This window comes from Centroberyx gerrardi, chromosome 14 (genome assembly GCF_048128805.1).
Source record: "Centroberyx gerrardi isolate f3 chromosome 14, fCenGer3.hap1.cur.20231027, whole genome shotgun sequence".
In the NCBI taxonomy this organism is placed as follows: domain Eukaryota; kingdom Metazoa; phylum Chordata; class Actinopteri; order Beryciformes; family Berycidae; genus Centroberyx; species Centroberyx gerrardi.
The window spans coordinates 23,072,628-23,216,806 of record NC_136010.1 but is presented as its reverse complement, the minus strand read 5'-3'; the positions used below and the strand labels follow the sequence as shown (position 1 = coordinate 23,216,806).

At 41.4% G+C, this 144,179-nt stretch overlaps 5 protein-coding genes and 1 pseudogene across 9 annotated transcripts; 2 read left to right on the top strand and 4 right to left on the bottom strand.

Moving 5' to 3' along the window:
* Positions 1-1,126: 1,126 nt before the first annotated feature.
* ntsr1 (neurotensin receptor 1 (high affinity)) lies at positions 1,127-29,435 on the bottom strand. Its single transcript, XM_071918712.1, has 4 exons — positions 28,764-29,435; positions 14,109-14,310; positions 7,635-7,719; positions 1,127-1,382 (listed from the first exon to the last, which is right to left on the bottom strand). The coding sequence occupies exons 1-4, from the start codon at positions 29,433-29,435 to the stop codon at positions 1,127-1,129; spliced, it is 1,215 nt and encodes a 404-aa protein (XP_071774813.1).
* A 2,844-nt stretch (positions 29,436-32,279) lies between these two features.
* Positions 32,280-34,405, bottom strand: LOC139926864 (GTPase IMAP family member 9-like; annotated as a pseudogene). Its single transcript, XR_013507177.1, has 2 exons — positions 34,341-34,405; positions 32,280-33,236 (listed from the first exon to the last, which is right to left on the bottom strand). The product of XR_013507177.1 is annotated as a GTPase IMAP family member 9-like (transcript).
* A 39,793-nt stretch (positions 34,406-74,198) lies between these two features.
* Positions 74,199-103,214, bottom strand: slco4a1 (solute carrier organic anion transporter family, member 4A1). Of its 2 annotated transcripts, none has more exons than XM_071918736.2 (12): positions 103,084-103,214; positions 86,114-87,315; positions 84,292-84,382; positions 83,673-83,794; positions 82,905-83,016; positions 81,775-81,929; positions 80,663-80,933; positions 79,409-79,571; positions 78,403-78,578; positions 77,428-77,492; positions 77,136-77,284; positions 74,199-76,353 (listed from the first exon to the last, which is right to left on the bottom strand). In XM_071918736.2, the coding sequence occupies exons 2-12, from the start codon at positions 86,958-86,960 to the stop codon at positions 76,183-76,185; spliced, it is 2,322 nt and encodes a 773-aa protein (XP_071774837.1). In that variant the 5' UTR covers positions 86,961-87,315; positions 103,084-103,214; the 3' UTR covers positions 74,199-76,182. The 2 variants fall into 2 exon arrangements, with proteins under 2 accessions (XP_071774837.1, XP_071774836.1); XM_071918735.2 differs by lacking the exon at positions 103,084-103,214 and adding an exon at positions 89,580-89,694.
* An 8,498-nt stretch (positions 103,215-111,712) lies between these two features.
* Positions 111,713-127,383, top strand: LOC139926883 (nuclear factor 7, ovary-like). 3 transcript variants are annotated; one of them, XR_013507155.1, is made up of 3 exons: positions 111,713-111,998; positions 115,463-117,171; positions 125,749-127,383. XR_013507155.1 is itself a non-coding variant. In XM_078288142.1 (3 exons), exons 1-3 carry the CDS (start codon positions 111,729-111,731, stop codon positions 125,684-125,686), a joined length of 1,941 nt encoding a protein of 646 aa, XP_078144268.1. In that variant the 5' UTR covers positions 111,713-111,728; the 3' UTR covers positions 125,687-127,383. The 3 variants fall into 3 exon arrangements, 2 of the variants coding, with proteins under 2 accessions (XP_078144268.1, XP_078144269.1); XM_078288142.1 differs by having other exon boundaries at positions 115,463-116,573; positions 125,127-127,383; XM_078288143.1 differs by lacking the exons at positions 111,713-111,998; positions 115,463-117,171 and adding an exon at positions 123,839-124,113 and having other exon boundaries at positions 124,286-127,383.
* On the top strand, positions 120,214-122,396 carry LOC139926884 (nuclear factor 7, ovary-like). Its single transcript, XM_078288145.1, has 2 exons — positions 120,214-120,507; positions 120,679-122,396. Exons 1-2 carry the CDS (start codon positions 120,241-120,243, stop codon positions 121,828-121,830), a joined length of 1,419 nt encoding a protein of 472 aa, XP_078144271.1. The 5' UTR covers positions 120,214-120,240; the 3' UTR covers positions 121,831-122,396.
* Positions 127,384-130,019: 2,636 nt separating the features above from the next.
* On the bottom strand, positions 130,020-133,226 carry LOC139926885 (perforin-1-like). Its single transcript, XM_078288144.1, has 3 exons — positions 133,200-133,226; positions 132,342-132,924; positions 130,020-131,778 (listed from the first exon to the last, which is right to left on the bottom strand). The coding sequence occupies exons 2-3, from the start codon at positions 132,887-132,889 to the stop codon at positions 130,761-130,763; spliced, it is 1,566 nt and encodes a 521-aa protein (XP_078144270.1). The 5' UTR covers positions 132,890-132,924; positions 133,200-133,226; the 3' UTR covers positions 130,020-130,760.
* Positions 133,227-144,179: the final 10,953 nt, after the last annotated feature.

The window sequence follows — 144,179 nt, the reverse complement described above, 5'->3', positions numbered from 1 at the left end:
AAAAGTTGGCACATTTAAGCAGGTTTAGAGGCAACAGTGCAGCTGTCTATGCAGCTTGCATCCCATCTAAGTTAGAGAGACTATTGACATTCACAGTCAAAGGCATGTTACAAGGCCAAGATTACAGAGATTTGTTTTCTTTTTGTAACTGATAGTCTATCTACCTTCAAAAGACATTAGGCTCATTGGCTGGTAACAATTGAAACACATTTGAATATGTTTCTCTAACTGGTTTTTAAGCAGACAATTTCTGTGAATCAGAAATTAGTAAAAGGCAGGCATTGAATTCAGACATTCCCGCCTCTTTATGCTCTGGAAGTATTTTGTCTGTGCTCATAGATGACAGTTAATATTAACCACAAGAATTATACTGTCCAACATAGGAACCACTGATTCTTTCAGATTGTAAAACAGTTGTGGGATGCCAGAACTTACTGTTACGTACTTTCTGCCATGGGCTTAATTCAACCACACATCTGCAATAGGAGGTTCCCACTTGATAACCCCAAAGAAACATCAAAGCCAGGTTTGTACATGGGTGCTCAACCAAAATACCACAAAGGGGAGTTACATCAGATCCTGTGTAGTGGTAATTGTATTGCCAGAGGCTATGAGCATAGAGAAAATACTTTCAGAACCTAAGGGAAGTTCCATAACATGATGCTCCAAAGACGTCCAAATAGATACAATAAAGACAGCAGAATCATTTACACTGTACATTACAAACCAAGTCTGTATGATTGGTCCAATAAAAATGAAGTGATAATGTACACAGAAACATGTACAGTAATTACATCTCAATTTCAATTTTGCAGATGCTCTTTCTTTCTTTTTTCTTTCCATAAAAGTGTAGTCTTTTCCTTCCTTCTTTCTTTCTTTCCTTCCTTCCTATGTCACATTTTGTTCCGTGTGATTCCCCAAACGACACCAAACAAAATGTGCCTCATCGTCCACAGCGCTCTTCTTATTTTCTGCCCCTCCTCTTAAATGGAATGTTTTCTCACAGAGGTCAGCTGACCCCTGATTGACAGCGATGTTGACCCCATCATTGGGCCAACGACAAGTATTTCCTTGATGAAGTTGGACCAGCAGTCAGTGGGTTTACGAGACAGTCCAGTCCAGCCGATCAGTATGCCGTCTCCTTGATGATGTTGGTGGAGAGGGTGTGGTTGCTGGAGATGCTGATGGAGTGGCGGGTCAGGGCGCGACGGTGCCTCCTGGGCGTGTGGCGGCAGGGCAGGCAGAAGTAGCGGAGCGTGGAGAAGAAGATCTGGCGGTAGGTGGCCGACACCAGGTTGTAGAGGACCGGGTTGATGGCCGAGCTCACGTAGAACAGGACGTTGGTCAGCATGTAGAAATAGTGGTAGAAGTCGTACAGGCCGCTGCAGGAGAAACAACAGACAACGGGCAGTTACAAGGTGCTGCATATTTACGCTTCATATCATTGTCCAATTAATTGTGGTTTTTAAGATTGCATTTTAGAATATACAAAGGAGCAAATGTGAATGAGCACAATAAATTAGAATCAAGAACTTAAAAGACACTGACACACCAACCCAATACACACAAAAAAGGAATTAAATTAAGTCAGAATCATCTGGGAGTCTGGCCAGTAATTTTACAAATTGTTACTTAGATTTCACCGTATACTCAATAGTGAATGATCTCATGTGCCAATGTTGTTTTTGAGACTTCTTATTCTCTCACATATGTATGGACCGCCCCTGCAGCACACACACACACACACACACACACACACACACACACACAAACAGTCTTGGAATGTAGGAATAATGAATAGATAATACCGGAGCAGCTCAGAAGGCTGCCAGAGAGCCACTTTGTAATGGAACCTAAGGAAAAGGCTTGAGATGAAGGGAAGTGAGCTGTAATGTGTTTGTTTTGGTTTTTCAAAGGAGGGGGACATAGGAAAAATGGGAGAGCAGAGAAAAGATGAAAGCAGGAACAAGGATGGAAGAGGCGAGCATGTAGCCTCCCACACCAGAGTGCGTTTCTTATGCAGGAGAGCAAGTTGGGGGAGAGCATTAGGGACCTCGGAGCCATGCTAATCGCAAACATTGAAATGCACTCTCAATGTAAAATTTATGATGTGGTCTGAGCAACTCAGCAGTTATTTACATGTATATTTGTTTGGTTGACAGAGACAAAAATGCATGTTATAGGTAGGAGGGGGTTCTTGTTTGCTTGACTAACCTGAAGGAAAAGATTGTTGTGTTTAACTTAAAGAATATATGATGAGGGTGGAAATCATATGTGTCCTTTCAGAAATGTTTGCATCCGAGGCCCTAAAGTGGGCCGATATACTGTAAGAATTTATGCGTTGTGAACTGACAGACTAAGCAAATTTGCTCAACCAACCAGAAAGAGTGGTGTATGTTGTGAAGTAACGATTGGTGACCATGTATTACACTAAACCCCTAATCTCTTTACTTGTCATTGCTCATTTGAGGCCTTGCTGGCCCACCACCAGTAATGCTTCTGACGTGATTAGCGAATCAGCTGTTTGGTGTCTCCAAGTTTGTACTGCAGGCTTCCCGCCAGCCTCTTCTTTCTTTATTACTGTAATGCCTTCAAAGCTAATGGGCAGGGAAGAAGATACAGTATATAGCCTATGCTGGATTTAAACAGGCACACACGTAAGATTGGCTTTTGAAATTCTTGTGGTCCAGATCGGATCTCCAACTGTCATGGTACATGGAGTCCCATTTTTCCCTGGGTAGACAACTGTGAAGAGACCTGTGCTGCACATAAATCAGATATTTTGTTCTTGTGTAGCAGGACTGGGTTCTATTCACCTGCAAATCAGGAATTGGACTGTCTTCAAAATGTGAAAACTGAAAAACTTTTTGTCTTTAAAAGGTTATGGTATCGATTCTAAAAACATTACTGAGACTGAATGCGCTATAATAAGTAAGTGAATTGTAGTTCAACCCTATTTTTGTAATTGATTGATTTGAAATTTCCCTTCAGACTGCTGTGGGAGAGGATGAGGAAGGGGGCGATTACGCAACGCAGCAGGAGGGAGATGGATGACCAGAGACATTTAGGATATATACATTACATAACACTGGATGGGAGGTGGGGAGAGGAAGGAGAGGAAGGGAGGAACAGAGGTGGGAGGAAGATTTTCAGTTGGAGGGAAAGGAGGAGAATGAAAGAGGAGGCTGCAACAGATAAGTAGTGGTATTAGTCACAAAGGTTAATGTAATGGAGAGAAAGAAAAGAGAGGGGGAAAATGCAAATGACAAACACTTGGAATACAGACACACAAAGGCATTAATACTTTAAAGGAATGCACCAAGGTTTTGGGAGATTGTCCCGTTGGTCAACATAACCGTGAAGTGATGAGAACATAGACACCAAAAATCATGCATGTGTCCCCGGTAGATCGTGACTAGCTTTATTGCAAAAATTGTAGTGGCTTGTAGTGGCTCTAAAACTAAACTTTGTCTTAAATAATTTATCTTAAATGATATGTCTGGCAGTTTTGTGTAGTAAATTGGTCAAATTCACACAAATAGGTTATAAAAATGGCATCTTTTCCATAGGAGAATGAGTATGCGGTTGCTCACTTAAAATAGTTCAAAAAATAAACCTGGCTACTATTGAGTTAACGACATTTCAATCTCCCAAAAACTTGGTGTATTCCTTTAAGCGGACAGACAAAGCAATGATGCAAGAAACTAAACAAGCAACTAAATAACATACAGAGACAAGGACAGGAAGCAAACCGACTATATAGAACAACTGGCAACAAAAGGAAAGCAAAGTCATGTTAGACAGCAGTATATTTTGACACATACAGTAGATACTCCTGAGCACCATCTCAATCACAAAATCTGGTGTATTGATCCGTTCAGTGTGTGTGTGTTTGTATGTATTGCCATGACTGGTGAGTCTACATCCGGGTTGAGCATTACAGATGAATGAGAACACGATTGAGGAGGACATCAGGGATAGTAGACTGACACGACCTTTTCATTATGTTCACTCAGGTAGCTCTCTGTCTCATTCTTTCTCCCTCTCTGTCTCTCTCACACTCCAAATTGGACAGTTTGTGTGTTATTTATCATCAGGGGCCAATCTATATACATGCTATACACAAACGTAACACAAAGTAGGAGTACAAAGTGAGTCCAGTGGAATGTATTGCTGCTGATAAATGGTACAGACGCTAACAGGATGTCGCTTTAATCACGCTTGTCACTATCCGGAAGTGAGCAAGGCAGGAAGACAGTAATGACTTTTTAACAGGCTCCCGTCTTTATAAATCTTTCTTTTTTGTTCTTCTTGTCTCACTCTGCCCCCCTCTCTCTTTGTGTGTGTGTGTGTGTGTATGTGCGAGTGTGTGTGCACACACAAATGTCAGAAATCCAGAAGTGTCTAACAAAATTGATAGCTAAGGATATCTCATCAGGAAAGCAGGAAAGAGAGATTGTGAACCCATACTCATATCCATTTATTTGTCTGGATATCCTGCAGTGTTGTGCCAACGGACTTTGAGTAAGTGATCTTATTTCATGTCACGCTGCATCCTGATGTAAATATTACATAATAATACATTTGAAGTACAGCAAAAGTCGCAAATTCTGTCCTTTCATAATGCCGGGCAATTCATTTATGTCGTTATCATGCCAGCTACGGTGATGCTGTATTCTATGTTCCTGGAGTCCCAGGTGCCTCTAGCAAAAACCTATCAAGAGAATAATAAAGACACAGCTGGTGGCAAGGCCTTCTCCTATCAACCACTGTTGTGGAACAGCCAGCCTGCCCATATTAGGGATTCTATAACAGTCTCAAATAAACCCCAGCATCTCAATAATGCCTATCCTGCAGGCATGAGGCAGAAAAAATACATGCACCACCACTACAGTATGAGTCATAATTCACTTATTTTAAAGATGGGTGGCTACACACAGTATTTGCTGCCATGAGTGGTACTGTAACGAGTTGCTTAGTAATACGATACAAAAATATTTTTACTTTTCCTAATATTGATGATTTCCTAGTAATGTTACTAATGTAACAAATTCCTTTCTGTAATATTACAGCTGCCAATAAAAAATGTCATTACTTTCATTGCCATCCCTTATAAATATTAGATTGAAGTTGAATTGTCCAAAAACTGTCTGAAGTTGTATTTGTGAGCCATTATTGCCTGATTTTCACTCTTATTTTTCAGGTCTCTTTTCAAAACTTGATACTAATGGAGCAACTGTTTGTGTGTTTGTAGCTTGGTTGTTGTCAGTTGTCAGTTGTTGTAGTTAGATAGCTGTAGTTGAGATTATGTTTTTTATAGTTCAAGTTATTGTAGCAAGGTGCACATCATACTTTTTTGTGGTTGCTGGATATAGGTTTTCATAAATTTGTTGAAGTGCTCCATTGTAAGTGAGCTTATTCTTTTGTTTAAGACTAATGTTGCCATAGTAGCTAGCTAGCCAAGTTAGCAGTTTTGCTAATGTTAGCATGCCTTGAGCCGTGGTGATAGTTGTAGGCTAACTAAAGTTATAGTTTTAAGCTGTTATGGTTTGTTTTGCACTTGTCAGGTCGCTAATCAGAACTTTGTGTCTCACATTGCCAGAGGGCAGTTGAACATTATTTATGTGAACTGCCTACACTCTTCTACAGCTGGATGCTGCATTCACAATTAATCAGGAGAAATTTAAATATTTTCCAATCCACAAGAACTTATGCTCAGCCAAACTTTTCACAAGATTTTTGAAAGTTGTCTGAAACCTTTCCTTTAGAAGCAATTACATAACTTCAGCTTCAAGAAGAATTTTTTTACTTATTCATGATAGGCAACCATATGTTTGGCTTGTATGCAGAGGAAAAATATGTTTGTATGCAGTTCAGATAGGCTTACTTTCAATTTTGAAATGTGGCATAAAAAAATCAGGTCCAAGCACTCATGTGGGTTTGCAAAAATTAAAGGCCTTAGGCATGAAAAAAGGTCAACAAACTGCCTTCCAGGGTGTGTGACACAATGTCACTATCCTTTTAGTGTACAGATATTGTTGGTTTTTGTTCTTTTTACTTCTACTCTGTAATTTAATATTGTTGGCCTACTAATTTTTACTTTGAAAGACTCCATCAATTTAAGGTTTTGTTTGAAATATAGGTGTCATACCTTTGTTTTGCTTTAACCATAAAAACACATGAAATAAAAACCTGTGCATGAAAACAACATTGCATTAGTCACCTATATGCCTCCACATGGCAGGCTTGTATAGCACTCTGCTAGTTCTCACTTGTTGAAGAGGATGCAACCACAGCTTTTGGTGGTGTAACAGAAAAGTAAAGTATAACATTTACTGTAATGAAATAATGATCCTGGGGAGTATTAAAAGAATAGTTCACCCCAAAATGAAAAAAATGCCATTACCTACTCACCCATGTCAGTTGAATCACTGGTGAGGTTTGTATGTCAATATAACACACAGCGAGTTTGCTAGCGCTGCTCTGTAGCAGCCTTCTCCAAAAGAACTGGAGTAAATGGAGACAGTTTCTTTAGAGTTCCAAAAAGGGCAGAAAATGCCCATATAATTACTCCAAACAGCATAACCCGAGTGTTCTGAAACCAAATGATTGCACTGTGGGTCCAAAAGTCCAATATTTACCTCATTATCTTACAGCGATCTGGTAGGCTTGCTGCCTTCATGTGCTCCTTGTCAGCTCATACTTCAGTTTTAAAGTCATAAATACAATTCGTTGTGTATTCAAGTACTTTTAAATCAGAAATAACAAAATGGACCCTGACACAAAAATAGCTTCTTTGGCCTGTTTTAGAAACCAAGTAGTACAGAGCTACTTTGTGCTGTAACGGCAGAATGAAGAGGAGAATATTCGTATCAGTTTTGTAATCGATATTTTAATAGGATTATTGGCTAAAAGGTGTTATACGTGGCATAAAAGTTAAACAAAGAGTGAAGAGAAGCATTTCAACTGACATGAGGATAACATGACCAAATTTTCAACTATTCCTTTAAGTAATTAGATTACTTTTGTAACGGGTAATGAGTAATAAGTTATATATTAGTATTGAGGAACAAGCCTATCAGTGTTTACAACATTAAAAGGCAAGGCATTCACAAACTGTTTGATGTCGAGTGGCATAATGGGCCAGGAGGCACACTGCACCTTGTGGCTTGAATAAAGTTTGTCTGTCTGAGTTTACAATAACCTTGTTTACTGAGGTGGTATGGCTTTCTGTTCCTGCATTTAAATGCAGTTTGTCTATCCTTTATAGAGAGAGGGAAAAAGACGCTTTCCCAGCACTAACATTCATTTACTGAAATGATGTCTGTTTGATTTAATTAGGGAAACAATATATAGTTTGGAGGGGCTAATCGTTAGAGGAGAGAGAGACTCATGGATGAGAATGACAAATGAAGGCAATCTAATCAGGAAGATTTATCTGTCCTGCTCCTGTCAGATGCTCTTAACTGATGACCCTCTAAATGATGACTTTTGCCAATGTTTGTGTGTGTGTGTGTGTGCATGTGTGTCTGTGTACATAGCATCAGTGTGTTTCCATACAAGAATGATCAAGTGGGTGTAAGCAAGTAATCAAACGATTGGAAGGTCCTCAGTGTGGAAGAATCGTTACTCACTCAGGCCAGTCGGAGATGTAGCAAAACATGAGGCGCCGGGCGTGATAGGGCAGCCAGCAGACGACGAAGGCTATGACCACCGCTCCTACACACAAGGGGAGGAGGAGAGACGGCATCAGAAGTGGAGAGAAGCAAAAAGTATAGCAGCACAACACATACAATGTACAGGGGCAAAATGAGGGCAACCACCACCAACACCACACACACACACACACACACACACTTCCCTGTCTCAATCACCCACTCCTACTCCAAAACCCAGTGATGATGTATGTAAATCGTTCTGCACGTCAACACGGAAACAAAAAACTTGAAAATGAAAGGACAAAGACACAAATAAGATTTTCAAAGAGTGAAAATGGTTTTCCATTGTCTTCAACTCTCTGCAGGATTGATTCCTACATACAATTATGCATGCCGCGAGCGCAGCGTTCCTCAATTAAACTGAATCTGATTCACACAAAAATCAAAAACACAGGGGAAACTAACCTTTCAGTTTGAAAAGAATTAAAAATAGCACCTCTTCCCGACAAGGCAGAGTGAGTCATTCATGGCAAACCAACCATGGAGCTGAGGATGGCACAAATCAGTGGTTCATTCAAAGCATTGTATTGTGTTGCTTTAACAGGATGAATTCAGAGGCTCTGTGATCACTGCCCTGCAATTTTCTCTGTTGCCTGTTATCTCCTTAATCTTCTCTTTTCTTCTCTTCTCTTCTCTTCTCTTCTCTTCTCTTCTCTTCTCTTCCCTTCTTTTCTGACGAGTGCAATCATTGATCCCACTTGTATTGGTTAACTCAAACACCCATGTATTTCTGTATTTCTGTCCATGTCATGTCATGTGATTGGATGCCAAGTGGCACTTAGATGCACTGAGGGAGAGGATTGCGTAGTGAAACTGTCCTAGGTATTGTAGCCTGAGCTAACCCTCCTTGTTATCCCTTCTGTCGATATGCCTATGTCAATACAATTTCATCACCTTTTTCAGCCTCTCCTGCCCTGTTACGTTCAATATATCTTCCTTTGCAAGATTGGGTTCAAATTGCCTTCGGAAGAATGGGCTCAAACCACTCATTTGAAGTTCAAATTGATATCTCTCCTCTAACATATCTCTGCTGTGAAACCTCTGCGGTGGTGTTGTGCCTTTTTATAGGTTTCAGCTTCCTGAAACCAGTATGGCGATTTTGCTCTATATTGATTGTCCTCTATGTATGTAACCCATTGCTATTTAGCAAGTAATGAAAGGTTAACACCCATGATGATCCTTTGAGTCGGTGGATAATGCAAATGTCAAAGTAAGTGTCACTGAGTGGCCTCGCCTTGTACTGAACTATACTATTTTTGGATAGAGAATAGAGAAGTGGGCTTGTGACCGGAAGGTTGCCAGTTCAACTCCCCAGACCAGCTGGGAGCTTGTTACTGTATATGCATACATATCTGTCAGATGTAAAGATAAAGTCAGTTACATTCTTGTAGGATAATGCGGCAATTTAATGAATCACACTGTAGACTATGTTGATATTCATTCAGTGCAAATAAATGGTTACATATGTTTCAAGTCAGTAGGCCTGCTGCCTGTACAGTTAAATAAAGTAAGAGATGGTCAATCTGGAATTCAAACATATAACTTCTGCTGCTTACTGTCTGTTTAATCTATAACTGCTATGCTGTATCCCACACAATCCCCTGCCCATCTAAACTGGGCATTATACAATTAACTTGTGAACATCACACTGCCATTGTACTGGGTAGCTCCGAGGTGTAAATGTGAGTAACTGTGAGTGCTAAGCAGGATTTGGCTGAAAAAAGAGCATGCATGAAATAAGCCAAAGAAAAGCAAACCATAAAAATCTATGATCCCTAATCACTTATGTAGTGTTTGTACTGCATTTCATCTTTGGCAGCATCTGTTAATTGACCTGCAAACACCGTACAGGTAAATGAGTCCATGTTTTCTGCTGTGGAAGAGGAAATATATGAAACTTCTGAAATAGCAACAGCTAAAATATTTGCAGAGTCAGCAGCCATCTAAGTTTGGGTCCTGCTACATAAATCACGATTCACCCTCACTGCCTCAGGCTCACATTTAATGAAGACCAAGGCTTAGCTAAATAAACTGCTTCCTGGCCACAGAAAGCAAATATCCAAAGGCAATCTCTGATGTTATTCAACCAAGGGATAAAGTATATAAATTTAAATTAAGGATTAAAACTAAGACTTAGTTAGGATGAGGCCAGCCACAGAGGATGCTGGGAGGATGGAGGGGAAGGAAGGTCAAAGGTCACCCCTCTACAGCATGTGAATAACAGGATAACCTCATTGCCCTGTAAGACACTGTAATTAATGGTATTTTTGTTTCATATACCACTCCATTTACAGAGAGTGAACCAACAAACTCTCGACTAGAAGGAAACCTTTTAAGCTTTCGGCCAATTTCAGGCAAAACCCATGACTCTGCTTTCACCAACAAACAAAATCCACAGATGGATTTGGATTTTGCTATTTTGAGTCTTGCTGTTTTTTTTTTTTTTTTTTTTTGGGGGGGGGGGTGGGTCAAAAAGTCAAAACGCGGACTTTACAGGAAGCTTGCCCAGTGCAACTTTGAAAGGAGCAGTTATCATTGCACGATAAGCCAGTTACACAACAGTTATCTAACAGATGCTTCTATGCCAATTTGTACGCCTGTCAGAGAGATTACATCGGGCCTCAACTTCTTAGATTCTTGACAACATCCGTTTCCTCTTCGCGGCTCTCGTGGCTCTGTGAGCTTCAAGGCTGAGATTGTCTTCAGGCGCTGAATTGCAGCTTAGGTATTCTTCAGGAGACTCTTTGGATCCAGCCAAGTGGCCGTGCTGTCGCCTAAGTTCACAACAGTGATTACTCTGTAAATGTCAACTACACTCAGTGCTCTTGGTTTCCCGTACTGCTCACTAACATGCAATTGTTTGCTGAAAATTCAACACTTCTCAAAAGGGCAACGGTCAGTCTGTTTGCTTCATTCAGCTGTCAAGCACATCAACAGACACAGACAGATACGTACGGGCATGCTCAAAGACAAACACACACACTCAAGCAGCAAAAACAGAGTGAGAGAGGATGGAGCCAGCATGCTAAAGGGTTCCATGTGTGTGTGTGTGTGTGTGTGTGTGTGTGTGTGCAGAGGCAGATTGCTTGCGCTACACCCATGCAGTCCATCACAAGGCCAGTGGCAGAAAGGGATCTCATTTGTCCAGAGTCTATTCCAGCATGGCAGCGCTCTCCTCAGCTCTCTGCCCATCGCAGTCTGTCACCGTCAGTCCGTCCCACATTATGCCCTCACACTGACCACCACACACACACACACACACACACACACACACACGCAAGCTCAACTCTCAGCCATTTATCAAAAAAAGTTCTACTGAAACCCATCACAACTCCTCCACTGTCACAACTCTTAAAGATATATGGCTCTAGTGTATCTACTTCGCCATGCAGTTCCCAAATACAAATAAAGTATTATAAAGAAAATCGTGCCACGGTCCAGCTGCTTTCCCCTTGAACCCTCTGCATTTTTGTTAGGAATAAATCTCCACTAGTGCAGCCACCTTTATCCCAACTTTCCTGTGCCTCCCCTCATGTACAGATTCAGTATAGTCCCACAATCATGTGATGGCATACAGTTCTGTCTGAATACGAGAAGAGGATTGCGGATATTCACAGCTAAGGTGTGAAGAGTCGTCTTTGAAGCTGCATCAGGCAATTTCACACGCAGGCAGCGAGCGGTAACTGAATCTTCTTGAGGACTTAAGTACCCAGAAATCATGTAATGTGACATCAGTGAACTGTGCGCTCATGGCCTAAATGTCTTCTGCTTAGTGGCTGAAGGCGGTGAAGAGGTTCAGCCATCGTTGGTGGGTCCAGCTTTCTCTGAAGGAAGCGCTGCGGTTTAGGAGACAGTTTTTGTATTTTGCTTTGAAATTTTGATTCATTTCTTCCTGTGTGTGGAGAAGATTTCCCACCAGTTACCATACTCAACACCTGAATTCATTTCATTTGGCCAAATCTACGGGGTCTCAATTAGTGGGGATGGGACTCTTCTCTACTGGTTGATTTAGGCTGATAAAACAGGTGTATTTTTATGTAAAAATCAGCTTTAAATTTTCACAGTAACCATTTTTAATTCTATACTGCTCAATAGACAAGACTTGATTTGTAGACAATGATTTTCTCAAGTGGTGTAAACTGTGAGCGTCCAGTTTTAGAAGGTGAAGAGTCTCCTGGCTGACTTGCATTTGCCTCTTGCTGACCGCGGCTCTGCGGTGAAAAGAAAACCTTAAGGGCGTGGGCAGTAGCAAGCTCTCAAAATCTCAAGCTAGTCTAGAAAACAGACCCATTCTGGACAGAGTTCAATAGTCTTGGCTGTATTTGTATCTATATTGTGGGAAGGGGAAAAAACAAAAATCCCATCTGATGTTGAATGAATTGAAATTATGAGACAACTGGAAAAAGATTGCCTAATTGTGAGAAACTGAGGGTTGAATTGTGACCCATTCAAATTGGGGCACACATAAAAGATAGCAGGACAAATTGAGAGAGAGAGAGAGAGAGAGAGAGAGAGCTGGGACGTGAATCTATGTCCCATTGTGGTCACTGTCACCGTCTGCAGGGAATATAATTGATGAATAGAAAACCTGAGGCACATTACAGTGAAGCTTATTATGCCTCTACATTACATCGCGGTAATAAGGATGACAATCAGAGTCAGATTATTATTAGAAATCATTTCAAAGTCATTTTCTGTAACTGATTGAAATTGCCTGGCATTATCAAACCAATTGGATGGCCACAGAGTGCAAAACACTGCTCATCTTGCAGCAGGACAAGCCCGAGGAACGGCTGGCGTGATTGGGAGTATCAGAACCAAAATTGGACCCATCTGGCGACGACATTCACCCTAATCAAATTAAGCTTTCCATTCAACCTGTGATATGATGATATAGGTCATAATAAGGAATGCTGAATCATTACTGAAAGACGTTATGAGTGTTATTAAACCATGAGTAAAGGCCAGGAATGTTAGACGGAAAAAAAAAAAAACCTGGGAGCTGCAGTTCCCCAGTGCTCAGTGAGGCATTTAGAGTTTGTAGGCTGTTTAAAGTTGGTGCTGCCTGATGTGGATGACTGAGTGACAGCATGGGAAAAGCACAACTGATATTATTATGTCATTAATGATAATTAACTCATGTGAACTTCCAGAGAAAAATATCTGAAACCTACTGAGGAAACCAGCTAGGGGTAAACTGCCATGGAGATCAAAGCCAGAAATGCAGAATTTATTTTTTATTTTTTATTTTTTTGCCATTGATTGATTACATTTGCAGAGACAGATGGACAGACGCATAGACGCATATACATTACATACACATTCACACACACTCACATACACACACACACACACATACACACATTATCACACACATACATTATCTCATATTAAATGACATTAAGTCTTCTTAGTTGCACTCAGTGATAGTGGTGGTAAATTCATAGTAGGCTATACATTATAGTAAATAGTATTACATAGGTTATTTGAGTCTTTTAAGATAAAAAGCATATATGAGTGGATTTCTGAAATGAAATCGGTTTTATTATTTACATTGGCGGCTGCTTGAACTTATATATTGGTGGTTGGACTCATGATGACCATCAACTGCAGGTCATACTGTAGTGCAGCCACCTTTATATTTACCACAGTGTCACTGAATGGCTCTTAAACTAACAGCCCTGTTCTTGTCCTGCAGTGTGAGGATGACAGGAGAAGGGACTGAGTGAAGGGAGGGAGGAGGGATGGAGAGCAGAGAGATGAATATGGCTGTGTGGAGCAGTGAGGGTTATCTTGACTTAACTACTACTCTGCTGCTCAGTTGGTGTGAGAATCGCAGATCACTGACAGCTTGATGGAGCGACTAAAATGGATGTGTAATGGTCTTGCTACGTGTGTGTTCAAAAGCTTTTGGAGAGTTGGGGGAGCTACTTTGAAAATCGAGTTTTACGACCTGCCCACTTACTTCACTTTGGAAGAAGCTGAACTACAGCAGAGCTGCCCTCCAGAGACATCTAGCTGTGTTAAGCAATGAGCTTAACACAGTCGGGGCTGGACAGTGTAAGTATAACGTCTGGGCCTTTAGAAGTCAGGATGAAAGAAAGAAGAGGAGGGTGCACTGGGTCCAATGAGGCTGAATCAGGACATGAAAGGCAGTGTTAAAAAAAAGAAAGCATATGATGATGAATAATGAAGGGTGAATGCCATTCCCTTCTTTTATTTATAGCCAAAAATAGTTGGTAGTTAGGGTTAGTTCAAAGTTCAAAATGACAAAAAACTAATAACTACTTGAACTACTACCAAGCTACTACTTCCCCACATGGAAAGTAAGAGTGTGTGTGGCTTAGAATGTGTGTGTGTGTGTGTGTGTGTATGTGTGTGTTCACTTACGGAGCACCAGGACGCCGTGGCGAAGTGACTGAGCGCGGTTGGGCTCCACGGTGACGCTCAGCATGGTGGGGTTGCCCCCAACGATGCACACCCGGTTTTCTTGCTCCGCCTCTCGGAACATGCGCAGCAGCTGATTGGCTATGACCCCGTTCAGCGCCGATATGGCCGCCATGGGAACCACAAAGGACAGAAACGCGTTCACCTGTTTGGGGAGAAACGGGAGAAAGCTGGTGAAGGATGGTTATCTTTTAGTTTTGTTTTAAAGTCTAGTTTTGCCAACATCTTTGGTGCTCAGCGCTCATTGCTGTGGTGTTTCTGCTCTGCTCTTCCCAGACATCACCTGTCAATCAAACAGTGTGTCCAGTACTGTGACGTCTTTTTCCTTGGATTTTCATGAACTGGATATAGGTTGGATCACTAGAAAGCAGCAAAACTGTTACTGCACATTATTACTTTAAGACAACCAATATGACAAATATTGCACACCAACAGGGCAGCCATTAGTGAGTGAGAAAGGATTAGATAGAGGATTAGTAGATACCTAGTGAGAAAGAGGGACCATGGACGAGGTAGAACATGAGCTGTGCAGGGAAATCATGTAGGGGGAGAGAGGCGGGGGGGGGGGGGAGAAAAGGGGAGAGAGGTGAACGAGAATTGGGAGAAGATAGGATGGGAGAAAGTGAAGAAAGTTAGCAACCAATGCAATGCAGCCCTTTCATTACATTAACTCAGCAGATATATGAAACAGTAATTTGTGTCTCTCCCTTTGTTTTCCCTGGCAAAGGAATGATGAAAGACGTATTGATTTTAAATTTTTAAAGCAATTCAAAAGTTGCCCAGAAACGCTCGATGGAATTATGTTTTATGAGTGCCAACTTTGATCAAATTCAGAATGGAGAGTTTTGCAGAAATCATTTCCCTCACACTGTGCTGCCTCGCTGTTGATAGAACATGAAAGAGGGAGAGTAAAGTGAGCAGTGAAGATTGAGTGAGAAGAAAGGTGGGTGGAGAGAGAGAGAGAAAGAAAGAGAGAGAGAGAGAGAGAGAGAGAGAGAGAGAGAGAGAGAGAGAGAGAGAGAGAGAGAGAGAGAGAGAGGAGGTGCTGCTTGGCTCCAGTTATGACAGCTGACTACTGAATGGAACGATTGGATACATTAAATATGACAGTGTGACTGTGTGTATATGTGCATATACTGTGTGAGAGGAAGATAGCGAGAGAGAGAGAGAGAGAGAGAGAGAGAGAGAGAGAGAGAGAGAGAGAGAGAGAGAGAGAGAGAGAGAGAATGCATGTTTGTTTGGATGTGTGCAGTGTTCATTTGTGCAGATATTTGCTTAATTAATGGAACTGAACAGCTTTTGGATCATTTCCCCCCCCCCAGCATTCTCTCTCCTCCTGCTGACATCGCACACAGAGAGAGAGAGAGAGAGAGAGAGAGAGAGAGAGAGAGAGAGAGAGAGAGCTGTTGTTTTTTCAAGGGATAATCTTGGATGAAAAATGTTAATGGATTTAATGAACAGGCTGGCTGACTTCTGAGGGTTCCCTGCCTCCAAGACAATGATGACTGATTAAAGCTGAAAAGGAGAACAGAAGAGAAACAGCAAGGCAAACCCCAGCTTGGGTGAAAATAAAAACATAAATTATGAAAAGCAGCCAAGAGCTTGAGCAGTTAATGTGAACAATTAGGACTGGAGTGCAGGGAGACGGAGATATTAGGGAGAGATGGGGGAGTAGAAACCCAACTTTTGACATTTCGATGCATATAGCAGGTAAATTAACTTAAAACGCAAGAATAAGGTTCACAAAACTTGCTTCATATTTAGCAGTTTCATGTTAGGCCTACATACAGGCCTTTGAGGCATTCCTTTTCCAGCTTTAACTGTGTACAATATGACACATATCTAATGTTGAGGACACACTCCTCTAATCTCCCTCCTTGTCCCCGGAGATTTACGACCACATGCTCTACCGCCTGGTTTCTTAAACTGTGAGGTGGGACTGAAAATGGATGGCGGGTCTATTTCTGGTGGCCTCCCACCCTGATAAGAACACCAATATATTTTAATGAGATGCTGTTTTTTCACTTGGGACCTGGGTTTAAAAGTCCAAAAAGAAATTATTATACAGTGTATGGACACTGGGTTGATGAGGTGTAAGAACTTGGCATCACAGAGCATGCTGGGAGCATTGGTGTTTCTCTTAAATTATAAAACAAAGCTGATTCCAAAGCTGATTTAATATAAATTTTTACAGTGTTATAATATCAGATTTAGAATTTTGATTTCTTTCTCTTTTTTATTGATCCCTATAAGAAAATTCTCTTTCCCTTAACTATCATATCTGATGAAGCAAATTACTACCGTCAAAATTGCACCAAACATTAATATTTTTAATTTCTGTGTCCCCAATAGTGAGCAAAAATATATATTTTTTTAAATTGCAAGCTAACAAGCCATTACACATTGACTTGAACATCTGCTGTTGCAACATTTCTATGGCCACATTAAACAAGAAAACAAGAGATTACACTAATCCTTCTCGAACCCTTTGTCTGTTTCTCTGGTCGGAAACCAACTGCTTCACTCATGACGACTTCTGTGTCACATTAGAGGCTGAAATGTAGTGTATAAATAAAAGAGACGGAATCAGTGAGTTTCTGGAGGGCTGCCTGAATACCAAGTGCATCCTGGTGGAACTCGCCAGTGAAGCCTGAGCATTAGCACTACAGTATCATCATCATTACCACCATTACAGATATTATAGATACCCTCAGGCTGCGGCTCAGCCAAATGAAGCCATTCACGCGTGTGTACGTGTGAGTGTGTGTGTGTGTTTGTGTGTGTGTGTCGCATTTGGATGGGCCCAGCGACATCTGCCAAAGCTACTTTGATATGACCCCAATGGGGCAACGAGAGCTGGGGCAGGTCATGAGCAGTCAAACATTCTGAGGACATTAAAGCATTTCACTTTTTCACTTTCAGGTCGTTTTTTCAGTCATGTCTCAGTGTCACAGTGGCAGGTTTATGTCTCATAAATACTGTACTAAACTAACTAAAGTAAGGTAGAAAGTCAAGAAAAGAAAACATGAACTAGCAGCTGACCTTCAGCTATATTACTGTATTGAATGCACATATAGCAGACCCTCCTGGTCAGTATAAATATTTGGGTCTCTCTGGCATTAAATATTTAACTTTCTAACTTTACTCAGGGTCAGATATTCCGACCAGTAAGGAAAACAGCAAGGCCATGTCTGTCAATATCAACTGACTATCAATGGCTATCAACTTGTGAAAATTTAAAGTTTACATTTACCTGTGAGAAAACATGGAATCTTACAGACATTGATGGTTTTCCACATATGTATGCTGCTTTTATTTCATATAGGTGACTGTAACTGCAAACATACAGTTGCACATAAAGCAATTCAGTTCAATTCAACATATTTGATAATGTTTTGGTGTTGAATAAAAAAATCAATGACGCTGTTTTTATTCTAACAGCTATTTACTGTTATATTTGCCATTAAAAGAGCATTACACTGCAGTACTCTCAGAAAGTAAGTGTACTTTCATGTTCTCACTGCTTAGACAGCAGCAGATACAGTGTAGGTGTCACATACCAGGCTCAGATCTGAACTCGCGTGGGTGTAAAGCCCCGAGAGTCTGCAACTAGAAACGTGAGTTGACTGCTGAGGGGGAACGTGAGGAGGCGCCGGCTCTTAGCAAACAAATAAAAGCACTAATGCTTTGCTGAGTCACATGTTCGGCAGCCAAAGCTGTCTGCCTTTTGGCAAAAGATGTTCACCTGGAATATCTATTTCAGAACAGCGTGTAATTGGGAAAATAAAAGCAGTCCTTCACCTGCGTCTTCTGGCAGGAGAACAGCAAAACACCCCAGAGGTTTAAACAGCATCAATAAAAAATACTGTTGTGTCTTTATGTGTGGTAATAGCTTGCATTTTGGGCTTTGTCAATAATATGGTTTGATTTGTTTCCACACCAACGCTTCGGAATCTGGATGGCCCTGAACCTAACACCACACATACTCATACACGCACGCATATGCACACACAAAACCACGCGTAGACACACACACACACACACACTGGCAGCTGCTCAGACAGAGGTTGTAAAATGAGAAGAAAGGATGTGGTTTGATTAATGAGTGATGCTGTACATGGCGGGGCAGAGCAGGCAGGAGGGGAACATGACCCGTTTGATTGGAAATCACTTAATGAGGCGATACTGGAACAAGCAATTACTGGAGACGAGGGCTAACAAGGTTTAGATGCTCACAACCGTTTCCACTCCAGCCTTCATACGCTGCCGGGTTTTTGTTTAACTTTTTTGCCAGCCAACACTCTCGGTCTCGTTATTTTGATTTGAGATGAGAGACAGGCAGGTTTGGTAGATGTTTGGATTCGGTGTGTGTGTGCCGTGTTTTCACCACTTTTGTCTGGCAGACATCAGACCTTTTGAGCATCAAGGTTACTCAGGCTTTTAGCTGGCATGGATATTCCATATAGTAGGGGTGTTAAGAGATGCTATTATCTGTATTCTTATCTGTTTTTGTATTTGTATTGCTTTAAATCCAAATGGGCAGAGCTTAAACCAGAAGTGGGAAGAGAAACCAGTCAAGTTATATTTTGTTGAATATGTTTTCTCTACGATTACAGGCATTAAAACATCTGAATAATATTGAAAATATTCTGAAAGGAAAAAAATAAGCGGGTCAAATGCATTATTTGTGCTTTGCCAAATATGGTATTCGGATTCGGGAACATCCCTCACACAGGTATATGAAGACAGAAGCACACATAACACCCTTGCATCATGCACGCATGTACACACACACACACACACACACACACACACACACACACACGTTCATGTATACACCCAACACACACACATGAAAAAACCGCAAAAGGCCAAAGCCTCATCCTCCACCTGCACCTGCCTCTTTTGACGACTGGGCTTCACACCTTCTCTCTTTCTGCCTCTGTCGCCCACGCAGAGCTTAGCTTTCCCTCTAAATCAGTTTGACAAACCTCACAAGACAGATTGGATGTTTGGTGTCTGGTGTGAACAGAGCGGCTTCCCTGCCTGCGAGCTGCCGGTATGGAAAAGACGGTGTAAATATTGATCTACCAGCTAGAAGCTAGAGTTTGTGTCGTATTGCTTATGATTGCTTTGCGAGGTGTGAGGGACGCCCAGTGTTGTATGCAGCTCTTTATAGTCTACACCGCTGTTAGAAAAATGCCTATAAATTGAGCACAATGCACACATCTGTCAGCCACTGTACTGCAATACTATTGGAGACAATTAGAGAGAGAATCTGTTCCAGAAACTTGTTGGCAGCAGATGATGGTGCAGACGACAGTGCCTCATATTGTCCGCATGAGAGACTGTTCCCCTTTTCTAATTATGTTCAAGCACTTATGAGTCAATTTCTCAATGTGCAGCTTACTGTTCAGACGAAGGCCTAATTTGTTGGCAGCCCGCTGCTATTTATCATCATTTGTACAACTGAGACAAAGACAAAGTGATATGCAAAGTGATATGGTTGACCTGTCTTTTTTTTTTCTTCGCACTCACAAGCTCTCCACTTTTTTTTTTTTTCAATTAGCAGCATGAGATCGGACTTTCCCTTTGTCTTTCCCTTTAGATTTCACGCTGTCAAAAATGAAACAAATTAAAGTATAAGAACACAAATTTTACACAAATTTTACAACGTAACTAATAACAGATGACAAGATTTTATAACATATTACTACAAAAAACAAATCCATTACCCACAACACTGCTCCCAACCGCCATTACTCCCACACAAACACATAGGCCTATACACAAGCACTGCTGTTTGGATTCTTGCACAACTTCTGTGTTTCCACAGCTCTTTGCCTCTGCGTTGTTAATGCAGTCTTATCACCTCGCTCTCTGAGCCTCCAGCTGTTGTGGCCACAAACAAATTACAGCTGGCTGCTCTGACTTAAGTTGCCCACAGCCAGTGTCTCATACTGGCTGTGGGCATTTCTCCAGTGAAACTCATTGCAAACTTTATGAATATCATTTTTTTCCTTTTCTTACCTCATTTTCAACACAACATTTGTCACAGTCTCACCCTGTCTGTCATGAGGAAAACCACATTAAGGAATTTTCCAAGTTCACATGCGACCAAGGGAAATGTGCTTTAAAAGAAACATTCCCTCTAATGTTCCTGTGAGCTTGGACAAATGACTTAACATTTTGTGAACAACTCTGTCCCAAAGCTTTAATCAGGGAAAGCTAATAGTGTGCGGCACTTTCTGGGGCTGCTCAGTTGACTGAACCCTTTGTGAAAACTATTTTCTTAAGATTTTACACAGATATGAGTTTAGATAACAGCTAAACTTGTGGACCAGAAAATTCAGACACATTCCTAGAAAATGACTCTGGCCGCTGTCTCACTCTCCACAAAGTCAGTCTCCAACTCACTGCCAATGAGAATATGTTTACATGCACACTAATAATTTGATCATAACCCCATTAACGCAATGCTCTGTCTGAAATTGTCATGAAAATGCCTTTATCTGTTTATTTTAATCGCATAGCTTTCTGCTCAATGTCAAAGGTCACAGACGCAGTAATGTGATTTAAAAAAATATATATTATAGGCATAGTACATGTGAATGCTATATTGGGGATGATTTCCGCTTCAGGTTTTCCATCTTTGTGTATCTGACCAAAAAAAAAAAAAAAAAAAAAAAAAATCCAAGTGTCCAGAAGTAAAATTCTGTTCTTATCCTCCTCTACAGCTATATTCAATATAGCTCAATCATATGATTGATGTTGTTTACCAAACCCTCCTATGCAGTTTAGACTGTAACCACACATTTAGTCATCCTGTCACATTGTTTCTGGACTCTGCGATGCCGTTGCACAATAACACAATTTCAGTGACGGCAGCTATATATTTCTACAGGAACATTTAACATGCGAGTCCTTCAGGAACGCAGCATCTTGTTTACATCATTGTATCTGGCCATTTTTCATAAGGTCTCCATGGTTACATAATACTCAACACTTTCTCCCCATACCCATCTCTCTCTCTTTGTTATCATTCTCCTCCTCCTCCGAGCGCACATACAATTGCTGGAATGGCCGTGGTGAAGCGATGAAACGACTGTACTCCTCGCTTTCCTATCAAACAGGGAGGTGGAACACAAAGCCAATTTATCCTTAACGGAAGAAGAACAGCATTAAATTAACTAAAGTGGTGCCACTGACACGCTCACTCTACTCCGACCCCCTTTTTTCTCTCTCTGACAATAATAGATGTTCTCAGTTATTGTCTTGTTCCTTCAATTTCATCTCGCTGTCTGTATCTTTTACCGGGAAAATGCATCTCCTGTCCAGACCCTCCCCTCCCTGCATGTTCACACACCACTTTATTCACCAAGAGGAAACATAAATACATCTCTCTCTCTCTCTCTCTCTCTCTCTCTCTCTCTCTGTCTTGCAAATCGATGGCTGTTCTTTGCAGCGTCTGTGCCACTACGTGCATCAACACTAGCCTTGTCTTTGTATACTAAAGCGGAAACTAAACTGGATTTCATTTTAAAGCTTGTTAAAAGCATCAGCACAGGTACAAAGGTAAAGAAAAAAAGATGATTGAATCGACCTGCGCTCTGAAGCTAGGTGGCCTTTTGTCCGCCCAGCCGCTGAAGATGAATGAAAGAGAGAGTGACGCAAAACCTAAAAGAGAGATTCTAGAAATAGCCAAACTCATCATCTAGACAATAATGAACTTTGAATAGCAATCTCACTATCTCTCACCCTCACAAGTCTTTTTCTATTTTCTTGCACCTAGTGTTAATTACCTTAGACCTTCTAATCTTAGAAGAGCAATATTTTACCAGCGTGTCAAAGGTATAAGAGCAGAGCAGATGTGAGGCCGGAGTGGAACTTAACTGTCATATTGAGGCACTGATCAACTGAAATGCATCGGGCTTTTCTTTTGCCTCATATGTAAATTTCTCTGAAAGGTTTGACCCAAAATGACTTATTGTGCCGAAATTCCTTTCTTATTAATTCAGTATTTTTTTTAAATGTCACGATTAAATCCCAAAAACGATTATTTTACATATGTATTCAATAAAAAAAAGTATTACAATTATTGCACTGAAATAATAACTCAATAATAAGATAATTACCCTCATTTACAAGACACACTGCTCTGCAAATTGCCATGACCTGGTTCCATACTGTTCATATCCAAATAGACATCTATCTTGCTTACTACAGGGAATAATCCAAATATTTACATCATTTGACATTGTTTAAACAAAGGTCTCTGTGCAGGCTACACGCCACATGATTTGATAATCGCATACATATTCAAGCATCTGGCTCTAGTCTATAGGATTGTCTCTGTAACATCCACTGGCCTGGGGAATCTGAATGTGGTTTCATACAGTCCCTACCTCAAAAATCAAAGTGTCTCGTCCTTACTATGCAGAGAACCGACACACAACCTCCCCGCTGCCATTCCCTCTAAACTAGTTTGGCCTCATCCTTCACTGGCAGCCTCATCCTACCTCCCTGGCAGTGGCGACTTACATTAGTGCACACACTCGGACACACACACACACACACACACACACACACACACACACGCACATTTATACAAACATGCACCCATATATGCATGCACACACACGTAATCACACATTTGCACACACACAGCAAATGTAAAAGTGTTCAAGAACTGGATATAGGTTGAATCACTATTGTGTTATATGAATCAGCAATAGAGAGTAGCAAAAAGGACAATTACCTATTTGAAAAGGTTGCAGATTATTACTTTAACCCTAAAATCGTGAAAAAAAGTGAGGACCGGAAAACATGTCCTCACTTTGGTGGATTTTCCATATCTTCCCATCCTTGTGAGGACATTTGGTGCAAGTACACACACACACACACACACACACACACACACACCTCCACACACACACACACACACTAATATTTTCTTGTTTGGAACAGGCTATGCTCTACTTGGATAAACTGGACCGGGCAAATCCAAGCGCCAGCCCAAAGCTCTGCTCCACTCCCCCTCTTATTAATCAACAGGCTGGTAGAGATTTTGTCTCCAAGGCCAAAGCTCCATTTTTCACTCTCAGTCGTGCTGTTGCTGCTGCTGCTGCTGCTGTGAGGATGTAAACATAACAGAGGTTCTGTTCTGTCTATGAGCCAACAGGGTCTGGACTTGTTCCTTTGGAGAGGAAAGGCAAACAGGAGGCTACTGGATGTAGCCTGGGGAGGATGTTTAAAAGAGGATTCCTGACACTCTCTTTTCATCACCTGAGGCCATGTAAATCCACTTCAGACAATCACTATTCAAATCTATGTAGAAGATGACGTTGGGTTTCACAGAAGCTTCAAGACAACGAAGATGGTTTTTAGGGAAATGATTTATTGAGATGAATTTGGGGCTAAAGAGTGTTCTTTCTAAGGGTTGCAGGGCTTCAGAGTCATTCAGTTAAACAGACTCACACCTGAGAGTTGCCCCCTTTATCCTGTGTTGTTGACTGGTGAGCAGTTGGGGATGAAGGATCGCACAAAGCCACCTCAACGGTATCAAGAGAGGGCAGACCGAGACAGAATAGAGATTCAAACACAAGCCTGATTCTTTGACGTTCAGTGTAGCACCCCCATTTTTAAAAGGTGTCATCTGTACATGTGGCATTTTAACATCAATAAATCACTACCACATTCAGTGTAATTACCATAAACATAAAACCATTGCTGAGAAGATTAGCAGCCTCTACTGGCCTCTATGCTGCACTTTACATTGTGTGCCACCAGGTCGGATTTCATAGGAAATCTCCTGGATTGCTTTACGGCACAAACCGAGATTGCTTTATGGCACAAAGCAGGAAGAGGGTGCTGTTCTCCCAGCAAACAGAGCTCAAGCTTCTCACAATGGCAGATGGTGGAACGAGTGAAAGACAGAAGAACATGTTGATCCTCTTCAGCTGTGGCAGAAAGGCGGAGGGGGCACAACCAGCAGGAATAGGAAGCAACTGCATGGGTTTATGGGAAATATTGTCTTAATTTTGAGAACACTAGCACTAATACCACTGACATGAGATAGAGGCTCTCAACTGTCTCGGCACCTTTAAATAGAAATTGACCCTTGGAGTTGTGCCATTTACAAGAATTCAAGAGGATTCATGAGTTAGAGCACATAAAATCAACAGCCTACTGAACCAAGAAACTCCCATAGGAATGATGAATAATGCAGATGAGGGATTATTTGAGTCATATATTTGCCTCTTGCCTCTGAGATGCAAGCCCATCAACCAGGCGAGGCTGTGTCTCTTGTTTTTGAGCTCCAGGCGCAGGACAGACTCTACAGCCACGGGGCAGATACTCCTGATAGAGGACCAGGAGGGAACAACCAGATAAGCTATACGCATGAAGCCGCTCCGAGGGAACAGAGAAGCGGGAGAATTCAATCACTTTACCAAGATCAGCATCGCTAGAAGCTCGCCATAGGATGACACACACACACACACACACACACATATAAAGACACAAAGAAACAAATTACTCCCAAATACAAAATGCTTGCACACACACAGACATACACGTGTGATCATACTAGCCTCTCTCTCTCTCTCTCTCTCTCTCTCTCTCTCACACACACACACACACATACATGCAAAGAGAAAGACACATCTGTTGTGGCCAGTGGGAGCCGTAATTACATCTGCTGGGCTGTTGTGTATTTCCAGAGGAACAGGATCTATTGTATTGTATGATGAAGGATGATATGCTGGCATGTTCGTGTGCTGCATCCCAATGTCAACCTGGTGCACAATTGTCATTTGTGTGTATGTGCATTTGTACGGGTGTTTGTGAGTGCTTGTATGCATAGCAAGTGTATGTGCATGGGTATGATGTAGAAGGCTGGGTTGTTTATTTATAGTTATGTATACTGTGTACGTATATATGATTATCAGAGTTGGAGTGATGGATTGCAATTAATCTGATAACAAAAGTTACAGTACTCTGATTATTTTTGAAAAAAGTCGAAAAAGGTTGGATTTGTTACTATAGCCTGAAAGGAAAAAGGCATTTTGGTTAAACTGTCAGATTATAGACAGATACTGTATATTTTTACATAATTCAAAATGGTCGTTGATGATGGTAATAATGCAATCGAACAACAGCTTGTAACTTATATGAAATGGTTTAACCATCTAATTCAATGGATTTTGGAGGCAAAGTAACCCAGAAGTCATTGAAAGTAATCAAATTAACTTAATCACTTAATAAGCAAACATCTGTTATCTTTAACTGGTTATGCAGCTGTTAAATAACCTTCCCAACCCCGTCTACTGTGTAGTGAAGCAGCCTTGGTGCTTCAGCCTATTGGAGCAAGATGGGTTTAATGATCGCCATTGTAGAACTTCTCCATCATGTGCCATCCTACATCTCTCCTTCATCAGTTCAGCAGGAGCCAGTGTAATACACTCTTTCTCAAATAGTTATACATAACACAAAACTCATCTCTCAAATGACAAATGACAGAAGAACAAATGTGAAAAAACATATTTTTTTTTCTAAGTAATTCCACTGAGGGGTGGAGAAGAAAGAGCGCTGTCCGGCTGTAAACCCTTGTTTGCTCTCTTCATACCTTCATCTCTATGTGTAGTGATTTTACAAGCAGTTTACACGATGTGTGAATTGGCCAATCATGTGTTCGTCCCTCTCCGAAAGGGGCATAGTTCAAAAATAGAATGACCCTCCCTCTACACAGCAGCATGACAACCCTGCATACTGTAGATGTAAATAATAGGGTTGAGTTGGCCAAACACAAAGCGAAAAACGCTACTGTGTCTGCCAGGAGGCAGGCAACCAATTTACAAAATGTTTGTTTATAACAAACAATATAAACAATATATTGAACTTCCCACAAAGCATTGTGAAAGTCCTTTTCCCCCGGACAAATCATTTGTGTTTGCAGTGCCACAGCATGACTCTCCTCTACAACAGAAACAGAGGGTCCCCTACACAGCGGGACACCACTCTGCTCCCAACAACAAACAAGCCCACAGGTTGGTGAGAGCGGATGGCAGCACCGGCTAAATGCACAGAATATAAAATGGAAGCATAGTGTAAATGTTTGAGTTGAATGTCCACAGCACTGAGTGAAACTGTCCTCCAGTTTGCCCACGTACTCTCACAGCTGAGATTCTGCAGCCTTGAAGAAACTGACAAAAAAATCCTCTCTCATTCACTCTTTGCTTCAGCTTCTCTCTCACTCTCTGACTCCCCCTCCTCCTCTTTCTCTCTCTAATTGGTTCGTACACACTTGCGCATTTTTGGAGAGTTTCGTTTTGGAAGCGTTTTAATTTGGTGCTGTTCACCGCGGAACGGCGAAGGTGTGAAAACCGAGTAGCCATCCAATTATGCTCAGATGTGCTGCGGATGATGCAACTATTGCAATGTAGTCAAAAAGACAGAACTAAAAGTTGTTTTCATGCAGTGTGTGCAAGTGTGTGTGACGCGATACGGAGTGCCTGCCTGCACCTAAAAACCTTCTGTGGACTTCTGAAACACTGCTGAAAGTAATCCTACGTGGTTCAAAATAGACCATTTCTGCAACCCCTGGAAGTTTGCATCTGAAGGTTTTAAGGAACTGCAATAGTTCCTTAAAATAGTTCCCCCCCCCCCCCCCCCCCTCTCTCTCTCTCTCTCTCTCTCTGACCTCTCCGACTCTCCCTTTCACTTCAATTCACTTCCCTCAGTGTCACTCACTGTTGTCAAAACAACCAAAGTGTTCGGGGACCCTCCAGAGCAGCGAGGCGCCTACTGGATCGCTTTTCAATTAAAGTACCTCTGCAATGGGAGTCAGCTTATAAGGCATTTTGCATGCACACATGCACATATATTCACACACACACACACACACACACACACACACACACACACACACACACACCTCTAAAATATTGTGCAGAGGTATGGAGCGATTTGAGAGGAGATTGCCTCCACGTTGCCAGCACAATTTTTTGTGAGCATCAAACAATGCCACCAGGTCCCACTGGTCCAATCAATTGTTCCAGCCTTTACACCATTTGAAAGAAACAAAAACAGGCAAAAAACATAATCAGACATATGTGACCGCCATAAGGTAAGACTAGCGTGGGATAATGATTCTTCACTGCCAGATAATGTTCCTGTAGCCAGGCTTGTGGATGATGTGGCGTGGAAGAAGAATCATCGGCCTTGGCGCTGCTTCACGTACTAGCAGTGATGAATAGATAAAGGAAGCCGAGAGGAGGTACAAAAGCGAAAAAAAAGAAAAAAAAAGACATGGAAAAACAAACAGATGGAAACAGATGGGGGGGGGGGGGGGGGGGAGAGAAATCAGAGAGATCAATGCAGTCAAATGGGAGAGAGTAAAAACAGACAGAGCGGAAACTGCAGCTGATAACAGTGATGGTGATGATGATGATGATTATGATGATGAACTTCAAAGTCATGTACCAGGATATGATGTCACGATCCCTTGTGCTTTTAAACCATTGCTGAGTGCCTACATGGATGCACTGGAGTTACACCACAGTGATCCACACCTCACAACCATAAAACCTCATATAACCAAGAACCATGTTGGGCTGCAGATTCTAAGCATCCAGATGTGTGTGTTGTAAAGCTCCGGCCCTGAACTCCGGCTTGAGATTGGCTTTACCTTTTACATTAACTGTAGAGCAACACCATTCCTCTTAAAGAATAGCAAGGGCAGAGGGGACAGCTCCCTTGAGAAATAGTTGTTTTTTGTTAGCAGGGGCTGCCCTATTCTATTAACTGAGCATACAACAAGGTGTGTGTGTGTGTGTGTGTGCGTGTGTGTGTGCGTGCGTGAGAGAGAGAGAGAGAGAGAGAGAGAGAGAGAGAGAGAGAGAGCGTGCATGTGTGATCTCTACTGTCCTGTTTGTTCCCTCTCCTTGAAATATTTCCATTTGCCTTCTCTCTCTCTCTCTCTCTCTCTCTCTCTCTCTCTCTCACTCACACACACACACACACACACACACACACACACACACACACACACACAATAATGACTTATTGCCTATTACCTTAAGCCACAGATTCCTCTCCCATACTTGAATCAAGTGTCATTTTTGGATGCTGGCGGAGCGATCCGCTTTATTCTGCCTTGTTTCAACATAGTGACTATTGTTCATTAAACTAGTGAAACTACATTGGAAACAAGTGGAATAGCGCAATTTATCACTTCTTTTAAAAGAAGTTTTGATTATAATTTTCAGTGAAAATCAACAGGTAGCTCCGACTTACGTGAGATACCAGAGGAACATAATTGCGTAAAAGGCAATTGTGGAGGCATTCGCGCATAAAGACATATTTTATTAAGCGCTATTTCACGGCACAAATGTAGTTTCAATGACATTTTACTCAACATCCCCCTGAAGCACCGTCTTCGTGGTGACTGGGGAGTCGATATAGGTACTTATCTTCTCCCTTTCAATCCTCACCGGTGCGTAAAAAGCAATTGTGGAGACATCCGCGCGCAAAGCCTTATTGTGCCCGCACTACTGCAAGGCAGCGATGTATAAAAAGGGACATTTTACCGACACCCACCTGAAGCACCGTCTTCATGGTGACAGGGGAGACGATAGTGGTGCATATCTTCTCCCCTTTAATCACCTGCCCCATGACGAAGAGCATCGGCGTGGCCAGCGCGAAGGACGCCAGCCACATGGCGCTGATCAGCTTCTTGGTGCGGCTGCGGGACATGATGCTCTTGGCTTTGAACGGGTGGCAGATGGCCATGTAGCGCTCCACGCTCAGGCTGGCGATGTTGAGAGCCGTGGCGTAGGAGCAGCTGTCCCGGAGGAAGTAGTAGCCCCTGCACACGGCGTCCCCGAACACCCACGGGTGGTGGAACCAGATGAAGTTGTAGAGCTCGATGGGCATGGAGAGCACCAGGATCAGCAGGTCGGAGACGGCGAGGCTCGCCAGGTGGTAGTGCACGGTGCTCTGGAGGTTCTGCAGCGACTTCTTGGTCAGCAGGGTGTACAGGGTGATGGAGTTCCCCAGACAGCCGACCGCGAACAGAGCCACGTAGATCACGGTGACCACCACCTTGGAGTAAATGTCCGTGTTCACCTCCAAGTCCTCCTCCTCCGGCTGGGACGCGGCGGTTCCATTATCAAGCGGCGACAGCGAGTTATTCCCGTGGCCAAAGAGTCTCTGCGCCAGCGCGCCTAAGCCGGCCAAGTCGCGCCCTGACAGTGTGAAGTTTACATCCATAATGCTGGGAGGGAATACAAAACGATGAATGGAAACGGGGAATGTGAGTGTTGAAATTGAGTGCACATTGATTGATTTTGACTTGGACACCAAACGGAGAGGTGGAAAGCCCGTGCGTAAAAGGGAACCGACAGGAGAGTCTCTGGGAGTCGGGGGATAGGAGCTTTTATATTTGGCACGGCAGGAGGCGCGCTTGCCATTGGACCTTGTGCGGTGACGCACAGCCATTCAGCGATTGGCGCTCTTGCTGTTTTGTCCATTGATATTTCACCTTGGAAACCAAAAATAAATATGGTCTGCATCAAGGATCAGCTAACTGAGAGTCTCAGACATTTCATTTCAAGTGCGTTCCAAGAGAGACAGTTTTTATAAATCAAAAATGTGTTTTAATAGGCATGGATAATTTCTATTTTTGACACCACTTGTAAGTACCCTTAACACCAACAAGTGTGTGTGTGTGTGTGTGTGTGTGTGTGTGTGTGTGTGTGTGTGTGTGCGTGCGTGCGCATGTGTGCGCATGTTGAAGCAGTATCAGGCCTCTCTCTCTCTCTCTCTCTCTCTCTCTCTCTCTCTCTCTCTCGCTCTCCTACAGGCACACACACACTCATGCACACATACTGTATAACACCCACAGGAGTTAAAGGGCATAATGCCTGCCCACAGCTGGACCCCTACTATATCAGATTGCATTATAGAGACAGCAGTGAAGATTGCGTCTTCAGCGCTAATGACCCAATCTCAAAGTGGAGAAATATTATCATTGGACAGGCTGGAAGAAAATGTGATTCTAATGGTGAGATCACAGCTGCTGCCACTGCTGGGATCAATGTAGCAAAACAGGCTCCCTTTTCTCTCTCTCACTCACTCCCGCTCACACACACAAACACACACACACACACACACATACACACACACACACACATACACACTCCATCTCTTTACAGATAGTTTAACACCCAGTGGTACATCCACAGAAGTTACTGTAATGTTCTTTTATACATATCATTTCAATTCTTTCTGTGGGCATGTGTCTGCCTCGGAGCGCATCTACAATCTTATCTCATCTATATATTTATATGTGTCTGTGGATATGCATAGGCACACAGTGTACAGTAAAGCCTGTGTGTGTGTGTGTGTGCAGTGCCTGATATTATCTGTCTCGGCTGAAGGATGTTGCTTGGTGTCAACAACCTACTGGCCACATTTTTCACACTGTGAGGAAATGCCCTCCTTTTTTAAGTAGAAAATCTCGTCATTTTTCTTGCCGCGGGGCCAATGCCTCTCGCAGACTGTGTATCATTTTGTCTGGCTGACTGTCACCGACGGAAAGAAAAACAGATTGCGTTGCTCTCATTAACTGTTCGCGGGCCACAGGTTCGCCATGTGTGCTGTCCAGTTCCAGAGAGACCAGCGGATGTTGCTCTACGTATCTCTGAGTGTTTTTACAGTGTGTGTGGTATGGGACACAGCAGGATGTATATTTTGGCCGATGGCTTGTTCCTTATCATCTTGTCCCCCTCCCTCGGGTGGGGTGTAGGGGTGGTGGGGTGGGGGTGAGGGTGATGATGTTTTGTTTTTTTTCAGTATGAAGGACGAGGGGCAGATTTCGCTGAAATGCCGCTGAGCGAACCATAAAGGGAGCATCAGTGCAGTGTGTGGGTGTCCTTTTCCTTTTTCACTGTCAAGTTGTGTTCACTGTTTCAAGTTTTTTTTTTCATTGTGCCATCAACTGCTTCAGCTACTTGTTGTAAGCCCGAGAACAGTCATACAATATAAAGGTTGTACAGTATTGAAGTTGAATGTAGCCTACACCGCTTCTCTGTGTGTAAATATGTATTTTGCTATGTCTCCAAAAGTGACATTTTCCTGGAATGAAGAGGAGAATGTGTATTTTCTCATTGAGGCACATGTATATTGTAAGGGTTTGTAATCGGTTCAAGAGGCCCATGGCATCATGAAACTCACTCAACACATACATTTAGATTTATCTAAGACAAACAATGGAAATTCACTTATTTGGTTTTCACATTAGAGCAGCAATATAAGATAAATGTTCTTTTGCTGAGAGGACTTATCTAATATGAATGTCTCATTTGCAGTCGTCTGGTTCAGTAGATAAGGAAAATCCAGACTGAAGGGAAACACATGAGAAAAAGACAAACTACCCACTGAGTGACAAAGGCAGTCCAGTTTAATATGTTAGCCCAAGACTCCAGTTACATTTTATTTTTTGTGTGATACTGTCACACAACCCCTGCATCCCTCACAGGGAGGTCAGAGGTCAGGTTCTGCTACAGCGCAGGAGCTGGTAGGGAATCAGTGACTTTCCCAAGGACACTTCAGCAGGGTGGACGCCTGACTGTTCCACTCTACTGCCAAAAAATATGGAGTTATACTATAGTTTAAAATGACATAGTACTGTAATGCATTTTATACATTATTTTGATACATGTTAATTGATATACATAGGTAATGAGAAGCATTTATTGTGCCGAAACAATAGCAATAATACACAGTAGACAGAATGCATGGTTTGAAAATGCATTTTATTTCTTTACTTTTTTGTGATAAGACATCAATCAATCAATCAATCAATCAATCAATCAATCAATCAATCAATCAATAAAAGAAAATCAATTTTATGTTTTAAAACCCAGCACAATGTGTAAAACTATTGGTTAAAAGACATTATAGGCATTGGTTGAATTAATAAAGTAAGCAATGTCAACAGCCAGCAACATACAATTGTGGAACACATAACTTTCACTATATAGGCCTACTATATATACAGTATATACTACACTTATCAATACAGGTGCAATAAGGTTTCTGGAAAAGAATATTTTTCAACAGTTTACAAATGTATCCTTGGTTACAGATGTATTTATGTACTGCATCTTGGTAATGTCTGTCTAATAAAAGCACATGCAAATGTACTATGTCATTTTGTTTTCATTCAAAGTGCTCAGGCTTGATTATCAAGCTCATCAACCTGCTTATTTTGGCAAACCCACTCTGTTTTTTAATAGCAGGCTGCATCCCACAGCAGCAGCCCCAAGCACAGTGTTTATGGCTATACTTTTAAGCCCACATTTTGCCATGTCTTCAAAAGTAGCTTTAGCTTTTTCACTGAGTACACCCTCAGCTAGGGCTTCAGCTAAGTCTTTCATGAACTCCATGACTGGTACGAGGCCGTATGCCTTGGCGACGCTCCGGAACATGTCATTGGTGTAGTAGCTGCCTCCGTTTCTGCCCACCAGCGCATCGATTTTCTGGAGAAGCTGAGTGACCTGTGTGAGACTCGTCTTGTCTTTGTTATTGAAGACATGATATCCTCCTTTACAACTTGAGACAAACTGGGAGAGATTCTCATTTTCCGCCATGTACTCCTCTACAGGTCTATCGAGGTCGTCCCCGTGGGTGAACAGCACCATCGTGTATTCTCCTGCCTCTTTGCCAAAGGTCTCCTGAATCCACTCCACCGACTGTTTCTCATCTCCTGTGAATTTAGCCGTCATCGAGATCACCACCAAAAAACATGGGGCCCGGGCGAAGTTAAAAATATGCATCTTGCGATTTCGTTGTTCAGCTCCTTGTTGGAAAGAGTGGTGTCAAATAAGCCAGGTGTGTCTATCACAGAGACTTTTCTTCCAGCTGTCTCTTTGCTGTGCTTTGAACACTCCTTTGTAACGGATGATGGTGAGCAAGCCTTTGGAAACAGTGGCTCCTGCAGAATAGTGTTGCCAGAGGAACTCTTTCCAGCTCCTGTCTTCCCCAGCATCACAATTCTCAGTTCATTAGCTAGAGAAACCGACAAAAAAGGTAAGGTTAAACACAATGTATATAAAATCCTATAGTCTCCATTAAGACTGAGACAGAAAAAGTGTAAAAGAATGAGGAACCTTTGGGAGTGTCATCTGCCGTGTGAATGAGAAAGCATTTGAATTATGTTTGGATAAGAGAGCTGCCAACTGTACAGCTGAACTTCAGCTAGCATAACCGGTCTGCATGTTGGGGAAGCTGCACTACTATTTATATATTTATATAACACAACAACATGTTATATCCTATATCAGTATGGTTTGACTGTCTGTTCCAAAGCGCAGGCAGAGATGGGTAAGAAGCCCCAGGGGATCTGTGTCTCCTCTGTGTGGAGAAGACTGCAGAAAGTTTTGAACTTTAAGAAACTGGGTACTGGGGAATTTAAAGTTGTTGTTAGGACTATAGAAATGTATCAAGTGGAAATTGCTGCTGCTATTGAAAAATTTTTTTTGGTTGACAGTTGAAGGGCTGCGCCACTGTTTCACTTCCCCTCACTGCCTCTTTTCTTCCTCTTCTTAGTACTTGTTAAGACATGTTTGTCTTGCATGTCCTGGCCAGTTCTCCCTTGTTAAAGAGACTCTCTACCTCAGTGGGACTAACCGGAATAAGTAAAGGTCAATAGTTTACTTGCAACCACAATCTCAGTTAAAAAATGTTATTGAAAGAATGAATATTGACGTTTTGGCTAATTATCATGTGTGCAGTATTTTATTAGTGCAATCATATATTTCGACTCACTGGTCAACTGGATAATTTATTAAGATAAGTGCCCCAGTTTGAGTATATAGACTTTACCTCAAGTGATTCTGAACAATATTCAAGGTAAGTGATGATTTCAGTGCACCAGAAACAACATTGTAGTTATTGGATTACAAACTTTGTTGGAAATCCATAAATTAACTTCAAATCCAGCAAGGTCAATTGTAGTCTATAATTTTAACATTTAAACAACAATAGTATCAATACAATACATACAATTACAATAGTATAGTACAATAGTACAGTTACAATAGTATCCAATGAATAGTACACAACTTGCCAGCATTTAGTTGTGACAGGAGTGGTAAGCAAATTTTAACTTACATTTCTCCATTCTCCCAGTGATAGTCTTGATAGTCAAGAATTAGCTCTTGAGTGTCTCTCTGCTGATCTCCACTCTGACACTTCTTTCACTTTTGTTTCTTTTATATTGGCAGATAAAAGAACATTTCCTGTTTCACCTGACCTATCTGTAGTTCAGGTATGGGCTTGTATTGCATTATCCAGTGATATGATTTGGTTCTTGATATATTAATATGTTTATCTTAGCAATCTGTTGTCCAGACAGGGATTTGTTGGGATGAGATTTATTCAGTTAAGTGAATAAAATAGGGTTCGATGCTTGACTGGCTGTCAGAGAAACTTTCATATCTGCATTCTGTCCTCTGTTTGTTCTTTGTCCTTCTCTGATGCACTCCACCCAGTTGTGTTTCTCTTTCACTTCGGTTAACCTTTACTATGCCACAGGAGAGAATATATCCTGCTGTGCCAGTTCCACCTGCTGCATTTGCATTTGTTTAGCTTTCCAAATGTCATTTTCAATAAGTTTACTATATATCTAAGAGGCTAAGATTCAAATGGCATTCCAATCTTACACTGTTATATACAATGAAATGGAGGCTTCTTTGTTCATTCATACATTATATCCAACCGAAATCTACTGCACTTTGTGTGATGTTGACTTTGAATAAAGACACACACAATAAAGGCTTTTCAGTGGGAATATGACAAATAGTATACAGCATATCTTAATATGGAGGGGGGATTGTCTTGTCCACAATGGCCTGTGCGCCAAAGGCAAAAAACAAACCATTAATTTTATTTGATATGAGAAAACCCTAATTGCCTCAGTAAGAGGGAGAGACTGCACAAACACACCCAACTCAGTGTCTGCACAACAAATTGTAATGTTTTTCCACACAAACTATGTGACATGCTCTGCAAGAAGTTAAAATCATCATTAAAAGTAATGGGCTGTTTAATCAAGGCCGGATGAAGAAAGACTCTAGAGGAGATATTGGGCACATGCATTCCTGCCAGCTCCGAAGTTCATCAAAGGCTCATCCTTTTATACGCAGCTTTTTGCTTGCAAAGGGTAAGCTATTTTAATCATTGGAGATGATATCGGACTGATGTTCATTTATTATGTATGCAACAGTCTCACAATGGCCTGTGAGTGAATGCGGTGAAAGTCTAAACATTGAGCCTCCTTTCCCAGAAGCCGGTGACCTCCAGGCCCCATTTAAATGCCAGGAAACAAGTGCAATAATAACCCATTCATCAAACCGCTACTGTCCACGAGGACAACAGCGTGCCCATGGCCTGCTGTGATCTATTTATCACCCAGTGCGAGTTGTTGATCGGGGTGGATGGAAGCACGGATCAGCCCGATGCACAGAACATAAGTTTCTATACTGTGTCTTGAGGCAGGCTGATCCATAACAACAAAATACTGTGCGATCAGCAAGACTGTGGAGTTGTGCTGGTGCATCTCATCATGTTTTAAAAGACAACCTTGATGTAAGACCTGAGAACAAAGTCCATTCCCCAATTTGTGAGTCTGTGACATATGGTCTCCTCGTGGGGCATGGTGAGACAGCCACTGATGTGCCATTCCTTCTACGAGCGCCTCAACAACATCCAGCTGACATTTCAGCTCCCCGAAAGGTTTCACGACTACATGAATGATTAACCAGGCGCTGTTTGGTGGGTAGATTCCTCTAAGGAAATGATGAGGACTGTTGAGAGAGCTCCAACTGTGAAATTGTTCCAAATTACGCCTCATGAGAAGACTCTTTTCCTTCCCACAGTGCCTTTCTGCCTTCATCTTATTGATTTGGCCACCAGCACAGCTGTGTGTGGTCTGAATAAGATGTTTCATATTTCATACGGGCCGTACAGAGAACACCCCAAGGCTGCGGGCTATTGATTCAAGAAGACAGTGAGATTGGATGGCACTCAGCAGCAAAAGGGTTTGGAGGTAAATGTCAAAGTTCGAATGGAGTCATATGGGAAGCTCAGGGTTAAGGAATGAGGTTGAGGGTCAATTGTTAGTATAAGCTTTGGCAGAATAGTAAACATTCTATATAGCTGCCAATTTGATTGGACAGATTCTTGGAAGCACAGGACATTATAAAGGGGTCAGGGTAGAGAGAAGTCCCCTGGTGAGTTTCCAGGCCCGGTGTTGAGGGAGGGCCAGACCGGGCCAGGCCCGTCCAATTTACGTCTTCGCCTGCCCCCAAATAAAATGTGTTTTATTGAAATCTTGCAGGAATGATTTTTTAATGCTTTGATATACTGTATATGAGATTTTAATGCTAATCCAATCCAAAAATAAATGTATTGTTAAACTAAATCAAATACGAGTCACACAGGCTATTTGTGATTGACGTAAATATAGACCTGTCAGAATCACATCACTTTCGAGTTGTCAGTTAGGTAAACAGTGTTGAGCGATACCGCCGTTGCCCGGCCACATCTGAAAGTTCATCAGTACTAGTAGCCCAGATCCTGTAATTTTAACTTTTTAATTCAAAATGGACATCAGGAATTGGTTAGCAAACAAGCACCTTCCTGTACAGACCCACGGCACGTGTATTAAGTTCAGTTCAATTCAATTCAATTCAATTCAATTCAATTCAATTCAGTTCAATTCAATTCAATGCACTGAAGCACTGCGACACAGTTATCGGTTAAATAATTCCACTAACATTACCTGAATACCACAAGGTGGGCTATACATTACCTGCCGTTAATGTTTCTAGGGCAGCAGAGGTTGTGTTATTAGGTTACTGTTTACAAATCAAGTTAGTAACACAGGCGAGTTCAGCAAATGGTGGAATGTTAAGTTTCACTTGTTTTCACACCGGGAGACTCTGTGGATTGAGTTCAATGCTGCTGGTCTGCTGTCTGTACATCTCCAAATTACAGACATGACATGATGTGACATCAGGCGCATTAGAGATCGATTTAGATACATTTCTCTACATTGACCAACTTTTGATTTTGTGCCTCTGTATGGGAAACACTGCATCTCTTAGCCACAGACGCCCTCTAGAGGCCATCTGACACAGCGACATCTCACTAAGCGTTACCTGACTGACTGAATTTGCCTTGTGATGCCCTCGGCTGCACCGTGGGAAAAAGAATAAGATCAATCAGCTCATAATGGAAGTAATGCTACAGCAGGATCAAGGAGCGGCACGGAGAGAGTAGATTATTTTCATGTTAGAACGGGCTGACCGCAGGCGGAACAATAATGGAGCTGGTGTAGCAGCTCAGATACACAAACATTATGCACGCTTTGTAGTTCAGTGTGCACACAGTGGTGCTGCACATTTTGCTTGTGTTTGTTACATGTGCATTCACCGTGGTGCTTTGTGGGGCCCACCGAGTAAATCAAATCCCCCTTTATTGATTTGTGTACTGATTTTCAGAATAGAAGCCATCTTATGATGGCCAGGGAATACAATGGTGCTGAGAAAAACACCATTAACAGATCAGATCATTATCCATGACAAATTGATTTTGTTTGTATCATATTTGGATTATTTCTGGCCCAGAACAATTGCCTTTGAATACTATTATAGACTTTAAGAGATGCTCATAATTGAAGTGTTTACTATATGTTTCAGTAATTTGCCCTGTGTTGTTTAGGTAGACAAGTCTAAAGTCTAAATGCTGTAGAAACAGAGCACCTCACACCAGTCTATAGAGGATTTTATATCAAAAGTACGCTTTAATGCACAATCATTATAGAAATAATGTTATGTTTGAGTCTAATAATAATGTACTTTACTGCAACCTGGTCTCATTTTGTGAAATGAGCACAATGTCTTAAAATGGAAATAACATGCTCTGTGCACTAAAAGTGAAAGAAATATGTTTCCCCATGGTGAAAGGATTATGTGGAGGAGACAGGACTAGAAGCAGGCAGCAGTTTGACAAATTCAATTGGAAGGGTGTATACATGAATGCCTTGAACTGCAACAAGCTGGATTCAATTCCCAACTCCCAATTCCCAATTCAATTCCCAATGTAAAGAAGATTTCTACTGTGAGTGAATATTTTATTTTCTGTGATAGTTTTTCTTATTTAACCATAAATCTTAACCAGATCTTACCCTAATCTTAACCAAATTGTTTTAATTGCCTAACATTAACCGAAGTTTTAGTTGTCCAAACTTAACCATGATCTTAAAGGCGAATACCGCTGTATTTAGAGTTACAGCTCTTTTCCTTTTGGCTATGTCTAGTTTGCATTTCACCCAGTCATTTTGCAATGCATGCCATGTGTAATTAGATTTGTTAACATTTACACTTATCATCATTTTTAGCCCCGCGACAGCAGGGGCGATGGATCACTTTGTTGCGTTAGATTGCAGACCCTCAGTCGGGAGACTCGAGTTCAATTCCCGGCAGAGACACTTCCACAAAATTCAACATCACGGAGCTGTTAGACTAGTCTTCTTAAACTTGTTAAACCAAACTTTATGCTATCAAACCTAGCTTAAAATTAACTGCTGTCCCAGCTGACAAAGACACCCTAAATAAGAAGACATGGATGTGACAATAAAGTTTGTAAGGAGAAATATTTAAGAGGGATTATTTCCTGGTGGAGACTTCCATTTCTTCCTGTGGGTGTCAGGTGATTGGCAGTAAGCAGAGTGGAATGTAATGCAGCACTGATACTTAAACACTCAACTCAGACACAATGAAATGAAACAGAAACTTGTAAAGAAAGAAGAAACTTGTTCCAACCAAATGAAGGCATCATGTTTACTGCGATGGATTATCTCGCTCTGTGGAAGCTGTTTCTCATATAAGACCGAACAGCAGCAAATGGCCTCTTCTGAAGAAACGAGATATCTCCGACTATGCTCACTGTGTTCACACTCCACCAGAAATAATAGAAAGCAGAGGGGCAACCTAGATGATTGGCACAAAAAAAAAAATACAACGTTGTTTTACTTGCCTAAACTTAACCTTTATCTAACCTTTCCATGTGACGAATACGTGAAAACCGGTGTGTCCAATTTGTACTATTGTCACATAATCCTGATGGAGAAATGTAATCTTCACATTATTTGTATCCACAACACAATCTTATACACAATATTTTGTGACATTGTGTGGATTCAGTGTCTTTCTCAAGGACACTTCAGCAGCGTTGTATTAGGAGTCTCCCCTCGCCTGTGATAGTCCCAGAGTTTCTGATAGTTGGCTGTGAGTAACCTATCACTGCCTCAGTGCCTAGATTATCATGCAAAAGAATTTTTCAAAGATTTTAATATATATATAACTATATATAAATAAATCTCATTAACATAACCTTAACCACGGTCCCATATCTGATTGCTGTTGATTCTGCATATGCTGTGTTTCAGACATTTTGTTATTAGATTGTGAGTAGCCTGCCACCATTTTTACTTATAAAAAACCAAACAACTTTCTGTTTCCATATGAATGTACTGGTTGTTCTTCTAATGGCACATGCACACACACACACACACGCACACGCACACACACACGCACACGCACGCACATGCACACACACACACACACACACACGCACACTGCCGAGCCAACAGGGCTCAAATGGTGTTGTGCCTCATGAAGAATAATGAAGCTGTGGAGGAAAGGTAATAATAATTCACAAAATCAGGTGTGGCAAAAACTCTAAAGAGGATGGCCATCAGCAAAACTAATAAAATCTACTATAAAGTCTGGCCTTGGCTCTTAGATGTCCCCTGACACACCATGGAACAGGACACTGGTACACACACACATACACCGACACACACACACACACACACACACCAGGACCTCATTTATCAACATGCCTGTATGGGGAAATGTTGAAAGATGCTGAAACGCTGGGCCAAACTGCCTTAATAAATAAAAAATGCATGCCTAATGTTCTCAGAGCCAAATGAGTGTCTAATGTGCTGCAGAAATATTTGTCATTTCACATATTAACAATGATTTCTGTGTAAAAAAAAAAGTTTTAGCATACTGTTTAATAAATGAGTCCCATGAGTGTTCTGTGCCATTAAGACTGCTCCGGGAAATAGCAAATCGTCTATATTAATGTATTCAAACAACGAACCTGCAATTCTTGTTAATGCATCTGCAGTCTGCATTTTACCAGAGCTGTCACGTGATGTCTGGCTCTGTGTTTCTGATTAGATGGTGCATCAAGCTGTTGGATAAGTGATAACAGGCCTAATAGTTTCCACCATGCTGCAGTGAATGTTACATTTCATATTTAAGGGGCAGGCATTTAGCTGCTACTCTGAGAGCTAAAGACGGATCACATGGCTGCTGATGGAAACGTCTGGCCAGCCACTGGGTTTCTGTCACCTTGTCTTTCAATTGTTGCAAGATATAAACGGATATATTCACAATTTGGCACTTTGGTGAGCCTAACTGATGAATCTGTCCTTGACAATAATACTGCTGACAATTGCACGTGTTTACCTCCAGCATTACTTTGTGCAAATGCAAACTTTCTAGCCAACCATGTGTTGAGTGGAGGCACTAGCTACCATCATCTAAAAAGTGAAGAAACGTTCCTTCCAAACTGTGTCTTTAATGTATATACAGTACATCATATATTACATTAATAAATAAAGCTTTCTGTGTGGGTGATATAGACATCATCTAAAAAATGAGAAATGTACCTTCTTTTTGGTCATAATTACAGCTGGGATGTTTATCCCTATGTGCTGTAGCTCTCTCTTCATGAATGAGCAGAGGTTGCTTTGGTAAGTCATTATTCATATATTTATATATAGGAAATTAGAGGAAGAACTTATTTAAGTTATATAAGTCATTTTGGTATTTGTTGAATTATTAATCTTTAATTTAGAACATTACAGGAAGACAGACATAAACTGAATGTTGTAAAGTGCATTTTTTTAAATCCATTTCATCCATTTTATCCGTGGGCTGCATGTCGTCTAATTAAAAAAAGTAAAGTGCAAATATCAATCAAGCAGAAAGTGCAAATCAAAAAGCAATAGACAAATGAATTGTGAGATGGAAAATGAATAGAAAAACAATAGTAACTGGAACAACAAAAAGTTAAATTAAAATAATTTATTCATCATTTAAAGAAAGAACAATGAAATGGAATTATTGACACATTTAATGAACATTAAATTACTTTTTTTTAGTAGGAGTTTTTTTTAAGTGCATCATTTTAATATGAATTTAATTAATCAATTTATGAAATGTTTTTTTTTAATGTATCTATTAATTAATCAAAAATAATTAAGCACTGAACTAGTCTGTAATAATTAGGCTGGCACACTAGAGCCTCCATACATTCCACAAATTAGACCTGTAATTTAAAGTGACTGAGTACTGTACATTTACCAACTAATTTCTATCTCCTTTCCACAGATTAGACCTGTAAAGTGGTATCTCACACAATTATTCTGTTATTTCAAATAAATTGTCTTTACAAAATGTTCTTTCAAGCAGGTAAATTAGAACAAGAACAGGTACATAAAAACAGGTAAGATAAAACAGTATATAAAAACTCAAATGAAAACAATGAATGCAGCAGTTTGTCTCTGAGCTATTTTTAATGTATTGTTGAAAACAAAACAGTGGGAGCGTATGACTTCTAACCTGCGGTACAACAGACGGTAGGAGTTTGGCAAATACCTGCTGGGTTTAGACTTCTTCATGGGCAACAATGGTGACAGGAGAAAAAACAGTTACAATGGTGTTATCCTGCAACAGTGACTTTAAAATCCCCACAAATCCTTGGAGCTGGAGAGGCCCATTCGCTTGTGCTCCCTGGTTCCAATTCTCCACTCTACACCAGCCTCTCTAGTTCTGCCTCTACTTTAGACTTGATGGGATATGGGACAGGTCTAGCTTTAAGGCATTTTGGCTTGCTGTCAGCTGAACAGTGATGTCTTCATACTGCCAAGTTCTCCATTGAACACTATTGAACGCTTTCTCAAGATCTCCAGTAGTGAACCTGTGTCTCCATTACAGACCAGGAATACTTCTTGCCACTTAAACTGAAGCTGCAGCCTGGCAGAGCTGGACGGTTTCCTTGAATGATGTGCAGTGGGAGTGTCCTTGACTGTTTGCTATGCTCCACTGACATATCCACAACTCCCAACACCGGAAGAGGCTGACCAGTGCGGGTCCTTAAGATCATGAGGTGCTGTAGCTTCTCCCTGTATACAGTTTCTGACACCAGAGAGACGAGTGCGAGTGTCACAGCTTTGCCCTCCAACAGCAGTGTCACCCAGTATCCATCTTTCTGAAATGGATAAAACATGCACTCTGCCTCATATTTTTCCAATAAATAGTTTTGCAGTTCTTTCCAGAAAACTCCAAAAGAAATGACCAGGAACTTACCAACAACTACACCATTGAACTGACCCTCTGTTTTCTCTATAATTAGTAGATAATGTCATGGTTCTTTCGAGGAAACTTCTAAGAAATTAACAGTTCCTTTAGAGGAAATGATTAAGAAATTGCGGACCCGGAAAAGAAAGAGTTACCGGTAAGTCACCATCTGTGCCATGTTTACCGCCTATCGAGCGATAAGCACTGCCTGAGGTGATGGGGATTTTTCTGCTCCTGGTGTCTCTTGCCCAAGCAGCAGCCGTGAGTAATTCTTGAGCCGATCAATCTCTGCTCCTGTCCCCAGAGTCCGCCACTTGTAGCTTACCTTGTTTTCTATGTGTTAATAAGGTTCCCGTTTCATTTGGTTTGCTCAGGCCTCATATCTGTTACAGTTCCCCCTCATGAGCAAAGTAATTACATTCATCGGCGTGACTCATGGCTCACGTTTAAGTGTATTCTATGTTACCCGTCTATCTGTGTCCTTGTTAGCGAGGCTGATGTATCTGGGGGCCTGTGAGAGAACTTGCCTTCCGCACAGAGAGGAAAGACTGAGGGATGGAGAGACGGAGGAAACGAGGCAAACAGTCACATTCTTACTGACAGCCAAGACACTGCTGACAGTGGCAAGTGAATAAGCATGTTTTTTTTCTGGTTGATTGTATTCATCAAGAGGAAGAGATGGGAGACAGTGAAAAGAAAAATAACTTGATCCTACAGTGGCAAAATAATATTCACAAGTAATTCTTGATGTTTGTTTTCACCTGGTTGGTTTCCAGATGGGTGGGGTTTAACCCACTGGGACAGAACAGATAGAGTCAGGTAAGTTTGAGTATGGTAGCCAAGAGGTTGAAGTGGGCTTGTGACTGGGAAAAACTGCAGAAAGGAAATTAGAATCCTAATCTCCAACTGGTGGGCAATGCCAGTCCCTGTACTAAGAGTGATGGACCTGTCTGCACTCTTAGCCATAATTGACCCTCTCTGGTGTTCATACCACATGAAGAAATAGCATCAGTCCAGACTGTGGTTTTCCCTTGGTTCGTTATATGCTAGGCTTTCCAAGCATAGTAATTGCTGGCTACCAGACTACCAGATGTCAACATGTGTCTCCTTATAAACCATAAAATTTGCATTTTGGGCTGTTTCCTGGAGTTGGTTCAGATTACTTTCTCACTTCTAATGAACAGCACCAGTTTCAGGCGTGCTATTTGGTGCCACCCGAGTTCCAATGGCATCGTTATCACCTGCCCAATGGTTAGGGTTAAATAAACCGCTCCAAACATGCTTGGTGTGAACACGACCCTAATATGCATAGCAACAACCTGAGTCCTAGACAGAAGCAGTACATGCAGTATGTCTATCTATTGATTGACCCTCTCTGTCTTTCTTGGCTGAAACCCCAAGGGAAAACTGCTTGGAACCGTGGAAAGTTTTAATTATATACCTGAAACGAGAAAAGACTCATTTAAATCTAAATGCATGAGACAACATAGTCAATAACAATACAATCAACAGACCACTGAAAGGATGCTTGAGGGTTTTCATTATAATCTCATTAGTTCAACAGGTCTTTGTGTTTCACAGACATGGTGGAACACTGCAATAATGAGAGTCCACCTACATCTGAGTCTGCCTTGTTAAGCTACTGAGTGCTCTCATGATACTATTGATTTACTAATTTCAGGGAATACTGCCACGAGAAAACCCTAAAAGCCCCAGTAAGACAAACCACACACACACACACAGAATTGAACATCAGCGTTACTTCTCATCTAGGACATGTCAGCTTCACTTATGGTCCAATTACACTGCCATGTGAGAGACGGAGGTAATAATCAATAACCATATCTCAATACCTATCTCAATATATATATTGGCTAATATCAATAAAGGATCCCATTACCTGGATGGCTGAAAAATTATCTAATGTACTCCATTTTAAATAGTTCCATTTGTCAAACAAATAAGTAACCTGTATATATCTAAAGTACTTTGTGTCAAAGATAACATAACTTAAAAATATAAACAGTGCTACACTGTTCTGTTTGTTGTTGCTTTTGTCTTCAAGGTGAAGAATAGAAATGAGACTCCTTTTACAGAGAAATCTGCTTTTCTGCCCCTCTGCCCTGCTGCATCTCTCTGCTGTCAGTCTCTCCTGTATCTTTACATCGTTACATTACAGCCTTTGACATTATTATCTAACGTTACTCTGTTTTACTGCTCAGCAGCTCCTCTGGTCCAGACTGTCCTGCTCCTCCTCAGGACGAGTCCTTTTCCTTCTTTGAAAATATTTTTCAATATTAATCTGGATTGAGGGAGCAAACATTCAGAGTCAGAGTTAAAAAGTTAATATTAACGTTATCAGTCCACTCAGTGAATACTGACTAGCAGCTAGGCTATACAGCGTGCTAATCTGGGAAACTCAGCTGTATTCCGAGTAACGTTAACTGTTAGTTCTTCTTTTCGGGAATTCAGTCGGCCGTCTTCTTGGCATGGAAAAAAAATCTCCCTCGCGTGTGCAGTGGGAAGCGAACAGACGGGTCCGGTGAGAGAGCGAGTGAGCGAGAGAGAGAGAGAGAGAGAGAGAGAGAGCAACAGAGAGAGAGAGAGAGAGGGGGAGCAACAGAGAGAGCAAGCGAGAGAGAGAGCGAGAGACAGAGAAAGAGAGAGAGCGAGAGACAGAAAGAGAGAGAGCGAGAGAGAGAGATTGCGTGGAGCAATTAGGGGCTGAGCGAATCAATGCGCTACATGCAGTTCTATGATTAAATTGTGAAAAAAAAGAAAATTTGTGGCGGTCAGTGCTGATATTGTGGTGGCCCGCCACAAAGTTTTCTATGTGTGGGAAACCCTGGAGAGGTAGAGCGAGGGGAGATTGTCCACTAGTTAAATCGGTTGCGGATGGCGTCGTTCTCTCGGACAGATAAAAAAATAAAAATAAAAAATGCTAAAATGGGTCGCCAAATATACTTTGGCGGCCGTTAATATACCTGGGCGGCCCACCCAAGTAAAGTCTGTGTGGGAAACACTGTGTAAATGGCCATGGCCAGCAGATATACAATATATGTTGCAATATGTATCTGCCCATGCCTTCTCCTGGGGTAGGCTCCAACTCCCCCACAACCCTGAAAAGATAATGAATAAATGAATGTTGATCATTGGGTCTGTTTGATGCTTTGGCTCATTTTCTTTCTTAAAAGTGAACAATTTGGCATCCTGGCCTTGTAACTGAGCAGGATAATGGATACAACATGAATAAACGATGCTGTTGGCTAAAATATGGCTCACAATATGGTTCACTGGAACAATATTGTCCAGATTCTCCAGCAATTCACAATGTAGCCTACATCTCGTATCCTTTCATCCCTTTGGTCAAAATTACCTTTGTGGAGGTCAAAGCCAATGTAAAGGTCATACACACACAGTGAACAAGGAAATTAGATTTTAGACATTATAGGTAATATAAAGGCCTCTCTGTGAAAAGAGTTAAATGACGTACACAGCACTGTGCTCATCTGTTTTTGCAGGAAATGAGTTGCTTCCGAAGCATACAGAAGGTGATGCGCATAATAATATGTTTGTCCTTCTGTTTCCAGTCTGGAAAAAAGCAGTATTGAAAAAGCAAAAGCAATATTGAAAAAGCTACATGAAATAAAAAAGTAACATGGACACATTGCATTATGAGTGGAGCCCATCTGTATTCATGGAATCCATTCAAGAGAAATAAGCCCGGTCCTTCTGGACTGTCTAGGCAGTTGACTGGATGAGGGTTTATTGATTCTGATATTATATATTGCATTGTTTTTGCTGGCAAGGAATGTATTTGTCTAGTGCGTACAAGATCATTTATAGGTTAAGCTGCACTTTTTGAGAACAGAACGGTACGCCGAACACAGAAAGACATACACACACAGGCACACACATGCATTAACACATGCAGATGCACCGAGTGGCCAAAACCACGGGTGAATTTTGAAGCCAATAAGGAAGTGGCGGCAGGCGGCATCTAGCAACGTCCGCTAGAGGCTGGCTCCAAAAAGACTCCAAACCGCCCAGCTCCATGCAAGTCAATGGGATCACAACCCAACTTCTCACTCAAAAGTCAATACATTTTTTCGACAAGAGGTTATGGTCTCAATAGCTAATTTCACTTATTCTATGTGTGTCCTTATAGCAATTTTCAAAATAACTGTGTCATTAACAGGATACAATGCTTATAAAACGGGGTTGTTTTCCTAGTGATTGACAGGCCTTCTGTCCAGTGATCGTCAGGTCGCCAATTACGGGCCAATAGCCAGCGGCGCTGCGGCTCTGTGGACGACCCTCAGCCTCGCTTTGGCTGCGCTGGCTCCAAAAAATGTCAACATGGCGGCAATCGTAAACCCAATCTTTTGGCTTCAAAGCACCCCTTCAGAAACCTGTGGGTGACGTCACACTCAGCCGAGGGCATCACGAGGCAAATTCAGGTCAGTCAGTCAGTCAGGTAACGCTTAGTGAGATATCTAAGTGACGTTAGTGGAATTATTTAACCCATTAACTGTGTCGCAATGCTTCAGTGCAGTGAATTGAACACGCGCCGTGGGTCTGTACAGGATCTACTTGTTTATAGTGCTAATTGCCTAATGCTAATTGCCCATTGAAAAGTGCTAAAGTTCCTCACAATCACATCATTTTTTTTTTTTTTCAGGTCGTCAAGGCAGCCGTATCCAATCAACGAAGTCGAACTTGAGGAAAATAGAAACACGTATACGGTGATTAAAGAGGCAACGTTTCCATAATTTCCGCAGCAAGTACACAGCTGCCTTAACACCATCTGTCTTTGTTTTGTGGCACAGTGGTTTACTTGAATGCCTAAAGGAGTAACAATCCCACTTTTTCAGCCTTATCATGTGTGTGCATGTATTTGTGCTTGTGCATGTTTGTATATGTGCATCTGTATGTTAATGTTTGTGTGTGGATGTGTGTGCACAGACATGAAGGACAGCATGTTGTGTGTGTGTGTGCTAAATTTTAAATACATTTGTAACTAAAAGTTGGACTGTACTACCTCTGTAGAGGTACGTCTGTGTGTCTGGTTGCGCACGTACAAGCATTTTAATTTGTGCCCATATTAATGCTGCAAAAAGGATCCTTAACTGCTATGAAGTATAATGAAGGATTTTTTTTTTCATTCATTTTGATATCTACAAATTACATTTCTTGAGCTTGATTTGAGTATTTTATTTTCTCTTTTGTGTCACTCTTTTTGTCTCACATGCTCTCATTTTTTCTTCATTCTTTCTTCTCGTAAGGACACAGCTCCAATACAATACAGAAGAATACAATACAATATAATGCAACTTAATCAATCCCTGTGAACCAATTACTTCAACAGTTGGACTGCCAGTGTCCTTCAGATTGGCACACACTGGAGACAATAGACACATTCTCTGATAAAACAATGAACGCCTGCATTTGCCTTTCTTTTAGCCAATTAGCTGAGGCTCTTATCCAGAGCAACTTACAAACAGTACAACAGTAGAAAAAGATGATATTCCTATAGTAAATTGAATTCCTAAATTTCAAACATTACACACAGTGCAAGTGTCAAGACAAATAGTTAGTACTGAAGATAATACAAGTAACTACACCAATCAAACAAACTGAGAACCAATAAACAATAAATAAACATACAGCATCTTGGTTTGTTCAATTTATTCCATTTCCCTACGGGGATCATTAAAGTTTTCTCTGACCAAAAAAAACATGCATGCAGTCTGCCTTTCCATGCAAGAATTGTTGTTGAATTTCCACTAAGATGGGCTTATACTACATAAACCCCAGATAACAGAAGAAGATTATGATGAAAATCCCATTTTATAGGTTTGACACTTAGTAGAATTTTTTTTGTGTGGGATGACGATATATTCCCCGGCAGGAACAGAACATCCTCTCTCAGCGAAAAGCAAGGAAACGCTCCCACTCCAGATGGGAGATGATAGCCAGCTGTCAGGCAGCCTCTGCTCCTCTGACTTAAAGAAGTTTGGAGCTGTAAATTTGCCAATAGTTGATATGTACAATATACTACATCCCTGTCTGTCTCTGTCTGCACTTAAATCTGAAAAAACGAGAAAAAAACAAAAAAAACACCACATTCAGCAAGAACTTCCACAGTGAAAATTATATTCTCCAAAGAGAGAATGGCAGACTGGAGGTGAGAAATAAAAGCAAATTTAGGCAACGTTCATACTGCAGCTCAAAGTGCTAGAAGTGAAAAAGCTGCATGGAAGCACATTTTTTCATTTCCAGTCTGGACCACATGGATATATAGTACAAAATCAGATTCCGATGCATACAACCTACCTATGACTTGTATTTGAACACTTAAATCAGAATAAATCTTATGCCATTTACCTGAGACAACTGTCATAATTTTGTCATGCATGGCGTAAGCATTAGCAGGAAGAGCGAGACACAATAGAAAGAAAGGAAAATAGCCCACTTGATTTGTATTTGTGGAGACGCCTCAATCCAGAGGCAGTCAGAACTCGAAGGCACACACTGTGACTGAAATGTCTTCAAAGCTGTAGTAGGAGAAGGGAAGGTACAAAAGCGGATGTGACATCTTTTGTTTTTGTTATGCAGCGCACGTGTCTTTTAAACATCGCCGTCAGTTCACATTGGTATCAGATGTGGGTTACATCCTGGAATAGATATTGTCGTGTAGAGAAAAGCACGACAAGGAACTCTGGCCGACTTTACTGACGTCCTTCACAGGTAAGTACCGCACTAACTATCACAGCAGTACATTAAACAGATGTTGGCTGAGACGGTGTTGGCCGGGTGCTCTAGCTCTGGCACAGAACAGTGAGACTGAAGCTGTCCATGCACTTGAGCACTGTTACCAACACGACAACTAGCAGAGCTACATCACTGCCTTTTATATGAGCATGATTGTATCACATTGCAGAGCCGATTAAGGGCAGAAACATAGTTTACTTTAATTACGCGCTTGCGAGATGACTGTCACTCGTGTCCTGTGGTCATTCGGAGCGTTCTTTGTGCACGTCCCCAAAATTAACGCTACGGGTCTGCTACGTGTTTTGCCCCCAAAAACAAAAAAGACGAGTATGTCAACAATGTCGTTCATGACGCAACCACTTTGCGTAAGTGTAGAGTAATAAAATTGAAGTATGTTTCCAGCAGATGGAACCATATAAACTCTTCTGCCCTCACTATGTGTTTTTCGTACAGTGGCTGGGCAGCGAGCTAAACACTCTCCCATATAAAGCACCAGAGGCAAGGATTATATTTAGGAGTTTTTATGGAAGCATTTTAAAACTGTAGAAAGGAATACTGGAGAATGCTTTTTACTTGTACATCTCTACATCATACACATGAAATAGATGTATTAAAATACAACAATGGAGTCTGTTTACATGAATTATAAATTGCTATTTAAATAAAATAGTCTGTTATATGGCGATATCCATATCAATTCTCCCTTCAGGCCACAATAGTAGGGTAAGTATATGGTAATATGAAGCTCAATTAGGTAATTTAAAGGAAAATGCAGAACAAGGTAGGTAGCCTATAACAAATGTATCTTTCCAGAACCATCTATGATCTACGGTAAATATTGTGAGGTGGATATGTAGTATTTAGCTAGGGAGGTAAACTCATTGCACAATACAACATGAGGTAAGTGATGCTAGCATAAAATCCTGAAAATTAGCTAGCTTAATTGATAAAGGTGAAATATCCATCAACATAAACATTCTTCACAAAAATAAGGTTTTAGTGTTGTTAGCAATGCCCACTGTAACACGAATACTCACAGATCATGCTTTTTCACAGGCATAAAGAAGAAGATGGACATGGATGCAAACACACTGGCTGATTATCAATATGCGTTCTTGTGTCCTCCATGATGCGTTTTACGTAATATCTACCCGCCGAAGGACGATTCCAAAACAAAAGAATGACAGGATGGAGGACGGATAGAAAGTTTCCTTGCCAACCTCAAAATATCGAGGATGCATCGGATGGTGACCTGACCGACGAGAACGAATTGAAAGCCTCAAGGTTCATTGCGACAACGGCGAGCAGCGCTGTCTCCAAGACAACTTGGGAAGAACTTTCTCCACAAGGTCACAAGTATCGACTTGGCATTCTTGGACTTGATAATCAGCGACTGCTTCCCCAATGTGCTTCTTAGGGTTAGGGTCTGTGTGTTCCCACGAGCATGTTTATCTCCTCTTTGTTCTCCAGCAGTTCTTCTCCCCCCTCTCCTTGTATCAGTCTGATATGGTGCCAGTTCTGCTGAGTCGCCCTGAGAGCAGCTGTACCCTCCACAACACTGTCAGACATCAGACATCTAGGGTTTAGGCAAAACTTCTGAAATTGTTGCAGTTTTTTCATAATGATAAATGTCCTTCTGTTTTCATCTGATTGCTTCAACCTGTACCCACTTTATGAAAGCTTTTATATTTGCTGTTCTAAACACCTGGTGTCTAATAGGGCTTTCCCGGGAAAAATCGCAATGTCGGTAAAATAAAAAAAAACAAAAGAAGGTGCTCGAGGATTACCGCTTTAAGTGATTTGATGATAGTTTGCTGTATGAAGATTTGTTCGTTGTTATTCGTCTGCTCCGGCCATCTGTTGTTTTCTTTTCTTTTTTTGAATGTCAATTTGGTGTGAAATTACTGTTATTTCCATCTTTACCTCCCTCATTCTCTCCTGCCTTCCCTTTATTTCCTCTCTGTTACATTTTTCCCTCCATCCTTCCTTTATTTTTGATTTTAGAATTTTGTGGCCATGTTTCCATGACCTAACCAGAGATTGTAAATCCAGATATCCAGCTATTCCTGGAAGATTTATGCACATGGCTTGTGGATGTAAAACTGTGTGTGTGTGTGTGTGCGTGTGTATGTGTGTGTGTGTGTGTGTGTGTGTGATGTCATCATGTTGCTGTAATTTCTGTTACCAGAGATACTAATCTTGATATTTGTGAACAAATATTTGCTGACGATGCAAAGCAGCAGATAAGACTGGAAATCATCACCCTGCTGTGAAATATAATTGTGACTTAACAAAGGACTGATGGACTCTTAGTGCTTTATATCTCATTGCAACTTTATTATGATGACATCTACTGTATGTCATATGTATTTATGTCTTTTATTTATTTATTTTATGTTGTGTATTGGTTGTGCTGACTACTGTTTGCAAACCAAATTTCCCCTCTGGGACAATAAAGACTATCCAATCCAATCCAATATCCAATCTTAGTGTATGTGTGTGTGTGTGTGTGTGTGTGTGTGTGTGCATGATAAGCAGAGAGAAAAGCAGGAGTGGATGGAGTGTGTGAACACAAGAATGTATTGATGTGAATATTTTGAACACATTTCTCTTACAGTACATTTGAGGATACACTTCACTCAACTTGATGAAGGTCTCTTTGTCACTCTAAACATTCAGAGGGCAAGTCTTCTTCGCCCTTCATCTTAATTTCCAGCACTCATATGAATCGCTTTCATTCAAGTGATTCTCGAGGACAGTTTCTCACCAACTCTGTCACCCCTCCCACTTCCGTCCGTCCCTTCATCCCCTCCACAAATCACTTGCTATTCATTCGCATTTCTCTGCTTGTCCCCCCTCTCTTTTTTCACCTCTACAGATCAGGGCACAATTTCTATCTCTTGTATTTCTGCCCTCTCCTAATGCGTCATATTCATCACAATTTTCGTCCTTTCTTTGTTTTCAGCCTTTTTTTTTTACCCAGACTTCTCTTCAAACTCATCGCATCTACCATTCTATCTTAGTCTTGGCCAAGGTTGAAAGAATACCAAAATATCCTACTCAAGCACAAGTAATGTTACTCGAAAAATTCGGCTACTTGTGGAAAATCGACTTTATGGAAAATCTACTTAAAATACGTAGCACACACCCAGCTCACACCCCTCAGTCACAAGCAAGCGTCTGCTTCAAATGAACGCAGGAATTTTGTACAGGAAGTTTGTACAGTATATCCATACCAGACACGATGAGGAGACGTGCAACAGAATACTTTCTCGCACTTTCTCTTTGTTTACTTTTGCTGGGTTGCATCCAAGTTCTTTGCTTTGAATGAAGATTCTAGAAACATGCAAATGCTCATGGTCTTTTTTTTTTACCTCATCTTTCTAAAAAGCGTTCACTAGAATTTCTTGTTTTTCCACCTCAGTTATTAGCCTCTCCTCGTCCATCCTCGTGTGGGTGTTGTTGTTGTTGACAAGAGTACACATTGTGAGAGCCAATGGTGTGTTGGCAGAGGCGGGGCTTGTGCAGGGACAAGTTGAGCGGCACGTCATGAATAGAAACAGAGCGATCAGCAATGCAGGGAAAGAAGACTTTGCTTGCAGCCAGTGTAAGTATCATGATGGATTGCAGTCTTGTTTTTTCGAACGTGACGCAGATGCTCACTCCTGGCCGGTCTGGAATAGGTGTTAGTCTTGGTCAACTCATCATATAGTTTTTCACCCTCTGTCTTCTGTCACCTTGGCTGTCTACCTGCTGTCTGGTCCTGGTTGCACACTGATGTGCCTTTGAGGGTAATGATCGTTCTTGAAGTGCGAGCGTTTGACAGCGTTAGCCAGTCTGCCAGCCCGCCACGCTGCCATCAGCCTGTCAACATTGGTTAGCCATCTAATGAGCTGACAGACAGGTTTCTTTTTCTCTCTCTCTCTCTCTGTTTCACACACATGCACTCCTTATCGCCTTTTCTCTGTCTTTTTTCTCTCTTTCTCACCCCCTCCGATGTCTATCGCTATCGATGCCGGCCCCCTCTGATTGGATAAAGGTGACATTCGGCTGGCAAGCCTGAAAAGCGGCTCTGACGTTTCTATGAAAGGCTGGAATGCAGAACAAATGAGACGGCAGGCGGACTGATAAACTGAGAAATACGCTATGCAAGAGGCAGAACATAATTTGTCCCTAATCATTCAATTTCATGGTTCAGCATTTGTTATTTATTTGTTGTCAACTCTCGCAAAAAAGGACCATGGAGGAATGTATCAAAGAAGTGGCAAAGACCCTGTGTTTACCCTCAAGGCAGATTCGCTGGTTTTCACCCATGCAGACGAAGTGAAACAGAATACAAAGGAAGACAGGAATGACAGAAAAAGAGGTGCAGATGAGAAGGGAAAGGGAGTGAAATGTGGATGGATGAGAGAAAGTTATTAGAGCGGTCCATGGGGCTGAAGTGACCCTTCGCCTCAATTAAAAGTGAATGGGCAGAAACACTGTGGATAGGGAGCTGTATGAACTGACTCTCTCTCAAACAGGTGTCACATGCGTGCGCGCGCACACACACACTCTTTCTCGCCCAAATAATATATTATCCCATTTTAGCTGCTACCTAACCCGCACACATGCACTTACTGTATATGTTTAAATGCGCACAGATTGAAACAATGAATATGAAATAGCAAGGTGAACAGCAAATGTAAAGAGATGTATTTATATGAAAATGTTGTGGACTATTACTTTAAATCATTCAGATAAAATGCAGATAAAAATACAAAAAAAGAACCTTTGATAAGAAGAGAACATGGAGATGCAGAACTTGATCATATAAAGTATAATGTTTTTTCCCAGTTTACCTTCACTTGATTATTTGCATATTTGAATCATGAATGTGGTAAGGGAGACTGCAAATTGATTTATAATAATAAAAAAAGATTGTGCCTTTTTTTTCGTGATGAATTCTGAGTCAAGAAAGAGAAACTAGATGCTAGATGGCATCTGTGGCAGGTTGTTCCAGCTGGACAACTGTATTAGTGATTTTCATATGATTTTTTATTTTTTTTTATTTTTTTTATCTCATATGGTTTTGTTTGGAATACCTGCACACAGTCTGAAAATCGTATTCCTGTAGAACTATTTGGGATCGTCATCATCCATTCTGTTTCGTCCATTATGCTTTGTCCCAAATGTATCACCGATGCTCAGTTGCCCCATGCAGTCACATGGGTCTGTGTATATCCTGGCAAACGGTATCCCATGTAGAACTAAACAATCAGCGCATGCAGTTTCCATGTCAGCCTTTGTGATTTGCTCAACAAACAGAATGAGTGAGTTTGTATTGTAACTTGGATCACAACATTGGCAGAGAGAGAGGAGGAAGCTTCTTTAAACATTTTTCAAAGTAGGAGACCACATTCAGCCTCGACGCTGCTATCAATATAAAAGTATCCAAATATCTCTTAATACATCACACAGGCTGTGCCAAGCAGCTACCATTTTAAAACAACAGCTGCTCCTCTGACATTTACACTAAGGGACAGAGTGTGGGGGGCCTAATTGAAACTACTGGTAAGCGTTGCCTGTGTGTGTATTTAGTTGCCACCGTCAAATTTATGTAGCTTGCGAGCACTTGCTGGCTAATCACAACGCCATAAACTCTGAGTGAGTGTGTATGTGTGTGTGTGTGTGTGTGTGTGTGTGTGTGTGCACGCAACCACTCCTGCTTGTCTATCCCTGAACTCTGATAAAGTTTTGTTTATTTAATATTATATATATATATATATTTATAATATACTATGTCAGTGTTTACATCTTGGCTTTAAGAGAGGACAGGTTCTATTCTTCAGAACTGTTATATTTATTATGGAGTGGCTATTATTAAATACCTGGTGAACCAGAATAAAATCAGAATTTCAAAGTATCCCATTAAAGATGTTTTTTTATGGGATTTTGCTATTATTTATCATTTAATGTTGACGATCCAATAATTATTCCCACGTTATGCTCTTGTTTATTTTCCGTCAGTGTTTACATCAGTGCAGCGCTGAGAGACTGGAGAGAAAGAAGATGGAAGCTTTTAGCTTGTTATAAGGTATTTTTGTCCGTAGGTTTGGAGCAGAGGTCGGACAGACACTGCAGGACCATCCTACTGACCACACATTGAAATCCCTTCAGTCACTTCTTTATTCCAAAATACACCAAACAAAGCCAAGCCATGTTGACTACAGAGAGTAAGCAGTGGCTTGTGAATCTTATGAGCAGCTGACAAGTATTTGATCCAAATCATTTTGGTTTGCTTTCCATCAACATGACAACCAGGCCAGTACATACTGCTCATCCAACAGAGCTGCACAATCCCAAATATTGTGAACTGATTGATACTGGATAGATCACCCAGGTTCATATTTGAAAGGGCACAGAAGCTTCTTTTATGATCATATGATGGCAGACTGGAGGATATTGATAAAGTAGCAGCCTATCCAGGTCACTGTCAAATTTGACTGAATCAGATACATTTAAAAGCATAATTCTTTAGTTTGATAGGTTGCTAGCTAGATAACCAAGACATGGCCTCAAAGCTGAGGTGCCGCCACTGATCTATGGGTGACAGACGTGGTCGCACACACACACACACACACACACACACACACACACACACACACACAGGGCTGTATATATTTTTGTCATGATATCTTGAAATGCAGCAGGCCCCCTTAGCAAAAGTATTACAGAGCAACAGCTGTTGTTTTAAAGTAGGTGGCAGGTGCTTGGCACAGCCTAATTTATTCAGACATTTGGATACTTTCTTTTGATAACAGCGTTTGCCAGTATATACATGGACCAACGTGTGACCTGATGCCGTCTCTAAACACCTGCTTCCATTTTAAAACTTTCCTCATAATTTGTAGCCATACAGAGAAGACTTGGTTTTAACATGTTCCACACAACTTTTGGGTTTTCATCAAAGAGAAAACTAAAAGGGTGTTTTATTTCCTCCTTGGGTTTTGGAGGATGTACAATTCATCAGTCTTGCAAGTGATTGCAAAGGTCAAAATTTGTCAAAAATTTATTTTTCCCATTTCAAGAATTCTTCCTTTGGCAAGAGAAGCAACAGGCTGTTTATTGAGGGCCTGTTAAAGTTTACAGCTCTACATACACAGAGACACCGTCGACTTGTTACCCCAAACTGTCTAGTGAGTAAGTTAAGTTTATTTTATTTATATAGCACCTTTCACAGAGCAAAGTCACAAAGTGCTTCACAAGAGTAAAATACTTAAAATAAGACCAGAAAACAGTAAAAAAAACAATCAATAACAACAAATGTGTAGTTAGTTAAGAAGGTGGCTATACCACTCAAGGGCAGAGTTGTAAGTCTCGAGACCGGTCTCGTGGGGCCTGATCTCGGTTTTGGTCTTGGTCTTGGACCTATTTTGTCTTGGTCTTGTCTTGGTCTTGACCTTAAGTCTTGAGGTCGAGACCAATTTTTATTCTTTAATGAAGAATCATGAATAAAATGGTGAATATAATGATTATTATCATTATTATTATTTTGCAAAAAGGATGACTGACCGCTTCAGCTCGGTCACCTGACCTCCTCTACCTGCTGCTGCGTGCTGCGGCTTGATTACTGCACTGTTTACTGTCGGGAAGGCGGTATCCATAGAAGAAAAAAAAAACGCTTGGCTGTGGGCCAATTTTACCTGGTGTTACATTTACAATTGTAAATTGCGAGCCGTCTCGATCTTGATCTTGGTCTCGTACTCTTTCAGTCTCGGTCTTGTCTTGGTCTTGACCATAAAAAGTCTCGGTCTTGTCTTGGTTTTGGTTGGTATGGGTCTTGGTCTTGTCTTGGTCTTGACTGAGACGGTCTTGACTACAACACTGCTGAAGGGTGCTTGTCCTATATATTAAATAGTAATCAGGTTTGCAGACTCTATATGGAATAATGGAGAATGGCAGTATTAAATTAATACTTGCTAAACTGCTTTCACATTGAGTGTAAGGAATTCCAACAATCACAGAAGACTAACTTTAAGACTTCAAAACTGCTGTGTATTAAAATGATAGTTAATCTTAGGTGAATATTGTTATTCCTTCTTTATACATTTTGCTTAGACAATGAGCTGTGTGTTCTCCATGTAACACTCTACTGTACTCTCCTCTCCTCTGTAGCAGTAAAGGATTCATATATCTGGGTAACATTTTGAGGAAATGGAAAATGGAGATAAGCTACTTTAGCAAAAACTGCCAATAATATTTTTTCTTGATTCATTTATTCCTTATAAGGTGAGTTGCCAATTTACATCACCATGGAAAGCAGTATTACCAATTGCCACAAAATGTCACTGTATTATGGCTATAAAATCATCTTCCTGCCATCATAAGCCTAATGGACCAGTAGGATCATATTGCTAAGAAGCTTTAAGGAAACTGAATAGTCCTGAATACTTAGGAGTATTTTGCGGATAACTGTGAACATCGACCACTCTGGAGGTGTGCATGTTTTATTGCCTTTCTCTAGAGTTATTAAATTACTCTCCTTACAGTGCTGTTATGGTTTAGAAGAGGAACAAAAACAGTCCAGACAAGATTTTTTCCAGAGACATAAACACAAGGGAAGGAGCGCTGCTTTGGATCATTATTGTAGAATGGACAGGCGCTCTTTGGAAGTAGCAGAGTCGGAATAAGACATGGGAAGTCTTGGTAAATATACTTTCAGATCCAGTCAAAAACAATTGTTCACAGCAAAAAAATATTAAAGGCAATCTGTGTCATTACAAAAATAAAAACGCCTTTATTTCACATGTCAAGAACAGATTAAAAACATCGCACCAACACACTAGTCTGGCCTTCATCAGAGAACAATGCACAGCACAGGACAGCATCTATATACTGTAGGAGGCACTATAGGTAGAGACAAATCACATGATCACTGGGTGAAGAATATGACACATATGAACCGGCCACCAGGTGGAACCATACTAAAAGGTCATGCTAAGGTCAAGGTACAAACAATCAAATGAAAACCATGGTGTTACAGACATTTTTATTAAGCAAATATACCGGTATGTATGCAGAAGCACTTAGCCAAGTATGTGACCTATTTAGATACAATCTGCTGTTTCAGGGATACCTTGACATTTTCAGTTTCAGTCTGTTATCTTCCCTCTCCAGGTACGTTTTGTGGATAACATTAGTTAATTGGTACTTCAGAAAACAGCTGCTTAGTATTTAGAGCAGTATGCTAGCATAAGGGCTGTTTCCCCAAAGGAGACAATCTTTGTCATAAAAATCAGAGTTAAGAAATCAACTAAGTACTGAAAATCTGAATTTCAAGGTATCCCATTAAAGATGTTTTTTTTAATGGGATTTTGCTGTTATTTATCATTTAAAATTACTACTATCCAATAATTATTCCCATATTTTACGCTTTATGCTCTTGTTTATTTTACGCTTTATGTTCTCATTTTGTCTAACCTGGGACTTCTTGTGCTTGATGCCCAGTGAAATTCACAGCCTGTTACCTGGAAAGTTATGCATCAAAAGCAGCAGGTATAAGAGATAGCATCAAGCATCAATAGTTAAGTATAATGCAATTTCAATCAGGAAGACTACTTATCATTCATTCATTCATGCTTTCTCTTTACCCAATCAGAGTTGATGAACGCTTTCCCTCTTTTTCCAGAGAACCAATCAGAGTTAGCCGTCACTTCCCTCTCTTTTTCAAAGAGCCAATCGTCTAAGTGACGGGAGTATATACACGTCACCTGCTATGCTATTGCCCTTCTCTCAGATCTATGCCGTATGCTGCTGTCATTCCAGTCGCTGTGCTTACCCTCGTCCCTCCACCACCCCATCACCACTAATGTCCAGGCTCCAGAGGAACTCCCCAGGGGGACATCCTAATTCCTACATCCATTCTGGATGTACTCTTAACTTCCCGAATGGGAGGAGTTCCTCTATGGAGCTTACGCCAAAGTTTCCATCATGTTCCATGTCATGAATAAAGTTTTTCATTCGAGCATTCATCCTAGTCTCTCCTGATTGAAGTGACAATTAATTTGACAAACACCTACGGGTTTACAGAAAATCCTACAAGGGTTCATTTTCACATCTCAAGTTTATTTAAAATTCCTTTCAAGAGGGACTCAACGTACTTTTAAGATTTGAAGAAGTGGTGGTGTTGATGCTTCATCCTGTGAAATTAGTTATCATATATTCAAACAGTAGCCCTCTGATGTGCCTCACACACACAATGCGTTTCACTTTGGGAGTGCTCAGGCTCTGGTCATGCATCAGCAACAGCAGGGAAGAGGAAAAAAAACTCTTCCATTCCCTACAGAACATAGCATTCATGGTTATTATCGCAACTAAAGTGAAAATATATTTTGAGAAAAAAAGCCAACACAGGATGATTAGGCCTATGTTTTGCTTTCTGTTCCATTTACGTAAGTTATTTTTGCTATGTTCATTAGTTTTATGAAGTTTGGTGCAGCATGGCCATTTCATCTTGCGGTTTCATCTAAGCAAAAAAAAATAAAAGGGGCTGTAATTTGAATTCTTCTCCCCTCTCTTCCTCCTCTCTCTTCTTCGTCCCCTCCTTAACGAAGACGGAGGAGGTCAACTTTGAGGTAATATGTTGGGGGAGCATAACATTCTGCAAATGATGCCTCATCAGCCCCAGGCAGCGACCTGCCAGATTTACTGTGTGCTTCTGTAAAAGCATCATGCCTCTGCACCACACACACTTGCACCCCCATTCCACTCTGCCCCAGCTCTGAATTTAGAGAAGCAATAATAGCCTCCCTCTCTCTCTCTCTCTCTCTCTCTCTCTCTCTCTCTCTCTCTCTCTCTCTCTCTGCCACTCTTAAGTCATCTTAATTGGGAGGAAGTGCGATATTCTATTCCTTTGAACTCTAAGCAGCGGAGCCACAATTATCTTTCCTTTGTCTGCATTCCGGTGCGAATGGCGCCCTCTAACCTGCCATGTGAGGCTCTCAGAAAGTCTTCATAATACCCATAATGTCTCAAGCCTCCTCTGCCGCCACTTTAAGCAATTTCAGTTGACATTACTGAGAAATAAAAGCCGTAATAATTTGGTGAATCATTCCTGTTGATTCACCAAAGAGTGGAGGAGGCTGGAAGAGAAATGGACAAAGAGAGACACAAAATTTGAAAGGGCAGTGTGGTGTGGTGGTGGTCGTGTGTGTGTGTGTGTGTGTGTGATGTGTGCACATGCATACTCTTGTTCCTCTCCTACACCTCCTTCTCCTCTTCCTTCCACTTCCCTTCCCTCTCCCTTGCCCCATTTCCTTCATGTCACTCTGTTTTCTGCCCCTCCATCTCCCCCTCTTCCTTCAGTAACCTCTCCTCCTCATCTTCCTTCTCTTCCTCATCCTTTCTGCTCATTCTCTCCCTCTCTACCTGTCCACCTACTCTTCCTCTCCTCTCTCTTCCTCTCTCTTCTTCCTCCCTCTCCGCTGTGAGGTCCAGGGTGATATAGTGTGTGTGTGTGTGTGTGTGTGTGCCAGAGTGCACGGTGACACAATCTCCCTCTTTCCTAATTGCAGCCATATTAAGAGAGCAGGAGGGGGCAGTGGGAGGGCACATCATGCAGTAAGCTGTTTAATTGAAAAGGTTCATTAAGAGCTTTGTGTGTGTGTGTGCGTGTGTGTGTGTGTGTGGCTGCTTTTATGACATCGCTATGTTTCTGTATACCTGTATGTGTATTCTGGGAGTGTCTGTACGTCTGCGTTTCATATCTGTTATAGTTATGTTTGTGCATCATCTGTGTCTGTCCACTTTGAAAGATGGCTTCAAGAGGTGAATCCACCCGAAAAACTGAATTCAGAGAGTTTGTGTCCTGCAGAATCCTCATATATGGAGAAAGGTAACTGGAAAAAAAAAAAGGTTGGCATCCATTTTGGACGTTTTACAATGTGTTACTAGTAATCTCGCTTGGTGTCAGGATCATGAGACATTTTCTAAAAGTCAGGTGTAAAATAAGAGCACAGACGACAGGTTTCCCTATAATCTCTGACAGTTCAGTTTGGATTTATGAACATGAACAATTGATATAGAACAAGAAAGCCAATACTTCACTCTATCATTAGCAGGCAAAAAAAACCCTTGTCGCCTCTAGTGACAGTGAATGGGGAGGCTTACGAAGTATATGCTCTTGTGCTTTGGACATAATATCTAACAGCCAAAGTATGATCCCAAAACAAAAGAGAGTGAGGACGGAAGACGGATAAAGATCCAGGAAGTTTACTTGCCAACTGAGGATGCATCGGACGGTGACTTGGCCGACGAGAACGAATGAGAAGCCCCAAGATTCATTGCGAGAACAACGCATCACTTCCTAACAGAGCTATAGTCCACAGTACAGAGCCGGTAGAAGCAGATGGGAAAATGAAAACCTGTGTGTCTTAGTTGATGGAGCGACGTCAAGCACACAGTCCATCTCAAACTTAAGGATGCTCCTCTGTTCTCACGTTCTTGAGAAATTCGTTCTCTCCAAGACAACTTGGGAAGATCGTTCTCCACAAGTATGGACTTGGAATTCTTGGATTTGATCATTACCCACTGTGACAGTGTGTGGATTGATTTTCTGGGGGAAATAGGCCCACATTTCCCTGTTACTATAACATAAAACTCATAAGCAAGCAGGTTTTGTTGCCTTGTTAAACCGCAGAATAAATTAGACACCGGTTTCTTCCGCTTTGCGCGAGAGTTGCTCATGCGTACTCAGATGGAATGAAGTGGCCAAAAATAATAGGAATAACATGTAGATTCTGTTTAGGGTCGATTTGTGCTTATTAAACAGTACTTCCTCTCGGCTGTTGGCTTGGAAGAGCCACAGACCTTTTCTAATAATTTGTTTCTGCAAGATGCGGTCTGGCAATGAATGTCAATGCATTTTATGGAGAAACTAGAATTGCACTCGGAGAGTGCAGACCTCCACCAAGGTTCATGCTATTATTGCTTGTTCGTGAGGCGGATCCAAAATTTAATGGGTTCTTCCTTGGCCCATGCTACACCCTTCCACAAAGTTTCATGAAAATCGGGCCAGTAGTTTTTCCGTAATCCTGCTAACAGACAAACAAACAAACGGCACCGAAAACATAACCTCCTTGGCGGAGGTCATCAGAGTTTTGTATGTAAGTCAGGGGCACTTGTTGCCTGACGGGCACTCTACGCTTGGCTTAACCTTGGAGTGCATCAGCAAACACACACACACACACACACACACACACACACACACACACACACACACACCTGTAATGGTGGTACATTGACACATATGTTACGTGTATGTGGCAATCATTCAATGTAAATGAGAAAGTCATTGTGCTTGTCTAGTCATTCCCTGGGGCTTGGTGGAGTGTGTGGGTGGTGATAAGTGTGTCAACTGACACGGCTCTCAGGGAGGCTCGAGTCATCACAGCACCACACACACACAATGCCTGATGGGGCAAACATTTGGTCTGGAAAACTCTCATTAATGTGTATGTGTAAGTGATGTGTGTGTGTGTGTGTGTGTGTGTGTGTGTGTGTGTGTACAGATGTGTATGTCTTTTCATAGAGCACAGAGATTGTGAGAAAGAAAGAGCTCCTGTGGATGTGTGTGTATGTCTGTGTGTGTGTTTGTTTGCAACTGCGTCTGTTTCTAGTGTGTGTGTCTGTACATATTGTGAACATGTTTTCACAGTAGAGAAAGAGAGAAAAAGGGAGAGGAGTGGAGAAAGAGAGATGTTGAGGCTTTAAGTGGTTTTATTTGAGCTTTAAATCCACCGGTGGATTTGTATCTGGTGGCCGTGACTGAAAGGTTTGGTCAACGGCAGAAATCCACATCTTAGGGTGTGAGAGAGGGAGGAACGGGTCAAGCAAGAGAGGAAAAAAGTGGGAATAAGGTGAAGGAGCTTCCCTCTAATTGCAGGGAAGCAGGACTCTGAGTTGAATGCCTTTTATGTGAACAAGGGAGGGATTTGAGGAATGAAGGATTTTTTTTGGCTGTCGCAGAAGTCTTGTCGGTGCTGGTGGCAGAGTAACATCAGTAAGAAGTGAGTGGGAGGGAGGGATGGAAGGACAGAGTGACGGAAGGTGATGTAATTGGCCCTAATTCTGGGCTGTACGTCACTGCCCAGGAAAAAAACAACTCTAGGTGAATTACCTTCATTTGAGCAATGAGGAGGACAATATAAAAGACATGACTAATAGAGAAGGGGAAGAGAGAGGGGGAAAGACAACACTTGTCTTTCAGCATAATATTTCTATAAGGCATCTAATAAGGAGTAGGGCCACTCTCTGCCTCCAGAACAGCTTCAGTCCTCCTTGCACTGCTGTCATACTGCAACCTGAATTATGTGTAATGAGACATTGGACCTTTCTTCAAAAAAGCAAAACATCAGTTCTTTAAAGTCACACTGGCTACAGTGCCAGAATTTGGTAGTGACAACCAAATTTATGAATGAGAGTGAATTTGCATATGTATGGTACACACTGGAGTAAAATTACCAGACTGTGTATGTACGGATAACAGGAGTCACTCCACTCCTCCGATCTTGCGATGGCTGTAAATAATGTCTGTAACCATAGTAACATTTACTTCAATATGGCGGCTACCATCACCTGTGTTTTCGGTTTACTTGACACCAGTAACACCAGTTACCTGAATCATCAATTTATCCATAAGATCTTAATAAACCGCCAACGACGCTTCAAAAGCATCACTTTCTCTTTTCCACTGCAATAACTTGATAGTTTTAAGCGACTGCAACATTTGGGCCCAAGACTGCAGAACTGGTAGGAGCAACTGCAATGTTGAGGAAACAGGCTGGATGGAAAATTTGAGAATGTCTCACATCAATTTTTCTGTCATCTCCTGGTACACCATGAAGTCACTGCTCAAGATTTTCCATTTTCCAGGAAGTACAAGTAATGAGATTTTGATATAAAAATACAACAAAATAAATGTTCTGTCATTTTTTTGGCATAAACTGATAAATAGATGTATGGTATGATAGTTTGAAAGAGCTAAAAAGGCAAAAAAGTTCTGTCTTCTCAATGTCACTTGAGGGATGAAGGAGCTGGAAATCACCTTCCCATAAAGGTTGATTGATGTGTATATCTGCTGACTGGGGAGAACATGAAAGCAGTTTGACTTCATCTCGGCGTTCATGAAATCACTTTTCAATTTGCTCAGCAGTGCGTATGGGAGCGTTATCATTTTGGAATATGGGAACATCATGAGGGAATAGTGTTTACACCCTAGGGTGCACCTGGTCCTGTAAAGTGGGCTCATATCCTTTGGCGTATTCGTTATGCGATCATGCAGAGCAATCATCAGACAGAATGACTCCCAGTGAATGGCTGCTCATTCCATTACAGATCCAGCACCATGCCTCACAGTTGGCAGCAGACACTGAGGGCCGAAGGCATCTGTTGGCTTTTTCCAAATGTAAACAAATGAAAATCCAAATGAACGATGACTCATCAGACCAGATTACCTTTTTGTTCATTGCACAGGCGTCCAGTTTTCGCGCTCTTTACACAAGGTCTTTGTCTCTTGGCCTTGGATACAAGCGGTTTCTGAATGGCAGTGCTGCCATAAATACCAGCTCTGTGAAGCTCATGACATGCTGTGTGTTTGTTGAGACTTTGTCACAGAGGCGGCGATTCAATTCTGTGGTGGTTCTGAGGTTGTAGTTTTGTGTTGTTTAGCAACTATCTTGGTAAGTGTCCATGTATCTCTGTCAGTGGACTTCGACTTGTGACTACAGGGGCCAGTTGCATAAAGATAGACCTCTTAGACTTAAATGTGACCCTAAGTCAAACTTACTATATTCACCTGTTCCTACAACTTCTTGATTGTTGTAGATCTCTAATGTTTCTGTCTCTAAAGACTCTCTTCTTCAGGCTCTTTCCAAAAACCAAAGATTTGCCATCTTGTATGAAACAGCTTCAGTATTTAAACTTCCCACTCTGACAGTTAGGCCGACTCGTTACCATAACAACAAAGTTCTTAACTCAAGATTAGCCTGGGGGCAGGGGCGAACTTTCCTACCTCAAAATAAGACTGTCGTAATATTGAAGTAACAGACAGTCTTAATTAGCCTATAGTCCAACCTGAGAATCTAAGACCAGTCTAAGGCTTAGACTAGTCTTAAACTAGCTTTATGCAACTGGCCCCTGTTCCTCATTGCCAATGCAGTTTGATTTTTGAGACCATTGCCCTTGTCATTAGAGAATTATGCAGTTTTGTGGTGATTGTCAGACCACTTTAAAACTGTAGATTCCTATCACTTATTGTGATTTAGCTTCTTCAAAGTTTTTCATGCTAAGTTTTTATTATTTTGATGACAAGATGGCCACAGCGTGAGTGAACACGTCTCAAGCTCAAGTCTGCTTGTCGCTGTTATAGTAGCTTTTTAAGTTCGCCTTAATCCTGATCCACATATTTTTGACCTGAATTGACTCTAAATAAGTCAAGCATTAACTAAGTCTTTCTACACAGCCACAAGATTTGTTTATTTGATCTTTTTGCGTCCGTGCCACAATGGATGAGCGGCACATTTCACTCCAAACTTTGTGGGACGCCATTCAACAAATTAAGACTGACATGCTGACGCATTTTGATGCAAAAGTGGATCCCATTCAAAGTAGTCTGAGCAGCATTCAGAATTCCTTAACTACTTTGGGAGAACAAGTTAACTTGTTAGAGCAGCGTGTTGGGGCTAATGAGGACAATGTTCAGGAGTTTGTCGCTCAGTTTCAACAGTTAGAGAAAGACAACTCCTACCTGATGGACAAAGTGGATGACTTGGAGAACCGAAGCCGACGCTCTAATCTTCGCTTCGTTGGAGTTCAAGAGTCTGCTGAAGGCAATGATATCAGTGGTTTCATGTCCCGGCTGATCCCACAGCTTCTGGGACGGGACAACTTCCCCACTCCGCCGATCATTGAGAGGGCCCACCGCTCTCCGACTGTCCGACAAAGCGACAGAGCCAGTCCCAGGTCTATTATGATCAAACTTCTTAACTTCCAGGATAAGGTGAAAATCCTTCGCCTTGCCAGGGAGAAAAAGAAGCTAGAATATAACGGGACACGCATCTACATCTATCCAGACTTCAGTGCTGACCTGACGAGGAGGCACCGGAGCTTTGATCCTGTCAAACGCAAGCTTCGTGAACTCAATATGAAGTACTTTCTCCGCTATCCTTGCACGCTTTGCATTATTGTTGATGGCAAACAGCAGCGTTTCAGCTGCCACAAAGTCGCTGAAGCTGCATTCATGTCCTCTTCGACTTCTCCAGGATAATGACTACCTACTGAGGTGAGGTCGTTGACTGATGCTGCGGCTAATCGTAGCACACTAGCCTTCCGTCCGACAGTCCATCAAACTGGCTCTTTCTCTTTCTTTTTCTCTTTTTTATTATTATTTTATTTTTCTTCAAAAGACACGACTGCGCTTCTGTGATGTTATTGCTTGAGGTGTTGTTGATACTCTTCTTGAGTTTTAGTTGTTGTTGGATGCAACAGGTATCGATCTCTCTCAGTTGGTGTTTGTTTACATTCTGCCGTCGCAAAGCTGTTTGCGTCACTTCTTCTTTGGCACATGAGAGCCTGCTAGCGTATTAGGCTACTACTGCCCCTAGCTGTTAACGTTTAATGCTGCTTGTGAAGTATCTTTTTTGAGCTACGTTTTCTTCTTCTTTTTCTTATTAATGCAGATTGAGCCTTGAGTTTAATAGATGCTCTTTACCTACACAGTTTGGTTTACTCACGGAAATTCTCTGGGATATGGTGTCTGGGGTTGCTGGGTCATTCTTGAAGGGTGTGGTTGTTTTGTGTTTATTTTTTTGTGTTTATGTGTTTTGTGTGTCTGCTGTAGCTAATGAATCTTGCAATCTTTACAACCCTGTACTGCATTTTTGGATCCAACTACTTTCGAACCTATGTTTGATAAGTGACAGTACCATTGTTAGTTTTTGCTCCCAGACTGGATGACGCTAAAGGATTAAAAATCATTCATTTGAATATTAGGAGTCTTGTGCCTAAAATTGACTTACTTCGTGCATGGGTTGTGTTACATAAGCCTAACATCATTACACTCTCTGAAACTTGGCTCAACAATAACATCTCAGATAATGAAATAAATCTCACAAACTATGTTCTTTATAGATCTGATAGGTGGTCCAGGGGTGGAGGTGTGGCTATTTATGTTTCCTCTGATCTCGTATCTGAGTTAATCAAACCCACAGTTGAGCCTCTACATTTTGAATGCGTTTTTGTTAAGGTAATTTTTCATGCAAATAAATGTATAACTATTGGTAGCATATATAGACCACCCTCTTCGCTTGTAGAGTCCTTCAATTGCCTGATCTCCACCATCAATTCCATTTCCTGTAGAAATGAAATCATCTTACTGGGTGATTTTAACAAAAACTGGTTAGATAAGTCATCTGACAAAGAAAAACATTTACTTAGTAGTCTAAATGTTACCCAACTAATTAATGAGCCTACTCGAATCACCCCTAGAACCCTGTCTCTGCTGGACTGGATACTTGTTTCACACCCAAGTAGAATCTTAAGGGCTGGTGTTATGTCTGATTGCTTCAGTGATCACTCAATTGTCTACTGTGTATGGAAAATCAAACTACCTAAATCGCCACCTAAACTAATCAAAATCAGACAATACAAGAAATTGAATTTAGATTTATTTATTAATGATTTGATCGCTATTAACTGGGACAGATACCAATTAATACCTAATGTACAAAATGCCTGGGATTTTCTCTACACTGAGTTCACTGATGTTGTGGACAAACATGCTCCTTGGAAAACTGTTAAGGTCAAGGGTAAACATCTTCCCTGGATCAGCCCCGAACTTATTAGTCTCTTTAGGCAGAGGGACAAAGCATGGTCAACATTCCGTCAGACAAGGGATAATGCTGATTGGGAAGTATACAGGCAGCTGAGAAATATGAGCAAGACTAAAACCCGTAATGCCAAATCTAACTACTATAAAGAATGTCTCACTTGCGATTTTAAGAACCCTAAGCAATTCTGGAACAAAATCAAATCCATTATTAATACTTCAGATAAACACTCTATTAATCAAATAAAAGTGGCCAATACAATACTACATGACTCTTCTTCTATTGCCCAAGCATTCAATCAGCATTTCTCCTCCGTCTGTTCTACCTTATTACCTGACTCTTACCTGACTATTGGCTTTCTTAGTAATATTTCACCCTGCTGCAGTTCTTTTTCTTTTAGGAAAATTTTACCAACTGAAGTTCACAATGCCATCAATGAATTGAATGTGAACAGTGGTGCTGGACTTGATGGAATGGAAAACAGGTTTATTAAACTAGCTTCCGATATTCTTATGTATCCACTTGCGGATTTATTCAACCTTTCTTTGTCTACATGCGAGTTACCAGCTATCTGGAAATGTGCACGCATTACTCCACTCCATAAAGGAGGCGATGTACTTGATCGTAACAATTATAGACCTATATCTATTATCTGTTCTATTGCTAAAGTATTCGAAAAACTAATTTATAATCAACTTTCACATTATCTCAGTACTAACAATATCTTATCACCATTTCAATCTGGCTTCAGGCCTAATCACTCCACAACTACTGCCTTACTTAAATTCACCAATGATGTGTTCTCTGCTGCAGATAATGGTGATCTTACAGGTGCAATCTTTATTGATTTGACTAAAGCTTTTGATTTCGTCGATCACTATCTGCTTTTAGATCAACTCCATGCTATCGGCCTTTCTGAAAACGCAGTTCTGTGGTTCAATTCATACCTTCATAACAGAAAACAATGTGTCGTCTTACATGGGAATAAATCTGATCTGTTGATTCAACAAAGAGGTGTGCCCCAGGGTTCAACATTGGGACCACTTCTCTTCTCTATTTATGTAAACAATTTACCATCAATTTTCAATAACTGTTCTGTTCAACTTTATGCTGATGACACTGTCATATACACATCTAAACCTGATCTACCACAAATTCAAGCTTCTCTTCAGTCTGATTTCAATATCTTACAAGATTGGCTTTCACATAATAAACTACTGCTCAACAAATCAAAGTCCTATATTATGATCTTTGGTACCAGACAGAAACTCAAATCCAAACCTGGTTCTTGTGTAATAACCTGTAAGGATGGCACTCCTCTGCATCAAGTTGATAATATTAAATATCTTGGTGTATGGCTTGATTCCAAACTCTCATTCAAATCACACATTGCTCATCTCTTACGTAAAGTCAACTTTGGAATCAATGTTTTACATCGATCTCGAAACTGCTTTACACGCAGTGTTCGTAAGAAACTTGTCTCTCAACTTATACTTCCAATGCTTGACTATTGTGATGTTGTCTATCAAAACACATCAAAATCAGACCTTGTTCCGCTTAACACAGCATATAATAGACTCTGCAGATTTGTCCTTGGATGTCCTTTTCTCACTCATCACTGTACAATGTATGATGTACTTAAATTGCCATCTCTAAATGTAAGAAGACACATTCACTGGCTTCAATTTATATTTAAATGTATTCATTTCAATTATCCTCCTTATTTACAACAGTATCTTGTACCTTTTACTTCAAATTATCAAGTTAGGCACTCTGCTCAGCTCTATTTCTCTGTCCCTCATGCTAAGAAAACAATTGGCAAAAGAGCTTTTATGTTTAAAGCCCCAGCAGATTGGAATAATTTACCTGTTGATATTAGATCCATTTCATCATTTGGTATGTTTAAGCATGTCCTGTCTTCTTACTTTGAGATGGACTGCTCTTGTTATCAATGAAGCTGTCATAGTTTATACCTACTGATGTTTATACTTGATTGTATTTGGTGATCCACTCACACTCTACTGTTTATCTATTATTGGCCACTTTGGCCACCCCGTGGTTGTAATGTTTCCAATCTTTTCATTAATTAATGTGTGTTTTTTTGTTTTGTTTGTTTGTTTGTTTTTTTGTTTGTTTTGTTTTGTTTTGTTTTGTTTGTGTCTTGTTTTGTTTCTCTGTCGTCTGTCTGTACGTTGCCGTATTGATAATTGTATTTCTATCTTTTAATTTATTTTGACACTCCTCTGGTGTTATATAGTGATTGTGATATGTTGGGACCCCCTTGAAAACGAGATGGTACATCTCAAGGGGTTTATCCTAATAAATAAATTTTGAACAACAATTTTGTACACAGATTGTATGTATGTATGCATGCATGTATGTATGTATGTATGTACTGTATGTATGTATGCATCTAGGTTTGTTTGTTCATGTGTCTCCATATTGTGTAAGCAGTATATTGTGCACACTGTATATTGCACATTTTCTATGCTCTGTGATATGTTTTTGGACTGGCTCCAAGACAAGACAGTTTTTCCACTTGGGAGATAATAAAATACAGTATAAGCTTAGCCTTTACTGGAGCCTCCTCTCTGTTTTCATGTGAGGCTGCACAGTATTTTTTTTATCTAGGCAGAGAGAAAGGCAAAGGAGGCAATTACAGAGGATCACTGACATCTCCAACAAGATCAGAAAATTGAGGGGTTGAAGGAAACTAGAGCTGATAAACTGAGTTGAGTGGATAAGTTGTAAAGGCATGAATCGCAAAAGAGAAAATAAACCGCTGAGAGCCTTTCTGCCTGTAACGCTCCCAGCCGTTCTCCTTATAGCGCGGTGGCTGTTTTCACACTTGGATATTTTCCTCTCACAAGCCTGTTGTTCGCAGCTTATTGTTCATGCGAGTGAAAGATGCAACCAGTGAACAAACAAGTCAATCAACTTAACTTAATGTTTCTGTCTCTCTCTCTCTCGCCTCCTCGCTCTCTTTCTCCCCCTCTCTATCTTTCTTCGCCCACAAGATTGGTTTTCCAGATGAATGGAGAAATAGCTCATTAACATTTTCTGTACCATGAGATACTGAGAACGACACACACACACACACACACACACACACACATACATGGAACCATTGTCTGACCTGCATAATTGCCTCTGGTTTGCAATTTGTCCCTGACACCAACTATTTGCTCCCCTGTGAAGGGATCAAGTTCACCTAAATTGGTTCCGTAATGACAAACAAAGGAAAAACACCATCTTAATTACTATATCATAGATTGAGGAGAATTAGTTTTGTAGTTTGTTGTTGTGACTCTGTCTGTCTGTGTGGAGTGCTTCCGGCGCCAGACTGTGTTGGTCAGAATCTAAACAAGTCTGGCTTGGATTCAAGGTGTGTGGCCTGACTCATAAAAGGTTAATCGCTCCATATGCCAGAAGAATGATGGAGTGGTGAGTGTGTGAGTCTGTGTGTGTGTGTGAGAGAGAGAGAGAGAGAGAGAGGGAGAATTTACACTCACACCGAGACTTGTAGTGGCCTCTAGTACTCTAGGACATGAGACCCTCTAACTCTGGTGGTTTTGTGTGTAATGGAGGGATTGTTGATACGGACCGAACACTCTGGCAGCTTCCCTCCGGCTCAGTGTGCATGCAAAGATTTAGAAGCTCTGCTGAATGTGTGCAAATATAGTGCCAGAATGAAAGTTGAGATAATGTCTGTAGTTGCTACTTGCATTGTTTTATGGAATTGGGACCTAAATATCTCTCTGATATCAGTTCAAAACAGTTTCCAAAGCTTTTATCTTGCCATAATATCATATTGAGAATGTTTTCTGCTCATTTGGATTGACGTTGAACATGTCTGCCATCACTGTTCGTCAAATGTCTTGTATTGTATTGCTTTAATGAGAGACAAAGAGACAAGGTCAACACATAACAAAAATGTCTTACCTTATAAGTGTCCTCACACACGCTCAGTATTCTGAAGAACAGCTCACAGTCAAGTCAAGGTCTTATTCAAGATGTTCATGTGCTTCTTCAGATCTCCATGTCCCTGCCCATATGAATCAAGAGGATATTCAAAATATTACCATGGAAACTGAAGTTGCGCAGGCTGCACGAATCAATATTTACCCAGGCTTCTGTCGATATGCCCCTGTGTATCTTCTTCAATTTTCTGCTAATTAGGATAAGAGATACAGGTCATTGTAATTGAGGTCACTCTTGTTTGAGGTTTATGTGCCCCAATTCAAAAACAGAATGCTGGAGTGTCCTGAATAATAATGACATAGTGTGCATGGAAGTCAGTGTGAATTCACGTTCAGAAAAGTCATTTCCTGCGTTTAATAATTCTGTGATGATGCACATGTCAAACATTTTTGGTTGAGGGTTGAATAGAGAGAAATTATTACTGATATAACTCTGTGTTTTACTTTGCCATTACATGCAGGTCAGAAATGCCTTCAGTGCACATACAAGTACACTGACAGGAGTATGACTGCTGAGAGCAACAGGTGTGGTTTCATATTGGGGCTTAGCTCCACCTACTGGTTAACATGGGCAATGAAGACAAAAAGAGGCCATTGGAATGAAAACACTTTTAGAATGTCAAAAGAAACACTTCATGAATAAAGTGGATTTAATGGCTAATATGAATTAAGATTCACCTGGTCAGTCTATTTCAAAGAAAGAGCAAGCGCTCCATATATTTTTGTACACTCATGTTGCAAGTGATTGTGCATGGCTTTTCATGCACACACACACACACACACACACACACACACACACACACACACACACACACACACACACACACACACACACACACCTTTTCAATTAAAGGTGCTATCCTATTTACACACTCACTTCCCTTTTCTGGCCTCTGACAGCACATTCAATGGTGGCTTGGCTCCACCTAGAGTATGAGGCTGGTCAGTGAGAGGGAGAGAACGAGAGAGAGAGCGAGAGAGAGAGAGAGAAGTAGGTAGTATATATATTTTATTTGCAATGCATGGATCCTACAGGCAATTTAATGACTATGACCACGGTCAATAAACCAAATTACGTTGTTTGCGATTCAGAGGCTGAAACCCATGTGAAAACGTGGCGTAACACTGCTGTCTGTCCCAAGGTTTTACCATATTGGCACTGGTGCACAAGTGAGCATAAGCCTTTTTATTGCTGCTCTATTTTACAGGAGAAAAATGTCGCCTGTGCGCAGCAATGTTTGCAAACCAAATGTTTGCAAACCAAATGTTTACTTTCATTTGAGCATTTCAGATTTATATGGGCTACTGTATGAGTGTGTGTTTGAGCGTGATGCCTGTGTGCTTTTGATGTTCAGTGGCGTGTGAGTGTGTGTGCTTAGCTGGCAGGCTTCATAAAATATGTCAGCCAGCAGCCCAGAGAGAGAGACAATGGAGCACAGCCGAGTCGTGACTCGACAGTTGTCATGGAAACGCATCCCTTGCATCCAGTCTTCTCCCTCTGATTCGAAGTGTATTGGGGTGGTAATACACAAAGCAATTTTTTGGGCAATGTAGTCGGGCAATGGTCAGCCAAGGCAACAGGCAACTAGCAACAGGCAAATGAGACACAGGATCTGAAATCTATTAAAATGTTTCCTAGCAACACCATTAAGGCAATGATTATTGATTAAAGCAACAATAGGCAATAGAAATTGCATCCAGTCTTAACAGCCTTTTTTTTAAGAAACATGATCAACTGATGCTAAAATAATAAAAGTATGTGGTCTTTTAGATTTTTGTATGTTTTGTTTTTTAATCAGAAACCTCTGTTTCTGTTCAGTGCAGAAATGCATCAGTTATTCTAGTTGTCCCTACTTTCTACTGTCAGTAGGAACACAAATATGTACACACACACACACACACCCACACACCCATACACACACACAGCATGAAAAAGAATCAAGACACAAAAATCTGTTGTTCAACTTTTGTTTTTAGAAAACACATGACATCTTCAGAAACATCTCATAAAAAATCATTGATTTCAGGTCCACTTCTTTCCTTTAAAAAAAAAAAAAAGAAAGAAAACAAAAGAGTACCAAAACAAAATTAAAAAAAAGAATAAAAATCAATTTACAGAATTGTCTTACAAAGCTTGGGGAATCGATCAAACAGTACAGCTATGCGGGACTGCATTTACACACTCACATGGAGATCGCCCTCCTCGAGGATAACTGATGAACAAACATTTGAGCCAATGGACGAGGGGGGAAGTCTTAGAAGAAAGGAGTACATGACACCAACACAGGCAACACACAGGAGGTTGTCAAATTGTGTTTCACTATCACATAAAAACTGAGGACGACGGGGGTCTTTTATTTTGGAGCAAGGACCGCGGCGGGAGAGCCAGTCAAACATCACTGACTGAATCCGCACAGTGCTTGAAGACATATTGAGTGAATGCGGAAAACAAATACGAGTGCTGTTAATCTGGTTATAAATAAATTATTCGTATAAATAAGGATACAAAATAAAATACAAGAGTTGTTGTTGGGCAAAGCTGCTTTGGCACACTCACTGACTTACAGTACTATGATTATTAGGTCCGAATAACAGTGCTGCTTTGTTATACTGCATGTCATGCCAATTGTGCGTTGTCCTTGGCAGGTCCAACTTACATGCTGCTTCCCGGAATATCTGTCTCATCGTGTTAACACCTATATTTTCTAGGCTCAGTGCTATAGCGTTTAAAGTGCAGCTATGCGATTTCTATGAAGAAGAAGCAACAAAGCTCTTACGGCCAGCCTCTGGCAATCAAACCAATCTATATATATATATGATCTATTTCATGTGAGATTTCCCTCATATCTTTTCTCTTTCCTTAGCTCGTTACTATTAAATACCAGCTGATGATTGGTCATAAATCTTTTGTACATGTGTCCAAGTGGCTATCAAAAAATACACATGTGCTCTTCCATTGTTAAAATATACTTGTGCTGCTGTACTGTCATCAATAGTTTACGTTCACGTTATATTCATATAAGTGCCTTTAGATACTCTTGGCTTATGCTTAAAATATGACATATGATATGAAAATGATCTCTATTAGTGGCATGGAGAACCTGGTATACAAGACCCCGGCTTTATCTGTGGACAGAAAATGAAGGAGTGCAACCATCTACCGGTGATGGGGAAAGAACAGAAGGAGCAGACGGATATAAATGCCTTTTTTTCCACATCGTAAATGCTTCATACACATGGCATATACTATACAACACACAAGACCTCAGTGGTTTCGTCGTCTTTTGACAGCGAGAGGACAGAAAAGATAAAACGAAATGACCGTCGGACTCTTCTCGTTCCGTTTCAGACTTACATTCCAAAAAGTCATTTGAAAATGATTTGTTTCGCGTGGTTCCCAGATGTCTGTAGAAACACTTCCTAGCTACATAGAAACTTGTGTCGCACTGTCCTGTCATTCACACACACACACACACACACACACACGGCAGGGTGTTTTTCAGGAGGGGCAGCGTGTTAGTAGAAGAAGTCATCATGTACTGTAGACAGTTGTGTGTGTGTGTGTGTGCGTACGCGTTAATGCATGCATGTCTTGAGGGCGTTGAGTTGAGTTTGTGGTTTGTATGCCTGTATTTAAATTGTCCGTGTGTAAATGCATGTGTGATTGCATGCATGTGTGTGTGTGTGTGTTGAGGAGGGGGGGTCAATATGGCTGAGACAGGCTGTTGGTATAAAGAAAGCAACCCCCCCCCCCCACCCCACCCCTCCATCCCCACCAGCACAATCACCACTCACACACACACACAGACACGGAATCACACACTCTGTATCAAGCAGTAGGCACGCCTCCACACACACACACACAGAGTCAGCGGTCGGTGTGTCTCTGAGGTCATAACCTGGCGTGCACGTTGGCGATGACGCCGTCTTGAGGCAGGTCTTTGACGGGCAGGTCGCCCGTGTCTCCTGCCCCGTGGTCGGTGCTCTCGCAGCTGCTCTGAGGCGACTCTGGAGGCGGCTGGTACAGGATGCTGGCTAGCAGGAAGAAGATTGTCCCCAAAACCTGACAGACGGGACGAGAGAGGAGCGGTGGCTATAGGAGGGAAACCTGATAGTCCAGGCTGGTAGTCCACAAGTCCAGAAATAGGCCAAATTGTTTGATGCCCTGAACATTTTCTGAATTGGAGCCATCGGAAAAATAGTGTAATAGAATACAATAGTGCTAAGAAAAACATCATGAACTGTTCAGATTATCATGAATTGGCAAATTCAGCTCAATGATGATTACACTAGCACAACTGCATTCCTTGGCCATCAAAACATAGGCAACATTTTTTTCTTTCAATCCTATAATGGTCAGTTCAGCAGATATGGAGGGAAATCCATTGGCTGGCAATGGCAGAAAGAAAAATGGCCATTGTAAACTATCAGTGCTTTTTGTGATAGTCCAACTCTGAAAAAGTTCAGTTCAGGACATTGAACTGTACATGTATGACATTTCTGGTGCTTTTATGCAAATCTGAACAATTTGTGTACATTTCCCTTGGACAGGAAGAATATTCATTGAGATGGTATAACATATAGGAACAAAATCCAGGCCCAGTTGCAACAGAATCCCTTCACCTAAAGATATTTCATGGCCTATGTGAAGTATCTATCTTATCTATCTTAACAAGTCATCTAATCTAGTAGTGAGTCTTAAAATCTTATTTTTCTTAAAACAAATGAAAATATCTGCCAATGGGGTGAGACAAGTTCACTTGTTTCTAATGCAAATCAACTTGTTTTAAGAATTTGTTTGCAGTGTTGCATGTGATGTGAGCTACTAAAGCGTGTGAGTATTACCTTATATATGATGCCAGCTACTAGTGTGTACTGGCTCATGGCTGAGTTCTGATAGAGGTAGCAGGAGCCCTGCTCACCGCACTGATCCTGCCACAGTAAGCAGGAGATGTCAATCACAGAGCCAAATGCTATGGGCCCTGGGATACCACCTGTAGGGGAACAACAGCACAGATTGGACAGGATCATGGCATCTTTTCGGTCAGATTTACTTTGGTTGTAACTCTGAGACTAAAACTGAAACTAAAACTTCAAATACTTCAAAGTAACTAAGGAAAGAAAATAGTAGGCCTACCAAGTGTGCGCACCACAATCCACTGGATGCCGAGTCCAAAGGATCTCTGGCTGTCTGGCACACACCTACAGAGGGCAGCAGTGACATCGGTCAGATGCACAGACACACTGGATCTCAAACCTTATTACAACAATCTAACAGACTATTCTCTCGGCTCCTGGGGACTTGATTTTTTTCGTCTATTACTCAGCTTCACAGTCTGCCCTGACGGTGCTATAATGAAGCCCTCTGTCTCTAGCTGTCACAGCCCCCCTGCCATCTCCTATGATCACTAATATGGCTCAGGAAAAAGCAAAAAGCAAATAAGGTGATGATGACTTCATTTCTGGTAAATGATGCACCCCACTTTTAGAGCAGGAAATTCATTTTTTCATGGAGGATCCTAGAGTTCACTTGACATTTTCATCATTTCGCCATTGTAACCTTTTACAATGGTGAAATGATGAAAATGGCACAAGCAAAAATGACCCTAAAAATGATGACTGATGACTTGATTAAGTGGCTGGCAGTGTAGATCAGCTAGACTCAGTAAGACGTTACTTTTACTAGCAATATTAATGTAAAATTTTCCCAGTAATGAGTTCTGGGATTGTGACTTCAATTTTAGTACTAACACTACAGTTAGTCATTACTTTTGTTATCACACCCTCTAAAAATTGAAGAAATCTTTGCTTTCTCTGAGTGGAAGTATTCCCACTACTTTAAATTGTATTGAGCAAAAGGATGACAAGAACATTTGGTGTCTCTGATCATTCACAGGTAAAGCAACTGAGTTATCCAGTTATCAATTTTTGAAGGTTTCGGAAGCATAATGAAACAAGCAGTGTAAAGAATCACTGCTCCCAGGGGCGACTAACAAGTAACAAGTAGTGACTAATGTACTTTTTTTAAGTAACAAGCTCAACATTGGCAGCTACAACCAGAATCTACCAGCGTTTGGCTTTCAGATTTCATATTTTCACTGTCCCCACCCACCTGAGTGTGGCGGTGAGCGCAGGGATGCTGCAGAGGAAGGTGAAGGAGATGATGACGAAGAGGAAGGAGAGGAAGGCCGGCATGTGGTGGCAGGAGCTGCCGCACTTCCCCGCCACCGCCAAGCCCTCCTCACCTGAGGACACATTGCCCACAACACAGCTACATCCAGAGTACACCTAAAAATACACAGAGAGAGAACTGTGCATGTGAGCTCAGTGCACGTGGATAGCTAATCACACACACACACACACTGAACACATCCAGAAATCAATAGAATATACTTTCCAATACATAAACCAAACAAATATACTGCACATTTCCATGATGAGCACAGATCCGAATGCAAACACTGTTACACCGACTGTACTGTACTGTATTTACTTGGTCATCAGTCGTATCAAGTATGCTAATGAGGTCATTAATTGAGCTAATGAATCCATTAATTAGCAAATATTTTTATGCCAACATACTTGTCTTCACATAACACACGGGTGGTATTAATATGAACCCCGTGTCCTAAAGCATTAAGGAGTTATACTAGTTAGTAGTAGAAAATATAGTAGTAGAATTTTTTTTTCCCTCATTAATACGCAAATTTATGCAGCAAGGTGCTCCAAAATCTAATCAGATCATATAATCTATAGGGAATACCTGTGGTGTAAGTATGAAGTTTCTATCTCCAATAAACCATGGTTGGCAGGACAGAAAAAATATCTCCAAAATGTTGTATATCCATTTTGGGAAAAAAACAAAATCATTACCTGGAGTTGTGCAACATGCAATATCTCTAAAATATAGAAGATCCAGTCCATAAAAGTGTTATCATTTTGTCACCCCAGGACTTTTAAAGTCGCCTACTGCCTTTTAAAAAGTAGGTGAGTGAGTGTTTTAATTTTGTGTTATTCATCATTTTGTCATTTTGAGTGGGTGCCACTTGTTTCAAATGGTGGATATCTTAACTGTTTCAAGCCTAGCATCCAAGTCAAATCTAGCAGAGCGACGGTACCTGTCGGCCTGTGGAGCGCTCGGTGTGGTTGATGGAGCTGCAGCCGGCGTGGCAGGGGGAGTAATACATCACACCGTCCGTCCCACACACCGGGTTGTACAACTCTCTCACACAGCTGCAGCCTGCGTTACAGCCCACTGTCAGGTTCTCCTCCAACGAGGAGCTGGAGGTACGAAGGGAGGGAGAGACGCAAAAGGGAGGGAAGGAGGGAAGAAGGAATGGAAGAGGGGAGGGAGGGAGACATAGAAGAGGAGAGAAGAGAGAGAGAGAGAAGCTCAAACATAAAGAATACAATAGTGGGGTGAGGAAGGAGAAACAATGATGAATCTGTAATTGAAGTGGTTTAAAGGTTATTATCCAGCATGAAATGCAGGCTCATTATTTCTGTCGCACTAATCTGTGGTAATGAATATTATCCTCATACTGTATGTTATCATTATCCAGGTCATGATGGGGATAATATTGTAGGACGCTAGGGAACTGGGTTGGTGATTTTATTGATTTTTCCTTAGTGAGAAGCTTGAATGATGATATAATATCTCATAAGGACACCGCAGAGTGCTGGAGTGGGTTTTCAAGGTTTGTAAGAAGGAGCGGTCTCATTACTGTACGCGGTTCCCTCTCTGTCTTGAGCTCACAGGTGTTCCTTCCCATTTACTGCTGTTCAGAGAGCTAATACCAGCGGCTGGTTGTGTACACAAGGCAAACTATCAGCTACGCTAATGACAGTCTGGGAAATGTTGGAGGAAATGAACAGAGGAATGTGCGAGGATGGATATGCACAGCGAGGCCAGCGGTACAAACAGTGCCCAGCAGCAGATGTCAGTGTACGTAACTGTACTGTATGAATGTGAAAAGGACATTGCTGAAAAAGTGCACGCATGCACAAACCGTCCATGAATAAATAAATCTTGAAAAGAAAAAATGAAACCCCCCTGTGTCCTCTCTGCACCAGTGGCCTAACTGAGCCTGTAGGCGCACACACCCATGTGCACTAAACTGATCATTAATGTCTGCTGGTTCCATATTGACCACTAATGGCTGCCTGTTTTTTCTCCTCCTAGAAAATCATTACTATTCTAAACAACTATAGTGGATTTAAATATTTAAATGTTTCTTTGCGGACCAAATGGCATTTTCTCGTAATGAGTAAAAAACTGTCTCTTGATTATAAAGGAACTATCATAGCGGAACATGCTGATACAATAACCTAGTAGTATTCAGGATCATATAGGATGCACAAACAGTACACACCTGTTCCTGAGGCGCTGGTTGCTGGACTGGTTTCTGTTGCTGGCGTACCGGTCCAGTTGCTGGTTCTGCATCAGACTGGACTGGTATGGCGCTGTGACCCCGGCCATGGGCACGTTGGGGCAGTGGATGAGGAAGATGAAGATGGCCAGCAGGCTGACCATCGCACACAGCATGCAGAAGCGGATGATGCCTCGACAGCGCAGGTTCAGCCGCTTCACGATGTAGCCGCCCAGGAAGGTGCCGCCGCCGCCAGCCGGCACCACCATGTAGCCTGGGTGGGGGGGGGGGAGCATGGCATAAAGGTTTGATGGCCTAAAGACGCAGAAGTGAGCACCAATCCCACTTTAAGGCCCTTAAAGTGTCTCTGGGCCCTTAAATCCACCCTAAAATACTTAAACAGTTACTGGCGATTTTCACATAGATGACAGGACATTTTGTTTGGTCACTTAGAGATATTTCCAGTGCAGCTGCAATGGCGTTTTCGTAGCAGAAACATTTTCTACTATCTAAAACATCAACAGTAACAGTCAGGTTTTGGCATTTTGGCTTCTTTCTAGAATCACTATTTTGCACCGAAGTCCAACAATCATACAGGGAGAAATCCATCGTGGAAGAGGTTAGGGTTTGACCGATATGGGCTTTTAAAGGCCGATAATGATACCGATATCTCTGGATATCTTTGAATAAATAAATAAAATGTGCAAAAAATGAAAGTGCATTGAGAGATGCTACACAAACAAAAAACAAAAACAAAAGTAACTCTGACCACAAGGTCCTTTTAACACCTTGAATGTGACATTTCTTTTTACTTCCCCTTCCTCTTGAACTCTGGGTGAACAATGACATATCTGAACAAAAAAAAGAACCACCTGTCTCTCCCTTTCTCTCTCAAAAATGATACTTGATCAGGCTATAAAATGCACCGAGAGATATGCATCATGGGCTGCAGGCTGTCCTGTTCTCTGGAGGTTGTTGAAATCACTAACTGAAGTAGAAGTAAATGAGGCAGGTTGAGGGAAAGATAGTCTGAATCATGTGAGAAAAAAGATTTGCACTGAGCTTTGCATTTGAATGTGTACTGTGTGGTTTTTAGGTTTTTACTGGTCACTCACCAAACCACGTGGCAGCCTCTGATGCACTGAGGCTGAACTGTGACTCCAGGAACTTGGGACCGAAGGTGGACATGCCAGCGATCAGGGTGGCCTCTGTCGCCCCAGCCAGGCAGAGGAACAGGAAGGTGGGGTTCTTTAGGAGGAGCAGCGCAGATCTGGAGAGAGAGAGAGAGAGAGAGAGAGAGAGAGAGAGAGAGAGAGAGAGAGAGAGAGAGAGAGAGAGAGAGAGAGAGAGAGGTTATTAACATATATTGTTATCAATGTTCTGCTTCCAAAGACAGGTTGACACAGAGCAGCACTTCCTATTGCATTGTAGTAACTATGAAGAAAGAAGAGAAACCTATCTTCCTAATTTCAAAAAAAGTAGCAATTGTGAAAACCTTTCGCAAAAGAAAAAATTGCAATGAGAGTGAGAGTAATTATTTTACTATCAGAATTGCTCTTATTTAGTAATGTACTCACTGTTTACTCTGTTGTTAGATCAAGTGTATCTTTTTTTAGTTCATTGTCCTTAGATGCTTTGGCAATATTGTTCTAATGACATTCATGCCAATAAAGCATGTTGAATTGAATTGAATTGAGAGAGAGAGAGCGACAGAGACAGAGAGAGAGAAGGAACAGAGCGAGAACAGAGAAAGATGGAGAGTTGACACTGGAAATAAAAGCAAGAGGATCAGAGGAGAGCAGAGAGTGTACGGCCATAATTTAATGATCTTTAGCTTCCTTTTTAATTAAAGCAGGCCACTCTAATCTCAACCCCTGGGAGATGTTCCTAATACACTACAGATCAACACTGCACTAGATCCAAAGTTATATAGTCATGTTACATAATGTGATGTGATTACTGCCTTACTCCCTCTTGGTAATCCTCCATTGCCATGGAGATGGCTGTCAACTGTGTTTACTGGGCTTATAGTAAACACACAGTTGTAAACACTGATAGGCCTGTCACTCAACTGTGAAACACTGGAGTCATAAAATAGCTAAGTACAGTTTGTCTGTGAACGTGAGATCTATCATCTTTTATGTGCAGTCCTGTTGATGTAAGGAATTGTGGTTACGAAGGCATCAGAATTAAACTGTGTATGCGTGTGTGTGTGTGTGTGTGTGTGTGTGTGTGTGTCCCTTACCTGGGCATATCCTTGACTGATTTGCCAAACTGAGGGTCTGAGGCTGTGGTGTGGCTGCCATCTTTGAGCTGGTGGGCCTCAGACACACGCATGGCCACATACTTCTGAGAGCCTGCAGAGTGAGATGTGAACAATGTTAGGTTAAAGTGGTCATCTGTGAAATGCTCTTTTTTTAAATTATTATAATTTTGGCCACGTCTCCGGTGCAGAGCGCTCATTGCTGTGGTGTTTCTGCACTGCTCTTCCCAGAGATCATCTGTGACGTCTTTTTCCTTGGATTTTCTGTTGATGCAGTTTGAGTTTCTGTAGGTGGCGCTCTGGTCTTTGTCTGTTCAGCCATGGTGGCTGCTCATGCTAACTACCCAGTTCTTCTTCTAGTGGTTGCGTGTCGACCCCAAAAGAGTTAATTCCTCAACTCCAACAAGCTGGAGAGTTGGAGTTGGCTATCAGCCACTGACTCTGGGCGTCGAAACCTAACAGAGCTGACTGATTTGGTTACTTGAAAAGGGAGCAGGCATTGTGTGTGTAATTTAGTGCTTATTCACAGGTCTGTTCGAGAAATGTGTATACCTGTGTATACTATCACTCCCTCCCCGGTGACTCAATTTCTTGATTCCAGCGATTCCCACAATTCTTATCGATTGCAGAAAGGGAGTCTTGCACCACTATCTTCTTCTATTTATATAAAAAAAAACATTCCTGTGCGCCAGATGATTTTTCCCAAGAAAGGTGTGTGCGTGTGTGTGTGTGAGTGGTGGACAGCGGTACCTGGCAGTTGTCGTGGGTAGCCCAGGATGGGGAGAGCGATGAGCAGGGCTGCTGCCCCTCCTGCCAGGAAGCCGACCCACCAGGCTCCAACCCACAGAGGGTTCTCTGGAGTTAGCTCTGTCCTGTGAACACACACACACACACACACACACACACACACACACACACACACACACACACACACAGGTATGAGTTGCTGAACATGAATGGATATTGACTCATGAGTACCAGTCCACTCCATCTCTGTGGTATGAGTAATTCTATTCTATTCTATTCTACTGCTCTACTATATTGGATATTATTGCATTCTATTCTACTTTGTTTGTTATATTTTACTCAGTTCTGTCCCACCCTATTCTATTCTACTCTGTTATATTCTGTTCTACTCTACTCTGTTCTGATCTATTATATTTTACTCTGTTCTATTGTATTGTATTGTATTGTATTTTATTCTAATCTGCTGTATTGTATTGCATTGTATTTTATTCTAATCTGCTGTATTGTATTGTATTGTATTGTATTGCATTGTATTGTATTGTACTCTATTCTATACTACTCTACTCTACTCAGCTCGATTCTATTCTGTTCTATTCTACTGCACCATCCGCAGCAGACTCACGTCAGGTGGATCTCAGTGTAAATGTTGAGGAAGTGTCCTCCCAGCAGGTAGCCTGCGGCTGGACCCACAATGGCTGCTGTGTAGAAAATCCCTGGGGAGAGAGAGAGCACAGACACAGACAGAGAGGCGTGTCAGTACAGTGACCGTCTACCTCCTGTTTCCTACTTACCTCTTCCTGTCCTCGGGTTAAAAGGCTTCCATTGTTCTTCACTGCTTCCACAAAGTCGATGTTTCAATGAGGAAAAAAGGAGCTTGGACTGAGAGATTGAGTGTGTGTGTGTGTGTGTGTGTGTGTGTGTGTGTGTGTGTGTTTGGGGGGTGAGAGCACGTTCATTGGGTTGCACTGTGAGGTGAATGAGTTGGAGGCCCTATGATTAACTGTGCTGCTTTTTGAAATGGGGAAAAGCAGTGGGACAAGACATAATGCAAGGACATATGGTACTATTGATGTGAGTGCTGCATGGCGAAGATGGGAGGTGAAAGGGAGCCTGAGAGTGTCAAACTTACAGGGCAGACGGGGGAATAGGCATTGATCTCTGTTGATGGCAGCACTACAATGAGGATCAGAGATGGCAGGATGGCTGTGAGTGTGTGTGTGTGCATGTGTGTGCTCTTATTTCTACCTGATTGACCTGGTCTTTCATCTAACATCAAATTCTCAGTAAAAGAAGAGACAGCAGTTCTGTGACTGTATTGTGGGTGGTTGCTGTCACTTAGAGTCATTAGGTAGAATCATTAGGTAGAATAACAGGTGCTTCATTTGATCTTGGAAGGAAATTTAATTGGAGGAAATCACAGCAGCAGTACACACTTGTGCTTCTGTTAACCAATACACTATGTAACAAAACACTAATTAAGATACAAAAAAATAAATAAATAAAATTGCTATATTTGCCCCCCTGTATAATCACTCAACCTATTAGACACAACTTCACCAAAGAGCTTTTTCTCTGAAGACTCTAAGATGGCTCTTTGTTGATTGTAATGGTAAAGTCAGTGACAAAAAACACCATTGCGGTAACAGTGCCAGTATGCGGTCAATGTGTCGACTCATTGACTCACACTTCGGGACAGACATCGTAGTAGTGTGAGTAAGCATTCACCTACTCACACCGGAGTGCACATACACACTGATGCAACCACACAAGCGATCACATGCTTACCCAACGCAAAGATCTGAATCATTTATTTAAGCCTGCATCAGTGGAAGACATGCATTATAGACATCAATTATAAAGATGCAGCTGGGAATTTATCCAAAATCTGCAATTTGCATACATACTGTATTCCCATATTCTCCTTTGCAATCACAGCCAGCACATACAAAACAATTAGCATTCGGAGATAGAAAAAGCAGTGCCTCCGTCACACTGCCCAGCTGCCGAATCTTGCTGGGTACTTGGCTCTCCTCCCAGACCCATCATATCAAGGCCTTCACCTTTAACTTGTGTACACACACAGCCTAGACTACAGAATCTTAAAACCAGCAGCTGGTGCCTGGGGCCTTGCTATGACCTAAACCAGTTGTTGGTGCATCAACAGTATGGTGAGAAATTTACAAAGTGAAGTAATACTAACTCAATCTCATTAGTCATGGGTCAATGTGGCCAGGACTCTTTGAAGAAAAATTGTGTTCTGGGAGCAATATGATCAGTGTGTCAACTCAGTCTCAGGCTCACAATTTGTGACAGACAAAAAACCCCCCACACAAATGAGTTGGCTATTACAGTGATAATGATAATAGTAAAGCCATTATTTTATTGTTAAGTCTTTTATAAAGGGCAAAAGCCAATAGAGATATGCTGTACTGTGTATGACTCACCTATATAAACAGGCGCATAGCTGGACTTGACGTTCTCATCCAGGTATGTGACCCCTAGTGTGTAGAGAGGCGTAGCACCCACGCCGTGCAGAAACTGGCCCAGCATGAACACGAAACGATAGCTGGACAGTCCTCCGCCCTCCTTGTCGTGGCACGGACTGGTACGGTTGGCAGAGCACATTCCTGTGCGCTCGAGCAGACTAACCTGGTAGGGGGGTGTGGTGAAGTGAGGCAAGGCGAACACCAGAGATCCCAGCGCCATGATCAGCACCCCCCAGCCCAGCCAGCGGGGCTTGTGCCCCGTCCCGCCGAAGTAGCTGACGAACGCCAGGCAGACACAGGCGGCGATGTCGTAGGAGCTGGCGATGAGGCCGGCCTGGTAGCTGCGCAGGTCGAAGCGCCTCTCGATGGAGGTGACCACCGTGTTTATGAAGCCGTTGATGATCATGCCCTGGAGGAACGAGGCCACGCAGAGGAAGAACAGCACCCAGCGAGGGGTGTTGAACGCCTGGATGGCTTTGGGCGTCAGGGCCCCCCAGCCGCACAGCTGATCCGAGTCTGCGGGGATCAACTTTAACCCCATGGGAGTCTCTGCGTGGGGCGTCTTTTCCACCCCATACAGCTGCCCTGGGAGCGAGGAGGCCCCGGTGAAAATGCGGGGCCGGATGGGGCCGTCGACCCCGGGGCTGCCAGGGCTTCTGGGGCCCGAGCCTATGGGGCTGCCTGGCTGAGAGTCCACGGGGCTGGGGGTGTCCAGAGAGGGACCCAGGCTGAGAGGGCAGTCCTGGAGGTCCAGGAGCTCCTGCTTGGAGCTGAAGGAGGCGTCGGCATTAAGCAAGACTGGCATCGCCCCTCTGAGGGGCGCTGTGAGGGGGAAGGGAGGGTCCTGTGACAAAGGAGGGTGAAAGTGGGAGGAGTTTGGACTGAGGAAATAATGGAGTGATATTTTAGAACCAGAATGTAACGAATTTAACAAAGTCAGTCGAGGCTTATCTTCAATACAAGCTTGGTCTGGTCAGAGTTGTTGTGTATTTGCTGGGCTAGTCTCCGACCCTATCTAATACCGGATTGAACTGTTTACTCCATGTATCCACAGTGCTGAACAATGTCTGCTAAGGCTCTTCAGGTGGTCCTCTCTACCTCTCTATAAAAGAGGTGGGAATGTTTGCTTCATACTGATGTTGTTGCTGAGTAACGGCATCCTATGGAGAGAAGAGGGACAGAGAGAGATGAAATGAATAAAGGGTGAACTAATCACTTCAAAACAGGAAAATGGCAAAAGCAACGCACGAGTCTGAGAAATGCATCAAAGCTTTCAATAGTTATATAAATGAAACAGGAATATATAACAGAAATATAAACACATTATTCAGTGCCACGGCTGAGAAAAAAGTAGAATGCTCGAAACAAAGAATTGTCCTCTTGGCCTACTCCTCTATTTCAATGTCTGCAAAAACAACAGTGTGATTTCTGTCACTGGTGCGGACCAGTACATCCCGACCTTGTGGCCTGCCATTATCCTGGCTGCTGCCTATGACGGTTCCTTGCCAAGGCTCAGAGTATTAAAAAGGCACACAGAACCGGAGCAGAGCCCAGAGAGGACAAGCTAAAAACTGGGATGCAACTGTCATTTACCCTCGTTGCTGCATATGTGGATGCCAGGACACTTCATACACACAGGCACACACACAGGCACACACACAGCACACGGTATTAAATCAGTCCCATCATCTCCCGTTTACAGAACCATAGTGACGCTGAGAGAAGATGAGCTGTGGACAGGTTCAGCCTCTTACTGCATGCTGGAGCTATTCTCATGGTAGCATCATGCTGTTCTAATTACCAACACAATTTAAAATGAAATCATCCTCAGGAGTCCACACACACACGCACACACACACACATTTCTACCTACCTCAAATCACACACGCTGGTAATGAACCATAAAAAGCACTCAATGCTCCAACAAGCACGGGGACAGATCACAGCTTTCATTAACACTACCATAAAAACAGTGCAGATCAAGCCGTTGTATAACAGATTTTCCATTTTACTCATTAGTGCAACTTAGAACATATCCACATTACTACTGCAATGAAATAATCCACTAGCACCACTTTAAAGAATACACATCTAGCATCATATGTTTCTTACTTTGACTCATGAGTGTAGCTTAAAGCATGATCACTACTTTAGATGACACTCTTTTGTATAGTTAAATGTGTGATCTAATGCTTACGTTAATGTATACTGTATACTGTACACTGTATATGATACAAATATAGTAGATGATGTTTTATTGTGTGGTGACACAAACTAGACTAACTGTGCTAACTAACCTCCGATGTCCAGGCAGATTGTGTTCTGCTGACAGTTGAGCAGTTTGGACATCGGCTCCGTTAAAACAATGGTACAGTATGTTACCGCCATCTGCTTACATTATTTAAATCGACGCAGATACAGAGGCTGACTAGATAAACTCTCTGAATCATCCTCAACTTGTAAATATATCTGCTAAGCTGATGATGATATGATGTGCGGTCTGAGTGTGTGTGCGTGTATGTGTGTAAGAGAGAGAGAGAAGGTACGAGTGTCATATTGTGTGTGATGATTTATAACCTGTCGCATACTGAATTAAAAGCATGACTGTGTGTGTAAAGGTTTGCCTCCCTGTCCTCACATAACCTTATCTAACAATGTGAATTCTCTCAAGGTTGAAACAGAAACAAAATAAACAGCTACTCACATAATTAGTGGGCTATTAGTGGGCTATTAGTGACCAGTTAGTAAGTTATCATCAGTCAATAAATAACCTTGGACAAACATGAGTTAATGAGCCCCAACACTGATGAAAATAAAGTTTTCCTTGGCCCATTTCCTCATAAAAAGAATGACCTCATAACTAGACCTCTCTCATATCAGCTAGCTGCTAAACACAGCTCAAGCTGAAGCACAGCACCTTAGCATATTGTAATGTAACTGCTTTCCTGACTGGAGTAGAGACATTATTCCATTGTCAAAGAGAATTTCATTGCTGAACTCTATGACGGCTTTGGAAGATTCTTACATTTGCACGTAACTGCAATCACAACCTACATCCAGCCCTAAAGACAATATTTAAAACCACTGCTGACAAAGTCTTCAAACAAGACAGGAGTTAAATAGCTCTTCACTTTGAAGCACTTCACAACATTGTCTTTTTCTTTATTTGCCTTGAGAGCAGCTAATGAGTTCTAGTCTATTGTGCTACACACTTCTCTCTACAGTACATACGTTTTCTCTGCTCTACGGTACACAAGAATAGAATTTATTTTGACTAAATAGGTCCAGTAAACAAATATACAATAGCATTAAGGCTGTGGCAATAAAAGGGAATACATGTTCAACATCCCTTTTGGAAAAGTTTTATTGCGAAAAAAGAAGCCTTACACATGATAAATCATATTATAAATATACTCTACCCTACCTCCATTCCCCCTCATGAGAATCAACAGGTCGGCTGACATGCTACAGAGACCGTCCAGGGTGAGAGAGAGACGATAAGAGAGACGAAAAGAGGAGACGGAGATAGAGGAAGTGGGAGAGAGAGGGTGAGATAAAGACGGAGAGGCAGAGAGAGGTATCCATGCCAGGTCCTAAGCCCGTCTCTCAAAGCTTCTTATAGTCTAGCGCTGAGGCAGCACATCGGCACATTCACACGCCCCGTCAGTGGGGTCCTGCAGGCAGCCTGGAGGGAAGGGACTGCCCCCAGACCGGATAATCCACCTGGAGGAGACCACATTGTACCTCTGCTCCCTCCCACTGAAGGCAAACTGTGCTGAATACACACACACACACACACACACACACACACACACACAAACACATACGTTCATAAATACATGCATTCATTGGCACGTGTATGCATGTGCACAGTGCCTATACACAAACATGTGGCCCAACATGGACAATGAGGTACATTGTTGTTGTTTTTTTCATAGATTATTGATTTTTGCATTACAATGGTATATTTCATAACAGCGCTCACATTTGTTTGTTTGAATAATAATTGATAATTTAATCAAAAAAAGTGTATTTTGATCACGTTTTTATGGACTAAAATGAGTCTCCTGTAAATTTAAACAAGCCTGGGTTCACTTACACCCTCATTTTCCCACACACACACACACACACACACACACCCACACACACACACAGCAGTTTGAAGACAACAAAAAAGGACACACCCATGTCTCTGTTTCCTCCCTATCTCTTGATCACTATGTTAATCCCACAGTGACTCTCAGGTGTTCCTGACAGTCTCCGGGCTCTGAGAGCCTCTTCAGAAGCTGCATCACACAATGTGGCCTTTACAGCCATCCATTAAAGACATGAGTCACTGCTGTCAGTCTTAGTGCACAGCAAAGGTGGAGCGGTTTCTCAGTGCAGTGTGAGAAACAGGCTGCTATACCTCCGTCCATAGCCAATGCCTATGGCGAACAAAGATACATGCTCACATACAATATGTATCGAAATGATCATTAAGGGTCTGCACACACACACACACACACACACACACACATTCTGCCTCAAATCCCACACACGCAGGTGATCAAACAGAAAAGCAAACTGCCCCAGCAAGCACAGAAGCAAATCCCAGCTCTCAATAACGCCATAGCCAGCAGTGTATACATTTTCCATTCCACTAATTATTGCAATTTTTCAGCGCCGAAACTAAAACATAGCCCGTAAAGCTGCTAGTTGCAAGCTACCCCCCTCATTATGCCGCATGAACGTCACTGAGTGGAGTACAGAATACTAGAAACGCCTGACAAGCAAAGCTGTCCCAAGCAGTGTTCGCTGGACAGCACAAAATGAATTGTGCTAGCCATCCACAGTGTTGTCTGCTGTTGTCTGCTCAGCTGATCGCTCATGATAAGTGGGGATAATAAGGTTTGGGAGGGAAGCCAGAGCATAAAATCCAATTAAAATCTAATTAAATCTAATTGACAGGTTGATGGATGGCCAAGTGAAGCTAGGCCTCGTTCCCCTCAGTCTGTCCTCGCTGGTCTGACGCGCAGGGGGAGGGGGGGTCAGCGGAGATGGGGTGTTCAATATGGTGTTAGAAAGTTAGAGGAATGTATGAGCTGAGGGGATGGGAGTAGGTTGTTTAGGGCAGCAGGATGTGAGACGTCAGGGTGAGAGTGGATCATGATCAGGTGATGATGAGAGAGCCGGGGGTGAGAGAGTGCTGAGAGTTGAACCGGGGCACCCTGTTTAACAATGCGCCACGGTGGGGTGATGCTGTCCCGGGCCACTGTTTGTTTGTCTGTCCCCGGCCGCTTAGAAGGCAGAACTGGCAAAAGTTCTCACTGGAGCTTTTTTTGTTTCATTCCTATCAAATCCTCTATCGCGCCTTTTCATTTCTGTTTTCATAGTGAGATCAGAGTGAGGAGTTGTGATATTAATACGCAAAGTGTTCTGCCCCTACCTACCGGCTCCTTATTCTTCACAGCAGAAGCCTGTTTGCTTTGGACCGGGGAGTCTTTCCTCCTCTTTGGTAAACAAAGGCTTTTGAAGTATCAAGAGGGAGGCTCTCACGTGGCTGTTGCACATCTAAGAAAAGGAACACAGACTCAAATTAAGTCTCAAACTGAATCTTATTGGGAAACGGTGATGTCAGCACACACTGCCTTTACATGTTGCTATGTTGAAGTGCAATCTTTGTCTTTACTGGAAAGGAAACAGCAATGCTGAAGCAATATTTAGCAACATTTCCCTAAAACCACAGTACAGGACAAACGGTGAGTGGAACTGTGATGCATTGAGTTTACTGTGACAACAAGCAACTCTGTTTGAACTGTTTGAAGCACTGATGTAATGTAATTCCTTGAACCAGTTCTTTGAACCTCACATTAGCAAAGCATACTCGCCTAAATTCAACTTGTCTGTTTGGAACTTGTTGATCCCATGCATGCTGGGAGGCTGAGGTAACATACATTTGGCCGCTACTTACAGGAGAGGAAATAATCTTATTCCCTGATGCCAACCTGAGAGCTTTTAGAGTCATTCTGTACACATCAGAGACAAGAGTTTCATTCATCTCTATTTGGGCTTGTAAATATGGCTTTGTGACTCATGCTGTCTTTCTTGGGACTGTTCCGTTTTCTTTGGCTATCTGTTTCCACATCAAGACTGAGGAGAGAGATCTTTTAACATTTTGAGAAGATGACACTATACCAATTAAAGTGAGTGGAGGGTCTATTACAGCCTGTGGGGCCACCTAGGAGTTGCCCCTGAGGAAAATGGTAACATGACACCAATGAAGACTAGATGAAAGAAAGAAACTGCATTTTATCAAAATTAAAGTGGTAATCCTCAAGATCTTTTTTTTTTTTTTGTATTTTGGCGACATCTTTAGTCCTTAGCGGTCATTGCTGCTGTTCCTGCACTGCACTTTCTGAGATCGCTTGGAAATCAAACGGTGTCACCAGTACTCTAACTTTAACTTTCTGTTAATTAACTTCCTGTAGGTGCGGCTCTTTTCTTTGGAAACTAGATTCACTATCAAACTTCTGGTGAAGCAAGGAAAAACAGTGACAGAAGGACAAGCAGACAGACAGACTGGTCCTCAATGGGTGGGCGTCAGACCGCTACTGTATGCTGCATCTCTCAGGCAGTGAAGCATTTGACCTCGCTCGAACAAGAAAGATGGCTGAGACCCCCAAAGTTCGGCTGTGTATCTGTCTGCCTCCTGCTGTTTATGTCTTGCAGTCAGTCTGTCTGAAGGCTGTATAATTACTTCCCTGTGAGATATTCTCTCCTACTGTAAACTGCATGTAATATCGACAGTTTTTCGGTTTGTTCATATTTAACAAGGGGGCAGTGGAGAAGTCATTTGTTGTTTTCCTTCAATTTTACCTGAATTCCACAGTTTTATATCATCTCCATCTACAGTATATGTGAACTGGAAATTCACTGTAAATACACGATATTGCACTGCCTATCTCCATGACTGCATAGCGTCTCTGGGTTAGCCGACAGTGCTGTGTCAAACACGCAACATCTCCATTGCATTTCCTCAGTTTACCCTGCGCTTCCCTCCCAAATCTCTCATACACTCAAATGCACATCTGCTCTTTTCACGGTAGTGGCTCTATCTTGCCCCTAACTGCCCCTAGGCTCGATACAGGCCACACTTGCAATGCTACTCATGGGCTTGGTTCATCTGTTTTAGGGCTTTGGTTCCTGGTGCCGTATTTTCTCTGGACCGATGCCTGTTGGGCCAAAGAGGAGGGTCAATTTTGACTTGTGGTTCTGAGATTATGCCTCTGGGGGGACCGAATGTCCCCAGACATGCCTTGATCAAGTCACACAACGTTTTTGTTTTATGCTGCCATACAGTACAATTCTTATACTCATTATATCCATTTCAGATGGTGCACAGTCCCACTTAATTGCTGATAAACACCTTTGACTGCAAAGTTAACAGAGACACGGTAGAGAAAAATATCTATCTAGGCAAATATACAAAGTGGATAGATGGAAGAGACTGTATGCCCTGAGCTAACTGGCTCAGTGATCAAGAAACAACAAGTGATAAAATTATAAAGAGTGGAGAAACCGATTAAGAGTGCTTTACAGCTAGAGCCCCGTACAGTGCTACTCTCCACCTAGCACCTATTTCTACCCAATTTTTTGCTTTATTGGGGCATGTAAAGGCCTTTCTTCATTATGAGTCAGGCTCTCTCTAACCACAAGGAAATAAAACTCATGATGACTTATTACACAGAGTCAACATGAGAGTATCAAAGCTATGCTGTGACACAAAGACTGTGCACTTCACATTAGAGTACATGCCATTATATACAGTATTGTACATACCACTTTGGTCTCATTTTACTTATTCCGGAAATATTTGTGATTTCCTTCCACAGTGTCTCCTTAATGTATTCAATCAACTAGTTTTTCGTCTAGTCTCTATTTTCATCCAGCATATGAGTCAATTTCTATCAGATGATCATGTGTCAGATATATTGGCGGTGCCTTCATGACCTCAGAAAAAAAATCCCTAGAATTTTCTGCACAAAGTTTCCACAACAGTGTAACCTAGCGATTGGCTACTGTGTTGATATAAAAACACTAGTCTTTTTTGTGCATCCTGGTTAGATTCTGAGTTTTGTCTCAGCCGGTGTTATGATCCTAAAGCTGCTAGTAATGCTTCAAGGAACCTAGATTGGATTCTGGGCTACAGGTAACTCAGGTCAAACAGGTACAGGATGTCTACAACATTCAACATGCAGCAGATACTGCATCTCAACAACAAAGCTAACTGCTAGTAATTACCACCCCATTGATCTGATCTATTTGTTATTACTAAAAGCCTAGTGAGCTTTGTAAGTTGAACATACAATGTTTTCAGCTGTATCAAAACTTTAACTTCAACAACTTGACAAAGCAGTTGAAAATCGCCATAATCGCCTATGAAATTAATCTAATCAAATTTTATAAAATCAATAGCATACAGTATGCTCTTGTCCCCACACAGAAGTTCCTCTAGGAAATGGCACAACACAAGAGGTTGTCCCTCCCACTCCATCTCATGTTGCATTGTGTGCTAACTGAAATAGGTTGATGATGACATCAAACAATTCGTCATTTTGTTGACCCCCTGGGACGCCCTCAAGGTCCTCCAATACATCAATACACATATGGAAACTACTGCAATAGACTGCCAATAAACTAGAAGCCCAGGCGAGCTCCTATCAGTGCAACCAACCTCCACTCCCCCAGTAGCAGGCCAGTTTCAGTCACGCCTCCCAGTACAGTAGTGGCCCATCTTACAGTGGGCAGGGTAATCCGGCCCTCCAGGGCCCCACTGTCACTATGGGGAATTAATGGGATGGGACAAAGCAGGCACTGACCCAATAATGGTCTTCTGCTTGGCTGCAGCTCAGAGAGCAAACATCAACTAACCCCACAGGCAACAGACAGGACTGCTCATTTACCCCTCATGTATATGGAAGTGCAGCATCTCCACTGTCTGCTGTACTGTTCATTCCCTCTCTTTCTATCCCCCCCTTTTTCTCTCTTATGCACACACACAAACTGAGGGGGAAGAAACAACAGAGAGGGGGGGTACAGATGCTCTGGTGGAACAAATACTCCTACTAGTGCAGTAAGCTAAGACACACTGAATATGGGTTGTTGGGTATGCAAATAAAGTATGGGTATGCACATTTTGCAAGTATGGCTACATTTCCAGGATGTTACACTTCTGTTTTTCAAAATATTCATCAGGAGAATGCTAATGCAATGACAACGCCTATCACAACCTTTCAAAGAAAACGGAACATGATGATAGGGATCAGTAGCTACGGTTATGTAATCTGATGCAGTATAGGCTTTTGGTCAAAGCCAGGGCCTTTAGTGTACTAGAAATGATGGCGGAAGGGGCATGGGAGGGACAAATGATAAGATCAACAGCTAGTTTAAACCGATCACAATGAACGACAGTGCACAGTGTCTGGCAATGAAGTGAAGAGAGACTGGACGTAGTAGCATGTAGTCACTGACACTGTGATGAGAGTTACAGGCTGACCTTATATGTAGACCAGCACGACCACTTCACTTTGTGTCTCTTCGCTAAGGCTGGGTATTGGCAAGGACCTCACGATACGATACGTATCACGATACATGAGTCACGATACGATTGTATCACGATACATATTGCGATACATTGCAATACTCTACATAATTTACTGAAAATGTAAAAATAGAGCTGAAAATACAACTTGCTGTGTACCACCTGCAGGCCTGGAATTAAGTCATTTTTAGGGCAAGGACACTTTGGCCTTTGATAAATACAAATTTATTGGGACATCGCGGCCAAAATGTAGGGCACCAAGGCCAAAACCAATGGTTATTAAAATCCTTTTTTCAGTCCTTTTTCCTCAACAAAATAAATATCCTAATATAAAAATTAAGTGCTGCAGTGTGATACAGCATATATGTAAGATGGCTCAGACTGCAAAGTTAGTTACATGTCCAGTAACACACGATAACGGAAGTGTAATCCAGGTTATTTTCTGTAGCTACAAATTACAGATGTCCCCTAAACGCCTCACATGCAGACTATCGGTAGACACTACAATTTACCGATGTTCCCTAAACGCCTCATGCAGGCTACCGCTACTGATAGCGTTTTTGCTGCTCTCAACCCGGTTAATTTTGCTATATTCTTCATTACAGCGGCTAATTACCCGCTGTACATTTAAACTTACACTAGTTCTGCTCAAGCACCCATAGCTCTCTCCTTCTTTTAGCGACTTTCTCGCTAATCCCACAGTTGTTTACACGCTTTTCAGATCTGCTAGTTACTTAGCTTAGCAGTTAGCGATAGTTTAGCAGTTAGCGATGGCTTCTCTCTCCCTCTCAGTTTAATTAATAATTAGCTGTTACATATATTTGCGGGAGTGGGAGAAATCTCGCGCTACTGTTGATGTCCAGCGTGATGACGGAGACACTGGGAAACGTGAGTTTGTTTATTTGCTGCGTCGCATGTAGTTTTAAATGAGGAAATCTACAACTTTCTTTTAAGGGCCAACCTGGGCACAACGGCCAGTTCAAAACAGGGCATGCCAAACTAGTTAATTTTAGAAGCGGCATTACGGCCACAATCCGGGGCATCCACGGCACTGGCCATTTCACATTATATTGATAACTCAGCGGACAAATTGAGTCAAAACTATTTAATTCAAAGGGATTTGAGGGAAATTTAAGGACATTTTAAATCAGTTTAAAACATGAATAATTTTTTTTTTTAATGTATCGATACGAGGGGCTGGAATATCGATACAGTATCGTGGAAAAAAATATTGCAATACTCAGCTGTATCGGTTTTTTTGCACAGCCCTACTCTTCGCTCAATCAAAAGTCATTGCCTGTGCACGATTCACACATTTGGATGTAGTGGAGTAGGTAGGCTTGCTAGCCGCATGTAAACTGACAGAGATGGGTCATATAATTCAGGAAATCCTGACACTGCCGTAACAATTATCTCGTCCATCGTGCATCTTCCGTCTGGTGCGCAGCTATGCTCAGTCTGATGTATGCTACCTGAGGAGCTCGATGTGGTGAAGGGAATGGATGTTATACAGCACTTGAAAAGAACTCTTGAGAAACAGCCTCTCTTTGGCATTACTTGCATAAAGGCCAACTTCCTTCAAACACTGTTGTGTAATGTGTGTCACATGTACTTTGACATTTTGCATGCATCTACCTTCACTACCAGTGGCAGACACAGACACATGCATCACCCCCCTGCCCTACATCTTGTAGACATACCAGCACTCGCTGTCTTGCTGCCTCCTGTTGGCTTGCAGGTGAAACCAACTGGAAAAAATGACCTAGAGAGCCAGCCAATTGGAGGCTTAGATTCCAGGCATGCTAGCATAGTAGAATAAGTGTCTTAAGGCGAGATGGTCAAGAGGAGGCCTGAGAACTAGAAAGCTGCTGGCAGAGCTCAGAGCCTGAAGCTGCACTTAGCCTCAGCAACCCTCTGCCTTTCAAGGAAAGATGGAGAGGAAGATGCAACTAAAACTATAATCAGAGGAATGATGAATGCTAGGATGTGACCAGGAACACAAAACATCAGGTACACGGAAGAAGAGGGAAGGAGTTGTCATTGAAAACTTGAACACCTCAAGAAAACCTTGAATGAATATGAACTGGGGGGAAATGAAGAAATACATCTAGAAACCCTGAGCTCAGAAGGTCATGGTTCTTCTGGTTAAGTGTAGGCTGAGGCTCAAAGGGAGGAGAGATGACCACTGTGCCCTATAAATCACTCACTTTACAGGAACTCGCCCTCCCTCGCAGATCATTTCACAAGAAGATGACAGCAGTGTCACTGTTTCTGTCCAATCGAGGCAAATGTTCCTTTATCTGTCATATGAAGAAGCCACTTAATCAGTCACAGGTAGTCTATCACAGTTGTCTAAAAAGCCTGCATGATCTGTGGTTACAGTAAAAACAAATCTGCAACTAGGCATTTCAATGTTAAACTAATCATCTCATCCACTGTTCATAGTTGCCTATTCTGACATTTGTCTTTTTTTTTTTCTCTATTTCATTGCTCAGTGTGTGTCTGATAGTGTGCTAGATGAGCTCAGGTCAAATGCCTTTGTGGAAACAATCTCAACCAGACTGCGATAATAGGTTTGTCAAATCATTTCAGCACCTCAGAAGGAAGCCGGTGAAATGGCTTTGAACACAACTGGCTGTACTGCAATAGGCAGAGATATTTGTCTTGGTAAGATACCCTACTCAAACAATACCAAGAAGAGGCTAGTATGGAAACTCATGATGGGTGCCATGGGGTACCAGATGAAGACCTTCGGGTTTAAAAGTTGTATGACTCAAGTAACACTTGGGAAGACTGAATAACACGGTGTATGCAGCATTGTTGAGTCCTTCCTCCAGATCTGGTCTGATATGGCCCCATCTGTTTGTGTGAAGTGGGTCAGACGATCTCTTCACATTAAACTGCATTAGTTCTGCAATATGCTTATCATCCCAGCGACAGAATAACAACTATGATAATGGCAAAAGAGATCCATCTCAAATCATTGTGCTGTCACTAAAAAGGTTCACTATTTGGTAAATGTTGTGAAAGTCTTTTCCTATTACACATGCACATGCAGGACCATGATTGAGTTCAATTTCATATAATACATCTTTGTGTCTCAGTGTACAGCTTGTAGAAGCCGGTTGTAAGGTGTAGAGTAATGAAGAGGAGGTTGAAACTTTGATGAGGAAAACTGATACTGAGTCGGTCTCCTGCTCTTTGACACAGGAAATGCTGAGTCACTGCTCTGACAACCCACACACAGAGATGCACTCTGGCTTTACGCATGAAAACACATGTGGATGCAAACTAGGCTAGAATATAATGCATGTACATCCGCATAGCAGTATTGCATATAAGACACAGACGAAGCCATTTGCGATATGAGTCTGCATAAACATATGCAAATACTGTAAGTGTACTGTGTCTTAGTTTTACAACACAAAATTAAAACGAAGAGTGTAAAGCAGAAGTAAAGATGAATAATGGTCTTATAGAAAAGTCTTTCACCTTAACCTTATGCGTGAACATTGTGTAGCCGCTGGTTGTCACGTGCAAGAAGTAGAGCAGCATTGAAACTTCCTGTTTCAACCTGACTAGACTTGTTCTGTTTGTGGCCCATCAGTCAAGATTTAGATTCAATAACCTACAGGTTACACATCGTCAAGCACGTCATCAGACTCGTTCACTCTCTTTCACATTCACACACAATCTTAGCAACCCACTCTCCACACACTCACACTTACAGACAGCAGCCTGATGATAAGCAGTCATTAGTGTGGTGTGGCGTGGTACCCTTTATCACCACTACTGTGTGCCAACTGGACCTCACCCAGGTAATATCCGTTTGCTAGGCCAGAAATGAGGAACAGGTGGAGGGAATGGGACAGTGCCTTTGTCCCCAAATCAGAACCAGGCTGCCAGTGTGACTCTTGCGGGCTGGGTTTTCCAAAAGCATCTTTATGCCAACATCATGTTAGACCTATGCCTCTTCAGTCGCACAACCCGCCATAATGATTGACTAATGCAATGGATTTATACCCATAAACTGCGCTGTTAGAGCTTTGCCGTACAAAATACGCTTCAAGAAGTGAAAAGGGGTAGAACATACTATTATAACAAGTAAAGATGTCATCCCCCACGAATGATGCAGGCTCCCCTGGGGCCAATCAGGAACAAGATGCATCACCCCCCCATGTTTCATCAAAATCGGACCGGTGGTGTAGCAGTTCTGGCCTTTCAAAGTTTACAATTTTGACCTGTAATTATAGCGTCCCCATCAGGCCAGAGTAATTTGTGAGGAAAGCTGGATGTATGTAGCAAGTGCCATGTCAATCGGATTCACAGTGCAGGAGCGAGGGCTTTTCAAACCTTAATTACAGCGCCCCCATCAGGCCAATCAGTGTAATGTTTTTTTGTAAACACGAGAACACAGCGCCAAAACGCATCAGTTTCGCCAAAATCGGACCAGTGGTGTCACATTTGAGTTTAAAATGTTCTCTTCTCCCTCCCCCTCCCTTTCATCGTGTGCAGGACAAGTGTCACCTTACTTAACTGAAACTGTTAACTGTTTTTAACTGCAGTAGTTTTATGGCAGTGCATTAATGGTCTGCTTATGAACTTGCATTCATACTGTGCCAAAATAAAATGTATGACCTTGGGAATCTTGTTATTGTCGTTTTCTCCACAGTCATATGGAGTCACTGCAGTGCTCAGCAGCAGTTACTTGTTTTCAAAGATGGTTGCAAAGATGAAATTAAATGATGAAATTACATGTTCACTTCTTGGAGTGTCCTGCTTGCTCACTGGGCTAAGCAGCATACCACCTACTTCTGAAGGTGTGTGTTTAAATTCTTGCGCGTCATTCCCTTGACCTTCCGTCTTTCCACTGACACTACTCTATATTATCTGATAAAAGAATAATGTCATAAAAGGAAATGCATGATACTCTGAGCACTTGTTTAGCGATGTGCCAGCGTAAGCAGAGCCCAGTAAATTCACTCACTATTCTTAAAAAAAGATGTAGTGTCTGCAGAGTGATTATTAACTCCATTTCAACTGGCAGGGTGTTCTTGATGGATAAAAGAAAGCAAACGATGAACAGTGATAACACACACACACACACACACACACACACACACAGCTTGCTGTAACTGCTGTAAACCTTAACTGTCACAGTTGTTATGAGTCCTCTAGTGTGTCTATTCACTGTTCACTTGATGGGAACCTCTTATAAATTATGTAAAAGGGACAAGAGATCAACACTCACTGGGAATCACACAAGTCCCAAGGTGACAAAACCGGCAGAATGGTAAAGTGGCCTCCTCATTCTAATACACTAGCCACACACGCTGTTGTATTACAATGCAAATTCATGGAAACAGTAACACTACACATATGCGACAGTACAAGGTGCGTGCCAGTTAGAAAGAAACAAACATATCACATCCTTTTTCCCAATGAGGGAAATAAAATGGGATAAGGTGCCTCCCTTTCTCTCTCTAAATTAGGCAATTCCAAACTGCTCATCTACAGTATGTAGCCTGTTTCAGAAGATTTAAGAAACAAGATATAATTCTGTTTGACAACTAAGAAAAAGAGCCATAGTAACCGTATAATACATTTTAGAAAGATACTATACAAATATCACAGCAATATCATAGCCTACTATACGTCCTTATAGGAGTATTATTTCGATATTACAGTGCTTTTTATTTAGGGTAACTGTAGTAGTTGGCTAACTGTTTTAACTGGCTAAACCCAACTAAGGCAATGTTAACATTTCAAAGGTCAGGTGTAAATATAATGCAGCTACTTTAGGTCCAATTTATACTACAGAAAATATATAGGAATAAATCCTATAGAAACACTATTGAGGATTTAAAAAAATACCATAATGTGCATAAGGTCACTTTAAACTCACTATAGAGTACCACAGACACACTATAAGTCCTCTATCATGTCACTATTCTAGTGCTGTTCTCTCTAGTCTATTCAACTAATTTTAAACACAGAAAGACCGCCTTTCAACGGTCTATACCGTGGGAAACCCCCGATGTGCATTCAGTGGCGCACCATATCATGCACCGAACCACGGAGGAAACTGATGCATGTTGGAGCTCCCTGGGCCTCAAGTGTGGGTGTGCAACCTTAACGGCGCACAATCACCATGCATGGGAGTGTGTCTTACGCATGGCTTTGTTACATTACCTGCGGAAACAAAGGGTGCAATATAGTAGGCTACATGCATGGGGATCACACTCCAAGTCTTGATAGTGGTTGTGTAGGCCTACAGAGCACAGGGGTTCTCAAACGGTTTCAGGATACAGATCCCAAATAGAAAAAATTAGTCCACGGACCCCCATTTGGTAAGATTTTGGCCCCCGACCCCATTTAGGGAGATTTTTGTTGATTCAGTATTGAATTGCAAGACTGTATACAGTGTAGATAATAGTGGTGAGACCAAAACCTATGATTAGTAGTCATTCCTATGCATCCTCTAATAAGGGATAATTTCATGTGAATTATTGTTAAATTCAACTATTCCTGATTTTGCAGGGGAACCCCTTCCCATGGAAACCCCTCAAGGACCGCTGGGGATCCCCGGACCCCACCACTGGTGTAGAGGGAGAAATGATGTAGTATTATGATCATTGATTAAAACATGGTTTTAGGAGAATAATTACACACGTTTTAACAAATCAAAGACAGGTGGCAGGGGCACTGTATCATTGAGAATATCATCCCTCTTTGGCAGAGGCACACCCTTATGATGGGTAAATTATGGTCAGTTATGGGCAAATACCTCCTGTTTGGCAACGAAACAATAATTCAAAAATATAACTGCATTGAACGGACAGGTCGTATAGGCTAAATAAATAATAATTGTGAAATTTAAATATTGTCGCAAATATTGTCTCATACTAGACACTGCTGGCTCCATCGGCGCTGTATCCTGGCTGTGAAATAGCGCTGTAGCCTATAATGACAAAATGCCATTGTATGGTAGCACACGCCCCGCGGATAACAGAAAGCTTTGCTGTGTCTCCACGTTTGTATGTGAAGGATTAATACAACCAGATGCTGATGCTGGACAACCAGCCTTTTGTTCATTTATCAACTGGGATCCAGACAGCTGTAAACGATGAACAGAGCAGTCACGGTCTCTGTGATCATATTGTCATATTCATCGGTATAGATGAGGTAGAAAGCAGAACACATGTATTTTACGCAGTTCTTTCGGTTTTAAACATGTGGATGCACGGATATCCACGCTGCTGATGCTGAGCAGCAGCGCCGAGGAGTGTAGCCTACGCTATCCTTCAAAATCACCACCATTATTGTGACAGATAAACAGGCTTACCTTAAGATACACGTTTATAGGTCCCGGTATGTACGTCTAACATACTGTTCTGTCATCCATGTTGTCTCTCTAGCGAAAGAGGGTATAAAGGAAGGCATAAATAAATAAGTCAACGCTGCTGGTTAGCTGTCCCTCTTATGGGACCGCGAACGGTTGTAACCAGTAGCTGAGCGTGCTGTGGGGGGTGATTAATGCCACAGAGAAGTGGGAGAAGCATGTTGTTGGGGAAACTAAGCTACTAGCCTCAGAAAGGGTAAAGTAAAAAGAAAAAAAAGACCTTAGATAATTACAGGAATAGCCATTTTGAAAAAAGATATAGCAATTTAGTTTGAAAATTCAGCAGATATGGAAATAGAAATTGAACAGTTATTTAAGTAGGCTAGCTCTAGTAATTTGGATATGAAATAAGCCACCCATAAAAACTGTATAGATGAGAAAAAAGTAAAGTTAGTAAATTAAATTAAAGCAAATTAAATAGAGAGAAAAAGTGCCACCGTTACACAAGAATGGAATATAATGCTCCATTTACACCTGGTATTAAAATGCAATCTCTATCCAGATATGCTATCCAGATAATGACCAATCCGATCAGGCCCTTTGCATTTACACCTGGTATTAAAATGCAATCAATCAATTTATTTAAGTGCAGAATCACCATGAAGCATGGTCCCAATACACTTTACAATTTGCAATCTGTATCCAGATATGCTATCCAGATAATGACCAATCCGATCAGGCCCTTTGCATTTGCACCTGGTATGTATAAGTGTACACGTTGTGTGCATCCTGTCCACATTGTGATCTGATCTCATATTTCAGTCAGCAGGCAAGGAGGTGGAGAGGTGGCATTGTCAAATTGAAATAGAAACACAGTCAAAAATGATGTCACATACAAATGTGTGTTTACTCACTGCAGATTTGTATTGTTTGTTTATGTACACCCCATACCAGTGGGGGCACATGAAGATTTAAGAGGTATATTGTGGGTGGCATATATAATTTACTGTTACTGTTAGTGTCGCCCAGTTAGGAGTGGGGGATTGGTGGTGGGGTTCCAGTTGCATAGAGTAGTTCTGTGAAAAATATATTTTGAGTCATAGCATTTGTTTAGTTTAAAATTGACTGTTTAGTGTCCCCCAGTGTTCATGCAGTTCATACTAGCATACAGTAAGATCAAGGTGGAGATTTTTTTCCTGTTTATTATTGCTTTTGGCTATGGTTGTTTATGGCTGTGTACATAAAAGGGGGAGATTTTTTTTTTCAGCCTAAACCACACCCATTTTCACTTTGAACCAATACAGATACAAATACAAATAGTAGCATCTCCTCACACCCCTAAATACAGAGTGAAATCCATCATAGAAGAGGCAGAGATATCAATTTATCCACCAACAGTAGCCTCAAGACATGTTGTATTTTGCATAAGGGTGGTCACTCTCACTTTTTCTCAACTGACAGACTGCCAGCTGCGCAAAGACTGGAGTAAAGTTGGCTTGATATTGGATGCTGGATTTTCAATGGATATTTGTTGTTCCACCTTCAACACCTTGCCAAGCAAACAAGTAAAAACACACTGATGAATATATTTAGTTAGTGGAAGTTAAAAGTTAAAAATGGAAATAAAATAAAATAAAAATAATATATATATATATATATATATATATATATATGTATATATATGTAATACCTCATGTATATAATGTAACCTGTTACACCAACAACTCCATATTTATTCCAGCATCTTTGCACTCTGCACCATTGCACTATTGTCCTTTGCTTACAAAGGATATTTGTACATAGTAGTTAAATGTTAAATGTTTAGGTTTACCTCTGTTCATCTTGTTGTCGTTGTTTTTAGCTGTATATCTATTCTGTGTAAGTATATTGAGAGCAACGAAAAACCGGAGTCAAATTCCTTGTATGTGTACATACTTGGCCAATAAAGCTGATTCTGATTCTAATGTATTTATATTTCCACAGAGTATTCAATATCCAATATCCAATTACTACAGGCAGTGCAACCCACAGCTAAATGGAAAAAGGTTTATGCCCATTTTCTTGGGGGTTTGTCAAAAGTAATTCTGGGAAATGTAGGAAATCAATTACTGAAGTCAACAAGGCAGGTTGCGGGGAAGTGGGTACAACAACAAGACGCATTACAACACTTCATCACAAAATAACTCCTGTCTCCTGCACTGCATTGGATCATCATGATCCTGATGCTATATAGCAATGTAAGAGTATCAGAGGGTGGGATTTTCCTTTAAATCCATTCAAAAGAGAGGCGATATTGTTAATGCTTCTGCTCGTGCTGCTTGTCTTGGGCATTAATCACCCCTCATACTTAAGTGATTCGGTGATTTCAGAGGAGATCCCGTTGTCCAATGATGTTCAACTCCCGTGGCGCTATCAGCTCTGGACCAATTGTTGTGCTGAAGAGGAACTGCCGGTCGACAGACCGGCAGTTATCACTACGACTAGTGAGGTTATCACTATGACTAGTGAGTAGCTGTGTGGCTTGGCCATGACCTTACAGAGTTCATAATGTAGGATTCAAATGTATGTCACCATGTAGCCAATTTGATTTACAGTTATAGGAAACAAATAAAACCCCTGCAGTGCAATTATTTTATTATTATTTATAATTTTGTGGGGATAGCAATAGAAAAGGTTAGACCCCTTAACCATATTATTTTAACACACAGAGAACGTAACTGTTGAATTAATTTCATGCCAATTTTCAAGCCTCAGTGTGTGTGTGTGTGCTCTATATAAGCTTTGACCTATTGTCATCTGTCTCAATCCTTTTAGATTGATGACCATTTTGTTGAAATTTTCAAAACATTAGGTCCTAGCCTAGTTTGCTTCAATAATACCAAACTTGAGCCCTCAGCTCCCATCAGATCTCTTACAGAATTATGTAAAATCTCCCTAACTAACAGTCAATTGTTTGGGAAGCTCAGACTGTGATGTGTATATAGGTGTACATGGGCACCCTCAGGGCTGGTGTAGAGGTTGAAGCAACCAGCAGCTAGTCCTGTCTGCTCTGTTTGAGGGTAACTAGTCCAACACCCTATTCTAACTGTCAAAAACTGTATTTGAATGGAGTCAAATTACACTGTGATTACTGTTTTTAATGATAGGAAAGACAACATGGCAACTGCATCTGGATTGTTAAGTTATTTTTTCTCACAGTCCAGCACTTGGCAAGCCTTCATTTGTTTGATTTAAGTGTGGTTTAAGCAAATATGCCAAGCAAATATGTTGAATTCTATACAATTAAAGCAATTAAACACAATTAAATTAAATAAGCAAAATCTTCTGACCACTAGAGGGCGACGGAAACCGCAACACATTTGTAAATAACACAGTAAAGCCACTGCACTATGGAGGCCAGCCAAGGACATAAGGGCATAAAGGCCAATAGTTAAGCTAAACTAAAAAAAAATTGGTTTAGTCTGTGTTGCTTTCAGCCTGTTCATTCTCTGTGTCCCCGGACCGCGGCAACTGGCCGTACTGACTTACGGCAGAAAGATGGCGCCTCAGCCAAACCAGGAAGAAAACAGGCAGTTTGAATGCAGACAGTTGCTTAGATTGAACAGCGTGAAGCTAATCAATATGGCAGATGGTGGTAACATGGAAGACAGGACTGTAACTGCTGGACCCTCTGCAACAAAACAAAACAAGAAGCCTATAACAGACGAGGCTAAAACAGCTAAGAGGGAGAGGGAGGGCAGCGCGAGACCCGGAGCTCCCGGTAGCCTCACGGATCGATCGGCTTGAAGTAGCCGTTCCCTGGCCCCCCGCAACACGGCAGACCGGAGAATCCGGTCACCAAACCCCGGGAGCCCGACGGACCCATTGGCGTCCAACACTATAAGAGGCTAAAAGAGCTACGAAGGAGCGTGACAAAGCACGGCGTCACCGACCGCAGCCGGGCGTCGCCGTTCACTCATCGGAGAGCTAGACGGGAGCTGAAGAGGTTTAAGACCTTTCTTTCTCCTACACATGTAAGTGAAATACCAATAAGGGTCTCAAATTGTGTTACCGAAGGTTTGTGTGGTTTATATCTGCGGTTATGACCAATGGCATAACGTTAGTTTATTTATGTAGTCAGCTACCTGTACAGCTACTAAGCTATGTAATCTAACCTAGAAATTTAGCTTCACTTGTCGGTACATAGCTGGCTGCCGTCAGAGAGTGGGGGCACAGAAGGGAGAAAAACTATAGCGACTTGACATTAGTGGCTGTGTTCCGCCAGCTGAAATAAGAATAAGACTTCCGGTCCGATTTTTTCAGAATAAGAGCGTAATTTCTAGAAATCCACAACACTCAAATGTTGACTAAAAAAACATCCTTTTGCACAAAAAACAAATAATTAAGCAACAAAATGCAACCATACAATATGTACAATGTTTTTCCAAGATAAAAATTGTTGTAATCATTTAGTTGAAGGTTCCCCTACATTTAAATAAGATTTGGCCTTTTTGGACTACGTAGGCTACACAGATTAAACATTACACAGGTCACCTTTCATTGTAAGTGCACAACTTCTATGTCAAAACACTCCTGCAGACCTGTACTTTCACGACACACTAACATTTAGGCCCAAGCTGTTTTAGAAAAGTCATGGCAGGCCCTCAAAGTCAGCCATACTGTAAAACTGTGACACTTTCTGACTAAATTGGACACTGTACAGTTTACCTTTCATTGTAAGTGGACAAGTTCTATGTCAAAACACTCCTACAGACCTGTACTTTCACTACACACTAACATTTAGGTCCAGGCTATTTAAAAAAAAAAGTCATGTAGGGCTGCAGCTATCGATTATTTTAGTAATCGAGTATTCTACCGATTATTCCATCGATTAATCGAGTAATCGGATAAGAAATACTTTTGCTTTATTAAAGAGCAATAGTAAATATACAAAAGAGAAAAGCTGTCCACACGAAGCTGTCCATACGACGCTGTGATTTACTGAAAACGAGGTGAAATAATAATTATTATTGATATTTATTACTAGGCCTAAATATCATACAAGTTCATAAGACTGGCTAATGTACATTTATTTGCTATGTTGAAGGGTTGCCCTACACCTGCTGACCCTACTCACTGCAATCAAACTAAACTGAATATACCTGCTGTATTGGACTGGTGCATTTTAGGCTCCAATTGCCACTTACACCACCTGATATTTTGCTTTCTGGGGTATTTTATGCATCACTGTGAGGGGAGTAGGTGTGTGTGTGTGTATGTGTGTGTGACTATCATAATAATAACATGAATGAAGCTCAGGCTTTCACAAATTGACTGCAGCATTTTATTTTCTGTGGTTATTTTCTTGAGCAAAACTTAGCTAACTTAGGGACATCATAACTAGCCACCATATTGATTTACGTTCTTAACTAGCCATTACATATAGCCATAATTAACGTGCATTCTTTACTAGCCTTCATCTCATCCCGTTTTAATATTAAGTGCTGACTCCGCCCACCCGGCCAGTTTCGGCGGACGCCGGTAGCAATTACAAGTGGACCATATCCTACAGTCCCTGCTCTCAGCGGAGGGAAGGAGCTACGCTGTGTGGGAAGCGCTGTGACCGTCAGACCTCTCTGGATTAGACAAGCAAGTAGAGAAAACCGGCATCAGCCGAACCAATTTATTGCCAAATGCTTTGGGATTCAACACATTAACATTGCTTCCCATGGTCAGAAAAAGTCGGCAGATTTGTCACTAGTCGCTTTTGAGAAATAAAGTCGCCAGGGGGGTCTGAAAAGTCGCTAAATCTAGCGACAAAGTCGCCAAGTTGGCAACACTGGATCCGAAACTTTGGACACTTTCTGTCGTTTTCTCTGGCCTGTGTCTTCTCTTCGCCCCTCGCTATTTTCTCTCTCTTTCTCCAGCGCGTTGTGCAACAGTAATAATCATCCGTGCGAAACACTGAGCGTGTATATAGTTATATGGATTAAACGAAGCTTCGATGCAAAGAATTTGCATCGATGATTTTTAGTAATCGAGTTACTCGAGTTTCTCGAGGAATCGTTTCAGCCCTAAAGTCATGACAGGCCCTCAAAGTCAGCCAGACTAACACTGTGACATTTGTAGAATAAAGTATCTAAGACACATATTCGAAGCACACACAATAGTCTCAAGTCTTTTTCACACTATACAATTCTTATTTACTGGTTTCAACGGCAGGTATGACTGAAAAAACAGAAATGTGACATAAATAATAAATAAAGCATAGAATACTTACAGTAGCAAAGTTGCAAAGTGGCAAAAAAAAGTGTAGATGTGTCTTGGTCCTGGTTGAACACATCAGCTGCGGTCCTTCTGCATCCTCGCTTGACAATATTCTCCTACACAAGATTCTTTTAGGTAGTTTGTCCACTATGTAATCACAGAAGTAACTTTCGCTCTGACAACTCATACATGACACACCTTCGCTTTCACTCTGAGTGAAGCTGTTCAGGCTCACACCAAACAGAACAGCTTTGGAGTTCAAACAAGTGAAAATACCACAACTGCTCCATCAGTTTGTTTTAGGAAGTTGGGACAGTGATGATAACGTTCAAAATGAAACACAATACCTACACCTCTGCCATGCAGTGCAAAGTACTGCAATGTTAGGAATCTTTGTAGTGGATGAAACACCTTTACTATCTGCTTCTCATACTGCAACAGTGAATCCATAATTTCAACATCTAATACTATGCTGTTACCATACTCTCTTTTCTTGGTGAAATCTACAACTATGCTTCCCCAAAGGGATTTTACAATAACTGGCAATATCACCAGCTCAAAGTTCCACCAATTTTCTGGTGGTTCTGGAACTTCAACACTAATGTCATCACACCAAAGACTCCTCAACTTTTGGCTCACAAAAGTGGGATAACAAATATGTGCAGGCTTGTCTTTAACATTTGAGAGCAAGAGGTTATTATACTCTTCAATTGTGCTGTCATTCAGCCATCCACCTTTCGATACATGATCAAAGTCCTCTTGAGTTAGGTTCTTGATGAGACAAGATGAGGTAGAAGAGCAACTTGTTGCTCTAAGTCATTATACAGTATGGCTCTACTGCTACATACTGTGCTACTCCACTTAATATGGTGTATATCATGCTTGTTTTTATTTCATACCTCCATATTAACTTGAAAATGTGGGTAAATTCTACAATCACAAAGTAGAAGTTTGATAAACTGATTTTAGCAGAGTCTATTTAATCACAGCTAGGCAAAGGCTGGTATTTATACATTCATGAACTTTTACATGTCCAATTATCAAATCAGTGACTCCACCTAAACACATGCAGACACACCCATCTAGCTCAAGTAGCTGTCATCTAGCTCAAGTAGCTAAGAGCTTGGCCACACAGCCCAACTGCGTTATTTACAATTCATTTCATGCATTAATTTACAAACATGAGTGGTGACAGTGGCTTAATTTGGCTGAGTTTGACCTGCTATGACCTAGGGGGCAGAGAGTGAAAGTACAGCTCTGCAGGAGTGTTATCCAGTGTTCCTAGTCTCCTGGTGTAAATTCATATCACAGCAGAGTGGGGTAGACTGTGGCAAAAGTTGCCAGACTGGTTAAGTTAGTGTGGCATCTTTGGTGTGTCTTGAGACACAATGAGACATGAAGAACAATTTAGACTTAAACTGCATTTTGTTTAGAAGGTAATTCACTTTGCTTAAATCCCCATGAGGCAGATGAGAGAGAATTACCAAAATTCAGTGAGAAAATTAACTGCGTTTTAATCTGAGAAAGTACGCTCAGAATCTAGAAAGTGTGAATGTTTTGGTGATTTTATTGTTATTTGGTTTTCATAATGTTATGGACATTTCTTTGATAGTTTACAGTGGAGTCACATGTACCTGGTGTGCACCTTTAGTCAAAGGACAGTCCTTTGAATTTGAATTTGAATTGTGCTGAATTTTAATGTATTCACTGTATTGCTGTAGCGTTTATGTTGTGTCATGCATATCCAGCTGTAGCTGTATTGAGTGACGGGATTACATCTTTTGTGTCTCAGAGGCTTTAGTCAGGAGTAAATCATATGTCAGCTATTCTTACTATTCTCAGCACTGCACACACACTGTACTTATACGACATAAATGATCTTATCCAGAGAACACCAACATTTTACTACTCTCTTGTGTTTACTACTCTCTTGTGTCTTGTGGAGCGGACATATAGCCTAGCTATAGATGAGACAATCATCTGCTCCTATGTACAGAATCAGGCTGTACAACTCACCTCCTTATACAAGTTTATTACAGTCCCATTATTCAAATTAAAATGTAAAATTTCCAAACAGAAATAAAGCCTTCCACCAACTATCCAGCCAGCAATTCCACTCTGTCTCCACTAGAGTGTGATGTTACACTTCTGCACCACTTCTGTCTTCTGAGTCTATGCTGAAGGATAAACACTTATAAACCATAGTTTATTTTCCAGTTTGTTGAAGTGAACTATGACTGGGGACATCAGTGTGTTATTTTAATGTAATCATCTTGCTATTAAGAAAAGGTGGAATGAAAATCTTAGTGACAAATATCTTTAAAAGACAGGGTGTGGCTTTTCCAGGAAAGGAAAGTGAAAGTGATGCCAGTTAGAAGAGCAAGGGGGAACACGAAGCAGCCATGGCTTCTGCTTCTTACATAGAGGACTTGACTTGTTCTATTTGTCTGACTCTCTTCACTGATCCAGTGAGTCTTCTCTGCGGACACGCTTTCTGTAGGAAATGTATCACAAGTTCTCTGAGCACACAGGACCAGTGTCCACAGTGCCGGACAACTGTTCCAACAGAAGAGAAATACTTCCCAGCAACCAGCCACATTCTGAAAAGCCTTGTTGAAAAAGCTAAAGAAGCTGAGAAGATAAAGAAGGAGCCGGGAAATGAGAAAACAGAGGTGAGTTAATGATATTTTTGGTAACACTTTACATTAAGTGTTCATTAACTAATGTTAATTAATGCATTTACATATTCATTTTAGGTAGTTTTTGTTGTGACTTACTCACTTTAGTTTAGGTTTAAGTAATACATGAAGAGTTAAGGTTTCAATTTAGACAATACATTGGCATTTAAGTTACATTTAAGTTGTAATGACATTACTCATTACTCCGTGAGGAAAGTAATCACATTACTCATTACTTTACTTTTAAGTTACTTCCTAAAAGATACTAATCATCTATTCCTTACTACAATGGAGAGTACATTGACAGACACAAATTATTTATTTTTTTGCGCTTTATTAAACAAGTAATAATGTAATGCAAAGTAAGTAAACATTAAGACATTATTGCCTTTGGACAGAACAAGGCATAGCCAATATGTATGGTCTGGATTGAAACAACAAGTCTATTGAATAGGCCAAAAGAAGCGTATTCAAGTCTATTTTTCCCACGGCGCAGCCGAGGGCATCACGAGGCAAATTCAGGTCAGGCAGTCAGTCAGGTGAGATGATGCGCTTCGTCAGATGGCCTCTAGAGGGCATCTTTGAATGTGAGATGCAGTGGTTCCCATACAGAGGCACAAAATCAAAAGTTGGTCACTGTATATAAATGGATGTAAATCGCCTGATGTCGCATCATGTCATGTCTGTAATTTGGAGATGTACAGACAGCAGACCAGCAGCATTGAACTCAATCCACAGAGTCTCCCGGTGTGAAAACAAAACTGAAAACATTCCACAGTCAGTAACGGGGATTTGCAGACAGTAACTCGTCTTTGGAATTAGGAAATTTAACCGTGTCGCAGTGCTTCAGTGCATAGAATTGAACATACATGCCGTGGGTCTGTACAGGATCTGTGCTTCTTTATATACTTGCTTCAAAAGCTGCCTCAAGGTAAAATATTTCAATGAGAGAAATTATTAATGATAATAGAGGCTATGGAAATGGATGAGAAATTCAATCTTTGGCTGTTTAGGAGGGGTTGAGGCATTCTCACCATCATCTGTCAGGGGACGGACAGGGTGGAGGATCTTTCGCTATGAGTTTCACGTGGCGATGTTGCCTGATCAAATGCTTGGACAGGTTGCTTGTCGAGTTTGCAGCTGTGGATAGGTGTCTCTGTCCTGGACATAACAAGACACACATTTCACGGTGATATTCTTATCTTTATGTGACGTAAATTCAAGCCATTGTGCCTCCATTTTGTTTACATCCCACTACAGTACAGCAGCTGTTGCAGTCTGTGCACGCATGTGCATATCAGCGGAAAGGGGAAAGCCAAAGGCAAAAAAGGAGGGGTTGAAAAAAAAAATGTCATTCAATATTTTAATTCAATGCCTCGTGGCATAATTCTTTTGAAATTCTATGTGTAATGAAAGTAGCGCAATTTTTACAAGCCCAGTAACTGTAATGTGATTACTGAAAATTTGACAGTAGTGCGTTACACTACTGCATTACCGGGAAAAGTAAATAAAAAAAAAAGAAATAGTAATAAAAAAAAAAAGTCATAAAAAAATAAATAAAAAGTAATTACAGTGTTAACACGTTATTCCCAACACTGATAATAACCAAGTGGCCAAAACCAAGGGTGAATTTTGAAGCCAATAAGGAAGTGGAAGCAGGTGGCAATTCCTCTACCCTCCGCTAGAGCAGTGGTTCTCAACATGGGGTCCGGGGACCACCAGGGGTCCCTGATGGGGTTCCAGGGGGTCCCCAGCAAATTGATCAATTGTTAAACTTCACCATTATTTCATTTGCAAGAAATTAACACAATTAGAGAATGTAGAAGAGTGACTGTTTTGATCAAAGTTTCACTGTTATCTCTCTACCTACAATACAGATAGTCAAGGAATTCTGGACAAAATCATATCTAACAATAAAGATATTATCAGATTTGGGTTCGAGAGACAAAATCTCATCAAATGGGGGTCCATGACCCTAATGTGGACTAAATTTGGGGTCCTTCATATGAAAAAGGTTGAGAATCACTGTGCTAGAGGCTGGCTCCAAAAAAACTCCAAACCCCCAACTCCATGCAAGTCAATGGGATCACAACACAACTTCTCACTCAAAATATAAAGTCAATACATTTTTTTGACAATAATTGTGTCATTAACGGGATATGGTGCTGCGGCTCTGCGGACAACCCTCGGCTTCACTCTGGCTGCGCTGGCTCCAAAAAATGTTAACGATGGCTTCAAAACGGCCCTTCAGAAACCTATGGGTGATGTCACACTCACTACATCCATCTTTTTTTACAGTCTTTGCCCAATCCCAAACCAGCCCCTACCCATTACCACTTCACCTAAGTGTCACTCCAAATAAAGTTACACTCGCAGCTGTGGAGGGCACTTCTAATGAAGAGGGAGGGTAGAAATAAATTGACAAACTGTGGGACGCCCTTGCCAGTCTACCGGAAGAATTGGAAGCAGTCATCACCATGGCAACCGATAGATGCCCTGCTTGCGCGGCTGTTTTGCTGTTTCAAATTTTACGAGAGGCAACGATAACAGGTTGCAACTGTCACTGTAAACGCATAACATCCAAAACCATGAGAATGACATGTGAAGTAAATAGGACTTTTTTTTATGTATGCATGCATAAAGGCATTTATGGGTTTGCTACAAGTTAAGCGACCTTAGGGACAAAGTGATATTCTCCTTTTCTACTTTTAACCTTCACCACACATTCCGTGATTTTGTTTGAGGCTGTAAAGTCAGCGTGAGAAAGACAAAGGTGTGTGTGCATGATCAAAAATACTTGAGAAAGTAGAATGACAGAACTTAACATTTGAATGGTGTTTCCTCCATTCTCTTGTTGCAGGTGTGCTTCCTGCTAGCAGATGATCGTAAGTCTGCATCGAGGCAGACTCGCTGTCCACCTACACTCCCCGCTAATTGGTTTGGGACAGCCCTTAATATGGCGAACCCTCCACGTGAACGCGCAGATGGAGGGGGAGTGGATAGGGCGAGGGGTTAGGGGCTGGTTTGGGATTGGGCCTGTGATAACAACACACTGATAACAACATTAGTTAATGCAGTTGTTTATTGTGCATTTAATATGAACTCATTTTTGTTAATGTCACTGCTCATGCTTAATTCATGTTAGTAAACACATTAGTTAGCATTATTAACAAACATGTATAACAACATTAATCAATGCAGTTCGTGTGCATTTAACATTAACTTATCTTTGTTAATGTTGTTATTCATGTTTAATTCATGTTAGTAAATGCATTAGTTAACATTAGTTAATTAACACTTAATATAAAGTGTTACCGTATTTTTAATGCAAAGCAATCATTTTGTATATGCTCATAGTGCAAGTGCCATTAAAATGTCTCCTCTCCTTTTTGTATGGTATCATCATCATTTGTATTACTATTATTTTCTACTGATTGTTTTATTAATTTTTTTTAAAGGTGGCTGAGTGTTTGTGCCCTGAACATGAAGAAAAGCTGAAACTGTTCTGTGACACAGATCAGCAGTTAGCTTGCGTCGTATGCCGAGATGGAGAGAAGCATGATGGACACAAGTTTAAACCGGTCAAAGAGGCAGCTACATCTCTGAGACAGGAGCTGGAGAAGGGTTTGGAGAACCTTCCTGGTGATATCCGTGCTATAGAGAGTTTAGCCAACACACAGAGGGAAGAAATAACAAAAACCCAAGAGACATCCCGTCAGCTGATGGCTCAGATCAGCACCCAGTTTGAGGAGATGCACCAATTCCTGAGAAAGAGAGAAGATGAGATAAAGAAAGAACTTCAGGAGAAAGAGAGAGAGGCTGTTGAGAAGATGAATGAGAAGTTAAACGCTATGAACACAGCTTTGTCTGAGAGTAGAGAGCTGGAGGTGAAGGCGACCTCAGTTCTGGAAATTCCAGACTCTGAGAGGTTCTTACAGAGCTGGACTGAGGATAACACCATGATGACTCCAGAGCGTTTATTCAGGCCCAGAGCAAAAGATCTTCAAGTGACCTGCAGCTCTCTCTGTCTGGGACCTTATGAAAGTCACCTGCAGTTCTTTGTGTGGAAGGAGATGCTTCAGGTGATCAAGCCCCGGCCAGAACTGCTCTCACTGAAAACAGACAATACAGGTGTAACTGTGTCTGATGATGGGCGCAGTTTGCTTTGTACTCCCCAAAGCATCCAATCTCAATCAGGTCACTCATTTGGCTATGCCCAAGCCTCTGGCTCTTCCCTATTTGGCTCCACCCCAGGATCTGGCTCTACCCAAGCCTCTGGTGGTTTCTCATTTGGCAAAGCCGCCCCATTTGGCCAAGCCACAAGCTCTTCCCTATTTGGCTCTACCACAGGATCTGGCTCTACCGAAGCCTCTGGTGGTTTCTCATTTGGCCAACCCACTGCATTTGGCCAAGCCACAACCTCTTCCCTATTTGGCTCTACCACAGGAGCTGGCTCTACCCAAGCCTCTGGTGGTTTCTCATTTGGCCAACCCACTGCATTTGGCCAAGCCATAACCTCTTCCCTATTTGGCTCTACCACAGGATCTGGCTCTACCCAAGCCTCTGGTGGTTTCTCATTTGGCCAACCCACTGCATTTGGCCAAGCCACAAGCTCTTCCCTATGTGGCTCTACCACAGGATCTGGCTCTACCATGGGCTCTACCATATTTGTCTCTGCCCCAACATTTGCCATGTCCCACACAGATCACAGGCAAAATAATTTCAGTTCTTCTGGAACATTTTGTGATGGAAAGACAAAACATGCATTCAGTTTCAATGAGTTCACCTCAGGGCAGCATTATTGGGAGATAGAGGTTGGGAAAAGGGATTATTGGGAACTTGGGGTAAAATACAATTTCCTGAAGTATGATGGCCAAAAATATATCATTTGCAACCAATCTTCAATAACAGAGCTAACATTTACTGACAGACCTCGAAAGTTTGGGATTTACCTAAACTGCTCCTCCAATGAGCTTTCCTTCTACGATGCAGACAATATGAAACATGTTCATACTATGAGTTCAAGTCTCATGTCCATGCCAGTGTCAGCGTACTTTAATGTTGGATACAGCAAGGACACAGATCCTAACCCTCTCACGGTGTGCTGGTACTGAACTGTGGGATTTTGGGCCATCAGGAAATCCTTGGGCCCTTGCAAAAACTACCAGTAAAGATAAATATGACACTCAGCATCAGTTATAAGATGCATACTCTTAGAGTTTGGTTCCAAAATGCATGTCCAAATTTTAAAGAATAATGGACCAAAATACCTATTACACCTGCTAAAATGAATGAGTAAAATTTATTTAATTAAAGAAATAGATAACAAATACAAGTGATACTATCAAACTCATTGTAATATTTTGAGTATGAGCTGTAGCAACCCCTGCTAAAACAAATGAATAAAATTATTTAAAAAAAAAACAATTCCATCTCATTTACTATCAAACTCATCTTGCAAAATTAGTTTGGTTCAAAAATTCATAATCCAAATGTAAGACAAATGGAGTGAAATACCCTTGACACCTGCAAAAACCAATGAGTAAAATGAATGAAATGAAATTAAAAAATAGATAACAAAGACAAGTGATACTTTCAAACTCATCTTGCAAAATTGTGATATTTTAAGTATGCACTCAACTATCTTTTCTCTCTCTTTTTCTAACCAACACACAGCATCTGATGTAATTATCCTTTGTGCTGTATGGGTGAGCACCTATGTACTATAGAAGCTAGGGAGTGGTGTATCACTGGTGCAATGAGTATCAGGTTACTTTTTCATCATTTTCAATAGGGATTTTCAGCATAATCATGAAAGACTCTTGGCCATAATACCTTTGTTTTATTGATATACCATGTCAACAAAAGAATACTTATCCTCTAAATACCTCTAATATGTTGGTTTAATAAAATGTTTCACATTTAAAAAATAATAGTATTGTGACTAATTAGCAAGTTGTTTGCATGTTTGTTTTCTGCATCTATTTTTCATCTGTATTTTCACCCGTAAAACTTTATTTCATTTTTACACACATTTTTGTATAATCTGTAGTTTTTGTAAGCAAGAAATTCTAAGGTATTTTACAAATCACCAAAAACAAGTAATTTCCATAATCAACCTTGCCTTTGTCTGAATATATGTAACCTTAGCTTTATCAGCGCAAAGTGGAGTGAAGAAAATGAGCAGCAATGCAATACAAATAAGAATAAACTCTTGGAATTGAGCTTACTTTTGACTTTCAGTAGTATTGCTTTGTGTGTGTGTGTGTGTGTGTGTGTGTGTGTGTGTGTGTGTGTGTGTGTGTGTGTGTGTGTGTGTGTGTGACAGAGAACAATTCCTAATGCGTGTTGCTTGTGGTTGGTTGTTGTAAAAGAGGCACAATAGATTGAGGGGAAAGGAGCAGATCTCACCTGCATCTCTGTCTTTTGTCTGTCTGAAAGCATTCTGTGTTTGCTTTTTAATTTCTCACTCACTTCCCTGCTGGAAGATCCAGCCACCACCTCCTGATGGTGACCAGGATGCTTTGCTATATTGTAAAACTATTGTAGATCCTAGAAAATCCAAACTACTGTAAAATTGAACTACAACTGGTTTGTAGCCACAGCTGGTTGGAAACTGGTCTAAACTAGTTAATCAATAAGTGTTGTGTAGCTGGTTTTAGCAGGCAGCTGGTCAGACTATGAGTTGGTAGCTGTTCTATAATCTGGTTAATGAGCTACGGGCTGTTTCAGAAAACATTGTACCTTGACCCTGTTATCCAGTGTTCCTAGTCTCCTGGTGTAAATTCATATCACAGTAGCAGAGTGGGGTAGACTGTGGCAAAAGTTGCCAGACTGGTTAAGTTAGTGTGGCATCTTTGGTGTGTCTTGAGACACGATGAGGCATGAAGAACAATTTAGATTTGAACTGCATTTTGTTGAAAAAGTATTTCACCTTTCTTAAAGGTCTCATATTGTGGAAAACAGGATTGCCTCTTTGATTATATAGGGGTTGGAAGTGCTATCTAAACATCGTGAAAGTATCAAAACACACTGTCGCCAACTAAATCCACACAATCCATATTAGGAAACTGTGCCTTTAAACAAGCCGTTTGGACTAATATAACTTTGTGGCGTCACAACGGTACGCTCATTATCATTTGTCTGCCTACAGCACCATGGCTTTTGTAAGATATAATAGGCTAACAAAGCATAAAAAAGATAAAAGATAAGAATTTACCATTCTGAAATGTTCTGTTGTAGTCTTGGTCGTGGCAGTGGTTTGTTCTTTCAGATTCAGGATCTGACTCTGGCTCAAACATGTATGGTTGGATCAAATTATGTTGAGCGGTTGCCATTGTTTATTTACCGGAGAGTTTTCACTACAGTCACTACAGAAAGCAGGATTGGCAAATGATCCAGATCTGTTAATTCAGAATTCACAGAAATCCAGGATTTTCTGCTCCAAAAATCGAGATCAGAGTAAGTCTAGATCAGTTACTATGGCAACTTATGTTCTCAAGCTAACCTGCTCTGTGGCAGGTTTACTTGAGGCTTACTTGAGTTAAACCCGGCTGAGCCTGCAGCGTTTAAGTAGCCTAGTCTACACAGCAAATTTTCCAGTGTTAATAAGAATCAGACTGTACAACTTGCCTCTTTACACAAGTTTATTCCAGTCCCATTATTCAATTAGCATTTGGAAAAATTCACCTCACCACTTCTGTGTACATATTTGTCTTCACTCTGCAGTCAGAGGGGGGAAACAAGTGGCGAGTCGTCTTTGCAACAGTGACATAAAACACTACCAGTCACAACATAACAACAAATTTAGTGATCTACAAAATTAGTAGCCTCTTCACATGTATACCATAACTTTCTCACAGTTGTTTTGTAGTAAAACTTCCACACAGAAATAAAGCCTGCCAACTATCCAGCCAGCAGTTCCAATCTGTCTCCACTAGAGTGTGATGTTACACTTCTGCACTACTTTTGTCTCCTCTGTTTCATACTGTAGGATAAACAATTACAAACCATAGTTTATTTTCCAGTTTGTTGAAGTGAACTATGACTGGAAACATCAGTGTGTTATTTTAATGTAATCATCTTACAATTAAGAAACAGTGTAATGAAAAGCTTAGTGACATATATCTTTAAAAGACAGGGTGTGGCTTTTCCAGGAAAGTGAAACTTATGTGGCAAATTTTCTAAGTCTGTCAGTCCGTCAGTCTGGAAGAGCAAGGGGGAACACGAAGCAGCCATGGCTTCTGCTTCTTACACAGAGGATTTGACTTGTTCTATTTGTCTGACTCTCTTCACTGATCCAGTGAGTCTTCTCTGCGGACACTCTTTCTGTAGGAAATGTATCACAATTTGTCTGAGCGCACAGGACCAGTGTCCACAGTGCCGGACAACTGTTCCAACAGAAGAGAAATACCTCCCAACCAGCCACATTCTGAAAAGCCTTGCTGAAAAAGCTAAAGAAGCTGAGAAGATAAAGAAGGAGCCGGGAAATGAGAAAACAGAGGTGAGTTAATGGTATTTTTAATACAAGGAAGTGGCATTACAATTCTAAGCAGGGTCCTCTCATTCCCTAATCATTGTTTTCTTCTTTTTTTTCTCCTCTCCTTTTTATATTGTATCATTTTCTTCTATTACTATTATATTTATTGATTGATTGATTTGATTTGTTTTAAAGGTGGCTGAGTGCTTGTGCCCTGAACATGAAGAAAAGCTGAAACTGTTCTGTGAGACAGACCAGCAGTTAGCTTGCGTCATATGCCGAGATGGGGAGAGGCATGATGGACACAAGTTTAAACCAATCAAAGAGGCAGCTGCATCTCGGAGGCGGGAGCTGGAGAAGGGCATGAAGAACCTTCCTGATGATATCCGTGCTATAGAGAGTTTAGCCAACACACAGAGGGAAGAAATAACAAAAACCCAAGAGACGTCCCGTCAGCTGATGACCCAAATCAGCACCCAGTTTGAGGAGATGCACCAATTCCTGAGAAAGAGAGAAGATGAGATAAAGAAAGAACTTCAGGAGAAAGAGAGAGAAGCTGTGGAGAAGATGAGTGAGAAGTTAAACGCTATGAACACAGCTTTGTCTGAGAGGAGAGAGCTGGAGGTGAAGGCGACCTCAGTTTTGGAAATTCAAGACTCAGAGAGGTTCTTACAGAGCTGGACTGAGGCTAACACCATGATGACTCGAGAGCGTTTATTCAGGCCCAGAGCAAAAGATCTTCAAGTGACCTGCAGCTCTCTCTGTCTGGGACCTTATGAAAGTCACCTGCAGTTCTTTGTGTGGAAGGAGATGCTTCAGGTGATCAAGCCCCGGGCAGAACTGCTCTCACTGAAAACAGATAATACAGATATACCTGTGTCTGATGATGGGCGCAGTTTGTTTTGTACGTCCAAAAGCAGCCAGCCTCAATTATTTTGCAACTATTGCGGTTCCTCTTTCCGTAGGCAGCATAATTCTCCTAGAAAGACAAATCATGCATTCAGTTCCAGTAAGTTCACCTCAGGGCAGCATTACTGGGAAACAGAGGTTGGAAAAAGGAATTATTGGGAACTTGGGGTAAAAGATAATTTCCTGAAGTATGATGGCCAAAAATATGTCGTCTGCAGTCACTCTTCAGTAACACAGCTAACATTTACAGGCAGACCTCGAAAGTTTGGGATTTACCTAAACTGCTCCTTGAAGGAGCTTTCCTTCTACGATGCAGACAATATGAAACATGTTCATACTATGAGCTCAAGTCGCATGTCCATGCCAGTGTCAGCATACTTTAATGTTGGATACAGTGAGGCAGCAGATCCTAACCCTCTGACAGTGTGCTGGTACTGAACTGTGTGGGATGTTGGGCCATCAGCAAATCCTTGGGTCATTGCACAAAATAACAGATGAATATGATACTGAGCATCAATTGCAAGTTGCATATTCTTTTAGCATGGTTCCAAAATGCAATATTCAGTTAAAAACAAAATTTAGCAAAACACTCTTGACACCTGCTAAAATGTATAAATTAAACAAAAACATCAAATAAAACATTAAATAGCAAGGACACATGGAACTTACTATCAAACTCCTCTTGCAAAACTGTAATAATTTGAGTATGCACTCAACTGTCCTTTTCCTCTCTTTAATTTTTTTAACCAACACACAGCATCCCCTGTGCTGTAGAAACTAGGGAGTGGGTGTATCACTGGGGCAATGAGTATCAGGTTACCTTTTCATCATTTTCAATATAGATTTCATGTATAATAATCATAATAATCATAATAATAATCATGAGAGGTTCTTAACCATAACACCTCAATGATAAGAATGTAAATATACCATGTCAACAAAGGAATACTTATCATCTTAATAGTTATGTTGGTTTAATAAATTGTTCCACATTTGTATAGTAATAGTATTGTGACTCATTGGCAAGATGTTTACATGTTGTGTTTCTCATCTTTTTTTCCATCTGTATATACCCCTGTAAAACATGATATAATTTCTAGACATATTTTCTTTAATCTGTGGTTTGGGTAAACAAGAAATTATAAAGGTATTTTATAAAACAGATCTCACAATCACCAAAAGCAAGTAATTTCTATAATCAGCCTTGCCTTTGTCTGGATATATATAATATGTAACTTTAGCTTTATCGGTGCAAAGTAGAGTGAAGAAAATGAGCACCAGTACAATACAAATACAAATAAACTTGTGGAATTGAACTTACTTTTTGCTTTCAGTTGTATTGCTTCTTGTGTGTGTGTGTGTGTGTGTGTGTGTGTGTGTGTGTGTGTAGTTGAGGGAGGGCATGTGTGTGTATGGGGGTTTATATTCTGCTAGTGTTTGGTTGTTGTACATGAGGCACATTAGATCGAGGGGAAATGAGCAGTTCTCATCTACATTTGCATCCCTCTTCTGTCTGAAGGCATTCTCTCCATGCTTGTAAATTTCTCTCACTTTTCCCTGCTGGATCCAGCTAGCTGCTTGAAGCTGGTCAAAACATACAGTACAGTACGTCATCCAGCGTTCCTAGTCTCCTGGTGTAAATTCATAGCACAGTAGCAGAGTGGGGTAAACTGGTGTGCACCTTAGTCAAAGGACGCTCCTAGGATTTGAATTTTGCTGGATTTTAATGTATTCACTGTATTGCTGTATAATGTAACGTTTATGGTGTGTCATGTATATCCAGCTGTAGTGTATTGAGTGAAGGGATTAAAATTGAGTATGTTTTGTATTCTTTTGTGTCTCAGAGGCTTTAGTCAGGACTAGATCATATAGTTGTCAGCTATTCTTACTATTCTCAGCACTGCACACACACACTGTACTGATACGACATAAATGATCTTAACCAGAGAACACCAACATTTTACTACTCTCTTTGTGTTAGTAGGAGCAGACATATATCTATAGATGAGACAATCATCTGCTCCTATGTACAGAATCAGGCTGTACAACTCACCTCCTTATACAAGTTTATTCCAGTCCCATTATTCAAATTAAAATGTAAAATTTCCAAACAGAAATAAAGCCTTCCACCAACTATCCAGCCAGCAATTCCACTCTGTCTCCACTAGAGTGTGATGTTACACTTCTGCACCACTTCTGTCTTCTGAGTCTATGCTGAAGGATAAACACTTATAAACCATAGTTTATTTTCCAGTTTGTTGAAGTGAACTATGACTGGGGACATCAGTGTGTTATTTTAATGTAATCATCTTGCTATTAACAAAAGGTGGAATGAAAAGCTTAGTGACATATATCTTTAAAAGACTGGGTGTGGCTTTTCCAGGAAAGAAAGTGAAAGTGATGCGGCAAATTTTCTAAGTCAGTTAGAAGAGCAAGGGGGAACACGAAGCAGCCATGGCTTCTGCTTCTTACACAGAGGACTTGACTTGTTCTATTTGTCTGACTCTCTTCACTGATCCAGTGAGTCTTCTCTGCGGACACTCTTTCTGTAGGAAATGTATCACAATTTGTCTGAGTGCACAGGACCAGTGTCCACAGTGCCGAGCAACTGTTCCAACAGAAGAGAAATACTTCCCAACCAACCACATTCTGAAAAGCCTTGCTGAAAAAGCTAAAGAAGCTGAGAAGATAAAAAAGGAGCCGGGAAATGAGAAAACAGAGGTGAGTCAGTGGTATTTTTAATGCAGTGCAGTCAATTATGTTTGTGCGCAAAGTCATTCTAAACAGGATTCTCTCATTTCCTTATCATTGTAGGCTATTCCTCTTTTTTCTCTTCTACATTTTGTATTGAATTATCTTTATTTAATTATTCATTTATTTATTTATATTTAAGGTTGCTGAGTGCTTGTGCCCTGAACATGAAGAAAAGCTGAAACTGTTCTGTGAGACAGATCAGCAGTTAGCTTGCGTCGTATGCCGAGATGGAGAGAGGCATGATGGACACAAGTTTAAACCAATCAAAGAGGCAGCTACATCTCTGAGGCAGGAGCTGGAGAAGGGCATGAAGAACCTTCCTGGTGATATCCATGCTATAGAGAGTTTAGCCAACACACAGAGGGAAGAAATAACAAAAACCCAAGAGACATCCCATCAGCTGATGAGCCAAATCAGCACCCAGTTTGAGGAGATGCACACATTCCTGAGAAAGAGAGAAAATGAGATAAAGAAAGAACTTCAGGAGAAAGAGAGAGAAGCTGTTGAGAAGATGAATGAGAAGTTAAATGCTATGAACACAGCTTTGTCTGAGAGTAGAGAGCTGGAGGTGAAGGCGACCTCAGTTCTGGAAATTCAAGACTCAGAGAGGTTCTTACAGAGCTGGACTGAGGATAACACCATGATGACTCCAGAGCGTTTATTCAGGCCCAGAGCAAAAGATCTTCAAGTGACCTGCAGCTCTCTCTGTCTGGGACCTTATGAAAGTCACCTGCAGTTCTTTGTGTGGAAGGAGATGCTTCAGGTGATCAAGCCCCGGGCAGAACTGCTCTCACTGAAAACAGATAATACAGGTGTAACTGTGTCTGATGATGGGCGCAGTTTGCTTTGTACTCCCCAAAGCATCCAATCTCAATCAGGTCACTCATTTGGCTATGCCCAAGCCTCTGGCTCTTCCCTATTTGGCTCCACCCCAGGATCTGGCTCTACCCAAGCCTCTGGTGGTTTCTCATTTGGCAAAGCCGCCCCATTTGGCCAAGCCACAAGCTCTTCCCTATTTGGCTCTACCACAGGATCTGGCTCTACCGAAGCCTCTGGTGGTTTCTCATTTGGCTCTACTGCAGGCTTTTCCAAACTTAGCAAAGCCACAGCATTTGGCATGTCCCACACAGATAGTAGGCAATATAGTGACAGTTCATTTGGAAAATTTGATGACAGAAAGACAAATCATGCATTCAGTTTCCAAAAGTTCACCTCAGGGCAGCATTACTGGGAAACAGAGGTTGGAAAAAGAGATTATTGGGAACTGGGTGTAAAAGATAATTTCCTGAAGTATGCTGGGCAAAAATATGTCGTCTGCAGTCAATCTTCAATAACAGAGCTAACATTTACTGACAGACCTCGAAAGATTGGGATTTACCTTAACTGCTCCTCCAAGGAGCTTTCCATCTACGATGCAGACAATATGAAACATGTTCATACTATGACCCCAAGTTTCATGTCAGTGCCAGTGTCAGCGTACTTTAATGTTGGATACAGCAAGGACACAGATCCTAACCCTCTGACAGTGTGCTGGTACTGAACTGTGGGATTTTGGGCCATCAGCAAGTTCTTGGGCCCTTGAAAAAAAGAATCATAGTAAAGATCAATATGATATTGAGTATCAATTGTAAGTTGCATATTCTTATAGTTTGGTTCCAAAATGTAATGTCCAATTTAAAAAATCTAATAACAAAATACTCTTGACACCTGCTAAAATTATGTAAATGATTAAATAACAAAGACAAGTAAAAGTTACTATGAAACTCATCTTGCAAAATTGTAATATTTTGAGTATGAGCTCAACTATCCTTTTCTTCTCTCTCTTTTTTTAACCAACACACAGCATCTGATGTGATTATCCCTTGTGCTATTTGGGTGAGCATCTACTGTATATGCACTGTGGAAACTATAGGGAGTGGATATATCACTGGGGTAATGAGTATCAGATTACCTTTTCATCATTTTCAATATGTCCAGTATAATCATGAAAGACTCTTAACCATAAAACCTTGATTTCATTGATAAGCATGTAAACATACAATGTCAACAAAGGAATACTTATCCTAAACACTGATGTTGGTTTAATAAAATGTTCCACATTTATAAAGGAATAGTATTGTGACACATTGGCAAGATGTTTGCATGCTGTTTTTCTCATATTTCTTCATATGTATATTCACCTGTAAAAGATTATTTATTTATGTTTTTTATTTCTATACATTTTTTTTGTTTAATCTGTGGTTTTGGTGAGCAAGACATTATAACATATTTTATAAAACAGATCTCACAATCACCAAAAATGTGTGTTTATCAAGTACTTGCCTGTCATCCAGTGTTCCTAGTCTACTTGTCTAAATTCATATCACAGCAGAGTGAGGTAGATTGTGGCTGAGGTTGCCAGACTGGTTAAATTAGTGTGATACCTTTGGTGTGTCTTGAGACACGATGAGGTATGAAGAACAATTAAGACTTAAACTGCATTTTGTTTAAAAGGTAATTCACTTTTCTTAAATCCCCATGAGACAGATGAGAGAGAATTACTCAAATTCAGTGAGAACGTGAACTGCATTGTAATCTGAGAATTTGTCCTCATAATCTAGAAAGTGTGAATGTTTTGGTGACTATGATTTTATTGTTATTTTGTTTTCATTATTTGATGGACATTTCTACTTTTATTGGATGGTTTACAGTGGAGAGAGACAGGACAGATGGGTGAGAGAGGGGATGACATGAGACAAAGGTCCTAGACTGGATTCACAACCAGGACATCACAGGTACCTGGTGTGTACCTTAGTCACCTGAGACACCAGGATGCTCCTAGGATTTGAATTGTGCAGGATTTTAATGTGTTCACTGTATTGCTGTATAATGTAACGTTTATGTTGTGTCATGCATATCCAGCTGTAATGTATTGAGTGAAGGGATTAAAAATTGAGTATGTTTTGTATTATTTTGTGTGTCTCAGAGGCTTTATTCACGACTAGATCATATAGTTGTCAGCTATTCTTACTATTCTCATCACTGCACACACACTGTACTGATGCGACATAAATGATCTTATCCAGAGAACACCAACATTTTACTACTCTCTTGTGTTAGTAGGAGCAGACATATATCTATAGATGAGACAATCATCTGCTCCTATGTACAGAATCAGGCTGTTCAACTCGCCTCTTTACACAAGTTTATTCCAGTCCCATTATTCAATTAGCATTAGGAAAAATTCACCTCACCACTTCTGTGTACATATTTGTCTTCACTCTGCAGTCTGCAGTCGTGTTTGCAACAGTGATGTATAACACTACCAATCACAACTTAACAACAAATTTAGTGAAGTACAAAATTAGTAGCCTCTTCACATGTATACCATACCTTTCTCGCTGTTTTGTTGTAAAATTTCCAAACAGAAATAACGCCTGCCACCAACTAGCTAGCCAGCAATTTGAATCTGTCTCCACTAGAGTGTGATGTTACACTTCTGCACTACTTCTGTCTCCTCAGTCTCATACTGTAGGACAAACAATTATAAACCTTCTTTTCCAGTTTGTTGAAGTGAACTATGACTGGAAACATCAATGTGTTATTTCAATGTAATCATCTTGCTATTAACAAAAGGTGGAACGAAAAGCTTAGTGATACATTTCTTTAAAAGACAGGGTGGATGACTCAGATCAGCACCCAGTTTGAGGAGATTTGAGGAGCACCAATTCCTGAGAAAGAGAGAAGATGAGATAACAAATGAACTTCAGGAGAAAGAGAGAGAAGCTGTAGAGAAGATGAGTGAGAAGTTAAACATTATGGACACAGATTTGTCTGAGAGTAGAGAGCTGGAGGTGAAGGTGACCTCAGTTCTGGAAATTCAAGACTCTGAGAGGTTCTTACAGAGCTGGACTGAGGCTAACACCATGATGACTCGAGAGCGTTTATTCAGGCCCAGAGCAAAAGATCTTCAAGTGACCTGCAGCTCTCTCTGTCTGGGACCTTATGAAAGTCACCTGCAGTTCTTTGTGTGGAAGGAGATGCTTCAGGTGATCAAGCCCCAGGCAGAACTGCTCTCACTGAAAACAGACGATACAGATATACCTGTGTCTGATGATTGACGCAATTTGTTTTGTACATCCAAAAGCAGCCAGCCTCAATCAGGTAGCTCATTTGGCTCTTTGCCATATTGCTCTACCCAAGCCCGTGGCCCTGACCAATTTGACATTTTAGAATTGTTTTGTGGTCACCCAGAATTTTGCTCTTCTCTATACTCTGGCATGTCCCACACAGATAGTAGGCAACATAATTACAGTTCTTCTGAAACAGTTTGTCCTAGAAAGACAAATCATGCATTCAGTTTCAATGAGTTCACCTGTCATTTCCTGACATATGATGGCCAAAAATATGCCGTCTGCAGTCAGTACTCAATAACAGCTAACATTTACAGGCAGACCTTGAAAGTTTGGGATTTACCTAAACTGCTCCTTGAACAAGCTTTCCTTCTACAATGCAGACAATATGAAACATGTTCATACTATGAGTTCAAGTCTCATGTCCATGCCAGTGTCAGCTTATTTTAATGTTGGATACAGTAAGGACACAGATCCTAACCCTGTGACAGTGTGCTGGTACTGAACTGTGGGATGTTGGGCCATCAGGAAATCCTTGGGTCTTTGAAAAAAATCACAGTAAAGATAAATATGATTCTCATGTGTGTGTATGGGGGTCATCAAGTATTTACAACAATATCCTTGGTCATACAATCAAATTCTAACCATCATGTGTGCTGCTTGTGGTTGGTTGTTGTACTTGAGATGCATTAGACTGAGGGGAAATGATCAGATCTCATCTGCATCTCTATCTTCTGTCTGAATGCATTCTCTGTTGTTTTATTTCATTTCTCACTCAATTCCAGCTACCACCTCCTGATGGTGACCAGGATGCTTTGTAATTAGTGTAATTATATGACAATTGTAGATCCCAGAAAATCTAAACTACTGTAAAATGCTAACACTGGAGCCATAGCCTGATGTAAATTGTTCTAAGCTGGTTAACCAATTGGTCTCAGTAGCTGATCAGACCACAAGTTGTTTTTTCAGCTGTTTCAGAAAACATACAGTACATTGAGCCTGTATCCAGTGTTAGTCTCATTGCACAATAGCATAGTCGGTAGATTGTGGGTAAATATAACGGACTGGTTAGGTTAGTGTGGTATCTTTGGTGTGTCTTGAGACAGGTTCATGCATGAAGAACAATTTAGACTCCAACTGCATTTTGACATTAGTGTGACCTGCACTAAATGTGACCAGTTTACTCTCTCTTCACAATAGAACTATGGTTTTGAATGGAGCTAACTGCTGTAAAAATGAGAATATCTATAATCAATTCTTAGGTTTATGTCTATCATCACTGCAATAATTGGAAAATCGGCTAAATATTGCGTGTGAACACAAAATCAATACATTTGAAACATACAAAGATAATAAAGCAGAGGAGAGTATATTTACCAAAACATACAACTTGAATGAATGCCAGTCGTCGCAGGACCCTCTGTTCTTCTCAGTTCAGTTAGTGAAATACAAGTTTAATGTTTGTTTTGCCTTTATTGATAGTAGAGTGACAGGAAAGTGAGGGCAGAAAGAGGGGGATGACATGCAGCAAAAGGACCAGATACAAACCCATGCCGCAGCAGTAAGGACTCTACCAGTTGTCCTGTAATTTGGTTTGCAAACAGGGAAAAAAAATTGCATAGTAAAAAAAAAAAGACAGACAGGGAGTTAATAGTGCAATAAAAGGTCACTCATCAAAATGCAAAATACAAGGCAAGGGAGGCAAGGGCTGATAGCTAAACCATAGCTGATGAAAAACTACTCAAAAACTGAACACTGAAGATATTAAAATGTTGAAATAGATCTTGCTTTGAATATGATACATCAATTGCAAATTAATGAAGACAAATTTCTATTTCCCTGTATCCTGCACCCTTACTGTAGAGGAGATGAGTAGTATCAACACAACACCCAACAATAATGTTTCCATATGGTGGAGTGAAAAATGAATAAATTTTGGGGCTGATGATGGGCTGGGGTTTACTGACTCGACTGATCATCAACATGAACATGAAAAATAAATACTTACACAAGATTTGTAAAGAGTTATTATATTTTTATTTTTATTTCTGTTAGTAAGCACAGCTGAAGAACATAGAGAAGTTTTAACCACAGTATATATGCACAAAATCCATGGTTTATTGTATATTAACCACTAGAGGCCAGTGTTGTCCACAGTTTGTTACCATGTCTGTCTACAGAACTCCATAAATTCAGCAGTCAGTGTCTTTGGTCTGTTAATCAGTTTTACGTTGTGGAAAATTAATCCCGCTGTCAAATATGTTTGAATAAACTGTATTTACTGGCCTGTATTTTATAAGATGTGTCATAAGTATTTTGATATTTAAATTGCTGACAGAATAATGTTATCATCACCATTTATCACCATGTCTTTACCCCATAAAATAGTCATAAAGCTCCACATAATGCACTAAACAAGAAACAGCATCCAAGAAAAATAAAATTCCCTTTGAAAAGTTATACCCTCTGCTCTTTTCGAATACTGAACAGGACTCAATTTTCCTAGCTGAGCGAGGGCCTGTACAAGTGGCATTTACTGCCTGTCAGATGATTATCACATGTGAGTTTGAATGAATATGTAAAACCACTAGTTTCCCGCCAACATTTACAGTTGTACTCTCCATTTTCTATGTAGAAGAAACAATCTAACAGTTTGTCATCGTACCAAACATCCTCATCCCACAACTGCAGTGTCAGTCGGTCACTTGTGTCCACGTTGCCAAAATCATAGTAACGATTCCAGTGCGGGTTATCTGACTCGATCAAGACGCTTCTTCTATAGCTGCTGCCATACCAAATCTTAACATAAGCATCTGTTGGTCCTACAGGGTCTCCACTAAGTCCCCAGGCTCTGATCAGAGTCACCTCCAGGTGGCCTCGCCGAACATGCAAAGGACAACACTGGCTGGACAGGTTGGGTCGGTTACAATATGGCTGCTTGGGCTGTTTGGTTATTCCATTCTGAGTGATGTACTCACTAATAGCTGTGCGTAGGTTGGCGCTAACGATGGGGTCAGGTATCAGAGAATGGAGAGGTAGCAGGGAGTATGAGACGAGATCTGGGTTAGATCTGAGGCTGTCCTGCCAGAGATGGAAGCCCTGAGAGTCGTTGGTTGTCATTGAAACCTTGCCCTCCCAACCGTTGCCACCAGTGACCATTGCCCCATGATCTAGGAAGCCCTGGGAGTAACTTGTCACTGTGTCTCGGTTACTGAGGACAGTCCTACATGTGCTGCTTAACGCTGAGGGCCTCAGCAGACCCAGACCGACAGACAGCCCAGAATTTACACAATCTCTGACTGTATAGACCGAGACCTTGTTCAACGAGGCCAGACACTGGCGGACTGAGGTGACCCTGGTCAGCCTACCACCCAGCTTTGCCTGACTGATGTAGTGGGTCCCATAAATGCTGATGAAGCGGCGGTAGGTAGGCAGCGTGGCAGAGGTGAGGCTTTTGGGAAGAGAGAGCATTTGCTGGTTGAAGTCAGGGTGGAGGAGAGGCTGATCATAGAGACTGTAACTGGGAAGAAAAACAAGGGGGTAAAGTATTTCAGATACAATTTCTGCAAGTTTAGACCAAGCAGAAAGATACCGTACACTTTATAGTTTACAAGATTGGACTCCTGGCCTTTAAGTCAGACATACTCATGACTGGTGCCACAAAATAGTCTGACTCTGTCTTTAAAAGAACTGTAATTGATTTTAAAGACTTTAAATCACCTAAAAAGACACATTTGAAACAGGAAAGAATATTCAACTTAGACAAGCAGGTCAAAATACAATACATCACACCACACCATTAACACTAGAAAGGCCGAGCCAACATTATCTGACTGCTGTTTTGAATCTTAGAATTGAAATATCTCAGCATTGAAAATGTCCCTCCATGACGTTTACTCAACTCATTTTCTGTACAAACCAGTAGGCCGAGATGTTAGATTTTTTAAAATGATTACCCAAGGAAACAGCAGTTATATTTGTATTTACCCCCTTCAATTTTCAGCTTGTTGGCCCTCTTGCACCCCCATCCATCTACTGTACCTTTCAAGTGTTAAACATTTCATTCACTGTGCATGATCTTACCTGTACTGTGAGCAGCTCAGCTGGTGCAATGTGAAGAGAGTCTTGTCTGATCCTGCCTTGGCTGAGGCATAACTGGCCACTGCTGACTTGGTGCCCTCCAGCTGCTGACTGGTGGACCCTGACAGTCCCAGATCCTTTCCCCATGCACTGCCTACAACAGGGGACGTCAGTCCTCCTACCAAGGAGCCTACAGAAGTGTGCACAGAACTGGAGAGGGGATCACAGCTGCTCTGAGCGCTCCAGGTGCTCATGGTCAACGGCAGCTTCTGGAGTTTGTTCCCCATCAGAGGGTTTTCACACACGTTACAGTCGTGGTTGGGACCGAGAAATTTCTGGGCGTCCAGCACCAAGCCCGCTGCACGCTGCATCTTGACCAGGTCAAACCCCTTGCCTGACAGGCTGTGGCCCGGAACGAAGGGGGCGGAGGTGCACTCCCTAGGTGTCCCCGTCCGGCAGGTAGAGAGGACACCTTGAGGACACAAGGTGATGAGGAACAGCAGGGAAAGGACGGACAGAGGATGGGGGGAGAGCGACAAAGCTGAGGCCATTGTGAGTGTTGTTGTCCTTCTGAGCTGGACACAATCTGTGAAAAAAACAGAAAATACAGTAGAAAATAATTATTGTTGATTGTTTCCCTGCTGGAAGATCCAGCTACCACCTCTTGATGGTAACCAGGACGCTTCTAAATTAGTGTCAATGTAAATCCATTGTAGATCCAAGAAAATCAAAACTACTGTATAATCTAGCTAGGACTGGCTTGGAACCATAGCTGGTTGTACACTGGTCTAAACTGGTTAACCAATTAGTTATGTGTAGCTGGCCTTAGCAGGGAGCTGGTCAGACTGTTCAATACTGTACCTTGAGCTTGTCATCCAGCGTTCTCAGTCTCCTGGTCTAAATTTATAGCACAGCAGAGTTGGGTAGACTATGGCAAAAGTTGCCAGACTGGTAAAGTCAGTGTGGCATCAGTGGTGTGTCTTTAGACACGTTGAGGCATGAAGAACAAAATAGGCTTAAACTGCATTTTGTTGAAAAGGTAATTAATTTGCTTAAATTCCCATGATTCCCATGATGAAAGAGAATTACCCAAATTCAGTGACAACATTAATTGTATTGCAATCTGAGAACTTGCCCTCGCAACCTAGAAAGTGTGAATGTTTTGGTCGCTATGATTATATTATTTTTTTGTTTTCATTATTTAATGGACATTCCTGCTTTTATTGGATGGTTTACAGTGGAGAGAGACAGAAAAGATGGGAGAGCGAGAGGATGACATGAGAAAAGGCCCTAGACTAACCAGGAGGTCACAGAAACCTCGTGTCGACCGTAGTTAACTGAGCCACCATGACGTTCCTAGGATTAGAATTTTGCTGAATTTTACTGTATATACTGTATTACTGTATAATGTAGCTGTAGCAAGACTTTACTATTAGGGTAAGGAAAAATGGACAGCAGATCTGATTTGGGGCACATACGCCCTTCTATTTATTCAGTAACTCAACATTAAAATGAACACAGATCAGCTGCTGTGTGTGGCTTCTTCCCAGAAGCTCCTCACCAGGAACACAGTCCGTAGCCTTTCCAGGCTCTGTGTGTGTACGAGTGTGTGTGGCGCTGGTCCCAGTTTCACTGCAAGACAAAACACACAGTTCGCAGCCTGTGTATGTAGTTAGGCTGCTAATCAGCCTGACTCGTTGCAGATGCGTCCGTTGATCGGCTAAGCCACCTTTGGCTCTCTGCTTACAGGTGAAGCCTTAACCACACCCTACTGCCACAATATTTTTATATTATTTATGTTTTGACATGCATATCCAACTGAGTGAAGGGATTAAAAGTTGAGCATGTTTTGTACTCTTTTCTGTTTCTCAGAGGCCCAAGTCACGACAAGGTCATATTATTATCAGCTATTCTTACTGCTCGCACTGTACTGACATGACATAAACAATCTTATCCAGAGAAACCAACATTTTACTAATCTCTTGTATAAGTAGGAATGGACATATAGCCATATAGCTATAGACAAGACAATCACCTGCTCTGTACATACTCAAGCCTACATACTTAAAATTGTTTACCTCCATCATTTATGGCCATCCTAGGTTGTCAGCATCAGTCAGAATCACTCTACATATTCCAGGCAGAATCACTGCTAATAGTCTTTCACTTTGGAGGCCCACGTGTGTTTGTTGATCTGCTGTCCAGCCTCAATTTTGACTGAAGTCTGCTGGTCCTGGTCCTGAGCTGACTGCCTCCTGAGGGTCGATTCAAGTCCTGAGTCTACTCTCTGCCTCTACATTGGCATGTGATCAAATAATTGCAAGTAATTGAAATAATTTTAATAAAATTATGAAAAGAAAATGCTCAAGTATTCTGATTTAGCAGCCGAGATGGAGCAGCGAGGCTAGAAAGCTAGAGTCTGCCCTGTAGAGGTAGGTTGAGAGGAATTGTAGGTAGATCAATGAGCACTCCTTGGTGAATTAGGCATCTGTGGACGAAGCCTAAAACAGGAATTTAAGACAAGAGCCATGAGAAGCAGCCATGAGAGTCAATGAGTGGAAGGAGGAAGCATGCTAACTGGGGCACAAAGCTCACATATAGCCCAACTGGGGTAGCCTTGTGTTTGCATTAGCTTGGTAGCATGCTTGAACATTAGTGGGTTTGGATTTGTTTGCATACTTGTTTGATAGTATGACATAGAGCTCGCATAAAAGGGGCATGAATGTTTAAAATAAATACTGAGGTAGCCTTCTGTTAGCATTAGCCTTGTAGCATTCTTGAACATAAGCATATTTGTTTGAATTGTTTTTCACCCCATAGGCATGCACAAAGTTGTTATTATGAAGAGAGAAGTTAAGGACATGGCTTTGATAGTAGAGAGCTGGAGGTGAAAGTGATCTCAGTTTTGGGCATTCCAGACTCAGAGAGGTTCTTACAGAGCTGGACTGAGGGTAACACCATGATGACCCCAGAGCGTTTAAGAGCGATCTTCAGGTGGCCTACAGCTCTCTCTGTTTGGGACCTTATGAAAGTCACCTGCAGTTCTTTGAGTGAAAGGAGATGCTTCAGGTGATCAAGCCCCAGGCAGAACTGCTCTCACTCAAAAGAGACATTTTGGGTGTAACTGTGTCTCATGATGGGCACAGTTTGTTTTGTAGTCCCCAAAGCAACCAATCTCAACCAGGTTTCTCATTTGGCTATGCCCAAGCCTCAGGCTGTACCACAAGTACAGGATTTGGCATGCCCTACACCGATTGTAGACAGTATGACGACAGTTCTTCTGGAACATAGAAAAACAAATCATGCATTCAGTTCCAGTGGGTTCACCTTAGGGCAGCATTTCTGAGAAATAGAGGTTGGGAAAAGGAATTATTTGGAGCTAGGGATAAAAGATTCCTGAAGTATGATGACCAAAAATGTGTCATTTGCAATGAATCTTCAATAACAGAGCAACATTTACAGGTAGACTTCAGGATTGGGATTCACCTTAACTGCCCTTCCTTGGATTTTTCCATCTAAGATCCAGACAATATGAAACATGTTCATACTATGAGCTTAAGTCTCATGTCCATCAGCTTACTTTAATGTTGAATACAATGAGGCAGCAGATCCTAAGCCTCTGACAGTGTGCTGGTACTGAACTGTGGGATGTTGGGCCATCAGGAAATCCCTGGGCCCTTGCAAAAAATAACAGTGAAGATAAATATGATACTGAGCATCAATTATAAGTTGCATATTGTTATAGGTTGGTTCCAAAATGCAATATCCAATTAAAAAAAAAAAAATGGTGGTGTTCATGTGTGTTTATGGGGGTTATCAAGTACTTACAACAATATCCTTGGTCATGCAATCAAATTCTAAATTGCATTGCTCTTCTTTGTGCAATGTTCGACTTGCACTCATGCATACAGATAACAGCTATGCTGTGCTTTTTCTTATGTTGCTGAAGTTGGTGTTTATAAGTGTACATATGGCGAGTGTATATGTATACTTGATGGATGGATATGTGGGTGTGTATATACACATGTACACATGTATACATGGAGTATATTTGTGTGTAGATTATAGATATGTGTTTCTGTTAATGTGTTTCTGTGTATGGTGTATGGTGTGTATAGTGTATATTGTATAGTTGTATGCTTGCTATATGGTATTTTTTATCCAGAGAGTAGTCAGAGCACAAGTTTTTCATTGCATTGGAATGCACTGCTTTTTTAATGCATATGACAATAAACTACTTGAACTTGAACTTGAACTTAACCATCATGTGTGCTGCTTGTGGTTGGTTGTTGTACTTGAGACACATTAGACTGAGGGCAAATGAGCAGATCTCATCCGCATCTCTATCTGCTGTCTGAAGGCATTCTCTGTATTCTCTGGTTTTTTGTAATTTCTCACCCATTTCCAGCTACCACCTCCTGATGGTAACCAAGATGCTATGTTATTAGTGTAATTGTATGACTTTTGTAGATCCCAGAAAATCTAGCTAATCTAGCTAAGACACAGTATCTTGAGCCTGTTATCCAGTGTTCCTCTCCTGGTGTAAATTCATAGCAGATTAGCAGAATGGGGCAGATTGTGGCTAAGATTACCAGACTGGTTAGGTTAGTGTCGCACGTCCGGTGTGTCTTGAGTCAGGTTGATGCATGAACAATTTAGACATCAACTACATTTTGACATTAGTGTGATTAGTGTGAACTGCATTATGTGTCTTGGTCACCAGCCAGCTCATAACAGCATATAAAGAAATCACCACAACACAAACAGTCAAACATTAGTCAATAAGGCCAGACAGGGAGTATTGTGCAATGAAAAGTCACTCATCAGTACAAAATACATGGCAGGGGAGGCAGGGAATGCTCAGAAAAATGAAAATGCATCCTGTAGAGGAGATATCAACACAACACCCAACAATAAGTTCCAAAAATGCATGGCCTCTTTTATTACTCACTGTTATTGTTATACTGTATGCCAGGACTAAATAGGGTCTCCATATTTCAGGTGGAGTGATGTATAAAAACATTTTAGGGCTGATGGTGGGCTGGGGTTGACTCACCTGAGCATCAACATAACACAGGTAGCCTGTTCAAAGCAAAAATAAATCTTTAGACACGATTTGTAGAGAGTTTTTTTTGCTATTAAGCTCAGCTGAAGAACACAGAGTGGTTTTGACTATGTATGCGCTGATTAAATGGCTTATTGTATATCAACCACTAGAGGGCGGTGCTGTCCACAGTTTGTTACCAAGCGTCAACAGAACTCCATATAGGCTGGAGTTCAACAGTCAGTGTCCTTGGCTTGATATAATCAATTTTGCATTGTGGAAAATTATTCCTGCTGTCAAATATGTTTGATTGAACTGTATTTACTGGCCTGTATTTTACTCAGATAAGATGTGCCATAAGCATTTAAGTATAGGTTTTTCACAATTGCTTACACAAATTTTCTCAAAACCCTAAACACAAAACACAAAAACACTAATGCAAAATGCAAAACTCCACAAATCTTTTGCAAAAGGAAACGCAGCATTCAAAACTATGTTATCTCTTATGCTATCGCATTAAAATGACACACCCAAGCACTAACAACCAACTACACACTGATGTGCTCAACGGAAAACACATATAAATAACTGATTAGGCTTATGCCTTTTGCATTTTCGGAGTTACACTGGCAGTGCTTGCATCAGAGGGTTTTCCCACAGGTTACAGGAGTTGGTGGGAGTGAAGAATTTCTGGGCGTACAGCACCAAGCCCGCTGCACGCTGCATCCTGACCAGGTCAAACCCCTGGCCTGACAGGCTGTGGCCCGGGACGAAGGGGGCGGTGGTGCCCTCCTCAACGGTCTCCGTCCGGCAGGTAGAGAGGACACCTTGAGGACACAAGGTGATGAGGAACAGCAGGGAAAGGACAGACAGAGGATGGGGGGAGAGGGACAAAGCTGAGGCCATTGTGAGTGTTGTTGTCCTGCTGAGCTGGACACAGTCTGTGAAAAAACAGCTCAGCAGTGAAAATACAGTGGAACATAATTACTGTTTAGGTTACAACTAAGCTTAATAATATGTGAAAGCTCTGCATGGAGTCAAGTGTTGAAAAAAGTATCATCAAAATTAATTGGGTTATTTTAGCAAGTTTTATCAAGCCTATGCTTTACTATTGGCTCACTTAAAGATATTTTCTTCTTCAAGGAATTAGAAGTCCACTCCTTCCACTCCTTTCTCCTCCCTTTTAAAGATGTAGCTGTCATTTCGTCCTGCTGACTTGGCTGTGGCATAAAATGTGAGTGCCATTTTGTTATCATTCAAAGTGGGGAGCCTAATAAATAGTGTGGATAGTTCAAAACATGACCATAATTCACATGATTGGCTTGTGGTGTGACTTTCAGGATCCCCCTCATGAAGGAAAAGGAGCCACTGTAAATATAAATTTCAAGTAACTCATTACAGATATTTGGAAGAGCAGTAATAATAGGGGCAACAGCAATTACAACGATAATGCAATGCGATTAGTATAATTTGGCACTAGCAAGGACAGGTTTAATGAGCCATGATGAAGGATAGTGTTGCCAAAACCCATTTTAAATGTGTTTAATGTAAAATGTAAAAAGGTAGTTTGTTCATTTAATTTAATTTTTCACAGACTGATTAATTGCAATATTACTGTATATAATCTAGTGGTTTGCTTAGTGCATGCAGTGGTTCTGTAAAATAACATTTTGTACTTAAATTTTATTTAATCTATTATGGATAGGAAACATGCAGGAGTAGGATTTTAATGACCCCAAATGAACATTATCGCTGATGTCTCACCTGACATCTTTGTACAAACTTTAATTATCAATATGCCCTATATCAGTTTTCAGACAGTTTTTTTTAAAAATTCATTTATTTGCACCATCATCATCATCTTTAAAAATACCAACAGTATATAGGCTAGAGCTTGACCAAATGTCATTCAGAAAGCATAATAGTGTTTTTAACCTGGCCTGTCTTAAATGCGATGGCTCCAGCTAATAGAATAAGGAAGTTAAGTGTGTCATAACCCAGCCAGGTGCTGATGACAGGCTTTTAAAAGTCATCTGAAATTTTCCAGAAAATAATAAGAAAAGCCATGCAGTCATAAGAATATAGACGCAATAAAGATTAATGATTTGTTTCGAATGGAGCTGCAAACTCAGGAAAATACAACAACAGAAGAATAACTGAGTTAGTGACTGTCCAACAAGGTGAAAACAGCCTCTTGGCCTTCTGTTCTGCGCCAAATCATCTGAGCTGGGCGACAACATAATTAAACCGGCTTCAAAGGCTCACCTTGTGCATTATGTGGTCTCATTGCCGTGTGTGTGTGTGTGTATGGTTGCGGGTGTGCGTGTGTATACGCCGCTCGTGCGCCTTTGTGGGTGTGAGCGCGTGTAGGTGGTCTCATTGTACCTACGTATAAGTCCACAGTAAGCTACTTCATTTGTCCTGTAAGAAACTGCTGCCTGGTTAACCATGATTAATACCCGCTGAATAGTTATCTGCGGTTTCGGCTGTGAGGCGCCAGGTCTGCTGTTGTGAACCAGCGCAGTATCTTCATTAATCAAAACGGGAGGCGCTGTCTGGTTAGCATTCATCATGGGCTGTATTATGATATTCAGATGATTCAGTGTGGAGGAACTTGTGTGCTGAGCTGGCCTGGACAGAGAGAGAGAGAGAGAGAGAGAGAGAGAGAGAGAGAGAGAGGGAGGTGAACGGGGCAGAGAAATCAATGTGTATGGGAAAGGCTGTTCTCAGCAGTAAGGGGTTCGGAGCTCAGTAATCGAGTCTTTCTCTGCAGAATTAATGAGAGGGCTTTTCACGCTGTACAGGCTTTGGAGATCTGTCGACTTCCACCCCAACACTGGCCTAACAACAGAGGAGACGGAGATGTTAGGGGCAGCGAGGACTAACTTATAGGGGACGATAAAGGCCAGACAAACAAGCACGGGAACGTATGCCTGCGGCCCGCACACACACACACAAGGAGATGCACGCACATAAACACACACACACACACACACACACACTCTGAGACACACCCACGTGAGGCAAAAATACATGCAGTGAGCAGAAATGCAGGGACACATGTTCACACACATAGAAATATGCAGGCATGAACAAGATGTAGACACAGGGATACATACATACACACACACACATGCACACACACACAGAAACATCATCCCACATACAAGTGGGACATACATTCACACACGCAGGCAAGCAGGCACACACACATGCACACGTTGACATATATACAGATACAGATACAAAATCAAACACGCACACACATACACACACACACACACACACACACACAGAGTCAACCACACAGGAACACATTCAAGAATGCATGTCTACACCTATAGACATTTGCAGGAATGAACAAACACACACACACACACACACACACACACACACACACGCGCGCTCTATCAAATCAATCATCACACTCCAGAACCAAACACACCTCTCTTTACTGTTACAGCTTTATTGTTACATTTGGAAGTAGTGCATGTGATTAAGCCCACTCAGGTTATTGCTCTATCTGTATAAAGAGGAGATGAGGAGACTGGGGGAAACTTTACAATATTTCTTTATGGGAAGCAGGCACTCATGTGCATTACATGGCGTGGATAATGTGCCGTGTAAAAGTGAAGGATTGCTTACAGTTGAGTGATGTAATGCTCCACAAACAATCCTGCAGAGACCTGATGAATATCACAGTCGAAATCCCGGGCATCCATCTGCTTTATTGGAAAGTGAGGGCCTACTGTAAGTAGTACAGTAGTGCGGGGTGATAATATTCCCAATATTACAAGTGAGAAGCAATATTATTAGAAGCAAAATGCAAGAAGCAAAAATCAGCTTTACAAGAACCGGATTTATTGTATTCTCCCCTTGACCCTTTTTTGATTGATTTTGATGGCTTGGAAACATTCCCGCATAGGCTACTGAAGAATCCATCAAAGTTCATGAGTGTTCAAATAGTTCACTATGTCGAGCACTAGAGGGCCCACTCTCCTCTTTTACTGTCTCGTCTTCTTTCCGTCACTCCCCAGTATGAGATATTAGTTGTCCCCCGGAAAATTGGCAACGATTTTCCCTGTTCTTTGTAATTAAAAGGCTATTACTCAGACGAGACAACGGATGCAGTATGTATTTGTGCAGGCTGTTTGTATCACTGCTATACACATTTCTTGACTGTTAACTGGGGGAAGTATTATTGCTTTTACATTGATCTTGGTGACAGATAACAGCTATGCCACAATAGAATTGTAAATGGAGAAAGGAAAGAGAGACAATTAGCGGAGCGTGTTGTGGCTACAGGAAACCTACGGCTAGGCCTTTAGTGGAAAGGATAAGCAGGCAGGTCTCATGCATAGGATTGTAATCCATCAAGAACTCAAAAAAATGCCTGAAAGTAGTAATCTGTGATGAATGTTCGCTTTGCTATTCTCTAATGCTGATTGATATAACACAATAGTGATTCAACTTATAGCCAGTTCATGAAAGCTTTTACATCCGGTGTCCAGTAGTTTATTCCTGGGAAAATCCTCTGCTGCAGAGGAAGTGATGCATTTTATGTTTCAATCAGCAGCAACAACAGTTTGTTTGACATAAATAGAAGTAGAATTCTGTAGTTAGCATGAGCAGTGATAGCCACAATGGCTGAACAGACAAAGAAGAGAGTTCCACCTACAGAAACTCAAATCTCATCAACAGAAAATCCAAGGAAAAAGACTTCAAAGTTCCGCCCACACTGTGATTGACAAGTGATTGACAGGTGATCTCTGGGAAGTGCAGTGTAAAAACACCAGCAATGAGCGCTGAGCACCAATAACCACAATAAATAAAGCAGGAACTTGTAGATTACCAGGTTCTTACCAGAGAAATGACTCAAGATTCACTCAAAAAGACACTCATAAAAAAGTATTCAAGTACTTAGCATCAAACCAAAATCAATAGAATTTTGTTCATATACCCCAAAATTGCCATCCCAAATGATTCAGTGTGATACACAAAGATACCCATACCACACACACACACACACACACACACACACACACACACACACACACTCCCCCTGACCTCTCCCAGGCTGGGCAGACAGTCACACATACTGCACAGAGGCATAATGTAGGCTGTGTTCCAGGTCACCTAAACTGCAGCCAGATGGGGCACAGCGGCCAGTGGCTGCGAAAACAATCGGGTGGCAGGGTGGCCTAGATAAAAAAAAAAAAAAGGCCATCAAAAGGTCACAGGTTTCCTCACAATAGCAAAATACGTACATCAACAGCCGTCTTGAAGCATTCTCCTTGACACTTGAACCCCTCTACCTGCTCGCTCATTGTAAGTCGCTCTGGATAATAGTGTCAGCTAATTTCCTTAAATGTAAAATGTAAGCTATTCGACGGCCGGGTATCAGCCTGATGGATCAGAGGTTTAACAAGCTTTAATGTCAGCCGCTGTGAGATCTGGCAACGGACTTCTAATGAAGACGTCCTGGGATGAGTCCACAGAGACGGGGCCCATAGAGAGGACATTGATCAGAGGCACCAGACTGAAGAGAAACGATACAGAGACTGGGAGAGGGAGAGGATAGGTAGGTGGGAGAGAGAGAGAGAGAGAGAGAGAGAGAGAGAGGGAGAGGGAGAGGGAGAGGGGGGAATTCAATCTGTTTATTCTGTCCAATCAGTTAATTCAGTTTGTACAATATGTTTATCTGTATATCTGATCTGCCCACCTTCTCTCTCTCTCTCTCTCTCTCTCTCTCTCTCTCTCTCTCTCTTTGTGTCGTTCTCTCTGTGCAGTGGGAAGGAGGAGGTTATCCTTAAACTTATTAGAGCAGGTGCAGTGCATTGAAAATCCATTCAGTGTTGCTGTCACAGCGATTCTGTTCCATTGAATTAAGAGGGGTCAATCCCACAAATCAAGAGATTACACTGCAGGAAGAGATAGAGGACTCACTGCTCACTGGCATACATACAGCACACACACACACACACACACACACACACACACACACACACACACACACACACAGTCTCAGATCATGATATAAGCCTACGCATGTGTGTGTATGGACACATATAGTGTATAGACATGCACAAATACACACAATAGACACAAATGAACACACACACACACACACACACACGTACACACAATAGAATGTGTGCACACTCTTTCTCTCTCGCTCTCAAACACACCCTCACACACACACACACACAGACACACACACACACACACATTTTGATTGCCATTATTCTTGTTTAATAACACTGAGCTGCCCCACTAGCATATTGATTTTAATATTACTTTAAAAATACTTCTATAGACATTTTTTTACTGAAATTATTTGGAAAATAAAAAAAACAGGATCTGGTAAGTTGATTAAGAAACACAGACACAAGGCACATTTGTACATGCTCTCTCTCTCTCTCAAACACACCCTCACACACAAACACACACACACACACACACACACACACACACAAACACACTCACACACACACACAGACACACATAGACACATACTCTGTCTTGCGTGACCAAGCGATGGTTGGACTGTAGTCCTGGCAGGGAGGGGTGGTTGTGATTGTGCTGAGTGGGACAATCTTGGGTTTGGGGACCTTGGCATTCATCACACACTCGCACACATACACGCCCACACATACACTGCAGTAGCCCTGCGGCTCAGCCCTCTTTAATTATTACACCGCCAGCTAATCAATAGCAAAGGGGCTAATCCTATTTCATCTCTTCATATTCATTTGTGCCAGTGTCAGATTTAAACTACCTGTGTCGTGATTCCCATC

Bases quoted from the DNA above. Each gene is read 5' to 3' on its own strand.
- ntsr1 (XM_071918712.1), bottom strand. From the start codon at position 29,435: ATGGATGTAAACTTCACACTGTCAGGGCGCGACTTGGCCGGCTTAGGC. The intron at 14,311-28,763 runs GTGGGTGTCGGT...CTCCCCAAACAG, and splicing joins CCATGAAGACGGTGCTTCAG to GTGAACGCGTTTCTGTCCTT. The intron at 1,383-7,634 runs GTGAGTAACGAT...TTTCTCCTGCAG, and splicing joins TACATCTCCGACTGGCCTGA to CGGCCTGTACGACTTCTACC.
- slco4a1 (XM_071918736.2), bottom strand. From the start codon at position 86,960: ATGCCAGTCTTGCTTAATGCCGACGCCTCCTTCAGCTCCAAGCAGGAG. The intron at 77,285-77,427 runs GTAGGCCTACTA...GTTCCCCTACAG, and splicing joins GATTGTGGTGCGCACACTTG to GTGGTATCCCAGGGCCCATA. The intron at 76,354-77,135 runs GTAATACTCACA...CCCGTCTGTCAG, and splicing joins TAGCTGGCATCATATATAAG to GTTTTGGGGACAATCTTCTT.
- LOC139926883 (XM_078288142.1), top strand. From the start codon at position 111,729: ATGGCTTCTGCTTCTTACATAGAGGACTTGACTTGTTCTATTTGTCTG. The intron at 111,999-115,462 runs GTGAGTTAATGA...TTTTTTTTAAAG, and splicing joins CGGGAAATGAGAAAACAGAG to GTGGCTGAGTGTTTGTGCCC. The intron at 116,574-125,126 runs GTTTCTCATTTG...CATTTGGCAAAG, and splicing joins CTCTACCCAAGCCTCTGGTG to CCGCCCCATTTGGCCAAGCC.
- LOC139926884 (XM_078288145.1), top strand. From the start codon at position 120,241: ATGGCTTCTGCTTCTTACACAGAGGATTTGACTTGTTCTATTTGTCTG. The intron at 120,508-120,678 runs GTGAGTTAATGG...TTTGTTTTAAAG, and splicing joins CGGGAAATGAGAAAACAGAG to GTGGCTGAGTGCTTGTGCCC.
- LOC139926885 (XM_078288144.1), bottom strand. From the start codon at position 132,889: ATGGCCTCAGCTTTGTCGCTCTCCCCCCATCCTCTGTCCGTCCTTTCC. The intron at 131,779-132,341 runs GTAAGATCATGC...TTTTCTTCCCAG, and splicing joins CTGAGCTGCTCACAGTACAG to TTACAGTCTCTATGATCAGC.